Genomic DNA, 118679 nt, shown 5'->3' with positions numbered 1-118679 from the left:
TTGGCAAGCTTTAAACATCCCTGTTCCAACTATCATGTTCATCATCCCATCCCATCCCGTAACCTGGAAGTGTCAAAGTACTTCAGTTGTTCCCAGGAGTTCCTCAGATGCTTAGGAGTGGATTTTCATGTCTGATGGGTAAAGATGGTCTGATCTTCTCTTTGCACAGTCCCCAGCCCAGCTGAGGCCCTGAGGCATGTAGGACTTGGAATCAGAGCTGCACTCCTTCTAAAGGTAAAACGTGGTTCCCTCCATCAGATTTGCTGCTCTTTGGTACTGGCAGCTCCTTGCTCAGTGAGCTGCCCTTTCTGCACTCTGTGACTTTCTTGAGCACTGAGAGGGGGCTGAATTCACAACTTTGGGCTGCACTTCTGGCAATGAATAAGAGATGTACAAAGGGGATTAACTGGGAAATACCTAAGGTTTACACTGGGGTGCTAGTTACACTTACACTTAGGGGTGCTAGTTTGTACTCAAAACAGACACTGCTTGCCTGAAATCCTCTCCATCCCAAACTGTAATTATGTGCAATGCCAAAAATGTTAGTGTCAGGAGCTTGAGGGAGAGCCAGGCTGCTCTTCAGCCCAGCTGGGTTACCACAAAATCATTAAGCAGATTCTTGCAACTTTAAGCAAGTCTGTGGTTGCTAAATTTGCTGTGGATTACATTTGTCTGGATAGTTCCTAAAACACTTGTGGACAATCTACTCCAGCATTTTTAGCAGCTGAAGCAGTTAGGTGCAAAGCAGAGAGGAGGCTGTATTGAGTTCAAAACAGCCAATTAAATGTTCTTAAAGGCTCAAAAAATGTTTGTTCTGTAGGTCACAGATTCTAGACTTACAGGATTAAAAAAAAAAACCAAAAATGCCAAAATAATCAAAACAAGGCACAAAACCCCAAACTACTGTCTTGACTGAGATAATTAAGAGCATTACAGAAGTTCAGCTAATGATGTTCTAAATCCTTATCCTGTTTTTAGGTAGGAAAGCATGAGAATCATCTTCCCTTTCACATAAGGCAAACCACACGTGCAGGGTTTTTTCTTTTCCTTCCTCCTCACACAAACTGCACTACCAAGTAGTTCATATTAAGCATTGATTTCTTGTAATATATAATTTTTGAAATTACTTAAGCTTTGAATCATTTACAATGCAATTTTTTTCACACTTTCAAATGAAAAAAAGAAAAAAACAAAAAACAAGCCAGAGATATTTAAAATATAATTGATTTTGCTTAAAGAAAAGCAATTGAAATCCCTGTGTACAATGCATTATCATCATAAAGATTTAGTGAAGTTGAAAAACAGAGCAGAAAGCTACAAATCCTGCAAATAGACATTGTTAATGCAAAGTACAGAGCTACAAACAACCCTTCCCTCCTAATAAAGAAGTGTCTGTCACATGCTTGTCAGCAGCCTGGGCTGGGGAGTCACTCCCAGGCCACTGAGAGCACTGTGCTGTGCTTTCAGGCTTGGGACAGCAGGGCAGTTCATCATCCTGGTAAAATTAGATTGATTTTCTACACACATAATGTTCATCTTGATTTAATATGCTTTGTTCCAGTTGCATATTCTGATTCAGTAGTGGATTGTTTTAAAATAAAAACAGCTGCAGAACCCCTATGGCAGATGAAAACAGTAGCAATTGATTAACTGTCCTTTTTGTGAAGTTTAATAAATTTGATGTAATTGATTCTGATGATTCAAGGTTTCTACAAATCTCAGAGCAGCTACTTCAGAGGAATTGGACTGTGAGCCTTGGCAATTGGACAGCTCATAGAGAAAACTAACAAGTAACTTTTCTAAGTAACTTTTCTGGCCTTTTGAAATGACCATGATTTATTTCAACAGGGTAGAATAGGACTTACCTTGTTCCTTTCTGCTGTTTCCGTATCCAGCATTGCATGGGCATGCCACTGATGTACTTTGAAGCAGGATCACTTGGCCACAAGCAGCCACCTGCTTTCCCCAAGCATCCTTTTAAATTCCTTTCAAACATTAGGGGCTGCACGTGCTAAGTGGGAGCACCTGAGCAACAAGGTGACCAGCAAGCAGCTTTGCTCCAAGTGGGAATACAGGAAATATCATGGTCTACAAGCCCTGACAGCATCTGAGCCTGGAAGGGCTCAGCAGAGTAGGAGGCTGGTGTGAGGCCACAGTACCCAGGTGCTGGCATCATGCTGCCTTTTCCTGGGGCCTCTGTAAAGTGCTGTCTGCATCCTTCCAGCCACATCCCACTGTGAGTGCCAGGGGAGACGGGATGAGCAGCACCAAGGAGTGAATGGTGGGTGCACTGTCCACTTCTGTGCTGAGGGTGTGTGGAGTCAAATAGGCCCAGAACACAGGAAGGGCAGCTGGAAGATCCTGTCTTCTCTCAGTGCAGTTCCCAAAGATGCTCAGATGTCAGGGCAGCAGCAAGAATTAACATGGTACAGGTGCAGCTGCCAGTATTGGTCCCTCCTCACTTCTTCAAGCTTTCTTCCAAGCACTTACTGCAATTCCCCCTCTGGTTAGCCTACTTTTACAACTTCTGCTCCTTTTATCTTATTTTTAAACAAGCCACCATATGGGGGAGGCAGGAAGCAGAGCAACCACCAGGCTTTGCCTCATCTGAGCAGCAGAAATGCAGAGATGATCTAGCACCTCACTGGCCAACCAAGCACAACGGAGCTGCTGGGGCTGCCATCCTCCCTCTGCTGTGCTCAGTGCACACACATGGGGTGCACAGTCACAGAGCCTCTCCTGGGACAGCACACAAGGGCACTGTGGCCAAACAGGCCCTGCAGGTCCAGCCAGTCTGGCCTTGGGTGCCCAGCCAGCCTCCAGCACCAAGTCGGACTGGCCTTGCAGTCAGAGCAGTACCTGGCCATTCATTAACAGTGCTCTCCCAGGCATAAAATTGGCTTTTCCCCTCACTTAGTAATTACAAACCCTAAGGGCTAAAGTGTGGCCCTCCCTCCAAGTCAGAGAAGGTGTTTGCCAGCACAGGAGCTCTCCCTGCCGGAGTGGGTCCAGAGGAGGGCCACGAAGCCAGGCCTGGAGCAGCTGTCCCGTGAAGAAAGGCTGAGAGAGCTGGGGTTGTTCAGCCTGGGATGCAGAAGTCTCTGGGGGTAGACTTTACTGTGGGGCTTTCTTTTCAATATGTACAGATTGTAAGAAAGACTGAGACTGACACTACTGGGGCCTAAGGACAAGAGGCAGGTTTTTAGCTGAAAGAGTGTAGGGTTTAGATTGCACATAAGAAATGTTTTGTGGTGAGACATTGGTACTGTTTGGCCAGGAAAGTGAGTGACACCCCAGCCCTGGAAATGTTCAAGGTCTGGTTCAATGGGACTATGAAGAGCCTCATCTCATAAAAAAATGTCCATGGCAGGGAGTTTGGACTAGAAGACCTTTAGAGGTCCCTGCCAATCCAAATCATTCTGCAAGCCTGTGACCAAGCCAGGAGGTCACTCTTTGCCAGACAGCAGTGTTCAGCTCCCAGCAGCTGCATCAGCTTCTAACTCTGTTCTACCATAGCAAAAGCTTGATGGGCCCAGCCTTGTAATTAATCCATAGTGGGTTTGAAGTCTCAGCTGCTTGGAAAAAATTACAAAATTTAAATCAGGAAAAGCATGCTGTAGCTTGGAGGTAGAAACTTGGCTGACACTACCTGAGCTATTTACACTGGTTGCTGTTGAAATCCTTTTTCAAGGATTATAGGGAATATAGGGAATTATTATAGGGAATACCCAAAAATATGAGGAAAAAAAAGTAGATAAGCAAATTCAGGAGAGATAGCAGACCTACCTAAACTGTTAAAGAAGTTACAGCCAGTCTTCTCTTTTTTCATCTGTCCCAAAAGCTTACTTTGCAGTCTGCTTCTTTTATTTTGGACTTCCACAACTATAATGGCAGTAGGAAAGGCCCGAGGACAGGTGTTGGAAGCTATATGCTTGTTTCATCAGTAGGCTGTAGCAAGGTAAAAAACAACTTTAAAAGTGCTACACAATTAAATCATCCAACCCTGTCTCCATCTAGGTGGGTGGATAACAGCTGGCTGCAGGAAACAAACATGCTGAATGCAACAGGAGCAGGATGTGACAAGGAAAAAGCCCAAACTCCTGTTATTCCAAGCACAATCCTCAGAATAAACCCTTGACACATAAAATACAGGAATTGAATTCAGGAGCCACTTTGCTCTTACAGCTGCTTATTTTTCTGGACTGTTCTGGCAGTCTGTGTGGTGCTCCCATGACCATCTCTGCCTTGAACTTGAGCACCAGAGCTTCAGAACACCAAAGCCTGACAGCAGAGACCAGCCCTCACTGAGTTTGATTTTCAGAAAGATTTTTAGAAGACAACAGAAAACATGAGACAAGCCCCATGGGGGACTTTTCTGATCTGCAGTTCAGCTGGCTCTTCTGCCAGGTTTTCCCTGCATTTGGAGTCAGCAGCCATGGTTGCAAGAGCCCAAGGCACAGGAGCAATTCAAGGCTCTTTCCCCAAGAGCCAGTCTGTGCTCTGGAAGTCACAGAAGCCTGCCCAGGGCTGTGAGCGTCCCAAACCCATCTAAACATGGGCCACCACTGCACTGTCCCAGCAGGTTATCTCCAGAGCTGGACAAGAGCCAGCAGTGGCACTGATCTGGCTGAAAACTTACCCCCATCCCCCCTACCCCCTCCGCCCCCCAAAAAAGAAAAAAATTGAAAAAAAAAATTGAAGCATCAGAGGGCACAGAGGGGTGTGAGGCTGCACAGTGAGGAGATGGCAGCAGCACTGCCCTGTACAGCCCTCAGGCAAGACCTGTGGCCACCTCTACTTGTCACCAAACCACAGCCAAGCTCACACACAAGATACTCACAGCTGTTGCTGCTCTTCATGTAGGGGAATGATTACAAGACACCTTCCTTGAACAAAATCTTGCTTTTCTGAATTGTTAACCTTCCCTCCCCCCCTGCAGCACTTTGCAACTTTTGCTTTCATTTTTAAGCGAAGTGACCCAGGTCTCCTTGGAGGCAGGGGACCTCTTGGCTTCAGCAGCCTTTGCAATGTTCGTAAGTTACTACTGCTGTGCTCCAAAGCCTGGCTGGACCTCAGAGTATGCAGTCCACCTCACTGCTTGCAGTTCACGCCATGGGAATATTGCTGAAACAAAGTATAAAAGGAAATAAGATTAAAAAGCAAACGGAAGCATTCAGGAAGAAGGGCTGCACTGACACTGCTTTACAGCCCCTCTCTTGCTCCCATCCATTTGATCAGCCCGTCCTGTAGCAAATATTAAATGCAATTGAAAAACACTAAAAATCCATAAAGGTCATTTTCCTGCTTGAGATTTGGAGGAGCAGATTGAACTGTTTGTCCTGGGGTGGTTTTTAATGAACAGTGCAGCTTGTCTATAAGTGGTTTGGGTTCCCTTTCTGTTCCCCATAAACATGTGAAGTATTTAATGCAGGGCTTAACTGAGGCTGAGGTATGTAATGTTGTTTTCTTTAGTGGTTGTTATCCAAGTGAAAAAAGGCAAGTGTGTCAAGGTACAAGAAAATGCTTTTATGGGCCCAAGTCCTCTTGTGTAGCAGCACCAATACATATCAAGTCCTTTTCTGCAGGAGCCAACTGCCAAAATGAAGTGTCTTCCTTCAGGGAAGATTAATCCAATATATACACCATCAGCAATCTCAAAATCTCCATCAAGGTGCTTAAGTTTCTGCACCAGGGCCTATCAGAAAAAAAAAAAAAAAAAAAACAAAACAAAACAAACAAACCCCTGAGCCACGACAGCATCAAGTAGCTTGGGGCCAGTTTTACCATGACTCAGGCAATGATGTTCCTGTCCCAGTGTCCAACAGCACCACAGTGCTCCCAGAACTCCCAGCAGCTGCAGGAGTCCAGGTTTGCAGGTTTTCCCCCTGGTTTGCAGCAAGGAGACAACATCTCCCAGTCACCAGAGATGGTGGAAATGAGACTCCCATGCAGGAGGGGCCAGCAGAGCCTGCACGTACCACGGTGGGAAACAGAAACTTCCACGATGGGGAAGGCTGGGAGATGGAACACAGCTCCTGCTCTGGCAGACCTGCACCCACAGGACAGAGCCAGTGCCACAAAACCCCTGTGCCTGACAGAGGTACCAGTTTCTTGTCCAGTCTGGAGGTATATTTTCTCACTTACTGAATACAAAGGCAAGTCATGATACAGAGCAGCATTCACAGCCTTTCAGCCAGGATGCAACCAAAGGGACAGATTGCAATCTACAGATGGCCTGATTTATAGAACAAATGACATTTATCCAGGCTAATACTCCTCTGGAGTATTAAGGCATCTGCTGTGTTCCTAACCCAAGGAACATCCTGTATGTATCAATACAGATATACAAGGTTGCCCTCCATATCAGGGACCTAGGCTGTCTTTGCTTTCCCATTGTTTAGAAAGTGCAAGACCTACTGCTCCCATCTTCATCACTCTCCTACCCCCAAAGGTTTAGTATTCCCCTGCAGAAAAAGAAAACCAGAAAATCCTCCCTAGAAGAGAACAGATTTCTTAGGTACTCAATTCAGGAAGTGTTTAAACAATCTCCTCGGAATTCTCCACTAGAACCAAAACCAGATCCACCACTGTACCCAAACTCATTTCATGAACAAGAGCCCCTGAATGAAGTGACAATCCTTAAAATACACCTACGTGCCCCGTCCAAAATATAACCATGCAGTGAAAGTAGGTAGTGTGGTACCATCTCAGTGCTGTCACAGAGATGGAAAGCTACATCTGAACCTTCCTATATTTTCAGCAACTGACATCAAAATGAATGGATCTCAGCATTCTCAAGATGTACAATGAACTAGAATCCAAAGGAATCACAAAAGCAGATTTAAGTGCTTCTCCCCACCACCTCCCATTTCCTAATAACAGTATTTAGTTTCCAAAGGCAACACCCTCTTTAAATCTTTCACAAGAATGAGTTCTTCCCTGTGTAACAAGCCCAAGGATAGCACCAACCTTATGGAAAGGGAAGCTGCTACTCTCTGAGAAACCTCTGCACCACAAAGATAGGGTACATCTAGAAATTCTTATCCAAATAAAACTCAGAACAGGAGTAATTGCATCAGCCAGACTTTTGGCAACAAACTTTAACAGAAAGTCTCTTTCAGCTTTGTCCTCCTTGCAGAAAGAACCTCTGTCCACAAAAATCTCAGAGCACTCAGATCTCACCTGCAGAAAGCAGGTGGACACCTGGTTTTAGTTAACATGACTAACACCTGTCGTGTTAGATGATGCCACTTACTACTTATTTGCAGAAGTAAAAATTAAAAACAAAGGTACAAGAAATAGATTACCATGGGTATTACTACTGCCCTGAGCAAACCCTATTTTCAACCAACAGCTGCAAAAAAGCACTGAAAAGTTTAACCACACACACTTCACTATGCACATACACAAAAATAAATCTCACACATACACCCCCTTACTTTTCTACAGGCAGTTATTAGCCTAACTGTGCTTTCTTGTGAAGCTCAGTCTCTAATTCAATGGGGGGAAGAAATTACACAACCTTCTCCCAGACTTCCAGCTCCTCTGCCTCTGAGCCTTCCAGGCTACAGATCAAGGCAGCCTAAAAATCTCCCATCAGAACTTCTTAAAACCTCAGATAAAACTTCAATTATTCTTAAAAATGGGGTCAGCTCTCTATCCAGCTTAATCTAATTGCTCTTCTTTCTTGTCATCAACTGAATTTGCAGTTTGACTTATGTGTTCACTCACTTCCAATGCGGCCTTTACAGAGGGAACTCGCTACCTCCTCTCAGCCCCACTTGAGTAACACTTTATTTCTGGGACCTGTTACCCTCCAAAAAGACAACTCCTACTCTCCAGTTTCTTACCACCTCTCCATAATTATGCTGCTATAGAGGAGGTGCCAAAATCAAAAGAACTAATAAAGCTACTCAACTACATCTACTTTACTGGAGACCTCATTCATGTTTGACAGACCAAAAATTCCCAGAAGCCAAAAGTTACCCTCAAAACCCTATTCCAGACAGTTTAAAAGATGTGTTAACACCCTAGCTGAAAGTATTGCAGCATGTGCTTCGTTAGTGAGGCAAGAATTCCTAAATTTCACCTCTTAATCATCAATTAAAATGCAAAATGCCCCAAATATTCACAAGTTAGTAAGGCTTATAAAAACCTTATTTGAACAAATCCTTTGTAAAATAATCTCATTTTAAACATATCAATACTTGGGAAAAAAAATCTTTCCTTGCATATTGGCCCAGTAATTAATTACACTTAGTGCTAAAACAAATTCACATTTTTAATATTAAGTCCTCTACCTTCATTTTCTTACTGCTTAAGATTCCATGCCTGCTAAACTTTAAGCTCATTAGTATTTCCTATGTGTAGGTACTTACTAAGTGAAATTAAGTCACTCTTCAACCATCAAGTTAATCATGTTGAGCTCCTACACAGCCACCTTCTAGTTTTTCCAGTACTTTATTCCTATAGCTCTTCCTGAGCCTTTTACAGTCTCTCCCAAACCAGAGTTTTCCAGGACTGTTTACATTAATGCAAACAGAAACAAGATACACATATTTTAACTGCATGTCAGTCTTTCATCAAACAACTTCCTTCAGCCAAGTACCAAGTATGGATGACTGTACGTGTAATGCTTGTACTTTCCCAGCTTTAATTCACTTTTTCCTTGCATTTATGTTCTGGACATACACAGTAGGAACTTTGGCTATTTCCTCCCTGAGCTGAGTTACCTCAAATCTGTGTTTTTTGTGGCTGTGTTTTGCATAGCAAGGCAGGCTGTTTTACAACAGTAATTGATGTAAACTTCTACTAGTTATCTGTCATCTCCAAACTGCTTGGCTTGTACCTCAAGTAATGTCTGAAGGTCCCAATCCAGTACCCTGGAGGTGCTGGTTTTGCTAAGCCTCCATGGTGTTTGCTTACAACTGAATAAATTAAAGAGATGTTGGTTGACATCACCATTTCTTTTGTTTGTGTTACTCCTTACACGTGCATACTGTGAAGATTCTGAGCCCTTCCCAAGAGCTAATTTGTCAGGAAGCCAAAAATCACTTCCCAGACAGCACCGTTTCCTAAAAGCAGCAGGTCACTCACTATCTGTAGTCCCCTACCCCAGCACACACAGCCAAGGGCTCTCCTTACACAGACCTCCAGCCTCTGAAGCATTCACTGCCAGAGCCACAAATTACTAGAAAAATATATGCTCAAGCTAAGATCTTATATTCACAAAACAGGGACTCAAAGCAAAATTTTTTCATTAGCTCTCTACTCTCAGTGCTTTTCAGACTCCTTGTTTTGGCTTTGGGGAAGACAGAGGCAGTGAGCTACACACAGCCCACAAAGTGTGGCTCATATGGAAAAAAACACAAAATGTGACTAACCAGGCAAGGCCTAGGTTCATGGGATACATACAAACTGCACCACCTCTCTGCAGGGCAAGCTACAGGCTTTTGTCAAAGTATTTCCTGAGAAAACACCCTCCCACCCAAAGACAGCCTGAAACTGCTGCAGCCAAATCCATTTAGGGGACAGGATGGTCACAAAATTACTCCTAGGAGTAATCCTTCAAGCTGATGATGAAAAGGCTGAAATAAAGCCATTTCTGACTGAAGGACACGAAGCATTCCCATAGGTGGGTGGGATCACAGAATATCCTATGTTGGAAGGGACCCACAAGGGTCATTTAAGCCCAGCTTCTGGCCCTGGACTTTTAGTTAAGTTCCAGTTAATGTTTTTAACACAGTCACATAAAAACTTTGTAATCTTTAGGATGCTTAAAACTTAAAATTTCCACTGACTGACAACAATAAGCATTAATCTGTTCTTGATGGTTATTGCCATAGTACTCTTCAGTAAACACTGACTTTGGAGGATTTACATGTATTTAAATATTATCCTTCTTTCTTCCTCCTTACCCACCACCCCCATCTGGAAAGAATTATTCTGCAAGTCGAATGACAATCATTTGAGTCATACAAAACAACATGAAACCAAGACTGTCAGTAGATTTATACCACATCCTTTAGGAGTTTAGTTTAGTTTCACATAGTGAAACATCTAATGGCTTTCATAATTTTCAACAGATAACTTGAAATTAGGCATAACACAAACACAGCAGCAGATACACAGTTTCAAACAACTCTTAACTGATTTTTTTCCTGTGCTATGTTGAAATAGAGTATGCTATTTAAAGTATAGTTAAACATTCAGCTATTTTAAGGGGTTTTTCCCATTCCTGAGTACAGTATTATGTAAAAATCAATAGATAAATATTATCTTGTTCTAGAAGACACAGCACACTTGTCATACATGGTTGGCATTATTCTAGATGTGAATTTGGAACAATATTAAAATTTAATCTCCTTCTATGGTGTTCTATGTACAGTTTCCAAAACAATGAAATGAACCACTGCTTTTGTGTGTTGTCCCCACCACTTTTTTTTACTATAATTTTTATTTAAATAAGACACAAGAACTTCTATACCGAAAAAAAATACAAAACAAAAGCCACACATTTCCTTGTGTAAAGCAATATTGTGTGATAACTTGAATACTGTTCAGCACAGTGGCTAGAAATAACAGTACAACTATGTACAAAACTTTAAACAATATTTGACAAATTTCTACAGCTGAATGTAGAATACAATTGAGATAAACAACTGCTGGGAAATTTACATGGCAAAGCATTAGCTTTAACACATTTGGTTCAAAATCTTCAATTCTGCTAAGAACAAATGTGCATTTTAATTAATATTTAGTTTCTCATGGAAAAAAAATATAAAGAACATGTAATGGCATTGCAAATATTGTACAGAGTTCAGCACTGATCTAAAAACCACTCATCATATCCCCTGGTAACCTAACACAAATAACTGAGACTACAATTTCGTGTCTGGACATAGCCAGAGCATAAAAAGGTCATCATACTGCAATGTTAGTCTAGAAAGAAAAATATTAAAAGGAATTGATACTTACGACTACTTCCTCCCCTTTATCTTCAGTCTATAAAATATATAGTGTTTTCACCTAGGCCTGAGATTAGTAGGGTTAAAGATGGCTGCTGTGTTTCAATAAGCTTTTTCACATGAAAATGGTTAGAGACAGACCTCTCTCCTATGTTTTCTGCAAGGGGAGTCCAAAAATAGTGGATGTTTTATAGGCTGCGAATTCCACCTTGTAAGACAGCGTTAACAAAAACTCAGTAATAAAAAGGAAGCAATGCTGTATATCTCCAAAAAACGCACGTATCTAGTGAGTAGTTACTGGTGGCTCACTCTCATCCCCCTCCAATCTCATCTTCCAAAGCAGAAGAAAACATAAAAGAGCATGTTTAAATGCTCCTAGTAGCTGCAGGCCACTAATCTCTTCAATTCCTGGAAATGGTGAACCTTATTCTCTTAGGAGCAGACAGCATACACGCAGTTCCACCGAGCTGAAAGCAATGGAGCAAGAACATCAAGTTTATTTTGCCTTTGGGGTTCTCTTGGTATCACAGGAAATTATCTCTGAAAGCAATGCTCCTCTTTTTCTAGCACAATAGAAGAGTGTCACAAACCCAATCTTGCCATGTACTATTTTGAGACAGTGTCCAGCCTGCAAAACCAGGATTATTTTACATGGATTTTTCTTTTATTTACACTTAAGGAGGGGGGGGGAAACACACTTTTACACACACAGCTTAAGTAACTGAAAGTTATGGGAGAAGCTTTAAGTAACATAAACTTAAAACTATTGTTTTCCCCACCCCTCTTAGAACACCCACTTGCTACTTCTGGACTTTCATCCAAACACAATTACTCACTACATAAATAAAACACCGCTCACCTAACACTGCTCAACAAAATCTGAAAACCTATTTCCAACCAGCAAATGAATGAACATTTCCAAAAGAGAAACTAAACATTAATTTGACTTTTAGACGGTAACAGTAGCATTTCACATCCTTAACTGCCATCAAAAACCATGAGAGGAAATCCCCAATCACCCCCCACCCCCCGTGAAACCTAAAAGAATTTCTGTCCTTTAACAAAAACATTCTTGTCTTTCAAAATCCTCTCACACACAATGTGGAATGTTTCTCATGTACAGCCCAGTACTGAACACTTTATTTGCAACAGTTTAACAGTCATTAACTGAGCAACACCTGAAACCTTTAAATGCCACAATTTTACATCTATTGAAATGACAGTAAATGCAACAGTTGTTTTACTTGTAAGCACATGGCAAAGTGATATACATCACAGATTTGCTGGTTCTCCTCATGTTCACCCATGTCCAGGGTCATCATCCACCTGGATCTGAATGCACTTATTCCAAGAAAGTGGAATGTAATGAGGAAATATAATGCATAAAACAAGGAAAGGCAAAAGAGTGATGTTCCCTCTTTAGCTTTGTAGCTGTAAAATATTTTATATTCCAATATGATATACATTCCAAGTTACCTGAGTTTACACTTCAAGAGAAGTACCTGAAGCTAGGCCATAGGGTGGGCACTGTGCAACTGCTGTGGCCATTTTTTTTTTTTTTTTTTGCATTGTGTGTATTACAGAAGTTAGAAACATAAACACCTGGATCAATTGTAAACATAATCCTGAAGTACAGTATTTTCCATAGGACACAACACAGCAAGACATTTTCTATTCAGACAGGCAACATTTTTTTATATATAGAGAGAGCTTATTTATACTGTAGAATTTGAAACAGAACACAGGACACAGTACTAATCTGGTCAAACGTACTATGAAATGCATAGTCTCCACTTGAAACATTTCATGTAATATGGATTCTGCAGGCATTACTGCTTTCTCACAAAAAAAATGCCAAATATGGATTCTGTCCCTGCCAAGAACAGTGTTGAGATATTTTTTGAATGCTGCTAAGTATTCTGTGGTGTTCTGAAAGGTTGCCACCTCATGCAGATGTATCTGAACTAGGATCTCCTCCCTCCTTGCCTGGGGCAGAGGCCTGCTCCACCTTGCTCTAGATCAACACGTAGCTCTGAGGAGAGGAATGCTCTTCAGTCTGAATCTCCTGCAGGAGCGGCTGCTGCTGCTGGCACGGCTGTACCGGGGTCTCTGGGGAGTCCATTGTGCTGGTGTCATCTGACAGAGATGAGAAGGAGACCCGGGACGAAAGCTGCTCAACAGTCAGGGTGCTCAGAGCTGTGCTTTGAGCCGAGTTGGGAGAGTTCTTCAGCGTCAGGTCTGAAGCGGGAAGGAGGGGGCCCAGGAGTTTTACAGGACAGAAAGCTGATCCGGTTGGGATGAAATTAACCTTGTTTTTGTCAGGACATGAAAAGAGAGGGGCTGAGACAGGCTGACGAGACCTACAACGAGAAAAAAGATTATATATCTGGCCAGCTGAGATGCCCTTCACATTGTGAACTTTGTGGTTCTATACGTTGCTAAAATGTGAATGACAAGGAATGGGATTAATTGGACAGAGGGGCAAACATCTTCCATATTGGTAGTCAGCTAACTGATCCACAGCATTAAAAATAGTACCATCACAAAAAATGACTTGGTAATTACTGGACAAACATGCAACTTCCAGCACGAAAAATCTGCAGAACATATGCACATGAAAAAATGCCATGATTAATTTAGAATGGCACAAATTCTTCTTTGATAAGCGATGCAGCAACAACACATTTAGTCATTTTAAATTCCTTTGAGGACCTCCACAAAACAGACCTCTCATTTCCCATATTCCATAATTTGTCTGGAGGCTTTTTCCACAATCCAACATTGCTCCCTTTACCACCCAGAAGGCAACGAATGCTGCTAGAGCAAGAAACATCCCCTCCTTAATTCTTTCATCCACAGGAGCTTAGCATGCAACCTCAACAGCATGTGCTGTGCTCAAATACTGCTGGGTCTAGGGAAAAAAGACATGATGTCCAAGAGTTTCATTTCCAATTTCTTGCTCAGCAAAAATATTAAGCAAAGTCTATGCCATAAGCATACTACCATCTACAAACACTTTCAGTATGTTTCATTCAATTTTCTATGTTTTATACACATCAAAATGCAACCTATGCTTGAAATGGATAATTATGACAAGGGGAGTTTTTGCTTAGCCATGAAAATTTAAAATGTTAAAAAAATACATAGAAAGAGGTTTATATAAATGCTTAGGAAATTAATGTACCTTATCTTTCCTGCTTAGATTTTTGTTGCCTTTTGTAAACGCACAAAAAGAGGTAAAAGACTCCATTTTCTCTTCACACCAATGTAAACACTTGAACTTCTCTGTTGCACAAACTATAAGAATAGTTTGCTCCTGCAAAACCCATCAGCTGGAATAGTTTATTCATCTGCAGTTGAATAGGCTCAGTAAACAGGTTTACTGCTTTGCAGATACCAGCTGATATAAAAGGCATTACTTACGACATTTCCTCAAAGACCTTCACTCGCTCACATCCCTCTGGGGGCTCTCGTTTGAACATGTAGCTGTTGTTTGGTTTGGGAGATGAGGCATACTTGGGCAACGGTGAGCTACTCCCACTGTCTGAAAATTTAAAGCAGTTATATTACTAGAGATTGAGAGTGCTTTTTAATTAAATTCGATTTCCAAACAAGATGCCTTTTTTCACAATTTAGCCACTACGCTGGTTTGCTTCTACCACAACGCTTCCTTTATTGCAGGCTACTTCTAACACCCTTGTATAGCACATTTCTTCTGAGTAACAGCTTCGGTGCAGCAGCAATCTATTGTATAACAACACGTAACAGGAGGATATTTTTATCCAGAACACTGCAACTGGAAAAAAGCAGAGCTGTGATCCTGGAAACAAATACATTTTTTATTACATAGCTCAAAAACCGCAAATAAACAAGGTAATATGCGTAATACATGCAGAAGAATTAAGAGTGGTAATGATAAAACACCTTCTCACTGTATAAACAGTGTATACAGCTTGTATCTTATTTTAAAACATAATTCTTCACTGGAATATTGCCTTATTAGCCTCATGAGCAGCTCAGAAGTCAGAACTAAACAAAACACATTTGTAACACAGGTACTGCTACCTTATCATTACAATGTCTTATCTTACTTTCTTCACAGTTGTGAAGTTGCTTTAGAATCTAGAATAAAACTTCTACAGTTTAATTCTCTCATCACTACTGGCTATATAATACAGGTATTCTTCATAACTCCAGCTGCCTCTGTGTATTTTAGCCAGACACACTTAGAATTAAAGGTGAGAAGATCTAGGACAAAAGGCAATGGGCAGATTTATTTGTACTTCTCAGAAAGTATAAGAGAAGGCTCAAGCCTGGTAATGATAGAAGCACAGAAGGTTCAAATCTTTGGATTATGGAAGGGTTCACTTTAAACAGTCATGCTGACAACATGATAGTAAATGCACTAAGAAAATAAAGTAGGTACAGAAATAGCTATCCACAGAAAATTAGCTTTCTCCAGCTGCTTCTACCTTTTCAAAGCGCAACACCTCTCCCAAGGTAGTATTATTGGTTCCCTATTCCCTGCTTAGGATTTCAATTAAAAAACGAAATAGCAAAATTAATGAGGACCCACCAACTTACAAATACACCTTAACTGGAGAGAAATAGCCGCTCTTGCTTTAGCCCTTTTCAAGTCTTTCTACTCATGTGGAGTACATTATTTTTAATTCAAGTTTATAGCCTTTGTTTACTTCTCTGCTGTGCATGTATGTTGCTTTTTCAGCTATCCAAAGCACTACAATCTAACTTCACCTAAGTGGAGAGATTTGTCTTTAACAGCTTGCAAAGAGTAACTACACAAACTATTATATTACCATGACTCAAATACTAAGGCTAATCATTAGATGTTTTGAAACATTTCTGCTTCCTCTTACAAGAAGAAACAAATCTACTCAAATGTCACACTTCCTTTTGAAGATTTATTATGCAAGATATGAGATAAAAAATAATGTTGAAGTGAACCTCAGTAGCATATTGATTATTCAGCTCTTTCCTGCTGTAGAGTGAATACAGAACTTCTGTTTACAGAATTTTTGGTGTTAGCTACGAAGGCAGAAAATGCTTAGAGACGATACAGATATTTGCCAAGTTGGGAGCATGATGGTCCTGTTGGCATTTTTCCACTGTTGGCCCACACCACTCATTCCAAACACAGAAATCATTAACAGAACCCAGACAGTTTGTTTCCTCCTGCTAATATTTAAAATTGAACATCCAAGCTTCTATTTAAAAAATTAGAGACATAAAATGTACTACTGTTCGTTCCACTGCATAGTGGAAAACCATGGCAGTACATCCAAGGGAAGAATCAAACAGAATTCAAAGTTAAGTCAGGTCTTGGAAGATTTAAGAGTCTTGTCTACTAGCCCGTTCAGCTTTCAATCAAGTTTTTGGTTTAGTTAGCCCTGCCTGGCTGAAACTTTATACGTGAGACAGCTGCTAAACAAGTATTTCTCTTTACCCTCCCTGCTTTTAAAGCTTGTGAAGTTGTTGGATTTTCATTTTGCCCGAACACAGGGCACGCGCTGTGGGAGAACTGTGAGGAGACTCGCACATGCAAGCTGGGCCTTGGGCGAGAGCAGAAGGGACTGGGAGCACAGGCCACCAGTTAAGTGCAAGAGGTGGCATCCACAGCTTAAGCCAGATCCACTTGTGCATCCTGTGGGCTCTGCAGCGCTGAACTGTCCCATCATTAACCCCTGCCCACACGGCACATCCATGTGCGCTGTCCCGGGTTTGATGGGCGCGCTCGCTGCTCCCCCAGGCCGCAAGGCCGAGCCCTCGGCTCCCTCCAGCAGGGGGCGCCCTGCCGGTGTGACCCAGCCCACCCATTCCATCCCATCCCACTCCATTGCATTCCATCCCATCCCATCTCATCCCGCTCCATTCCATCTCATCCCGCTCCATTCCATCTCATCCCGCTCCATTCCATCCCATCCCATCTCATCCCGCTCCATTCCATCTCATCCCGCTCCATTCCATCTCATCCCATCCCATCCTGCGCTCCATTCCACCCCATTCTATCTGGCACTGATCCTGGAATCTTTAAAGGGAGTTTCCCTCCCACAAACACACAGCAGACAATATGGAGGCTTATCACGCCGAACTTCTGGACACAAATTTAAAACACATATATTCTGTTATCTAGAAAACATTTTAAGAGTGTAATTCAAACACTAATGATACTATTTTAACCTTAATCAGGAAATCATATCTTGCACATATTAGAACAACAAAAGAGGGTAACTAAAAATCTGTAGAGCAGTTTTTTGAGTGACTGTACTTTAAAAAGCAACGGCCAGTGAGCCTTGGGATTACTTTTGATAGGTTCAAAAATTACTAATAAGACTATCCAAAGACTCCACTAACAACTTTCCTTTCAAGAGCTATGAATCAGATGCCCAGAATTTAACAAGGATCTTCACAAGCATCTTCACAAGCATGTTACCTGGAAGAGCCTGCTAGCAACAGTGGGACTACTAAATGCTGCCTAAATCAAAATCCCTGAAAAACAGGGTATACAATTTATATTTGTACAAAGAAACCCCTCCAGATTTCATCTGGTTATACCTTCAGATGTATCACAAAACAGATCTAGTGAAACCAGTAGTTTTAATACAAAATCCAGGTGCCATGAAAACTCGTTCTTTCCCAACCCTTCCTTGTCTGCTCTAATCAACACTGTGTAGTATCACTGCTCTGTCCAGAGTAATACTGTGAGCCTCTTCTGAAAATTAGCTTTCACTCGCTTTTGAAAAATTCAATTATTTAACAGCCTCTTGCAGAAAGGTAAACCCACCAGTTGATAGAATCCAAAGGGCAGCTGGGAGGGCCTCAGGCCGAAGCACAGCTTTGCACAAAAACTAAAAGATGCTTTAGGAATGTAAAGCAGCGCTGTGTCTGTACAGAACATTGGCTCCTCTCACTGCCTAGTCTCTCAGTCAAACTAACCTTCCCTTCCTATTCAGCAACACACCCCACGACATTAGTAACACCAGTAACTCCACTTTTTAATGGTAAATACAAGTTATTTTCATCAAGAGAAAAACTAAGCCTTTACAAAAGTAACAAGAAAAGGTCACCAAAACATCTACATTTGGTTACACAATGCATATTTTCAAACTTAGCAGGCCTCACAAAAAATAGGTGATGGTTTCATTCTAGCTCACAAAAGCTTTTAAAATGAAGGTGTGAAAACCTTCCCAAGTTTTTATAGTAAAGAGCAGTTAACAGCCACAACAAATGTAATAAACCATCCCTCAAACTCGCTATTCTGTTGTAATTTACAGCCATATCCCTCATTTATCCATAATTTAATAATTTTGAAACAATATTCTAATTCAGAACAACTGGCCTGCAGTATTTAGATGATATGAGAGCAAAAAGCACCTTTTTGACTATACTACTGCAACCTCTGAAAAAATTACTTTCTCTTGGAAAACTGCTACATGTTTTCCTAGTTTTTACCTTGCCCTTAAAAACTTAAGTTCTGATGAGAAGTTCAAGGTTTTATCTTTCATACAGACAGTATTATGTACCTTACTTCAACCAAGTTCAAAGTGCCATTATGATGACTTAAACTGGCATCACCTACACACTTCTCCTGGAGAAGACTTTTGATGCAAGCCTAGCATTAAAGGCAGTCTTAAAATCAAAATCCACAAATAAGGATCTATTCATAAATTTCACTCGATTCAGCTGTTCAAAAAAACCAAGGCAAGAGATAAAAAGCCTTGAAAAGCATTAAAAAGGCCAGATGCACTATTTCAAACTGTCTTCACTCACTACTGCCAATAATGTACCAGTGAAAATTCCCATTACTGTGGTAACGGAGTACTGACTGAGAAGGAATTATTCATTTCCTTGCTTTTTAACTTATATTTGTTATCAGGACGTATATGAACCAAATTACCTGTCAAGATGCTTTTTCTGTGCTAATACTTTAGTAGATGTTTCTATAGTGATTCAGTCTCAACAACATATTAATATTCACATGCATTGTATAAGAAAGGAGTATGGTGGGGGCAAGCTAATAACACTTATTTTTGGAGCATAGCCAACTCTCATTTTGAGGTAAGACTTCTACTTTAATGTGGTTAACTTGCACACACCCACCCCCAGTTCAGGATTTGGGCAGATGGATTGTTTTCCACTATTTCCTTTTAAATCCAAGATGTAGGAAAAAATACTTTTCAGAAATCAAGAAAAGTGTTTCTCCTGTTGATTTCCCCAAGCCTAGTCCCAAATTACTTTAACTCTTAATAAACAGACAGTATTTACAAAAAAAGCACTTAATCTTACTTATAACCTCAAAACTCTGCTATCTTTAGCCCAGTGGTAAATAAATATATGCTAAATCTCAGAAGTTTTCATTTCCTCTGTGAAACTTACTCCTCTTAGCTTGCATGATTTACCCAAATCCTACATCCTCCATACTGAGTCCATGTTTCAGCTAGCTGACCAGAAGCACAAGCGTAATTTTATTAGTAAACAGTTGTCAAAAAAACCACAGTCCTTTTTACACTGGCGGCCATATACTCATACTCCATAGTCTGTCAGCAATTCTTAATTCCTGAAACTCCAGTTGTACTCCCACTATAAAACCAAACAACATTTTACAGACTTCGAAAAAAACGCAGGATATTGATAAACGCATAAATTACTCAGAATTTTTGAGCTGTTATGCAGCATACACAGAGAAGTAATTACCCTCCATCAGGCTGTTCAAACAGGTATCTGAGCTCCTCATCAAACAACTCCTAGTAGAATGTAAGAGTTCAGAAGTAGAGTTCTTTTAAAGGCAGTCCAAAACTTCATCACCATTTTCAACAGCAAGCAATTCACCTACAATAAATATACAGTCTACCACAAACCTTACTGAAACCTTTCTTAAAGTTAAACATGTTAGAGTCTGAATTCTTCACATTAGAATCTTCAGAAATAGGTAACTGTTTGCTGTGCTCCTCTGACGTATTTATGGAAGATGTTTGTGAAGTTTCACAAACAAGAGGGAAAAAGATATGTAAACAAACAAAACCAATTTTCAGATAAATCCTCGATCCCTCCACAACCATCAAACAAAAACAAAAACTGATGTAATGAGTAAAATGAAGGTAGTTGTAAAAGCATGACATCGCATGCCTCCCATAGGTAAAGGCAGGCCATTCTACTCTCACCTTTATCACGGTCATAGAGCAAATCTTCTGTTGAACAGGGGCTGCCATCCTGAGATTCAGGAGGGCAGAAGGGAGAGACACAGGGTGAGTGGCTGCTGCAGCTGCTGCTGCGCTCCTGCACAGAGGGCGTCTGCGTGTCGATGCTCCGCGTGCTGCTGCTGCGGTAGTGAGCGGGCAGCGGTGCCCGCCGCCCGTCGGGGATGTCCAAAGGCTGCGAGAGAAACAAGCAGTTACCCAGAAAAGGTCAAACTCACCAGCAATGCCGGCCTGCAGCACCCGCCAGCAAAGGCCTTAAGAAGAACAAACATGGCATTTTAGAGAGAACAGGGAGATCTCACATAAGAAAGTAATGCAATGTACAATGGATATAACATACATTAATTATATGGAGTACTGGGGCAATGTGCACATGTTCCAATGTAAAGTTAACATCCACAATTCAACATATGCCAGTGTTGTGCTTTTATGGTAGTTAAAAAAGCAAACCTTCCTCACTAATTATATGTAGTACTACAATTTTCAATAAAGGTCACTGCTATTATAATACAAAAACAAGTACCCCAACAGAATCACATTTGGATAAAAGGGAAAGTAGAAAATGTCAAACACAATGGCATACTATTGCCATAACAACCAACCGAATTACAATTATAAAAGGAAACCATCCAAGTTTTGCTAGTAAGTTGCAATTCTCCAGCACAGCCCTACATTCCATCCTTTTACAGATGATGCACACATGAAACAGGCTTGTAACAAGGCTCACAAGCTTTGTCTTGAGCCAAAGCCAGTAAGCTCTACCTGCCTGTGTCAGCCTAGCTGGCACTGGCCAGTGATGCTGCATCCCACTCTGCAACACACTGCATAGAAATGTTCACAGCAGTAGGTTGGCATGCTCTACTTATTTGTCCTTCTCAATGGAAAATTAGTTTTTTAATAAAGACAGTGCTGCTTTAAATGTAAGAAACCAAGTGGGAATTAGAGTCTTGCTTAGAAGCAAAGGGGAAAAAAGGTCTGCAAGATTTAAAAAAAATTTATTCTCACTTCAGTGAGAACTGTGTCCAAACCATAAAGAACAGCTTAAATGTTCTAGCTACAAAAAATTAATGTCTTTTTCCTTCTCACTTCAAGGGAACATTTTTTTTTATTTTATTGCCCCTCTTCTGCATATATTCCAAAACTGTAACAGCTTGTTCCAGAGCCTAAAATTCAACCCAACACTTTTGCTAGCAACGAGGACATGACACCTATTGGCTGAGTATCACATTCTCCCTTTTTCAGCAACAGTCTACCCAGAAAACCACCACATGTTACACAAAGAGGCAGACAGAGCAGAGCTGGAAGATAATTTTCTTCTTATGAGTCTTCCAGTTAATACCATTTCGTATTTCAAGTAACAGCAAAGAAACACACTTAAGGGAACATTACAGCTGCTCCATCAAACGCTGTAAGGTTTGGGCACAGCTGTGTGGTCTGTTCCAACAGCTCAGCTCCCATTGCATATGCATTACAACACGACTTGGTGTTCCATTCCCATCACCCCAACAGGCCCTGACTCATTCAATGCACAGAGCTGCAGCTCTGTAGCATGTTACACAGACAGAAGAGAGAAAGCAAAACTGAAGCTGCAGAAAGAATGTAGTCTCATCATTATAACCAAACCAACAAAGAAAAAAAGACCACACCAAAAAGAAAAAAAAAAACACCACCAAAAAAAAACCCAAAAACCCACCAAAAAAACTGCCAAACAAAACAGCATTTTTATTTCTCTCTCTGCCACAAAAATCCTGTGAGATGTCAGAGAATCAACTAAACCAACCTCTGTCTTCTATAGTATCTCTTCTGGATGCCCAGTTTGTACAGGTCTGATTTGCAAGTCCTCTGCATTAACAGATGCAGAAGGAAACTACAGGAGACTTAGGATTTTGAACTCCTAAAATGGAATGTATCATCCTGAGTTACCTGAACAACCACACAATAGAACCCTGATGGATTTGTGTTTCCCCATCCATAAAGTGTAAATAATACCATCTTTCTTCTGACATAACTGTGATGTAAAGTGAACAAAATTTCAGACATGCTGCTATTATAAAGAAGCAAAATCTCAGGCAAAAGTTCACATTTCTGACTTCAAAGCAAGGTGTAACAGTAAGCATGAGGACACAAATCTAAGGAGGAGAAGGAAAAACAACAAACAGCTGCTCATTAAGGGCATACACTATGGTCTATGCAACAGGTAAAACAAGGATTCCAGGGAGGGGAAAAAACCAGCAAGTGATCACATAATTAAAGACTTCAGGATAACACAGATGTTCTTCCACACCTGGAGGAACAATGTAGTCTCAGGCAGTCAGGAAGTATATCCCACATCACATGTTTCAATCTCCCCTGAACTAAAGCCTGAGGTACAAAAATAATCCATATTTTTAAACACATATCTAAATATTCACACAAGCAGAAAAAGCTAAATATTTATCATTCTTTACAAGTGCAGTAACATTTATTAGGCATAAAAAATGCCTGTTAATATCTCAGATTGCTGTGTTCTTATATTTACCTTTCCCTTATTGCTGACAAGTAGAAAAATCACCATGAAAATATCAACTAGAACTATTTAGCTTGTTAAAAACTTTATATATCTAACCTGATCAATGGAAAAAAACACTTTTGAAGTTACTTTCTATGAGTCATGCCTGAACTATTCTAAAACTGAAGTTCTCACAACCTTATAAGATAAGAAAGAGGGTAACTAATTTGGTACAGCTGCTATTACTTCCCATAATGCCCAATGCATGGAAAACAACTAGAAATTACTGCATTCTATGTGCTATTTCTTGAGGGTTTTTTTCCAAGTATGTCACGTATTAACCTTATGTCAAATGCATTCTGACAGGACGTTTGTCCATCCCTACTGGATGTGTGTTCTTGGACACAGTCACATACTGCTCTCATCTCCCAGCAAAGGCGGCAAAAAGCTGCATTTGACAACATGTATGCACTTCTCAATACATTGTTACCATTCACCAACTTGTTTGCAGCATCAATCTTTTTGCTGGAAGAAAACCTCAACAACACTCCACTTAGAAGAAGCAGGAATGCCACCAGTCTGTAAGAGCATTACCAATGGGAGTCTGCTCACAAGCTGTACATCTATTTAGGAGGCAACTTCTTCAGAGCAAAGCATTCAACGCTATTGATTGAAAAACTTTCCTCCAGACTGGAACACAAATGTCCACACAGGAAAGTGCTTCTTCCTGCTGGCATCAGTGAAGCCATCAATGTACTTTATAAGGTGCAAGTGCAAAAACCAGAATGTACCCTAGGAAGGAACGCTTAGGGAAAAAACGATTTTCAGATGAAGGCTATGAGAAGTTAAGTAAGGATCCTCTGCATCTGTGCAAAATAAAAGAAGTCATTTTATTAAAGGATTAAGTTTCCAGATAGGTACATAAAACTACCTTGCCACCTCCTTCCAGAAGCATTGGAAATCAAACAAGGAACAAAGTAATCAGTTTACTTGCACTGTCTTGATAATCCATCAAAATTTACTTATTTCTAATTACTTCTGTATACTTGTTCCAGTAGAATGTTTTTCCTAACAGGAGGCCTATGAATGTGTCTGTGTTCTGCTACAGGGCACTTTTCATAATTTCCACTATTGTATTCCAGAAGAGGGAACACCTCTTATCCCCTAATCCCTACAAAAAGCCCATCATCTTTTTGCACCTGAGTCTCCAATGATGGTGTTGTGGAATTACAATGGGACAAAGAACAAAAGGTGCAACAACTTCACAAAAACTGATCCCATCTTACAAGTTATGGTGAGAACAGAGACACACCATCACACCTTGTCAGAGTTAATCCGCAAGTTATAAAAAGAAGGAAGGAAAACATATCCAAGAATTTTGAATAAATGCATTAGAACATTAATTAGAAGTTTATTAATAAATTTGAGGAGAAAGAGGTGATTAAGAAGTGGCTCAAAAAGGACAAATTCATTTTATGAAAGCAAAAAGGGAATACCTTCAGCTAACTAAGCAAGATGAATTATGTGAAAAAATACAGCTATGGCTAAACTGCAAAGAATGAAATTTTTTGAGTATTTTGACCACCATGCAATCTCTCTAAACTTACCTTTTAAAAATCCTATTGACTGTAATGACACAAAGACATTACTAATCCTCAACTATCTTTATGAAATACAAAAATAACTGAACAACACAAGAGTGGTTTGGTTATTTTTGCTTTTATAACTACAATTTTAACCATCATTAAGATGCTAAAACAAATTTTTTTAAAACATTTCAGAGAAGTAACAGAACTAAATCAGTGTGAGTTAAGACAGAAGACATATTCCAAAGCAACAAACTATCTTTGACTGTGCTTTTAAAAGAGTTTCTAAAAATACAAAATGTTACAGCGAGAAAGAATGGCAGAAAACTGAAAGAAAAACGAACAGGATCACTAGAGTTTGGTTTCCTATGGTTTATCTTTTGTTCAGTGGTTCCTAACCTTTGACCCAGCTGCCCCTAGTCCCCCAGGCTAAACCGCTGTATTAGGAAAAAGTTCACCAGCAGTAAGATTTAAGTAAATTATGATCTTGTTATGATCTTCCATAAGCAAACTGAGAGCTTGTAATCTCACAGACAGTGCTAGGAGTCCCACTCTAGGTCCCACAAGGCCAAAGTTCACAGAAATTAACAGTTACATAGCAGGAAACACTCTCTGCCCACAAAGATGGACTTGACTTCAAGGGCAATGTGTGATTTATGACTTTCTTTTGTGTCTGAAGCTCTTGCCAGCTGAATGTTTGGAGGAAGGGTTCACGATTGCCGTGGTTGCGTAAACTGCGAGCACCTCTGGCCCAAATCCAACAATGCACTTAAGTATGTGCTTAGCTGGGTTGCTGGATCAGAGTCAGTACATTCAGTAACACAGGAGAGCTCTGCATCCCAAGCAATAAGGTGTTAAAACACAAGGACAACATTTACAAGGATGATTTGTCTGAGAGATAAATGAAACATCCTCCAACTACAGGAGATTACGACCCCAGCCATGGCAACATCAATGGTGGCACTGCAATACACACTTTTTGTACTCTTTGGAGATGCTGCAACAAGGCTTGTTGAGCTGGGCATTCAGGCTGCATGTGTGGGTTTTTTCCTTATTCCCCTGGCACAATACACACCTCTTCTAAAGGGATAAGACAGACTTAGGAAAGAAAACTTAGCATAGAACTACTACTACATTCTTAAGACTGCTTTGTCCACACAACTAGAGGTCTGGAGAAGGCAAGACTACTCCAAAAAAAAATTTAAGTTTACTACTGATATGAAGAACTGCAAACATAAGGTTTCAGAATCTTAAACCTCTGATGGAAGTTTTATAGCTTGATTTGTATACTGAATTGCTGTTATATGACCATTCATGAGAAATGCACCTACAACTTGGAGATTAGGAAAAAAAAACATGGAGTACTTTATTCCACAGCAGAAAATTTTCACTGGCTGTTCAGGAAACAGCAGCTGTAAACCAAGTATTCCACATTTTCAGTGTCATCAAATCCCTCAGTGAAAAGTCCAATGCTCCAAAGCAAAGCTGCCCCATTTGTCAGTATTTTCCATACAGACATCTCCCATGACAGATCACAGAGGTTTCATGGCAGTAAAATGGTCCACATTCAGTCCATGGAAAAAAAGCATTAAAACCAAAAAGGAGAGCATAGTACTGGAAACTTACATCCTGCTCAAGAAAAAGAGTGCAAAATGAAGCAAATATAACAATCTCCTGATCTCTAATTACTTATTACTGCAGCCTGAAGTGTCTGAATGTTCTAACACTTCTATCTCTCACAAAAACTTGCAAGTTCTCTACAGAAAGGGCATTCTTAACAATGTAGGTTTGGCCAGAAGCCCTTTAAAAATAAAAAAGAAAACTCAAAAACAAAAACCCACCATGCTAAAACACCAAAACAAAGTTTTCAAACAAACAGTTCTTTGAAGAAAATTATTTGTAATTTCAGCCACAACGAAGGTTCCTCAAGAGGAAGGTTTTCCCTGTGTTTACAGATTACAAAGAGATAACAACCATAAACATGTTACTATATGCTTACCTTGGATACCTCTTCTTTTCCACTGTTCTCCTTAATGAATACTTTTTCCAGTTCAGGGCTTATTCCCTCTACATTACACGGCACACGTGAAGCAGTTGATTTTGGCACTGAAATGCTTGACAGTGGCATAGGGACAGATCTGGAAATACAAGCCTAGAAGGCAGACAGCAACATAATGTAAAGATGGAAAACAGAATAAAGGCAGAAATCTGAGACCAAAACTAAAAGCTTAAGTAAGAAGGTGTGTATTAATTTTGCCATTTAGAAGATCATCTTTACTTGGTGAATTTAAATAAAAACAAATGCCTGTATAAATCAAAAGCCAATAAAATCATCTCTCCTTAAGTCAAAGAAGAGTTGTATAACCAAAACACTCCATGACTTCATTTGGTAGTTAATAGACAGGTGTATGTACTTTCCAGAGGAACAGACTAAGGTTTACACTGCAGGGGGATGGGGAGTGCATGGGGCCCTGATGCTAACTGGGATCCAAAAGGCCTTTCATAACATTCCTAAAGCTTAATGACTCAACCAAAATATTCACCTAATGCACTTTTACTCTCTTTTGGTTGGTTTTAGTGAATGCAAAATAAAACATTCATTCAGAACCTTTAATTTTATTAGCTAATACCTTTTCAGAACTTCATGTTAAAGGTCTTAAAAGAAATCATCTTGAGTTTAAGAAAAAAGCATCTAAGTGAGCACAAGTATGATTTTCAGAAAAGGCTGTTGAGTGGAGCTCTGTTACCAACAGGAAACATTCCTGACATTGCACTGAGTCTTGCACACTCAACCTTAAAAGCTTCACCTTGGCAGCAGCTACACACACAGCCATGAACAGTCTCATGTGTCAGTCAACTTGTTCTCCTCCTCCTCACAGAATCACAGGATGCTTAAGACAAAATGTAAGCATTTTTTGAGTTCTTCTCAAGTGCATCTTGCACAATGTGCAGCTCCCAAGGTGCAAGTCATTTGCCTGCAAGCATTCTCTGCCTGCCAGAACACACAGCCTGCAGAATGGCTTTATCAGAGAACTTCTTCCTGAGAAATCAAAATGTCACATGAGCAATGACAAAGCGAGCTCCAAGTACTAAACAATGTTTCTCCACAGCATATGTCCTAGGTGGGTTTCAATCTGTGTCAAAGACTGTCTGCTATGTGACTATAATGGCACAGGTACTTGCAACAGCTTACTTTGAGATGTAAAGCAAAACTCTTTTCTATGTCAAATGTAGTAGGATCCTTTGTTATGAAGGCTAACAGGTTCAGGAAGAGCATCAAATTCCTATTGTCTTCCTGCATTAGGACCACAAGATTTTTATCCCCATAGAAGGAATGTAAGGAATCAGCCATCACAGCTCAACCAGCTGCTGTAACTAGCTGATATAGAACACCAGGTAGTTAAAAAGGTACTCAGGAAATACCACGATAGAACCAACATTTCAGATGTTCAGAGTGGCCTGTTAATAACAGGGAGTCCAAGTTAAGGACCAGGTGAAATTTAATCAGGACTCAAATATCTGCACTCTCAAATAAGCCATGGTTAAATGCTTTCTACAAGTGCCTTAAGATTTATAAAGATATTGGCTGAACCTCACCTGAGCTTTAGAACTGTAATTGGGTTTCAATTTTGCTGACAGGTTGTAGTGACTAGATCAGGACTGCTTTGGGTATCCTCCACTGCATCCTGCTTTGGTACTTTCTTTTTCTTTTTTTTTTTTTAGTGGCTCAGATGGAATTAGGTTGCAAAATTGATAAGCAAATACCTTCCAGAGGAGCTTTGAAAGTTTACCACAAAAAAAAATTAGTCTTGGATGCACGTATGCATCCCTGGCATCCCTGGAAGCACAGCCTTATCTGGCCATGCCCATAACTTTTACAGCATCATAATATATTTCTGTTGCTATCATGGTGCAACCCTTCCTTTATTATATGACGACCATCAGATAAAGTCCAGTGAAGGCACAGCAGTATCAGCCTGTAAGCATTTGATGTGCCACACCAGAGAGCAAACACAGGGCAGATGGGAAGGCTCAGCAGGCTGTTCAGCCAAGGCTGCTGAGGTGGGAGGCTGTTGATGTGAGGAGCTCCCCTTACCTGAGTCTGACTGAGTGCTATGTGGTTGCCATGGAGCGGTGACTGACGTTCCTTCTCTTTGCTGTGCCGGCTGCTCGCCTTGCTGCGCTGCAGCTGCTGCCTCAGCTTGGCAATCTGCTGGAGAGGAGTTCACTGGTGTGAGAATGAGGTAGGAAATGGGTACCTGCTCAAATCTTCACGTATGAAGCGAATCATGGACAAAATCCTCTCTGGAGGATTTTACAGGCATATAGGATTGCCTTTCCTTGAAGTATGAGCATTAAAGCTTCTTTCTGCTTATCAGATACTTACTCCAAAGCATCTGCCCCATTCACCAATCTGAATATGACAACAGGCTTAGTTTATTTATTGAATTTCCTCATTTATATCTGATGCAAATAAAAGCAGTCAGAATGACAATTTGTAGCATCTTCTAATCTCTAACTGTTTAAACTGGGGACTTTAAAGTCTACAGTTTAATTTGTTTGCTCTTAAACCAAAACAAAGTTTTTTCGTGATAATTCATCATAAAAGAACCTTCACAAACAACTGGCACTCAAAATGCACTGTTCACCTTGGAGTACTTATCTAATACATTTAATAGCACTTCCCTGCAGGCAATATTACCACAGATTCCTTCAGGCAGACAGAATTATCTTTCCTGCTGTCTGATGCAAAGATGTCTAATCAAAAGTTACATTTTAAATGTCAAATGCAACTAAAGCCATTATCCATTTGACCTGCTCCTTAACAAGAAACCAAAGAAATTCATTTTGGGATTCCTCTACTTATTTATTCCTCCTGGGAAACTTCTACATGAAAGAGTACTTACCTCTATAAACATTGTCTCAGAAGTTTAGACTGTGTGCAAATTCACACAACAGGTACAGACACTTCCTTAAAACTGGATAATTTGTTCCCTTAGGCTCAAATCCCACTGTTCCTCATGCTCAGCACACTGGAATACAAGGCCATGCATGGCCCCATTTCATTTTTAACTCAGCTAGAGACATAATTTTTAAAAAACCAAAGGGCAAGTAAGGAGAACGAATGCACATGGAATTCATCCATCGGCTGGAAACCGACCTCTCCTTCTGAGCGACAACTCACAAGTACATGCACTCTGTGGTTATTTCCAGGTAGTTAAATATATCACTGGTACTCTTGCAAAGCAACTCCATGTCAGAGAATCCCTTCACATCACTCCTCACAGTGTCAGAGATGACAGTGCTTGGTGAAGAGGTTTGGATGGAGCTCTGCTGCAGGCTGTGAACTCTTCTTTGTGCTGTTTCTGGTAGCACTCACAGAAGAACAATCTTTAAGGCTTCACATCAAGTTTTGCCACAGCTCATTACCCATATTTAGAGAACTGCTACTCAGAAATGGCTGAATACTTTGATCTTTAAACAATACACAAACAGTTCAAGAGTTCCAAAAGGGTCTGTGTGTCGAATATACCCAGAACAACAGAGCCCTAATACAACTGCATTACTTACACAGATGAGCCACATTTAGAGAACTGGGACACTAAACTCTTCACCAAAGGTAGAACTCAAGCAAAATATTGCAAGAAACTTTGCAGTCTAAAGAGGTATTTCATGTCTAAAAAAAATAAATCCATTTGTCTAGAAATTTCCCCTTCTCCTTGTAGAAGTTAGGAAATCTAACATATAGATGAAAAAACATGCAGGCAACTACTCTGGTAAATATACACACATTACAAATATTTATGTCTTACATTGGAATATTGAAGAATGGGGAGAACTGGGAAATAATCTTCATCTTCCCCTTTAAAAACAGAGGAGAAAAATGATGCCTGGATCAGAAGACAGCTGTGGACAGAGATGGCTGGCTATAAGAATAATCAGAAAGCAAGGAGAGTGCTGCATATAAATCTTTCATTTCTCTGTGCACTTCTTCCTAAGTCAAAAAGTTAAATACACTATTTTGTTTAATTTAGATGAAATACAGTTTCTGAGCTTTCCTCAAGAGAACACTCTGAAAAGAAAATATCTACGTAATACCACCTGAGAGATCTGACTGACTGATTTCTGTCACAAATAAGCTTGCAAATCTTTGGCAACATAGCCTCTCACTGCAAAATTTGCACAGTGAAAACTCTAAATGGGAGAGTGTTGATAGGCTGGTATGTCTCTAGGCTAGCCAAAAACCTTGAAGCTCTGATACTGTGAAAGGAATCAATGGATCCCTGGAATTTAGGGGTCTCTCAGCCACCTCAAGAGTATGTGTATTGTGGCAGTCAGTAGGTTCTTGACACTAACAAAGGAAAGAGTGCTTGGATCACTGAGGAGAAACAGAAGATGGAAAATTGTTGATTTGACTGTGTATCTGGAGCTGATACAATCTCTTAAGCCAAACAAGCAATACAGTGAAGAAACAGATGTGCCTTCTTAGATTATATATCCTTAGCCCTGAACTTGCAGGACCCTAGCTGTCCATGATGTTGCAGTTACTTTTGGACAAGAAAATGAGAAAGTAACACGGGTTTATAAAAAGGAATCTGCCATTTCCAATTTATCCTGCAGACCTGGGAGACAGAGGCTTGCTGGCACAGACAACCAGCAAGCTGGCAGTGTCAATGAGTACACCAAACCCACTGAACTGAATGATGCTCCATCTCTTCACCAAGGGGAGTCCACAGGCATTCTACCACTTGCTAATCTTGAAATTGCAATAGCTTTTTTCCTTCTACAAGATTATCTTTTAATTACCAATTATTTTCTATCTCAACCTGAAATAAAGCCAAGAGCAAATAGCTGTGCTAGCTTCCTCCAAGTTTATCTACAACTTCTTCTCAGGCAGCAGAAAAGTGCCAGAGCACCAAACATAAGCAAAATGATCTACAGTATGAGCTACACTAATTTTCACAAAATAAATAAAATTCATGGAGTAAGAGAAGAGTCTGAGACATATGCCTTGATGGCACCTGTTTTATCAATTATCTCAAAGAAACAGTAGATTCTGTCTCCTGGGCACTCAACTGGTGCAGCGAATATGAGCTAGGGAGTCTCTGTGCAAAGAAAATGGTGCCAAGTGAGTGGTATCAGGAAAACAGGCATTTAAAGATCCAGCATTAGACCAGATCTGTGCAAAGAAAATGGTGACAAGGAAGTGGCAGGAAAGGAACCATGTGCTGCACTGGGGAAACCAAAGGGCAGTAACAAAACCCTCAATTTTCACCAAGCAGCTGAGAACAGACAGGGTTTGGGACACCACTTCCCCCCCACGCCCAACTGCACGCAGTCTAACATAACTGAGCATTAGTGTGACTGGGGTGTACACAGTCATATTAAGGAACATATGCAAATCATCACAAAAACATCTAATCTGTATCCTAGAGCACCCACTTGTTGGAGATATTTAAGCCTTAGCCTTGCACATATGTGCCCTTAGATCCATTACACGTGAATAATTTTTGTTTACCAATTCAAATGCTCTCCCTGCCTACCTAACTTGAAGATGGTCAGAAGATTCTCCATAGAAAATACAGTTATTTTCTTCGAGGATACAGCTGAAAGTAAAACACAGCCAAAACAAAAAAAATCAAGGAATTCATCAAGGAGTAAACCTAACTTGAATGCTATTTCCAATGTTCGAAAGCTATTTGTTATCTAAAACTTTTTTGCTATATTTCAATGTATAAACATATATGGTAGTAAATTTCAAAAAAAATATATTTTAATTCACATTTGGCAAGTACTTTGATGTGACTGCATGGAGAGAGAAAACACAGCACAGATCTATGCACATTTCAAAAAAATTAAGAAAATTTTAGACTTTGCTCTTCCAAATGACTGTAGTCTGCAATGCTGCTGATGCAGTGGAAAGACTCTTCTTTTCACCTATTTTAAAGTAATTTATAAAAAAACCCCACCAACAAAAAACACTGAGAAAACACAAAGAGCAGTGCATCAGAAACCTACACAAAGTCATTCAGGGCACAAAGTCCTTCATGGTTTACTGTCAGCCAAAGGTAAGATGACCATCCAGGATTACTGAACAAACAAGTCAGGAAAATCTCCTATAAATATATTTTTTGCTTGCTAAGTTATTTCTATAGCTCAAAGCTGTACAACGAATAATATGAATTTTCTCTATGCCACTTGTGACATGCATGCAGTCTAATATAACTAATGGCACAAAATTGAGAAATAACCCAATTAGGTCAGTTCTTTACAACACTGGGATAATCTAAATACTCTGGTAATTTTTCCCTTTTGAAGGGACCTAGATGCAGACTAAGCTGAAGGAACATGACACACCCCACCATACCTCTCAAATGCTAATATTTACCAGTCACTAGGCTGCATTTCTACAGATCAGCCTACACAACATGGTAACTTCCTACTGCTGATCAAGCCACAAACTCCTTGTTAATGAGTGAGCTCCATCTCATTCATTAAATGTTTGTTAATAAACGAGTTAGCCAATAGGTCAAAGAGCAGAAGAAGCATTAAAAATTCTCCCTAAACCTTTCAATACAATCTTTCAATTGCTATATGAAAGCACATTAGGCATGCAAGCTCTCATATTCAATTCTCTTTTATTCCTAAGTCCTTTTTAAGTACTCTGTTAGAGCAAAAGGGACCTTCCAATGGGGGGCTGCTGCTGTCTGTGTAACAGACACAGCACAGAGAGCTGCTTAAGGGAAGTGAAATGTCAGCTGTCTGAAATATGTCTTTAAAAACCTATACAAAGGAAAAACTAATAGTTTTAAATAAAGGGTTTTTCCCAGTTCTGGGTAAATTCCAGTTCAGGGTAAGCTATAACTAAAATTGTCCCTGAACAACAACAAGAGCATTTCAAACTAATTATTCAGGTTGAAAAGGGAAAAAAATGAGTGTCCAGTATAAAGACTGACCACAGTCTTTATATCCCAGTCAAGACATATATCTACTGAAACAATGTTAAAGCAGTGTGGCATCATCTTAGACAAGTCACACTTAAGACTTCTTAAAATCAAGTAGTAGAGCCCTTCAGAATAAACAAATTCTTTAAAAGTAGATTTTGTTATGAAATGATTAAAGGAAAGTTTATATTGAGAGCTAAGGACTTCTAAATTTCTAATAGACTCCCAACAAGAAAGCAAATATAGATCTATTTTAGTGCTAGACAGCTTTAATCCTGACACACAGCTATTTCAATTAAGGGCAAAGTTTCACTACCCAAATTGAAATCCTTTTTGTAAGTGGCCATTCTGAATTCATTTGCTTGCTTGGATGTTTTCGCTTTAAAATCTTTAAAAAAGAGTTAGCAGTATTAAAGAAATTTATTTAATTTTAATAGTACTCCAATTAACCAAGGAAAAAACTAATTTTTGAACTTAAATGCACAATGTTATTTTATCAAAACCAGTAACTATCACACAAGCGTTTAGCTAGTTTACACTATCAATATATTAAAAAAATGCTAGAAATCATTACCATAAATTTTTGCAGTAAGAAAACATGAATACAAATTGCTAAAACAAGTCATGGAAACTGCCAACAGCTATCTACTTGTTTACTGTCAAATATTGTAACAAACAATTCAAAATTCTGAGCAGAATGTTACCTACACTACACATAAGAAATGCAGTTGCCCAGGAGAAGGTGATATTTTCATTTTCATTACTTATGCTCTTGCTTTCAGCTGCCAATAGCTTTGTCAGATGTCTACCATGCAACATTCTACTCTATCTCCTTCCCATCAGAGACTTCAGTAGAGGTGCTAGGGCTGTTTAAGAATGTGATTTAAAATGAAAGGGAGGGTGGAAGAGATTTTACCATTTTATGTGCCAAAGCACATTACTTTAAGCTTTTTACCTGCATGGTTCTGTTCTCCACTGTTTTGGATGAAAAAACCAAACATTTGCCTGAGGGTCCTTTATGCTGCAAATGTGCTCCTCTAGTCCTCTGGAACAATCTTTACATTTGGGGAAGCTTTGGCAAAAAGTTCAGTTTGCACATGTTCAAGAAAGATATCTGGAACTGGCAGCTACACTTGTTAACAATTCTGTCTCTCATGGGCTTTACAGTTTGTGTAACCACACTAGGGAATTTCTCCTTCCAGGAACTGGAGGTTAATGCGGCACAAAGAAACCGAGTGCACAGACACTGCTGGTATTGAACAAACACTTAACACCCACCACACAGGCTGACACTGAGGGAAAGGAACACGAAAGAGATAAAATAGAAGCCAAACAATGGATAACCAGAACTAACAAGGACCTGGAAGTTAAGAAAGTAAGAGCTCAAATAGGGCAGATGAATAGTGGCTGGATGATGCATGAAGTATGACATGGGTTATGAACCCAAGGAACTAGGAAGGTAAGAAAATTGGCCTGAGTAGCTGGAGAAAGGAAAACAGAGGAAGGGGAAGAACTGTATGCTGAAGAAGAAAAGGGTAGGTTTTGGGGTGAACAACCATCGCAAAGTTTGGATAGAAACAACTCTCTTCCACAGAACCCATTTTGTCTACTAACGCATTCTAGCAAAAAAAGGAACTGTGAAGCATATTGACCACACATTTCTTATCTTTCTCTTGTGGTCAGTACACCAAGAGGGTGGGAACCCAGCACAATGCATCACTGTTATCAAATGGCAGAGACTTGCTTACATGCTGAAGGATTCACTATCACTGACAGCCACAGGCCCGTGGTGAAGAGCTGCTTGTTGCACAAACTGATAGGAAACTGCCAGAGTATGAAGGATAGTCTCTCAGCAAAGGCAAGGAAACATTATCCTAGAGAAACAGATGCTACTCCTGTCTGTATGATCATTTCTTTGTGCTGGTAGGTAAAGTTTAAGCCAAAACTTATCAGACACAAAACTCCTTCCGCACTTATTTCTGGTCACTTAATCTGTGATTGTGAATGCTTCCTCACAGCTGCAGGTGAAGTCATCCAAGCAACTCAAGGCCCATGTACCAATACATCAAGGCTTCATAAGATGTATTCTGTGAGATGGGAACAGAAAACCCTCTTTTGATCAACCTATCTTTGGCCCGGGACTTCACCTTTACAAATGAGGCTATTGCCACCTGTGGATTGCAAGATTATTCCGTATTTGTCAAATGTGATTTTAAAATTTGAGGAATTAAACTTGCATCACTCCTTCTGACAATTATTCTATCAATGGGTGTCCACAAGAAGAATATATACTGCCTTTTAACTTCTTCTCCTTAGATAACCTATGCATTCCTTCTCATTTTTGAAGGCCCTATTCAACAGAGAGTCAGGAAAGAGCATGCAAAAAGCCCAGAGTAAGAGGGAAAAGTTCCATCATGGAAACATGCTGCAAGATTCATTTTTCTAAAAGAAAAGTGGAGTTCTTGAAGAGAGGACACACTCTTCCTGACACAGGCATGAGGCTGAATGTAGCCCCTTATAAGGTTCTGGACAGATTTAGTTACTCAAACTCTGGACAACATGGAGATAACTGGGACAAAAACTGAGATACTGTCATTTCAGCTAAGCTGGAGACCATTTTACTGTATCAACTTTCTCATAATGCAAATCCACTTTTTGTAGATTCTTTCTAGTTGCAATTGTAGTCCACAGCAAAATATTTATGATTAAAGACCATTTCAAGTACTCATACCATTACTGTATCAACACTTTTTTTGTAGAAGTGGTGTCCCCTCCATCTCCAACCTAAAATTTAAACAAAATTTCTGAGCAAGGATATGTGAACATACCATCTGACACTTGCTTCTTCCAGGAGAGCAGTGTTAAAGGTCAGAAAGCTAACTAACATTGAAAAAGAAGCTGGTTCCTCAAGGCTCACTCTGGCCACTCTTTCACAATCAACACTTCATAGTATTAAGGGAGGAAGTCCAACAAGCATAAAATAACAATCACTCTTCAAACAACTCTTAGACTGGGGGTAAAACCTGTTTCAAAAGCAAGAGAGGAGAGGGAAAGGGTGCAGTTTCCTGGACTCCAGATAGAGTTTAAAAAATGTCTTGGGCTTATCAAAACTTGAAAGGCTCCACTGTGCAAAACTTCTCACCTCTTTCAGCTGATCAGCACTTCCCCACGATGCCGAGCGCTGATGGGATCTCTTTTCTGCTCCCTCCTCGGCCCAACAGCTGGGGGTCTACAAAGGAAAAAAAAAAGAAAATATGGTGTACTGAGTTCTCCAGGTGAGAAAAACTCCTGGCACAAATTACTGCCTTACTCTTTAGGCAGTGTCAGAGTTATGTGAATAAATTTCAGAACCCAATATGCAGCACTAATAATCTCAATAAATAAAAAGCAATATAGAAAACAAAGCTTTGTAAACCTGCACTTACAAAGGATGACAATAATGCACATTACTGAAGAAGGAATCAGAGGCTGACAAAAAAACATTACCTGGCTGCTCCCACTGTGCTTTGGCATCCATGTCTACATTTCACTTAGTGGACAGATTTTAGAAATCCACAGCATTAAAAAAACTGTAGAACAAACTCAAGCCAGGATTCACTTCTCCCACCCGTCTTCCTCAACCACTGGACCACAGGACCAATCCCTTCTTGCTAACTCTGACTAGATAAGAGTTTTATACACCATTTATTACTTCTGGCTCCAACTTCCATGAGCAGCACAGTAACAAGCAAGCCTTTTCCAGCCATATCTCAAAGTCTGCAAGTATGGTGACTGTCCTTAAATGTAGGAACTAAAATTAAACCCCAAAGACTGAGAAGCATCAGAAAGCCCAAACTCTCAACCACTATGCTTATTTGCCACAAGGCTATAATGAAAATTGAGGTTATCCACCAGAATTCCTGAACAAGAGAGTCACAGGAACAATGGAAACATCTAAAATTCAGGAAGTTTGGGATATGAACTGTATGAAATTCAGTGCTATAGGCACATAAACATAAATCTGTTTATGGTGGGATTTTTTTCCCCAACAACTCCTACTAGTATTAGCTGACTCTTTCACAGTAAGTACACAAGAAATAAAACTGTACCACTGAAAATAACAATTTGTCCATGGAGTTTTTAAGGGAGGGGACCACTGCTAACACTTCTAGGGAGACAAAACACCAGCCCACAAGACAAACAGGATATAGGATCCACATGCCTGTGGGCCTTGTTCTCATGCATGCAAACCCTGCTCCTCCCCAGCTTCCCTTACTCTTGCTTCCCATCTAGGATGTGGAAGCTTCTGTAGTACCCACATGGATGCCAGAGACTGTTTGTTTGGCTGAGGGAGGAGGCTGGGCACCACTCTGGAGAACACCATCAAACCAAGCCCTTCAGCTGGTCCCTGCCCTGCAAGGGGAGCTGGGAGCAGCCCCAGGGCCAGGCCAGCCATGGCACAATCGAGCTCAGAACTGTAACTTCAGAGCATGGGCTGCACCTCCACCACCACCACACTGCCACGGTGTTACAGAGCCTACAGCCCAGCACCTAACCCATCAGTGCTAACATTTCATCTGCTCTGCCTCTGTGTGCACAGGCCTACAGAACCCTCCTGTGTTTTCTGCCACCCCTGCACTTTCCATGGTTTTGGTGGGGCTTTTTCTCTGTTATTTTTACACCACCAGTAATATTTCAACCAAAGACCCAGCAAGCTGTGTGGGTGACTAGAAAACCAAATGGAAAAAGTCAGTCTTGCAGTTTTTTTCATGACTGAAAAAGTAAATCCCTATATGAAAAGTTAAAAGTTCTGTGTACTTATTACATGGCTCTGTTATAAAACACCCACTTCTGTTAGGGTCTGGAGAAGATATCAGAAGATAATGTCGTTATGAAAAAAAATAATAAAATTAAATGTGAAAAGTTAAAACAGCAACTTAAACTATGTGAAAGATAAGGCAGACCCTCACAGCCAGGCAGCACTTAACGCTCCTGACCCAAAGCAGAGCCTCTGCCATATGCATGTGCTACCTGTGTGTGTGCATCTGCTTGCTCTGCATTTTAACAGAGCCACACTCTAAATAATTACTTGGTTTTGCAGATTCATCTCCCTGAAATCTGTGTGGAAGACATTCTGTTGGGTTCAAATGTTTTTTTAAACATTGAAGGAGCTTGCAGATTCCTACTAAACTAGTAAAAATGGGGAAAATGTTTTCCTTTTTTAAAATCAGAGGCTTTCACAATCTGTTACAATTTACTTTGCAATTTAAATTGCTCTTACAATATTTTACTATATCCGAGTACAGCTGGAACCATATCCTCACATGACACCAGCAATAAAAAGGCAATTCCAAGAAAATTTATCTTCTAAAGAATGTCTTCTGAATACAGCACTGCTCCACCATTTGGGGAACACCAGGATGAAGCAGAACCAGGCAGTTTGGAGGCCTAAATACTTACCTGTAGTGCAGAAGGGTGTACCAGGGATCACTATAAGCTCATATCCTTTCACCTACAGCTTAATAAACTGAAAAGATATCAAGAATCTAAAAAGCCAAACTGACTTTCTCAATACAGAGAAGTAAACTGTTAAAAACCAAAACAAATATGTAGAACACACAAGCCTGACTGTATTTTTAATAAACAGATATTGATCCAGATAGCAAGAACAAACACAAAATAACATCAACCCCTAAAGACCTTCATCAACACTACCACTGACTGCTAGGAGAGAGAGGTGGGAATCCTTATAGTACAGAGGATCTATTCAGAAGTCAAAAATAAAAATCAGAAAATATCTATTCACTTAATACTAAATTTTGTACTTGTTAAGAATGCTTTGACATTCTCTTCCAATGAAATAGCATCCCCCTCGAGACAAGCACTACATGGATGCTTTCAGCCCCTGGTAAACTGAGTCAAGACACAACCTGCAAAGGATACGTACACAGTATACAGGGGACAGACTATCTGTGAACCCCATTTTACCTGCAGTATTAGATTACAAACATTGTATGGTGCTCCTAGCACAGTACTGAAATCAGACAGTGTTACATTTATGGACTATTTAGAGGCAAATTTAAAAAAGAAAAAGCTTTACAAAAATAATACAACATAAGTGGTTACTAGAATATTATTACAAGGTAGTCTTCTTTAAACCCTGGAAATTGCTGCTTGCACTATGCTGTAATGCACATTAAATGAAGAATAATTTTGAGTTTGTAACAACAAATCTTTGTATTCAAGCAAAAGCTTTTAAAAAACAAACAGAAGCATCCCAGACTTGTTGTATTCAAACAGAAATTCTGCTTTTCTAAGGTTAGGTTATGTATGAACACCTCATATCTCACTTAAATGTTGTCATTTAGATCACAAATAAGATGGGGGTGTGTAGCACCCACAATCTTTCACATTTCACGGAAATTGTTTTCTCATCTTTTTTACAACTTCCACAAAACAAGCCTATCAATGGTAGCCTTCATTTGAAGCTGCAAGTGTACTCTTGAAGTGTTAAACATATGAAAAAAAATAACTTTGAAGCTGGAATGTAATTCAGAATTGTATTAGAAGAAAAATTTCTGAATCACAAACAAAACCACAGTTACTGCACTTCAAGTCAGAGAGAGGGTGAGAGTACCTCCCACAGTAAGAGATGTCAGGCACTATCTCTGAAACTGGTAACATTTCAGAGCATCACAGAAGTGATGCACTGAATTTCATGACAAAGGATTAGTCCTGCAAGGCCACACTAAGAAGCTAAGATTTTAGGGGGAGATCCTTGAAAACACTGGATAATGCATGCTGCAGCTACAAGACACGGATCCCTTGTTTTCAAGATGTTAAGGTTTGTGGTCCATTTCAGCTGACACATGGAATAGGACATGCTCAGAATGCCACATCTCCTTGTTCTCTTCAGCCTTCATGTAAATCACAATTACCATAGTTCTAATTCACCCAGCCTGGTAGAGATCAGCTATTCTTCCAACACATTTGGTAACCCTGCCTTGCTTTTCCATCCATGCCAGGGACATACACCTACATTCTTTCCACTTAGATTAGAATGACTGCATAGCATACCAAGCTACCTAAACCTAAAATAATACTGTGTTACCTTAAGTATCTCATATTTATTGCCAGCCTTTCACTCCAATTACTACATCCAGCCTGCACTCTGGAATATCTACATATGTCTATGCTTTACAGGGGAAGCAACATGTTTTTGAAAAACTTCCACATTCAAAAGAAACCCAATGGCAGCACTAGAAGATAAAAACTGATGTGTTTTCAGGTATTTCTAAAGCATTCAAAAGCCATTAGAAACTTTACAAAGAGAAATTGCCTAGTTAGAAGTCAATTTGACTGCAGATGATCACTCTTTAACATCAGACAGGTTAAGTCAGAATGACAAATTCACAGCTCTATGACATATCTTATTCCCTGTCCTTTCTGCCAATATACATCATTAAAATATCCCACAAAAATCAATTATAACTAATACACCAGTAAAAAAGCGTCATGGAATTGAGCCTCTTTGTTTATGTCTCTTAATATTACAGAAAAAAAAAATCTACCCAGAAGAAAAAAAACTGCCTAATGACAGCTAGCTACATTAAAGCCTTGATCTACCCATAAGAAAAACATGTTTTAGCCTAAAAACTCTGCATTATTCTCTAGGTTAGAGAGAAATAAAAATTCTGAAAGGCATTTTGCAAACTTTCTTCAGTTTCATTTGTTCCATACCTAATTGCCATATACAATGAGAAAAACTGGATTCCAATATTGCTGGATGTGCCTAAGTCATCAACTGGAAATCACTGGATAATCAAATGCCACTAGGCCATTTGTTTGTTTCTTTCTATTATTTAGATTGAGAAAGACTCCATGACAAACTTTAACTGACAATACTTTTGTTATGACATCAACATCATGTTTCTTTTTAATCTCTTTTTTTAATTTTATAAATATATTTTAAATTACATAGCTACTGCCAAAAAATTATATTTATTAATTCTGACAATTATCCAAATGTTTCTGAAGATTCCAAGGTTAGACAGCCATTTCAACATTGAGTTGTTCTTTACACTATGAAGGGGGAAATACTTCAATGATGAAGCATAAAGAAGTGGTGTACAAAATTGTTCCATCAGTGCTCCCAAAAGAGACAGAAAAATGGGGAAAGAAATTATACTGAGTTTTAAATGGCCTTAATGAAAAGTTCAGATTTTACACAAGGAAAGGAAAGTAGGACAATGGAGGAACTCAGAAGGGGATCAAAAAGTATACCAACACAAGTAACTTCTTATAATAAGAAGTTTACCTGCATTTCTGAAATACTTAAAACACTACTAAATAAAATTGCATACCTCTGGTTATCCAAAATGTGGTGTTCCTTAAAGATCAGCCAGTTGCATGTATATGCACATATACACACACGAACATACACACAGAATTCTGAGAAATACTGAATTGTACAAATGCCATATTGCAGTGTTACAGTGCATTTTTCCAAAAGCAAACAACCACTTCTCTTCTGTACTTTCAGTCAAAACACTCGGGGCAAGTGAGAGACACAGAAATATGAACTGTGGTTCCTTTTCTCCAAGATATGACAAACTAAACCAAGCAGAATTCTGTTCCCTCCCTTCTATTATGAAGAAGAAACATTTTATTCATGAGTACTATACAAGCTGAAAGAATTTAAGTGGAAACAAGGATTTGGAATAAAGCTCATTAAAGGCTCATCTGATCACCAAGAAGACCAGAAACTCTCTCTTCTTTAAAAAACAAGAATTCTAAGAAAGTTGGAACAGCCATAATCACCAACATAATAAAACCGAACAAAATTTGGATTTTAGGTTAACATTTAATTAGGAACAAAATATACCCTTGAAAGAGAAATAATTATTCCACCTACAATGTAGTCATACTGACAACATTGTTCTTGAATTTAGAAGCAAAACAAGAGCTTATTCTCCAATGAAACGTGCTCACACAGAAAAATGGTTTATTGATTTTCATCAACTTCTTTTTATTTAACTTAATTTGCTATGCATGCATCCTATCAACAACTTGGAACTCATCCTCAGGTCTTGAAATTAGATATACTTCAAACAACACAGAGCTCAAACAACAAAAACCCAGACACACACCAAAAAGTAAGACAATGTTTTATGATCATCTACAGCCTCCCTAGTGAGCATTTTATTTGGGGAAAAAACCAACACAAAAAAAAAAACAAAAACCCACAAACAAAAAAAAAAAAAACAAAAACAAAACCTGCCCAAAAAAAACCCCAAAAACAAAAACAAAACCCCACCAAACAAAAAAAGCCCTCCAGCTGGAAATCACTGTGCATATCAATATGCTTGTTCCATTTTACATATTCATAGTCCCAAGTAGTGACTCAACTTAAGCACTGATAAATGGTTGAGTCTGGCACAATTTGAATAAAAAGACAGCTAACAGAATTCCATGCTGGAAAATATCCACAAATGCAAACCTTGAGATCTACCTGCTCCTACCCCTTTGAAATAATACTTCATTTTGTAATGACAACAGTATGCTTTTCCTCTCTTTTATACTTGATTATGCTGAAAAAGTAAAATTTCAGTTTTAGTTTCTGAATGAGGCAAAGGGAGGCAGTCAAACATTCACATAACCTGAACGCTTACTTGAGCTCACTAGGAAAGCAATTTTACTGCCAAATACTTGGAGCTGAAATATTTATAGAACAGTTTGTTTATCTTTTCTGTAACTAGTGAAAATGCTTGTTTCTGAATGTTTAAATATTCTAAATTTTCTATTCAAAAGGGTATTTGTAAAGATTGATATGGATATGCATTTTAAGAGAGGGGTTGAGAAATACAGTAACTACAAAGGTTTCAAAACAGAAAGACTTTAAAGGCATAGTATTTTGAAAAGAAGGCATCTTGAAAATAAATCCAGGATTAAGGGCTTTTTAAGTAGATCTTTTGTGACAGTAAATATGACTGCTGTTTTTTGGCTAAAACTTACTGTCTCATTTCAAAATAAGCAGGACATGAAGACAGCCTTTTCCAAAAGTTCCACATTACAGTTTCTAAAAATTTTCTTGGAACATTTTAATCATCAGTTTCTCAAATTCATTAAGTAAGATTTCTGAAACATACAGACCCATTTTTTTTCTTTTCTAAGCATTCTGTACTTATCTTTACCCCATTAAAGAGTTTCCTGTGCCACACAACACCATATTTTAGAGATGAGGAAACTTCTATATACATTCCAACTTGTCCTGAGAAACTCAGAATTACACAAAAGACTAGATTCATAGAATCTATTTCAAGACCCATGATAACTATGGATCAGAATCGTGGCACAAGAGATAAATAACTGATTCAACAACCAAACCTACATGGCCTGTTAGATTGAAACTAGAACTAAAGAGAGCTAGTTTCTTCTAGTTTCCAATTCAGTTTGCAAGACAAACTCAGATGGCTTATTCCAAACCTCAAAAGTACTGCTGGAAAAAAGAATGCAGCTCCTTTGATAATAACTGGGGAGGGGTGGTTAGAATTATGTATTTTTAATCTGTCTGATAGTGATCATCTTTGCAGGCAACAAGCTCCAGCACAAGGAGGAAGCAGGCAAGAAAGAACATTCACCTTTTTAGCCAAAGAGCACTGGAGCAGCAGAATGCCCCAGCAACCTACCTGCCAGAGGGTCCTGCTAAGGACAGAGCCCTGAAGAGAATCCAAGGCTATCACAAGAGTATCCGGCCATGAATAACCTCAGTGGCCTTCCCTCAGTCCCACACACACAGACAAACACACAGTTTTTGAGACTGACAGATTTATTACCATGATTCAGTAAAATCTTTTGGTTTGTCAGCCACTGTTACATGGATGCTTTTTCTTAAGTAACACTCAGCGGAATTTTGCATATAGCAGCTTTAAAATAGACCAGATACAAGGCTGAGATTGGTATCTGCTTATTTAGCCTCAATAGATCTGCCCACATTGAGAAAATTATTTCTAACAACTGTTTTCTAAAACCATAAAAATATTATCCTCACATACGATGTTACTGCATTGGCAAAGATTAAAAAAAACTACTGTAACTTATTTTAGGATTTCATATTTCTAATAAAATTAGGTGAATCCACATTTCTTCAGAATTAAATTGAGTAGACATCAATTATATGAAACATCTCTGTTGTCTTGTTTTACTGCTTTTACCTGAGTAGATTTATCTTTCATACATGAAGGGTAGTGTACATGGGGATCACGTGGCCACTGTCCTGTGAGGTAAGGTCCTGTTATTGTGTCCAAAGAAGAAGTTCGCCTTATGGTACCAGAAGTTCTGATTTGCTGGGATTTTGGCCTGTCCACTGTAGAAAACCAGAACAAAATCAACAAAAAAGTCAGGCTAAATTTGATGTGAAATGTTAAAAGCTAGCTATGACACACAATGGCAAGAACACATCAGAAACCTTTGTCTAAATGCCAAGCTGAAAAGAATGCCATCACATCAAAGCAAATACATCAGACAAAAAAAAAAAAAACAGAAAAGGGAAAATGTAACAGTTACAAAAACCCCAATGCTTAAGGTGCTCATATCTGCAAAGAACTGGGCTACTTATGATAGCTATGTATTTTCATCAGCAAAAACACCAAGCAAATTTAAATACAGTGATGATGCGACTCAGGGAAGCCAGACATGCAGAAATAGAAAATACAGCATAGCACTTTTTAAGTCAGCTTGCTTAGCTTTGTAAATATTAAAATACAAATCATGAGAAAAATCGTGGTTGTTAAGAGGATGCATATCTGATTTATCCTCTTTTCCATATTATTTCATAATTTAAATCAATTCCATATTATTTACAAGATCCTTAGCAGGCCTTAGCAAGCTGAGAGTGCGATTCCATCTTTCCCTCTGACAGAGTGCTGGTCAGAGCAGCTGCCTTGTTTGTTTTCACTCATCATTGTGCCTGCAGTCCTCGACTCCTCCCTGTACTTTTCTTGCCATACACCCAGATCATGGAACACTTTTCCTTGCATTTCACTTGGAGAGCAAAGTGCAGGGTGATTCACAAGATTGATGTGGGAAAGAACAGAATTTTATGGCATGCTCTCTGGATTATCTTTGTCTGCTTTGTCCTTTAGGCAAAATTACTTCATTTTCTAGACTTCACATTAGCCAACCTAAGCCCTACATGGCAGCTACAGGCTGTTCTGCTCACTTCTACTAAAAGACATTCACAAGTGAGATAACTTCCAAGCTAATCACGTGCAAAGCACTAATCTGACCCACCAAAAGCTTACTGAGTGCTCAGAACCTGAGAGCAGACCTGGTGGCACAATTCTGAGTCCAAACATGGCCACTGGCCTTCACAAGTATTTTCTATTTGTGTATCACCTAGGACTGATGGATCTCAAAAGGCAGAGTCCATCATCAATGTGATATACAGCATTCAGCACAATTAGGGCATAGCTTGCACCAATACAGTATGCTATAGTATGATATATGAAGACACTATTAAACCAGACCATTTTAGACAAATATATAGACTTGCTGAAACACTGCATTAGCTACTCATTTTAGGTGAAGGATTCTAAATAATGCTGTGAATTGGACATGATGTAATGTATCATGCTGACTTTTACACTATAATTATTCTGACTGCCTTATCTATAAATCAAATCTCTACCGTATCTAACAGATCTATCCATAGGATTCCAATTGTGACAAACCTACATTTTCAGAAAGATCCTTGAACTATTAAAAGTAAATAAGTCTGAAATTCAAAACAGAGATGACAAACTTCAAAAATTAAAGTAGTGTTTACATTTGTGCTGAAACACAAGTATATTTAATGGGTAAAAAGCTACAAAGAATTCTTCCAACATTCCCTGTCATGCTATGGCACTATGCTACTCTCTCAGCCCAGGTTTTGCAAGTTTCTCAAAAAAACACCTTTTAAAACAAGTCAAAACAATACACAAGATAATGTTTGAAGATGAGGAAGTAAGGACTAAACTCAAGAAAACACAAGCTCAAAAGATACAACAAAATATATACAACCAGACAATTAGCTAAGGTTTGTAACTTGTTCTACACCCAGAGGAAAGGCAACAGAAATCCCAACATTAACAACTAAAATAATGCCATTAAAACTGAAGAGAAATCTACACCACCAAAAATTACTTGTTTTGTTTTTCTATGGGCATCTTGGAAGTGGACTGCAAGACATTGTCAAGCCTTAAAGCTGAGAGAAGAAAAAGTTCCATATGTGTTTTCCAAAGTCCCTACTATTCATCAATGTTTCTCCGAATTAAGCAAATAAACCACTTCTCAACTGCATAAACCAATTCAAGTTAATGCTAATTTAATGCCATCCCTATTCCACCATCATCTGCGCTCCCTCCATCTCCTTTGAGATGGCATGCACAGACAGATGTGTGAATTCATCTGGCAAAATAATTCACTGAGTTAAACATAATGAAAACTAAAGCGCACCCCCTAAAGTCATAAACACAGGGTTTTCCCCACTACAGCAGAGTTGGCACAACATAATGGGCAGAAACCACCAGGAGAGCTAGAAGGGCAGCAGCCCTCTGGTCTGTTCAATAACAGTTTTGGTTCCTCACCTCTTATGATGTATCGTTAGAACATAAAAAATAAAGGAGAAGGGATCTATAAGCATGACATTTGAAGGAACTTTTGCAAATTAGCATATGACAGTGTCTTGGGTAGTAATAAAATAATCATGGGATGCCCTGGAGAGCATCAATGTACTGGACCCCAACAGTGGCAGATCAGGTCAGCTTCAGTAGTTTCCTAAACATTAGAACTGCTCTCAGGGTGTATTTCTTAGTCTTGCTTTTCTCACCTCAGCATACGTCTGGCTTCCCACTACTCTAGGAAGGTACTACATTACAATTCTTCCCAAATTTTCATTACCAATGGAATGTTGATGCTAGTATAATGAATACCCTTCTCCAGCCCAAATCACTTTCTCCGGCTGGAAACTTCATGCTTCAGTTTTCTCAGTGAATCAAAACATCTGAAGTGCTTCAACAGTTCCTGAAGATAGCCAACAGACTTCAGCATTCAGAAAGGCTTCAACAACATTAAGAAATCTCTAAAATTACAGACTGATTTTTTCAAAATTTCAGACTAAAACTCACCTGGCAAGGGTATGAATGGATTTTACTGCAGCAGTAAGTCAAAGGATTCTGTTGTTTTAGTGACAAGTGAGATATCTCATATGAAACTCAGCCCTACCTCCAGAATAAGCAAATAAGATCACAGCACCTAAGCAGTGTAATGTTACCTGAGGAAGTCATCTAGAAGTAAGAAAAGCAAGACTTATACTTGCAGCAAGGCAAAATACCTCATGACCACTGAGATTAGCTTGGTTGATTAGAGCATGATGATAATAATGCCCAGGTTGTAGGTTTGATCCCTGTATGGCTGTTCTCTTAAGAGTGGCACTCTATGATGCTTGTGAGTCCCAACTCAGAATATTCTGTGATTCTGTGTTACTTAAAATATGCCACAAGTTTTAATGGCATGTATTTAGGACAAATTGCTACACCATTCTAGTTATGAATGTTCCACAAAGTGACACAATGGTCCACCTGAATGCTACAGCTGGCAAAATTCAGTGTGATTCTACCTCCCAGCAGGAATCAACTAAAATAACCTGCATGAAATCATGATTCTGCATGCTGCATTGAGAGCAAAGAGAATTCTAGTTTTACCACCTAGACTGACTGCAAAAAGGTTTCCATTTCTCTGATAGCAAAATGTAATTCAGTAAGAGCCTAACACGACAGCTCTTTTGAAAAGGACAGGGGGCTCAAATAAAACCATCTGCTGCAGCTCTAAAATGAAGAGCTTGCATTCCCATCTAGGATAGAGGCAGCTAACCTGCACATAACTGAAAGCCATGTTCACAGTCCATTTTTAGCTTAAATAGCTTTGTGCCACATGTGCAAGGAGGAAAATCACCTGCAACAGAATAGCAAGACTGACAGCTAGCATTGGTAGCAGTAAAAAAACTGGTTCAGCTCAACCCACCAGAGCTCATCTGTCAACATCTTTTCTTCCCATGTTTCTTTCAACAGTTAGCAAATCCAGTTCAAATTTGGCCAGAACTTTTCCACTCACGTACTTGCATAGATAGAACTGATTTTAAAGGACTAAAATTATCCTGAGAATCTCAGATAACACAGACTCCTCTCAAACTGAGAGAAAAATATGAAATAAAAATAAAATTAATTCTTCTCTAAAACTAGGAGTATTGTCATCTCACTTTTGATGTGACTGCGACACTGTCCAGCCAAAAGGTTAAACAATATTCTTGCAGTAATTTCTTAATTTCTTTTCTTCAAAGTTCTTTAACTTAAACTACTAACCTGAGACCATGAAATATCAGTATTAAATTCCCCAATAATTTTCATGAGATGTCATTTCTCTTCAGTTTAGTTGCTAGCACCCTGCACAACCTTCTGGTCACGAGCTACTCATGAAATGAGTCCCAAGCTTAGGACTCATCCATTCCTGAAGAATTTCAGATTTTATCTAGGAAATAAATACTAACTTCAAAAGAATTTTCTCCAAAAATACTCTTGGGAAGACTCACTATGATAGATATCCCAATCTGCTTAAGACTCTTTTCAAGAGCCACAAAGTCAGAGTTCAAATAGTCTGGCCCAAAGGATATTCAGAGACTGTGTATACCACCATAAGATAGTATCAGATATTTCTAGGACATTCCTATCAGATCTGACATGAAATTTACAACAATCTACTAACCCAAGGAGATGCTGAAGTTCCTGTGTGCGTGCTTCTTAAATAATGAATTATGTGGGAATGCAGTCTAGGAAATGAAAAACTAGAAATGGAAAGCTGAATATTGAGGGATGGTGACCCAGAGTGAATGATGCCTGGCATCACTTAAGTCACTTCCCACAGCAGCTACTGATGACTGTCCTACACCTAATTAAAAGTCCCCTCTCCTGTTACACCTTGTAAAAGCATGAAAAAGGGATACCTTTGCTCTTGCTTACTTTGGACAGTGATTCCCTGAGTACCATAAAAGCAGACTTCTGGATTCAAGAGAACTCTGTCTCTGAAGAGTCTGGTCAGGAGAGGTTTGTTTGGGTTTATTTTGCTTGCTTTTTAAGCACGTATATAGTGACAGGATACTGATACCTGAATGTGTATCTGATTGGTCTCTCCTGCTCTGATTATATAGGTAGATGGTCAAACTGGTGCGTGTTTAATTTGCAGAACTTGTCTCTATGACTTTGCCAGGAAAAAGATTGAAAAATGGGGATTTAGAGGCCACTCTAAAAAAATATTTCAATCTTCATTCTCAAGAAGGCTTTTCTCTTGTAATTGGAGCCAAAATCTGTCATGAAAAAGATTAACAAGGGATTTGGGGTCCCCTGAAGTTTTACACCAGAGAAGTAAAGAGATCTATTGGCTCAAAAGACATTTCCCAGTTGCCAGTGACTGACGGACTTGTTTCTGACCCAATCTGCTAAATGGCTGCATGACTGCATTAACTGTTCAGAAAGGTGCAGAGCAACAAAGAGCATGTTGTTCGCCATGTACTGCTCATACAAAATAACAAAAAATGGGATTTTAAATAGGATCTTAAAAAAACCCACAGCACCCTTTTATGTAATTGAAAAAACATGAAATTACTGCACTCTTCCTTCATAATTTCAAATTAAATAGCCTAATCTCTTTAATAGCTTAAAACAAAACAAAATACTAACATTTTCAAACATTTAAAAGGTAGTACCATGCTTGCTACCAAAACTATAATTCTAAGAGAATATAAGAAGAGACAGTCTTTTCAAGTTACCTTCCAATACATCTGTAAAGTACTTTACGTTTCAGCTCCTTAAAACTTGTTTTCATTATGGGCACCACACTGGTTTTGGTTCAGTAGTATCAACTTCAGAAATTATGCCCCAGTTTCTATCTTTAAAAATCACAAGAGAGAATGACTAAAAATGAAGAGGGCTGACATTCTGAAGTTACTCCCCTAAAGAGACAGACAAAATCCATCTAACTTCCTCTCATCATGCTAACTGTAGGGAAGAATAAAGGCAGTACAGAGCAGCACCACAATCTAACCAAGGCTCCAACAACCAAAGCCAAACAAGCAGAAAGCAGGCTACTTCTTGAGAGTGAAGATCCTTTCAGAGATCCATGAATCAAATCCTTTCTACATCCAGAATTCTTTAGGGAGGGAAAAACAAAAAAAAACAAAAACAAAAACAAAAACAAAAAAAGAAACAAAAACAAAAAACCCAAACAAACAAACAAAAAAAACAAAAACAAAAACAAAAAAAACAAGAGGGGTGCCAGTCTTCCACACAGATCGTTTTACAGTCTGGTAGCCAGGGCCGATTTGGTTTTGTACCTGACAAGGCTTATGAGAATTCAGACCGAACTGCAAGAAACAGAAGTCTATCAAGACAGGACATCACCTATACTGGGAAAACAACATAAGACAAAACCAGCTTCTTCCTTCAAAGTAAAATTGTACACACACACTGACCCATAGTATGGGATTTAGGAATCAACTACATTGAGTTATTTTTCATAGGTATCACTAAGTCATCTGAAAAGGGAAGAGATCTTCTGCTTAGCCACTGAATCCAACCCACAGGCTAAGGCATTTCCTTCCATAATGGAGGTTTCATGCAGGACTCTCAAGGACACCTGGCCATACAGGATGGCACAGGGCTAGTATGGACACCAGGGGAAGCAGAACACATGGATGAATTTGTAAGGCATATTTCACTGGACCTGCAGTTGACTGAAAGCCCTGGTTGCCTATGCATGTATGTTGAAGCAAGGTCTCTGCCTCATGTCCCTTATTCCCTCCAACCAGAGGTACAGGTAAAACATGACTTTGAATATATTTCAGAAGTCAGATTTTGTCCACAGCAAAACTCCCCTGTTTAAAATTAACATTATCCTTAGAGATCAAACACAGAAAGAACGCTCTAATCTCTGTAAGAAAAGTAAACAAACCATATGGCAGAAAGTTTCAGCCCGCTAAAGCTAAACTATTCTTCTAACAAGGATTACTGCTGGCATGCATAGGACCTGTAGGATTTCATGGCACAAAAGCCTGCTTTGTTCAACAGATGTAGCCTACACACTTGCACTCTTCTAGCAGGATGACATGTAAGTAAAAAGCACTAATTCCAAACCTTCGCATTTTTGTGTATGTCACGTTTTTAGAATATATTTTTCTCTGTAAGATAATTATTTCAAATTTAAATACTACACAAATACCCAAACTTAGTATCATTCAATAAAGTGTTTGTACTATAAAGTTAAGACAAATTTGATTGGACCTCAGCAGCTAAGTACTTGGGAAAAAGCACACTGAAACAACCATCAATTAACTGTTGGACACTTCAGCAGATACAGAGGATTTCCTTTCTTTTAGTTCATTAATTTAGATCTGCTGAATCATCTACGCTATGTATCCAATATTGAGAACCAAACTGGGAACCAAGAACAGCATTAAAGCTTGGGGTTCCTGGGGTCAATATAAACACATGCAGTTGATTCAGTAACTGAAGAACAGTTTTTTTCAAATAAATTTGATGACTCTGAAGGGATTTTTTGTTGTTGCTGTTATAAAGACAATACTTAAAATTTAACAAGATGTAGAAAGTGAGGGTTTTGTAAACCTTTAATCTAATTCTTTCCATCAAAATGCAGCTGGACATAATAATGAATAAAACAAATCAGAAGGCACAACTCCCCATTTCCACAATCAAAATTCACAAACAACTGTAATCAATGCACAGAGGCTATACAATGCCATCATAATGATCACCAATTATTAGATAGAAAGCATGCTCCTTGCTAGAGCAAATGATACTAAACAACAATAATATATTTTTCTGGGAAAAAAAAATTGAAAATAGAAATGTAAAAGCAGATTAAAATTGATTGCCTAAATTAGCGTGCTCAACTTTGATGATTGAATAAATTATCTTTTCATTATCAGTTAAGACATAGAAACAAAGACTAGAAACAACTTCCTAAATCTGGAGCCCACTTCGCAGCTACCACAGACAAAACACAATCACTTCAAAACAGAGTACAGTCAGTATTACAGCAGCTATTTGTCATCACAACTCCTGCTGGGAAAAAAATCCAGGAACTTTTTTTTTCCTGATGGTTTTAGGCCTTCTTAGAGTTTAATATATAAATATTTACACTGTCAATCCAATCCACCCACTCATACCCTTCCTTGCTCACCTGGATTCTGACAAAGCAACTGTATTTTTATTCTGATTTTTTTTAGAATCACACAGTTAAACTCCTAACCTGTGAGTCCTTCTCTGAGTCAGCTCCAGTTTGACTTTACCTTTCTTGAACTGTGGAGCATGAAAAGAGTGTGCAATACACCATTCAATGCCTCAGCACCCCCAAGTGCTCTTCATGTAAGACCAGACCTGGGCCCAGATGTTTTTCAGTTACCTCATGTTGGCAGTACAGAGATCTCACCATCACCCAACTCCACCCTCCAGAATTTCCAAATGAGTTGCTCCTCCTGTGAGGAAAAGATACTCTGATCGAGTACAACCCCACATACATTAACTTCCACTTTTTACTTTTAAATCTAATTTTTTTTAATTATTACTTCAATTCCCATGGCTCTTAAACTCTTCTTGCATAATCTTCCTGTGCACTAATTAAACCTCTCAATATTCATCAATGGTTTCATCACCCTAATTTCAAAATTTGCCTAAACAGATAAGATCTACTTCCCATCTAGGAGATGAGTTTTCTTATCAAAATGACCAGGTTAGCATGACACCACTTGGAAAGCTCATTTTGCACTTTAACATTTCTCCCTGGCTTCTACCATCCCTTCCAATCTGAAGTGCCACCAATAGTTCTCCATACTTTAGAACTGGACACAACATTTTTAAAACATCAGCATTGCTGATATAGCTGCTATACTCAGGAAGTATCTATTCTCTAATGATGTCACTCTTACTAACAAGACTGCCTCAGAAATTTGAAGGTAAATGTCAATTTCTAAGTAGGCTCTTCCAGAATCCTGCAATAGAGATCTCTGAATTAACTTTACTGAAATATTCAACCTGTATTCATCACAATCCTGGTAATTCCTAATTCCAAATTATCCTTGTCCCTTACAATTTGGGGGATTTTTATCTTTCTGGGTTAAAAATCACCATCCTTATGGAAAGTGATTTCTTAGACTTTTTTTTCTGGTGAGTGCAAAGCATTGAATAAACACCTGTGCTATTTCCTCTGAGACTGTAGCTACTACTCCTTGGAGCTGACTTTGAAACCATACATTCTAGCAGATCAGTCTCAGATCATTCTCAGATCTTTTTTCCTTCATACCAAATGGTTCCAAGTTTTTCCTCATTTTTCAATCTGCATGTTTCTACTATCTCTTTTAAAGCACACAAAGTCCAAGCCTGTTCATGTTTTAGCAATTCTCAGCTAAGGTTCACCTTTTGATTGGTAATTGACATTCTTTTCTCAGTTCTTCCTGCTGTTTCGTGCAGGTGCTCTGCTTACTCCTAGCAGCCTTTTCAAGGTAAGTGTCCACGCAATCAGATCACATCCTTGAACATTTCTGATGTCTGAAAGACTCCAACAGTATTAACATTTTTCATTAAAACAGGTTCTCTGTTATTCAAGGCAGAGCAACCCTGTTTAGACAAATTTTCAAACTACTTTCTTCTGAAATCCAAAACTTTACTCCAGATGCATGAGTTTTAAAAAAACTTCTATGTAGGATTTTCTTCTTTTGCTGTATATACATGCAAAATTGCATGACTGAACAAAGGCTAGATCTAACATTTCTTTTCATGTACAGTGTCAGCACACCCATTTCTTCTGCTTCTGCAAATTTTGAGTTGTTCCAATTGGTAATTCCTATTTTCAGTGTGGCCAGTCTAAGTTTCTACTATAAATCTTGCAGTCAAAAGATCTCCCTGTATCCTTTGGCTTCATATTAAAGGCTATACACACCACTAAAGACAAATCATGCACCTCCAGTCATCTGAATAGCCTAGTTCCTTCTTTGGAGGAAATTAAGGTAGATCTACACAACACATTTACAAAATACTTTAAATAATATATGGACTGCATACTTTGCTAAACAACTTAAACAACTTCTTTTGAAAGAATGAGCCTCTCTTTCTACAGCAACACCAAAGTTTATTTGGATCTTCCATACAGACAATATTCTACACTGAGTATGTGTCTGCAGTCAGTTCCTTGTATGGACATTTTTCAAATACACATTACTTTTAAATATACGTGAGTTAATCACATTTTTGCCCATGAGAAATTTTTTCCCTTCCAGATTAGGCCTTTTCCTTGCTCCCTTTGAAAAGAACAGAAAGTATTTCAAATGTATTTTATGGTTTCTTTGTGGGTGAAGAAAACATTGCAAAGATAATTATTCCAGGCAGGTTATCAGGTATAACAAAGGAGCCACTGAAGGTGAAATAGCAGAGGAATCAGAGTATGGGAGAAAGGAAGTGTGGTATTCCACTATCAATTGCCACAATTAAGCAAACACAGCTATCAGTTAAGAATGAAGATTTTAAGACCTTGAACAGAAATTTACTTCTGTGAAGACAGCTTCTCCTTTAACCTGGCAGCTTCCCAGCTACTGTGTAAACCTAAGTCTCATTCTGCATTCTTCAGCAGTTAGCTGGTATTTTTAGAGTCACACTGGTCAAAGTCTGTTCCGGGACACAGCGTAAATCTGGGTTTAACTTTCAGCGAGCCGCTCAACTCTTCATTGCTTTGGAAAGCAGAAAGTTAAAATATCACATACAACAAAGATTTAGAATAATATATGCTGAATATGGAGGTGTAACACCTAGCTCACAGAGTCAAAGCTGCAAAGCCACTTGGTTTTCATAATGTACTGTCCAGGGCTCCAGATTCCAGAAAGACTGACTAGCTGGCACTCAGCACTGAGCTGGACTCCATGTGTGAGCACTGGACTCACCCAACCTTTCCAGGGCACAGATGGCACCACTGAGTACCTACTACAGCCACCACCATCTTCTTGTCCTACTGGGCTAGGATCTCTACCATGGCATGCAGAAGGAGTGGTACTGGGATCATGTTAAACACCTACAGAAATTCACAGCTCTTGTAGAGCTGGCTCCTCTAGGCTGTCTCTCTGCAGCCTGAGCTATGGGAACACAGCACAAAATTTTCAAGGTTTATCCAGCAACATTTCTGATCCAGCATGGATACAGCACTTCATCTAAGAAAAGCAACTGCACTGTTGTCCCCAAGAGCTGCATGTTCACAAACCTGGGAATGTGTATTTGCACTTAGGTAATCTGCTCCCTGATAGCCAACTTCTGACTTCATGGCATTTCACGGCAATTTGAAGTGGGGTTTGTATTTACAGACTACAACTAATTGAATTAGCTAGTAATTGAACACTGAATAACAAAAACTTGTTTCCTGGTAAGAACATGTTATTTCCAAATGATAGCTTGGTCTCCAAATGCTGACAAATGTCAAACAATTATTAGAGTTTAGTGGGGTTTTTTTTATTATTTTTGTACTGCAGCCTAAGCACCCATATTAAAATGTTTGGGGTTCTTTTCTAACTATGAAGACTTTTAAAAATGTAACAGACACCCGGGCAATCCAGCTAGCCAACCTTTACTAACTATTTCTTTGAGAACTCCAGAAGAGGCATTGTACATCAAAACAACTGAGATTAAAAGGCACATAATATAACAATACCCACACTGCCATACATTTAATCAGTTCACAACTGAGTAACTACTGTTACACAAAACATTTCTAGAAGACAGATTTACACTTACTATATAACATTAAAACTGATTTAGCTACAGAAATTAGTTTCAAATTCAAGTTTGAATGTCAGTCATCTTACAATGACCTGACAATCAGAAATAAGTATTAATTCCTGAAGTTCAGAAGTGTGTTTACAGCACAGCTTGATGCCTCGTGGTAAGGGCACAGGAAAGGAGGCTGAGGCCTTCTCCAAACAGGTGACTAGCATTGTTCAAGGAATGAGACACTTAAATTACTGTTCTTGTTTAGGCTATCTCTCAGCAGATTGAGATGAAAATATTCTAGAGAGGATATTAGATTATTCAAAAACCATGACAGAACTACTACCTATTGCTCTTGTGAGCAAAATAAAAGATACTTTCTTACAAGACACTTTCTTCCTAAAGAGGAAACGATGCCTAGTTTGGGTAAAGCTAGTTTCAAGTTGTGCAAAATAAACAGCATGTAAGAACCAATGCTGTTATTCACTGATGTGAGAACAACATCCATTGCAAACAGCTACTCCTCAATTTAACACCAGCAGCAGTGAAAGTCCTATAAACACCAACATCAGTGGCATCATTTATCACTGGGGCATACGCAACACTAAATAAGGAACCCTAACCATACAGTACTTTGCATTGAGGTTTCCAAACTCAAGCTCGTAACATTTCATGACCTCCTGGGAAGTATATACAATCTGCAAAGCAACAATATTTAATATGGAAAGCTAATTAAGAGATTGACTACTACAAAAAATGAAAACTTCCCATCACAACCTTCTTCACTGACCTAAAACAAACTGCTTAGGTTAATCCCCCATTTACAGGTTTTTTGTGCAGAAAACTGTTACAGCTTGAGTGCAGACACTCACACATTCTGGGTGCTTCTTCTCCCTGTCAGAGAAAGCTAATCTAAGAGGGTGAATAGTTTGGCAGGAATCAGCAGCAGCAGCTAGAAGTGCATGTAGCAAAGGAGGAGAGGTGAAATGAACACACCCAGGGCAGAGATGGTGTTGCAGGGCCTGAGACAGCAGGCTGAGTGAGGGCACTCCTCAACACAGCCACACCTGGCCGGCCTGTGCTTCCTTCCAAGACTCACTTCCAGGAGCTACACGCCTCCCTCTGTCCTACTGCCAGGAGACACTGTGGGAGCAGAGTCATCACCAGACAGTCCAAGGGGCCATGTACAGAACAGCTCTGGTCCTAAGGCCAGACTCACACAGCTGGGAGGGCAGGGAAGAGTTCCTGAAAGCACACGTTTTTCAGTTTCAGCCGTGGATGAAGGCTTCCACGGACACCATCTCAGCTTCAGGAAGGTAAGAACCGGAGAGCCCAACTCACCATTCCAAAGGATCACTATTACACCCTGGGTCATGGTACTCTGTGTGCTATCCATACTGCACAAGCCTCTGATCACTTTCTGCACCTCAGCATTTCAGGCCAACTCAAAACTACTTGTATGGTAGGGATGAGCTTCAGAGTCACATCAGATGGGAAAAAATTAAAGCATAACTGAAAGACTATCTCATTTTAGGGATGCGAATATACATTCAAAATTGTTATTCAGAATTTCATTATTAAGTACAAACGCCCATTTTCCTTCACCCTGATCTCCAATGCTCTTCATTTTGCAATGACCCAAACCTTAAAAATGGTGACACAAAGGAAAAGGTCATGATCTCAGGCTGACAAGTTGCTGTGATGTATTCTAATGATGAGATGTAAATAATATTTTACTTGCCTGGAAACGCCTTAAGCCATTGTTTAAGCACTACAAAAGCAGGCAGCACTGAAAGACTAACATAAACATCCATTTAAATACTAACACTAAAGCAAGATGATGATCATTGACAGTTAAATACTTGAGCACAATTTTCTAGTTATGTATGTTTAATATAGGGTCATTTTTTTCATCAATAAAAGATACTTATTAAAACATGCTAGTTGATGTTTAAACTCTACTATTTTAACAACTTCAAGAACATATGTGAAATCCATGAAGAACTACCTATTTTGTCAAGTGCTGGCAGCACTGTTCTCTACTGAAGTAACTGTCAACTGATTTAAACACAAACTACCATTTTTAAATGCAGGTTAAAAAATATTATCTTCTTCAGATGGAGATAATTAATCAACAGGTAAAGTCACATTTAAAATGTATTTTAGATATTCATTTATACTGAAACACTGAGAACCACATACTCTATTTCCAATACATTTTGCATAGTTTCAACTACTGCTTTCAAGTCTAGACTTAACTGAAACTTCAGAATTACTGCATCAGTTTTTTTTATTATTTTTTTCATAATGATATAGAGTAATAGCACAAAAGCCATTTTGAAAATAACTGGCTTTCCACTGTGAATTTTTGCAATATAGCAGTCTACACTTGGTGAACACTGCCTTTTTTGTAAGATTCTAAGATACATTCCACTGATGTACCCTCCCTGCATTTTAAAATACATTTTAAGAACCTCCATTCACCCCACTGCCATGGGAAAAAAACCAACAAAACAGAAACCATGAATTTCAGAAACCAAATTTCAGTATTTGCCACTGTTTTACTACGCACAGATGTTGGCAAGTAACTTCAGTTTGGCCATATGTAACACAAGAATTGCTTATGTGCAAAGAATAAGAATTAAAGGTCAAGTAATGATTTAAAACAGGTAGAATCATATACTTCTAAAGTTAGGGGGTTTTTTCCATTAAACAGGGGGGTTCTGTCTTCAAAGCTAATGCCTTGCTACAGCACTATTCAAGTTCAACAAAGAAAATACCTTCCTATTTTTTCTTCCTGCAGTTTAACACCTGAAAGAAGCTAAATAATTTGTTTTATAAAGCATTATTTATTAAAGACATTTAATACACCATTCTCATTTACAGTCATGTTAAAACATGTAGCTAAAAAGGCTCTGAGTTCAGGACAACTGGATCAAATTCAGCCAGGGTCTTTTATGTCATCATATTATATTCCAATGAAAGCTATTTTGGGAAGTGAGAGGGACAAAGCTGGAGCAAAACTGTTTTGGCCATACAGTTATGGGAATACCACATTATTCAGGGATCAGGAAATAGGAAGCGTCACAAAAATTACTTCCTTACCTACATTTGCTAGAAATAAAGGCAAGATCTTCTTGATCTCTGGTATAAATGCTTATGATGACAAAATATTGGACAGCTTGAATCCAGGATATTAAAATAGTTCTACCTTTTGAAGTACAAATTTTGGATGTTTTTTTTTAATATTGATATCCCTTACAAGTCTAGAGATCAACAATATTGTTTGTTTTACTCCACTCCTAATTCCACTAGCCTAAAACCAGATATATATACTTCTTACACTGAACTGGGTTATGCAGTTGTTTTGCATCCTTTGTAATTCCTTTCTCTCACTCATGCTGGCAAATCTTCAGGAGTTATTTTGGGAAGTAAAAGACACTGGGAACCTTTAACAGCCAAACTGATCACAGTATTTTTCATACGTCCTTAAAACTAACGTTTGTCTTTAACATTTGGAAATGGAATGGCAAAAAGTTTGTTCTATAAAATATGTAAGTGAAAGTTAGAAAAATATGAGGCATATTTCAGTACCATATGAGTTAAAACTAAAATCAAAGCATTTGGTGAGAGCAGTGTTGATTTTGAATCATAGAAGTAATTCACACCCTCCTTGTATACAAAATATTAATGTATCATGAAAAAAAGAAACTAAACAGGAAACCCACTCTGATATTTATACAAGCTACTTTACATAACAGCAGACACTGCTGATTTTATCCAGGTAAGGCAAGGAGGAAAACAAGTTGCTTTTTTCTTTAAAAGATGTGTCCACAGGCAAATAGGAAGTTTTATTTGACATGTCCAAGGGTTTGGCTTTTTTTGATTACTACCAGAATATCCTTTGTCATAAACCACACAGCTTCAGATTCTGTTGACATTACTTTTATGCACTCAGAGATCTAACAGATATATTCCCTCTAAGAAAACCACGTGTTGTTACATTCAACTAGACACTTTTTCCACTGCCAGCTCTCCAAAACATGAACACACACTATAAAAAATATCTACTAGTAAGGAATAAACACATTTCAAGAAAGAGGAAAGAGAAAGAGGAAAGGTGTAGACTTGCACATTGCAGATTTATCCAATGATACCACGTTTTCCCCTCTTTTTCTCTCTTTTTTGAGCACCTTAAAAATATATATCTAACATTCACGATTTCTCACCCATTCAGCAACAGTACTCACCAAATACTGCTACTGGCATTGATGGCTTGCTAACAACTACAAGTCCTCAAATTTGCTTAAAAGAAAATATCATATTATTGAAAGTTTCAGTCCTAAAAACACAGGGTGTTGCTACACAACAAAAACCTTTTCAATATACTAGAAAGAAGGGGTAGAAAACATGATGATGGGAGAAAAAACAGACCCTGCTGCTTTCATTCATGTAGTAGTGATGTCAGCGCCTGCAGTGGTAGCTGCTCTGACCTGTGGAGGCTCAAAGCTGGAGTGTTTGCACAGAAATCTCCTTCATAAAGGAACCTCTAGCAAATCACTAAAATATCCACACAAAATGGCTTAGCAGGATAGCCAGTTCAAGGCAAAGATACTGAAAAAGGCTTAAAGGAGGTGGGGAAGGGACAGGTGTCTTAGGAGAATAACATCTATCCACCAGAATCATAAGCAGTTTCCAGAACAAGCATCCAAGTCAGACTGCAGAGCCAAAGACAAACACATCTCCTGCACTGGTGAGAAAAACAACAGGATTAAACCTCGAGCCTAAGCTCACATTTTACAGCAGTGGGAAATGGCTTTGAAAAACTGACAAAAAAACTTAATCAAGCCACTTCCCCAAGACTTGCATACTGATAACAACTATAAATAGCTGGAGTAGCATTGTTTAACGAGCCACAGCAAAATGGTCCATGTCTGAAAATGGAACATTTAATTTTTTCTTCAAGTCCTCCATTATTACTGCAGTAGTCCTCCAGCTCAGTAATCAAATTTCTATACACTATTATCACCATACAGACTACAAACATGCTTTTAGCGTCCACACATCATTTACTAAAACGCTGAGAACAAGCAGAGAAACAAAGACAAAATACTGTCCCATGGCATGGAACTATATTCCAAATTGTGTAAAAACACCTCTAGCTTTGGGGGGGGGGGGTGGAGGGGCAGACGAAGGGGAGGTTTGGTAACCTTTTTTCATTTGCAAGACTGAAGAAATAGAGTATCTTATTACTCTTGCCCGCTAGAAAATGGTGCCTGTATTTCAGTAAAATAAAGCTGTTGACGTGTGCAATTGTGGTCATTATTAGGGCGATCACGTTGTTTTCATTCATTCATTCAGGATTTGCTAAAGGATGTCAGCTTCTGCAGCAGCAGCTGGCTTGACCTGGAGGAGGGGGAACGAATTCTTTGCAGTGCATACAGATTACAGGGAGCATTTCTCGACGGACCGTTTATGATTTTATACACTGCACTCATTAAACCAAATCAAGCTCTGTGACGCAGTTCACCAGGAGGCAAGCTCAAACAAGTCTAATGACAGAAAAGTCATTCAGCACTAATTTATAGTCTGATTTATTAAGGCTAAAATAGCCCACAGATGAAGAAGACTGAAACCACTTTCTAAAATTAAAATTTCCCCTCCAACAAAACAATCACACACATTAATGAAGTACTTCACAGCTTTGCAGTATTTTTGTGGCTTGCAGGTAACTGCCCATATTGCTCCCTCTCCAATACACCCTAAGCGTAGGCTTTATACACTGCACCACTACAATGTTTTCCTCCGAGTTCCCATAATTAAACAAATTTACTGCTCATCATCAGCACTATCACTACTCATGCACACAGATATTTTAGTTTTTTCTAGTTTCCCATTAGCATTTTCCAAAGGGTTGAGGCAAAAAGGGAAATCGACATTTAGTGCTCCATACAGTCAGAAAAATATGATCTTTAAAATTTTAAATAGAGCTTGAATGAATCAAAACCACAGAAGCTCAGTTCCATTTTCAAGCACGCAAAACCCTCTGCAGAAATAGACTCTTTTTGGAAAATACATTACAAAGTATCTCTGGTCAGATTATAACACAATCAATTAGGTCATCTGCATAAGCAGATGCATAGGGCAAATTAACTCCATTTGTAACTGGCAGTGACATTTTGCTCATTTGTAAAATGCTGCCCCAACCTAGGACAATTCTGATGACAGATCTGCCCAAGTTGCAAGTACTACAGACAGCAAGGGTTTACTACACATAAAAACTGAAGAGGAAAGAAGGTAAGATTCCACTGCTACAACACACGCTGGCATCCAACACAGACCACAATTTGCCACAGAAATCACACACAGTTAAGACTTATGGAAGGGACAGAAAAAAAGCAAGTGGTATTGAACCACGGAAAGCATTCCCAGAAAGAGATGATGTGCGATACCTGATAGCTACAGCAGGACAACATAAAAAGTGCATTTAGTCCAATTCATTCAACTGCTCAAGTGATGGGGGAAGGCAGAAGGGAGTGGGGGAGGTAAGATGGCCACTGCACTTTAACACATTCAGTAATTTAACAGACAACCTGACACAGGTTAAGTTGGACTTGCTGGGGATCAATTTTACATTTTAAACTTTACAGGCCTGTTTTGGCTACACGGGGGTTGGTTTGTAGTGGGTTTTGTATGGTTGAGTTTTTTACAGTCCCAAGGATTCAGTACTAAGTATCACAAGGGACAGACTTGTTTTTAAGCACCTCAACATGGGAATTTCCTTGTTTTGGAGTCTGCGCTGGGAAACATCACATCTTTTAACCTGTGATCTTACAAAAATGCAAGTCTTTTAGGAAACCGAGCTCTGCAGAAAGCAAGAGCATTTGAGGCTTGGTTTTAACACACACTTCAGAACTGGGCTGTGACACCCCAGATATAAATCTAACTCATTATCACCCCTACTAGATAGTTACAGCTGGAGACAGGGAAGCGGGTTAATTTTAGGCTCGCTTCCCTGTTGCACACCTCCGCTAACAGAGCCCGAGGGCAGAAGCGGCAGGAGCAGCTCCATCGGAGCCCCCGCTGCTCCTCCGCCCGGGGCGGGGAGCGGAGCCGCCGCCGGCCCCGGGCTCGCCCGCGCCGCTCCTCCCAAGGCCGGCGCGGGGTGTTTTCCTAGGCAGGGTCCTCACCTTGCCCGAGACGAGGATGACACTTCAGGCGTCGCCTCCCCCCATCGCGGGGCAGGGCGGCGGGACGAAGCGCTTTTCCCCCCGCTTCCCGGCCAAGCAAACCCGGGCACGACACCTGCCCCGGGGGCGGGCGATTTAAGGCTCGCCCTCGGCCCCCGACCCGCTCCCTGAGGCTCCGGCGGGGCTCCTCCCGTCGGGCCGGGAGTCCCCCGGTGTCCCACCCCCGCTGGCCCGGGGGAAGGCAGGGCGCAGCCCAGCAGCGGAAAGCAGAGCCCAGGGTGCCCGGAGCCTGGGCGGCCCCAGCCCGGCCAGCACCCCCGCGGGGGAGGGAAGCGAGACCGGCTTTCTCCCGGTGCTTTACCTCTGTACACCGGGGAACTGGGGCTCCGTCTCTCAGGTGAGCTGCTCCTCCTGCTGCCGCCGCTCTCCGGCGACCGCCGCTGCCTGCCCTTCACCCTGCCCGACTCCCCTCCGCCGCCCGCCGCCAGCGGCGGCGTCGCGCTGGGCGGCGGTGGGGGGCTGCCTCCGCCGCGACCCCCGCCGCCCCCCGGGCCCGTGTTGCTGCCCACCGAGGCGGATGGGGAGCGGGTCGGGCTGTGCTGGTTGCCCCGCAGGAGCTGGTACGGGACGGTCGCTCGGATAGGCTGGAGCAGCCGGCTGGTCCCCGCCGAGCCTCCCCCGGCGCCGTTACCGGGGCCCCCGGCCGTGGCGGCGGTGGGGGACCCGGCGGCGCCGCGCCTCATCCTTTGCGGCGGGGGCTGGTGGTGGGACGGGGGGGTTTGCGAGGAGCTGGACGAGGACATAGCGGGGATGCGCAAGACCCCTGCGGGTCACTCGCTCCGGTGGCAGCGGGGGACCCGAGCTCGGCCCCCAGCGCCCCGCATGCACCGGCCGCGGGGAGAGGAGGAGGAGGGGAGGGAAGGAGGGAGGGGGCGGGGCGGGACAAGCGCTGCACGGCCCTGGGGAGTCTCCGCGCCGCCTGCCCAGCTGCCCCCGGCGCTTCCTATCGGCGACGGCGGCTGCTGCTTCCACGCCAGGCTCTGGCCATCGCTGCCCGCCCCAGCGTCGAGAGCACCGGGGGCGCTGCCGAGCCCAACGGCCGCTCACATCGTACAGCGCTGCCGGCTCAGGGCGGTCGGCGGCACAGCACGACGAGGGGACACGCAGCCGGAGCGGGAAGGATGGGGAGCGGGGGAGGCGCTCGCAGCCAGCTCTTGCTCCTGCCCCCGCCGGCGCCCGGGAGCCGCTACCAGCACCATCCGCTCCCCACGCCGCCCGCCCTCCGAATGGCACCGCGCAGCCCCAGCGCCCGGCCGCGACGGGCAGGGGCGGTGGGCGCGCGAGCCCATTGGGCGCCAGCGCGGCACCAGCGCGGGTCCCATTGGCCAGGGGCCCTGTCGCTCGTCGCTCTCAGCCAATGGGAGCGGGCAGCGCGGCGGGGGTGTGGCGGTTGGCGGAGAGGCGGGCCGGGGGAAGTGGGATGTGGCGGCGGCGGCAGGGGCGGGCTCGGCTCGGGGTCGGGCTCGTTCTCGCTGGGGTGCGGAGCCCGTCGGCGGGAGAGCAGCCCTGGTGGGCGCTGGGTGAGGTGCCGGGATGAGCTTCTCAGTTCAAAGCGGACTTTACGGGATGCCGACTTAACACTGACTGAGGAGAGGCAGTGCTCCGTACCAAGTCTGGCGCTGTCCCTGTTCCCAGGGGACTGTCGGCCTCCTCACGCTTACTCCGCTCCCATGCGGGGAAGGCTCAGAAACAGAGAAACAGCCAGAATTTCTCGCAACGAAGTCTGTTCATGTCCATCAAACCTTGACAGTATTTCTACTTTCGTTAAAAAATCAGGATGTTCTTCAAAGTTTAAATAAGTGTGGTTTCATCATTTCCTATAAGTGTATATAGAATATGACTCTGTTTTTCCTAATATGAGTCCAGAAACACTTCTCGGAGAACGTCAAGAGGAAAAGAAAAAGTTTTACAGTGATATTTTTAAAAAGTGCTTTTGTTCTAGCAAAAAGAGCTGCCATTAGATGAATTCATAACCTGAAACGATGAGAAACAAAATGAGGGTTAGGATGAGTAGCTTAATAGCTAAGAAAATAAATGGCTGTGAGATCAGAAAGATAAGTTGAGCTGAGTCCATCAAGAAAACAGTGCTTATTCTGGACCTGATGCAAATAGGATGCTAATGGAGGAGAAGGGAAAATGCAGGGAGTCTTGCTATGTGGAGGAAGTCAGCTCAATGATGGCCTCTCAGATTCAAACATTAGGAGAATAAAAAGGACATGGAATATACATAGAAGTAGAATGTTTAACAAGATGATACCCTCTCTTATTTTAGATACCGCCTACCAATCAGGAATCATTAAGTGTCACAGAATTAACTATATCCCTTGTACCATTTTTTGATTATATAACAAACACTAATTTTTATTTTGCATGCTTCAGATGATTGCACTTCTATACCTCCAAAGCTGTCCATAGCTATCCTTGTCCCTTGGTAGCACAGGAATCAGTCGATAGTCCCAATGAGAAACCGTATTCTCGGAAAATGCTCCTATTCATGGGCTGTTAGCAAGACTTTGTTTGCACTGGCACCATGTGACGCAGTGACCGTGGTTATGTTACAGAAAGGGTTGGAACAATACACCGCACATCCACGTGAACATGCTCAGCCAACAAAGCCACTCCTATAAATTCATTTTAACAAAAATCAGCAACCATGTATTTTTCCACTAGTCCGGTCTTTTTGTTTTCTGCTAGCATGAGCCAAATGTCTTTGTAAAACTGGGCTGTAGAGACTTTTTCCCTCAAGGATTTCGCACTTAATCACAGCTATGAAGTCCATCCAGTTTATTTTTTTTCTGCTTCACTGCACTGGGCTTAAAATGACTGGAAAGCATTCACCTGTAGTAGCCATCTGCCAAACAGTAATATCAGCAGCATTTTAAGCAGTAAGCACGTTTTCCTACATCTGTACCTCTGTCAGATGACATTGCTGATACAGTTATATCTTACAGACCAAAAATCATCTGGTGTCAGCTGAGAAAGAAAGTGCACCTTTGACTAACAATAGCTGACAAATTCCAGCTATTGCCAAGGCTGGGGGTTATGTCAGATAAAAATCAGGATGAACTAATGTAACTCTTGAATTTGTCTGTTTAAATACTATTTTACAATGGCTAAATTTTACAATTTCCACGTTCTTGCACATGGAACAAGCAAGGCACTTGGATAGGGGGAATAGATGTGTAAAGACAAGGTAAATGTCTGACAAAGAAAGTCCCACCAGCCCCAAAACAAGAGCACCCACACACACCCCACAGGGCATGTTAGAGTAAAATATCATAGCATGTCTTCCTTCCCAAACAAGCTGGGGACCATGCCACAGCCTCACAGTCCAAACTGAATCACCACTTCACTTGCCTTCACAGCAGCCAGAGAAGAAAAGATCCACTGGGACTGCTTCCAGCCAAACTGTTACCAGGCACATCAACAGCTGTGCTCCCCAAAAGTTATCTCCATCCTAATTCCTTCTAGAGTTAGCATACATGTTACAGCACCATGCCATGTGCCTAGGGAAAAGTGATTTCAGAAAAGATGAAGAGAGTATTCTTCTAGAAGAAAGTATTTTAAAGCAGGATACCAACTGTTGAATTTTTCACTGATTTTCATCTAGGTTCCAGAGTAGTTCCCTCAGGGAATACCACTGCTGTATAATACCAAGAAGATATTACAGGGAAAGTGAAGTAAAAACTGAGCTCCTATCAGAATTTTCATATCTTTAAAAAACCCATGATTGCCTTAAATACCCTTTTCAACTTTTCAAAAGCCACGTTAAAGGCATTTTTTGCTTCTCTTTACCACTTTAAGGAGCTACCTTGCCAGCTGGCATGTGCTTAAGGGAGTTTATACTGGAGGTAACAGGTATTTCTGAATCTTAAATCCTCCTGGGAGACAAGGAGATCCTTAACACAGCTTCTGGGAGAGGCATCCTGAGAGCAGTGGAAATTATACATCACAGCAAGAGCACAACAGCAAGGGAGTGAACTCTAGGAGCAGGGCAGTGACAGACAAGAGGGAAACAAAATGACATCTCTCCATCTCTCCTACTATTATTGATTGGTAATGGGTTCATGTCTTGAGGTCAGAAACAGATTTACATGGGTGCCATGAGCCATGGAAACTGAGAAGTTTTAAGCAGTCATTAGACACTATGCAGTCCTAATCCCTATTTTGTTCCTACTTGAAGATTTTAGAGAGGGCAAACTCTTCAAATCTGGACATAACTTTTGTTTCTATGCCCTTACCAGGGCATAAGACCATCAGTACTCTGCTCCCAGTGTATCTACCTGCTTGTTTCATCATTTTTATGTCTCTCTTATCTCCCTCTATGTTTTCTTTGCTGCTCTTTCCCCATTCCACTTGTAATCAAGTCCTTTGTGAGTGTCTTTGGGATATTCACACAACACCTAAAACAGCAACGAGAAAGGGTGCATTTGTCTTCATGTATGTTCAGGTCCATTCCCTGTGTTTCTCTTATTTCCAATGAATATACAGTTGGGAATATTACATTTGGGAAGAGAGAAATAATAAGAAGAATTACTTATATCCCAGTAATATTCTGAAAGAGATGATGACCAGAAAGCATTATCTGTGGCCAAAAACTAGAACAACGCCTAATGGCCCAAACTGCAGCTCTCAAATGACAAAACTGAGGCTAAAACAGGCTTGCCTCTGTGGCCTTGGAGCATCTCTAGGCAGGAATGGGAGCATCACCTGTAGTAAGGGCCCCCATGTGAAATTAACTCCTATCTGGAGCTGAGTAACTCTGCTGAAGCAGCAGTGGCCCATTTTCCCAGAAAATATCTGTCTCAAGCTGTGGAGATATTGGTTTCATTTTTGGCCTGTTTTGCCTTCAAACAAAGTTCTAGCTAGAATGAGACAGTAACGGGGAAAAATATATATGGAATTGTTTTTACTACAAGGATTTTTGACAGACTGACACTGCCTTCATCAACCACACTCCATCTTCTCACTGCTCCCAAATGTTCAGTGGCACAGATATGATCTCCTCAGATCAGCCAAGCACTCTCTATCCCCGAGTCTCTTGGGAATTACCTTGCATTTGAGCCCTTGAATTCTCCAGGGCTGCTGATACAACATCATTATCCCCACTGCTGGCTTTGTTGGTATGAGCTGGGGATGAGACTTACAAATCATGATCGCTCCCAAGTCTCTACATGCTCAAGTTATCTTCCAACAACCAAAGGAAACCCACTACTGAGGACTTACCTTAACACTTTTGATCATCCAATTTATGGTCAAGCATGTGGTCAAGTGTTGGGTTTCCTTTTCGCATGCCTTTTTTTCCTGGATATGGGAAATATGCATTAAGTAAAATGCTGTTAGACCTATGGTCCAACAGTATTTATACTAGGTCAAATTTGGTATTTATGAATACTCACAAACTTCAGAAAATTTCAGAATTAAGTTTACAGTCAAATTTCAGCCAGAAGGTATTATAGTACTTTCTTTTTAGTCAAATGCTATTGTTCACATTATTTCATTCAGTGCAAAGGATTGTCACTAGCAGTGAGGACTGCATAATGAACAAGCCAGGAAACTACAGGATAAGAGCCAGCTGTAAGATTTTCCCTTAAGAAAATTGAATACCATTTTGGATAATTGTCTTTTTTTTTTTTTTTTCCTATCTGTCAGAAGTCTTTTTGTGATACTGAATAACTCACTTAAACCAGAACCTGCCCATTAACATTAAGTTTGTTATAACAAAGTCTTATCTCATCTGGAATCAGACCTACTACTACATTCTCTTCTCTTCAGGAAAATAGGCCAACCACTTTGGACTTTTGAATTATGTATTCCTTAGGCATCTGCTTTAACATAAAGGCAAACATTTAACACACAGCTAATATCACCAAACCTTCCTTCCAGCTCTGCATTTAGTCTGAAGTTTTTCTTTCTGTTCATTGGTACAGCTAACTCTGTTCAAGGCTTTCCTTTACTGGCAAGTTCACCATGTCAGACCATGTCCCATGGGAAGATGAGTTTCCTGCAGACAGCAATCCTGCCCTACATTTCTATTCTGAGTTTTGTTGCTTGACTCAACCACCATCTTCATCTCCCTTCCCCTGCTCATAATTTGTGAAAAAAGTCTGATTTGCACAACTGGGGCTAAGCCCAGGTTCTTCAAATGTGGAGCTGAGGGATCTTGCAGGTTTATTTTCCCTCTTTTCCATTTTTAGGCATTTGGTATGAAGACACTTTTGGACAAGTATGGGTGGTTGCTATTCTCCAAAGTGAAACTGATTGAAACACAGGTAAAATGGCTGGTATTCTGATAACCTGCCATGTTAAATGTAATGGACACTTCTAGCAGTTCTTTACTATAATTTCTGTTACCACTCCCCTATCTAAAAGATATCAATAATAATAGCAAAATAATGCAACACTTCATGTTGACATAACAAAAGTGATTATTCCTTAAAATAGCTTCATGCCACATCATATAACCATCTGTGAGGGGAAAAAATGTTTTCAGAGTACTTAGGTAGTGTCTATTATGCACAGCAGTAGTATTTTTAATGGAAAAGGTAGAAAGAGTAAGCAAATGCCAGTAGCAATTTCAATATAATGATATTGTTATATCTGTTATCATTCACACCAATATAATAAAAGAAAGGAGAAGCACCATTTCATGTGAGCAGTTATCTTGCTAAGGATATTAGGAAAGCACAAATGTACTTATAGTACTTTGATTTATATTATATTAAACTTTTTAAATGAGCAGCATCCCCTAACGAGGTAGATTTGAAGCCATTGTGAGCCGTTAAAACAGTAATAAGTGTCTGATAGTAGAGTCCCTGATATCTTTCTATTAAGATTTCTTGATTTGGTCTGTATCTGGTTTTGTGTTGTTTATTTTGAACTGCATTAATCATGAATGCCCCTTCCACACCAGTGTCCTAGCTGTCAGATTAGTGCTGGTGTTAATAAAGGTGCATTTTGACAACACTGGTTTAAAAGGCAAATCTGAGAGTTAGGGAACTTCAACCTTCATTTCAGAGAGTCCTTTTCTGGGTTGCTTATACCCCTCTAGTTATCCTACTTCACTGTTCCTGACAAATAAAGCCTTGTTCACCACGACCTTTCTTTCTAGGCACAACAAACAGGACTCAATTTTATTTGGAACTTATCATCACTGTTCCTTTACCAGCCAAATGGGATGCTGTTGAGTGACATGGTGGACTCCACTGGTAGGTAAACACGCTATGAATTTTCAAAGCAGGAGAATATTCTCTTTTAAAATAGATTTTGCTGTGCCTGATAAAAATAATAACAATAAAATGCATTAGAGAGACACATTTGAAGAATTTTAGGGCATGCTACTCCTATAAGCAAAGCATTCTTTGTAAGAATGTTCCGTTCTGTGCATACAACAGGCTGTGGGACTGGAGCAGAGGCACAGCCCTGAGTCAAAATACTGGAAATTATTATCATTTCCAAGTAGGTAATATACTCACCTGTAGAAACAAATATTTATTTGTAAATGTGGTTTGTGGTGTGACAGCTATAAAACAGGCTTTAGGAGTTTGCCTAATGCTAATTTATAATACATTATGTGCTAAATGCAATAAAAGTGCATTTACATGACAGTAAGCAACAAACCTGTAAAAGCAAGGAAGTGTGCAGTTAGCTTGAAAGTGTTCAGTTGAGGTGGCAGAGAATTTAAGTGAAATATATGATGGATTTCTGTTTTAATTGCACGTTTCCTTGGATTTCTGAGTCCATGTCAACAGCTTTAATTGCATTTTAAATCAAGTTTGGGGATGTGAATCTTTTACATCCCAAAGTAAAATATAATGCAAAACTTCAACATCATTAAAAGAGAAAAGAAAGAAAGGGAGCTGCTAGTAGGCCCTCAGCAGCTGGAATAATCTCCCACGGGGAGAGGTGGAAACCTTATTCCATGAGTCATTTAATACCAAATAAACAAAGCACTGGAGAATAAATTGTAAGGCATGATTTTTTTTTATTGTTCATTGACAGAGCGAGGGCTATTAGACTTCATGGAGCTTTTCCTTTTAAAAAATTCTTTAGTAATAGAAAGTGTGGACAATGTTAGAGATACAGTTTATTTCTCATTGTCGCTTTGGCCCTCACTGTCCCTGTAATAAAGGCACGAGTAACTTTAGCCCCTGCACACTATGAAGTATGCAAGATCAGGTCCTCAAGGGCTGCTGAAATTCAGGATCCTCTTAGGCAGTGGCCCTCACTTGAACTAGTTCCATAGTGGCTTAATTACAGTTCCATAAAAGGTTTTGCACACCCAACTATCCCAGCTCCTGCCATTAAATGCTTTGCTTTAGTGACAACGCTCTGAGGAAGGCAGCTGAGTAAGCTGTGCATGTGGCATGGCGTGATCTCGGTCCCCAGTGGAATCCAGGACAGATAGAAGGCAACAAATAACCCCCTTGCATTGCACAGAGCCTGTCTGTAATCAAACATAATTATGGAATCACTACCAGTCAGAGCTGTTACAGTCTTGCCTGTAATCAAGAACAACATTATTGCAACATTTATTACTCTCAAAAGTACTCTGAGATTTATGGGTCCTTGGAAAGAAAAGCATTGTTTGGCAAATCTACCCATAAGCATTATTTGGCCATAAAGAGAGTTCTTTCTCTGAGAGATCAGAGCAGTTCCAATGAAGCACATCTACTGGATAATTTCTTCAGATTCTTTTTAGCCCTAAATGAAACAAAGCACACACGTTACTTGAAGAAATTCGAACTTCTACATGCCAGCCAAGTAGGTGTAGCCAGGCATTATTTCCATGATGCTTGAGATACAATGTAACCACTGCTGGTGGAGAGAGAGCCTTCCAATAAACAGTGGGAATCAGTGCCATCATGCAGAAACCAAACTCTTTGATGTTATTGCTCAGTTATTATACACCCCTGATGAAAGGTCTCAAGGGGAAGACCTTCCCCTATTGTAGTGAGTTATGGCTTAGGCTCTAACAATAAACAGGAATGTTAAACAGAAAATGTTTTTGGAAAAATGGTGATATGTGACATAACTCAGTCTAGAAAAAGGGAGTAATAAGCATAGTTGATCATGCAAGGGTAGAAGAAGCAGTATCTTTTAATTTTGGAAAGAAAAGCAAAAAAGAATAATTTTTTGGTGACATCTTAGCCCACAAGGAGACAGAAGAAAGCTGTATGTTCAGAAGTGGATGTTGGTGGGAAAGCAATGGGTGAAGAAAAAACTTGTTACCTTGAAAATGTTACCTCAGAAGGCTTTGAAACCATTAATAAAACCACCTCAAAGCTCCCCAAGGAAACTGTGTGTTCTTCTCCAAGTTGCAAAGGTGATCTGTAGAGTTGATCTGGAGGGCACAGGAGCTGATGCAGACACCTCCCCATACCAAGCCTCTGAGGTTAGGAGTCAGCTCCTCTGTTTGTGTGTGTGGTGACAGTTCTGCCAAATACTTTTCAGATACAGCAGCTTTATCAGTGAGAAGGATCTGGGCTGCCCTGCAAAGATAATCCTCCCAGTGGTGTGTCAGCCTCAAAGAAGGGTGTGATTATCATTCCAAAGGAGTGTAATGTGAACCTGTGCCTCCCATTCAGCCAAGTGAAGGCTAGATCAAGGAGGCTTCTGCTCTTTGCTCACTCTTTCTTTTGTTTCTTCTCTTTATTTCCTTTTTTTTTTTCTTCCAGCAAACAATTTATCTTCATATTAACTTCTTTTATCATGTACATTTAAGATGTCCTAAGAGTGAGCCAATGTCCTAAGGCACAGTGGTGCTTAGAAATGGATCTCCTGCTAGACCATCAGCAGAGTACTAGGTGGATGAGTTTCTCATCTTGGGATGCCTGGAAATTTGCTGGCTCTGATTAGCATTTTACAAAGATAGGAGATAGGATTTCTCTGCAAACAGTCTGGTGGAGTCTTTCAGGGTACTTTCAGCTCTCCTAGGCCTGCTGTTTCAACATTTTGCTACCAGCTCTGGCCTGGAACACACAAAGCTCCTGATGTAAGGGTGACTCACCCCTTTGAGTGAACAGTTCTTAGAGATGGATGCTGTCTTCTGTCACTTCAAGAAAAAGGTCTTCATACAGTGAATCAGGTGTCTGATCTCCCAGGTCTCCTGAACTCATGCATGTTTGTTGTTGGTTTGTTTGTTTGTTTTCCACAGGAAGGACAAGAAAATCATACAGCAGATGGGAGAATGGCCATCCTCTAACCATATTGAGTGGTGCTTATTCACGGGTCATAACCCAAAACCAAATTGTTTGTGTTTGTCTGCATTCTTGTTCTGATCTTGCAGCAATGATTGAGTTCAGCCTGAAATTTAATGCACAAAAAATACAGAAAAGTAAGGCTGACAAAACTCAAGATTAAACAAATGCATGACAACAGCAAGTGAGTTTGATCTTTAAAACCAGAAAATTTTCTGTACCAAACTGCCTTTCCTCAGTGCAGTCTGCATAAAGGAAGGAGCAGAAGCAGCTGCAACCACCCCAGCTTCAGAGATGGAGCTCCCAGTAGTCAGTCTGTAAGAAAACACCTGGCAGGCCTTAACGAACATTATTTTCTAGAATGTTCCCAGAGCTCTGTTGGCAGGGAAATATTCATGACTTGTAAGGGAGAACATAAAGAGGCAGTTCTCCATGGTTTGACTTATAAAAGCTTTCCTTACGGGCAGAATTAATTATATATCATAAAAATCTGTTATATATTCTGTTTATACAATTATAAAGCATTATGGTTAATTAGTTGTGGTACAGACTCCTGAAGCAGAATCTGGTTAGAGAATAAACAAAACGCTCAGTCAGCTGTGACCATGGTTAGCAACTCACACTTTCATATCAGCTTTCACACTTAACTCTCTTGAAGTGATTTATAAGTTATGCAATCCAGTGGGCTTGACCTTTGTCTATTTGGTAATTTTTTGGTTTATATAAAATTAGAATATGCTGATCAGAAATGGTCTGAGATTCAGACGTTTAAGAAATTAAATTCAAAATATTTGCCAACCAACTTTATTTCAACTATTTTCTTACCTGTTAGTTACTTGTGATGCTATTATGTCTGGCATTGTATATACACAGAAAATAAATATTTCTTCATCCCCTTATTCTGCCCTGATATGGACAATTCTGACTGGCAGCAATGGGAATCCCTATCTACATCACTATCCTAAAAATAGGGGTTAAATCTTGATTATGAAAAGATATTGATAGAAGTGGTTTTTTGAAAACACACAAAGATTTGCTTTCAAGCTACATTTTTACAGTATTTCAATGCTATGATATGAGTTGACAATATTAATGTATCAAAACCAAACCATCTGACATTTTCAAACTTAATTACTTTTTTGTCATCACATAATTTAGCACTGGGTCTTATTGTTGTGCATGTGCTACTACAGGTGTCTGGGCCAAATGCTTTCTGAAATCTTATCAGTGTCATGTGAGTAGAGCTAAAAAATTAAGTTAGTATTATTTGTCATGTCATGGGATATTGTACTTGTTACTGAGCATGCCCGAAAAGCACTTTTTAAAACAAAAAACCCCTTGCAATATTTATAAGAGAAATTGAAGAAAAAAACCCTTAAGATGGGAGCAACAGAGGAACAGTATGTATTTAGTATAGTCTAGATATTTAGGCTGTTAAATGTAGCACACAGTATTTTTTAAAATCTACAAATAAATGAAAACAAGCACTCCCCACTGAAAATGCCACAGCCTGGTATCAATTCTGTTTCCTGAATGCATCATGAAAGTAGTGGGGTTTGAGATAACTTTGAAGGAAGGCTTCACAGTCTTTTTTAAAATCTATTTTTTCTAGTTTTCTAGAAGAAAGCTTGAAATACATATATGAAAAAGCTTGTGAGAGACAAAAGATGTAAGGGCAACTGAAAATGGCATTGTCAGCCTGGAACAACAAACTGCACAGTAAGATAAGAGATAAGATTACAGGTGAGTGCCCAATGGATACTCCTAAATTCTATTCAAGAAGGCACTGAAGGGAAATGAGTGCCAGGAAAGGATACAGAGAGAGGCTGATAAAATCAGAGAGAAAATTCGGGGAGGTTATCTTTACTTCAGTGTTTTAGGCTCAAGGGGAAATCAGGCATGGGTAATGAAAAGTGGAGAAGTTGCATTCTAGATATGACAGTTGCACTGACAAACTGGAAGAAATCACCTAGAAAAACCCACAAGTAGAATACTAAGAGGTAAAAAGAGAGCCTGGTGAGGCATCTGTTGAAATTCAGGATGGACATCTCCCACACCTGAAAGAAACATTAAGGAATTGGCAATAATTTGAAAAATAAGACAGGAAAAGAAAAAAAATAACCCTTTCCATCTCTTCAATGGTAAGTCAAGAGAGGACAATATTTCTGAGTGCCAGTATGAGCAATAACATCACTGGCTGTGGAGGTGGAAGGAGTCCTGAGATTTGATCACATCACTGATTGTGACCTCAAAAGAGCTGAGTGGGGCATAAGCAGCTGAAATTAAAGACAACCTGGGAAAAGGTGAAGTTGTCAGAAAGCCATCTGGGGTCATAGTTGCAGGTATTGTTAGTTGCATTATTTTACTTTAAAACTTATAGACAGGAGGAAAATTCAGTAGAAATATGAGAGGAAAATTAGTTCAAATGTAGGATTCAGTAAAATATGGAGACAGTATGTATACTGGGATATTTCTGAAGAGTTACAACAAACAAGGGAAGAAACCCTACAAATAGAAATTACAGGATTACTGGTAAAGAAGGAGGGGTAAAATGAAAATCTGATAAGAATTGCCAGGAAAAGGGGTTGGGAATGAGAGAAGAAAGTGGGAGAGTGAATGAAAGGAGAAACAGCATGGTTTTGCTAATTAGATCTTCTCTTGGAAAAAGAAAGAACTGATAACATGCATGAGAGGAGGTAGAGGTGTGTGAAGCTGATTTCAGGATAGCATTTTTTAAATTAGATGTTTGTATTTATAAATTAAACATACTTTCAGGTTTTAAACATGGAGAAGTTATTACATAATTTGAATCAATATGACAGATATGTACAAATTTCTTGTGTAATTTGAATCAATATGACAGATATGTACAAATTTCTTGTGTAATTTGAATCAATGTGACAGATATGTAAAACTGTTTCCAGTCTCATGTCCAAAGTGTAAATAAGACTCAGATCCTTGTACAGTGACAAAAAATTCAAATATAATCTTGAATTTGTGTAGGAACTGATTACTTTTCAAGCAACTTTCAGAGAGCTAGTTTTTGTATTCTGCCACTCAGGAAGTACATGTCTCTGTAGATTAAAACAAGATGACATTTTCAAAATTCTTGCTCCCTGTCAATAGTAATAATTGAATTTACACAAAGAGTTTTGAAAATAAAATCAGAAATCCTATTCCTGTGCTTTATGCAAGTGGAAGCCCACTTCTGCTGTTAGTGTTTTGCCAACTCCCAGGCATTTATTTCCCCATTCCCTCAATAGTCCTGTGGATAAACAGCCCATAACTGCTATGTAAATGTCATTATCTCCTTATAATTCTTACATTACTATAATTTAAGCTTCATGCTGCCTAATTTTAGCAGTGACATGATCAAACACATGGAGTTTGGAAGATTTAGAAGCTTGCCTCATCTATCCAATAGTCTGAAAATCTGGAACATATCATCCTGTGGAAGTTTAAGTTCCCAGATAAATCAGCTTTCCTTCTCTCAAGCAGCAAGCTTTCCAAGGAAGAATTCTTGCTCACAAATTCCCCTCAAACAGTTCATTACATTTCCATTTCTTTATTTAGTTGCTATTTGCCATATATACAAGCTAGCCATGCTAAACAACACTAAAAATATCCCACTTTATTATATGCAAATAAGGAATGTTAATTGGCATCAGTGTCATAGAAACACTCAAGAACATAAATAGCTGTACAGGAGGGACTTTGCCACCATGTAAAAGTAACTATAAAGTTTATGAGAGCAAAGATCCCAAGGGCTGAGCTTTTGCAATAGTAATGTGTTTAGGAAGGGTAATACATACATGGGTGGGGTCACTTTGGTCCCTTGATGCAGGCATTGGATTCCATGCATGGAATGGACATTGCTGTGACATCTGAGCACGGCACTAATACACACCTCTCACTTTTAAGTGTTTACTTTAGGCAGGTAGGCTTTTACCATTTGTGCACTGGCTTTGAGCGTGCCCACAGTGCAGCACCATCTCTCTGAGGATGGCTTAGTGTTTGGAAAATCCCTGCTTTGCCCAGAGCCAGCAGAGCCCTTGGCAGCCCAGCTCTATCCCCCAGCCTGCGTGGGCTCCGGAGCCTCTGGCGCGCAGCTTGGCAGCCACAGAAGCAAAAATAACTGTGCTTCCCTCCCACCGCCTTTCCACCCCAGTGCAGGGGGAAGGAAAGGATATTTAGTGCTGAAACTACAGAGAGTTCAGGTAATAATAGCATTTTAGGAATAAATTATGAAGATATGCATATTTCAGGCAGTTCCAACCTGCCCCTAAATTACAGCCTGTAGTGCATCACTCCCCTACACACTTGGTAGAAAAGTACTGGGCTGAGCCTACATAAAACTAAAATTTAACATGTTCAAAAGCAGCATAAATTAAAAGTACAGAAAAAGCTGTTATAAGACATTTAGGTTTATCTTGAAACCACCATTTTCTTTCAAGATGTGTAGCATACTCACAAGCATGCAGCAGCAGCTCCAAAAAAACATCATCCTCCAACATTCCAGTGTTTATGGGTGTGCCTTAATTAAAAGTATTCTGCCAAAGAAGGAAACCTGACCCTTTAGGAGAAAAATATTGATTATATAAGGACACTATTACAAATTCATACAGATTCAGAAGAGAAAAGAACTTGCTTATTGTATCTACAAGACAGGCTTTTAAGAAAAAAAAAGTTAGTAGATGTGCCAAATTTTGTTATGTATCAGCATATATGTCTTTGGAAAGAGAAATCTTGATTTCAATCTACTGCTGTCCTATAAATAAAAATAATGTTACTTCAAATGTCTGGTGTAGTCCATTTGAGAAACAAACATCTACAAGAAATTAATTGGATAATGAGAGTCAGAATTATGGGTTAATTTTTGTACCCACATATCTTATTTTCTTCATGAGTTACTGTGTGACATACATAGAGAAAACGTGTGGCTATTCACACCAATGAAACATGCCAATGGACTTTCTATGAGATGCTTTTTCATGTTTTCCCAAATCAATCCTAAATGGTTCAAACTATATATGATTTCTTAGAAGATGTGTATTTATAGTGGTACTGGTATGTTTACTCTGGAAAGACAAGGAAGTCCCAAGGAAGTCCCACAAGGGCAATTCTGCACTTTTGAAGGTTTATTTTTGAGTATACTTATTGCTGATAGCATATACTCTATAGTTGTCCCACTGCCTTTTTTTCTTTTTTTTTTTTTCTGAACAGGTATTTCCTGTCTCTCAAACAGTATATTGAGATTATTTTGCACATTTTGTGCAAGACAAATACTGCTCAACACACAGTGGGCTGGCATGGATTATTCGCATTAATGGGAACACAGTGTTTGCTGTATCTTAAAGTCATCTCTCTCTTCATTGGTCTTTTTACAATCACACCGACAGGATCAGAGAGAGTTTTATCATGGTCCCTTCCTTGCCTTGGAAAAAATCCTTCAAAGGTCCACCCACTTGGCCTCACTCCTATACTACCTGTCCTGGAACAATATTTCAGTCTCGAAATAAAACACTTTGCATGCAATTATTTGCTTAAAACGTTCATGACATATGCGGGTTGGCACACGTGGATCCACAGCTGCAAGACAAGGTTAGACCTCACTGCACAGAAACCATCAAGGCTGATTTCAGAGGAGTGTTGCAAGAGGCAAAAGTTTGCTTTTCCAGTGTAGGAAAATCAGAACAAAATTCATCTTTGCCATGGAGCATACTCCATAAATACTTGTTAATATTGAGATGGCCTTTTTCTAATTATTTTCTTGATGAAGCTTTGTCTCCTTTTCACAATTAACTCTCAAATAAGTTGGATACATCATAAATACAGAATCTACACGTTGTAAGTGAAAAGATTATTTATGATACTACCTGAATAACACTTCAGTGGAACTGCAGGATCAACCTGCTCCATGAATTTTGGGAAATACATTGCTGACATGAAATTCAAGCACAGCAGAGCCCTTTGCACACCTTAAGTGCTGTGGTCCAGGTCACGGCTCCACCACTGCCCAGCGTTGCTGGAGGACAAGCACAGGGAGCAATGCCTGGGCTGCTCTCTCCGTGCTGAAGGACAGGGCTCCCCCTCACCAGCTAAAGGATGGTCTGGGCTGAAATGTAGGGACACACCACAATAGAAAGGGCCGTGTCTGGAAAGAGTAGGGAATCAGAAAGTATTCTTCCAAGCAGCACAGCTCACCCAGCTGATTCCTTTTGCAATGGAAATGAATCTAAAAATTCTTTCTTACCTCTCTGGCAGCAGCCTTTACCCTGATAAGAGCAGCTGCATGTCATCTTTTATCAAGAGAGTGGTTGCTAGCCAGAAGACCTGTGTTGCTTCTTTCTGGTTTTAACTTTTAATTTTCACCTGCAGTGGAGAGATAAAACGAATTCCAGTTTAGCTTGACAATCCTGCCTGCACAGGTGTGCTGTAAGAATACCACTGTGGTGTTCAGCTGGGTAAATGTTTTAGATGACTACAGTAATTATCAAAAGTACTGGGTTTAGTTTCCCCCCACTTTAATCTGCATCAGATTTGCCAAATAGTTTCAGCTGGCTTTTTTACCTAGATAAATAAAGCTGGAGGAGGAAACAAAAGGATTTTTGCTTCCTTTGATGCAATACTTGGCACTTGAATAATGCAGAACCTGGGAGATGTATGGCCAAGACCTTCTTCTTCATGAGATTATTTGAATTGAACTTTTTAATTTCCTAAATTAGTCCTTTAATTACCATGTTATATTCCTTCCTGAGATGAGGTCCCCAATCCCTGTTCCTGATACTGGTGTGTTTTGTGCATGTGAGTGAACATCAGGGTGGAGCAGCACCTCTAAGGGCAGGGCACAGGACAGGGGAGGAGCAGCTCGAGGTCACCATCCTGAAGGTGTCCAGCTGCACACTCCTCTGCCCTCCTCACACTGGGAAGGGAGGCAAGAGCCAGTGACTCTCCTTCTGTGCCGTCATTCTTTCCATCCATTTGGCAGTGGGTAAAAAAAAATTATGAGGACCAGAAGTAAGGAGTTTGTGTCTTAGGGATGGGCTCTGACTGACCTAATATTTATTATGCATTTTATATAGAGGGAGGATTAGTTATATTAGAGGAAGAGTTATAGCAGGAGAGACTGAGTGAGATTCAGCTCCAAAGATCCTGGTCCTCGAGGCTGAAGGATCCCTCCAAATTTAACCCAGTTTCTCACATCTTAGTGAGTGAAGCAGCATAACCATGCAGGTGTTCAGCGGGGGGTACCCCCACCTCCAAATTTCTGTGATCTGAGTGCTTTGATTCCTCTTGTTCTAGTTACTTCTGAATAAAAGAAGCTATTTCCTGTCAAAAGTAACAACTTATCTGAATTGGGACTTCTGCAGTTTTTCTGTTCCTCATAAAAAAAAGAAAAAATATTTGGGGTCAGTCTAAACAAAATGCCCTCTAATTAAGAGTCATTAATTTGCACTCTGGGGTTAGTACAGAAGAAACCCTAGGATACAAAAGTATACCTAGATGATTTCTCTCTGTGTTAGTACCAGCTGTGTCAGTCAAGTTAGGCCATCTGAAACATCCTTGTAACCTACAATTTCTAAATTCCCATCCAGCTACACCTATGCCACTCCTTTGTTTCCAGTAGCATTAAATGGGATTAAGTGAAGGAGGAATTAAGCTTCCAAAGTTAATTAAAACATTGTTGATGATGACCAGGAAGGCATACTTTGCAGCTGTAGGTGGAGAGATGTAAGTGCTCAACCTGGGGCATTTGTGCCCTGGCTTTAAAGCTCTTGATCTGTGAAAGAAAAATGCCTCTGGTTTCTCGTGGCAGTGTGAGCTAACACAGAGTGAAGTGGAGCTGCTTCAGCCTCTCCCACAGGCTCCCATCCTCTCTTTCCTCTGGAGGCTCCATCTCCCCAGTCTGGTGCTGTTACATCTTTAATAAGATCAATAATCTTTCTCGACTTCAGCAGCTTCATGAATTCTGATTAAGCTCCAGGACAGCGGCCGTGTATTAAGAAAAATAGGCGAGAAGACTTTAGTGTCTCAGTCCTTGAAGCATGATAGTTTCTTCTTTAGGCAAACTGATATTGATTTGATTTGGGGTTTTCTCTGTAAATAAAGTGCTAGCACACAGTGCACTCAGTGTTCGACTCCTCTTCCCTGCAGACCAATTCTTTCTGTGGAAGACTTACGTTAATTGTTCCATGACTACTAATGTGTTTAATTAAGGCTCACGTGTTCAAGTCTTTTGGTGAGAAAATTAGGCATGCTTACAAGAATTAATATAGTAAGAAATCACAGAGGTGCAATCAGGAACAAAAAATGGGAATGGTCTCTAGCACTGCCTTTCAACAAAGCACCGGCGTGTGAGATTCTGCACGTCATTAAAATTCAATTAAGTATTTGGGGGGGAAAAAAGCCTGGCACTGACAGGATACATCATCTGACCACAGGAAGCTGTGCTGACAAAAATTCATAAAGTGGAAATTGGAAACCCATACTCTGAAGCTTTCCTGGATTAAGAGTTTAATGTCCAACTATGTAATATATAATTTATGAGAATTCTCTAATGTGATCTAGCCTTGCATATTTTGCAATTTATTATTCTTATTTAGGAAGGAGTGGAGACAAAATAAGTATTTCTGATTTCTGTAGCCATTTTTAATAATTTTTCATATATACATCTTGTGGTAATTTTCCAAAGACTGACTTTGCAAACCCCAGTTTTCAGTTCTCACTTGTGGGTTCATTTCAGCTTGACTCGTGGCCACTGTTTTCCTTTTGAAGATGGAATTTTTCAGGGAATTAGACATCTGGGGCAGGGAATGATGCAATTACGAGAAACACAGATAGAAGTATATTGTTGCTTCACTGTTTTTTATGGAAGTGTCATTCTGGAATGACTCCTATTGTCAACTTTTGAGACTTTCTGTAGCCAGAAACAGCCACAAATCCTCTTTCCATATGCTGAATTACTTGTTTTCTATAGTCTTTTATACACTTTGTGTTCCAAAAGTGGATCTTTTTATTGCTTATGGTCCTTCTGTGGCTACAGTAGTGCCTAAGCATCTTGGTTTAACAACTTTATGGCTCTTGTGTATTTAAATGCTTTCATTTCTGCTACTTTTTCTGAAATACATTCTGCGAAAGAACATTCTTTGTAAATCCCATTTTTGTTTTTTAATATCTACTCCTAGTTGTAAGTATCCACTCCACTAGGAACCTTGAGAGATACAACACATGCCAAAAATACCATATTTGGGAGTAAACTTACAGTGGAAAAAGAATAAAAAAATCATTAACGTGCTTTATTTGGGAAGGAATCTTAAAAGTGCCTTTTAATAAAAAGACAGAGAGGAGAGTGGGCAGAGAGTATTAAAATATTGACTAGGCTAGCAGGCAGTATCTTACTGCTTAAAAAAATATGCAGGAATGCAAGGAGAAGGAGCAGTTGGTGAGCCCATGGAAAAGGTGACCATGTCCTTCAGAGCTGTTGCCTCTGCAGCTAGATTGGAAAGCAGATAGCCACAGCCTTGGGGAATAGCTTGTGGCAGGATAAATATTCCACAAAGATGAGGCTAGGGGAAATTGAACTCAGAAATAGGGAAACTAAAAGTAAATGGAAAAGAACCCGATAAGGAAAAGTCAAAGAATAATCAGTGTGTGGAGACTAATAGAGGTTTTTTCTTCCAAGTTATTTCAATCAAGAGGCAAAACATCCTCCACTAATTTCTATTTACATTTTAAAGTAGTTACTCAAGGTATCTAGAAGAGGATTAAGCTGCTTCTGGTTGGTTCAAAGGTGACATAGGAGGGTATTAAAAACAAGTTTGTTAAAAAAGTAAACTTCACCAAAGTTTGCTTTAAAGTTTTCCACACTGTTGCTCCAAGAGCTGTCTGAGATTACTGGAACTGAAAAACAGAGGTAGTGGTGTGGGAAAGCTCAGTTTTAGGGTACTTATGTGTAGGATATTTTCATGCTTTATATTTTTAATAATAATAATAACAACAACACTCCAGTTGGTTGTCTGGGTCTTTCATACAGCAAGAAGAAAAAAATGTTTAGAAACTTGACTGTACAAGGCTGAGTGCTTACCCTCATTTAATGTGACATTATAAGAGAGTGACTCTTGAGCTGGTGGTGTTCTCACAGATCCCACTATGACAAGTGGAAAGTTCCAGAAAAGTCTGTAACAACACCATGGACAAAGATCAGGATCTGGGTCTGACCAGCACACCATTAACTTCAGTGCACTCTCACTTGCAAGAACCTGGCTTATGGTGTTTGAGTACAACATTGCTTTTTTCTCACCAACTCCTCATGCTAAGATAAAACAGCTTTGCCACTTATGCCAATGTGTAAAATAAAGGAAATTACCCTCTTTGTCCTTTAGAATGATTCCCACATTTCCAGCCCTCTCTGGCTCATGCTGCTTTACACATGCAACTGAGAATCCCAGTAACCATGGAGATTAGGGATCAATAATATAATACTATTTGTTTATAAATTATCCATAGCCCAAATATCTTTTGTAAAAGGGAAATAGGCAAGTGAGATCCAGGCAGCATGCTCAGCTTATTGCTATTTTCTAAAATCAAATGTGATTATACTTTCTGTGGGTGCCCACCTTCCCGTTAATAATGTTCTTTTCAAATTGTTCCATACAGTATGGATTAGGGGAGGTGACTGTTTACAGCAGAAATACAAAGCCCCTCAATATAGAAGGCATATAAATACAGGAGTCATATAAAGCTGCATATATCAATATAGAAGTCCAAAAAGTTACATCTGAAGGCCGTATAGAGAAAATTGCTTCTTCTTTGGACCAAAACCCTTAGTAGGTACTACCAGGCTGTGTTACATCTCATGGTGTTTTTTGGGAAAAAGTTATAAAAAGCATATGTGTCATACACAAAGCACAATTCACATTCCTAATTATTTTTTCAGTTTAAAAATGCCCATCATAAAGCTCCCAAATGGTGGCAGTCATAATTAGGTTATCTCAGATAGTATCTCAGTGAAGAACCTGGAGGAGGTTTTAAAACTTTATAGTTGCTTTGCCTATTGGATAGCTAAGATATTTTCCAACTAAATATTGTTTCTTCCTCCTTGCTTTTAAAGAAGCAACTAATCAGTTTACTGAGAATATTTTCCACTGGAAAGTCAATAATCATCAAAATCTAAACTCTTCACATGCTTTACTATTCTGGTAACTTTTAACTTGTAGGGGAAAGAGTAGCTTGTCATTAAAAATAACTTTAAATGTTTTGTTGTTTTGAAAATTACTTTGCCAAAAAATAATATTAAAAGTGGAAAAAACATGTCACATTATTTTACAGTTTTAAGTAATGTAAACCCAGCAGTGACATAGTTTATGTTTCACTCCATGTTGAGTTTGTTTCCTTTCTATTCAGAATAATAATTTTTAAAAATTGTCAAAAAATGCAACATTTGTCTCCACAACACTTACATTTGAATAAAAGGCAAAGTATGGAGAAAAAAGAGCAATAATTTGTTATAGTGTTTCATTATATCCAGGGAATGAAATAAGGTAGGAAACTAGAGAATATTCTTGAATAAAATTATTGTTATCTGATCTGCATCGAGAAGCTAAGAGGATAACTGATTTTATGACAAATCCCACTTTTGTAGCAATTACATAATTATTATGTAATTGCCATGATAAATCCCTGGTTTATGATTTCACAAGAACAACTTCAGCATCTCCTGAGCTCGAGTCTGAGCTTGCTGAGCTCTCACAGTGAAGTCCTAAGGTTTAGACAGAAGGGATGAGTACATGTCAGCATTTCAGCTTGGGACTTTGGCTCCAGGAAATTCCAACTTACCATGTTTCCATTTCAATCCCGAAGTCATCTCAGGGCAGGAAAGCTGGTTTTTCTTTGGGTGAAACTAAACCAGGATATGTGATGGGGAATCCAGAGGACATTCAGCCCGTGGGGCAAGAGCAACAGCAGTCTAAACTAGAAATATGTGTGAGAGTGGGTGTTAAGCCTTCAGCCTTGGGATTTTTACTCTATAGATCCATTCCCCTTGGGCAGCATTACTTGCTGTAATATTGACATGGCTAGTGAGAAACATTACTACTCTAAATAATAACAAAGTGTCATCTTAAACTGACCTCTATTTAAGAGAGGATGGATAGAGCTGCAAATTTTCTGAAAACCTCCCATCCTCCAAAGGTGCAGCCCTCCTGCATGAATTTCAAAGCCAGCAATTCCATTACTCGCTGCTCCCACTGCATCCTTGCTCTGCAGGTCAAGGAACTGCCATTACACCCTGTCCACCCAGAGACACCCCCAGTGAGCAGCAGGTGGATGTGAAGCTTGCTCTGCTGCTGTCCAGGTGCCCAAAGGCATTGGTCCCGGTGGGATGGGACGATTGCCAAGCACCTCCAGCCCAGGAGTGGCACCTCCACCTCACCTGGAGATTGCTCTGGGCTGCCTGAGGCACGGAGGGAGCTGCAGGGCTGCTGTGGTGAACCCAAGCGTGCAGAACTTGTTTGCCCATGCCATCAGGCTTACTTCATCCTTCACTCCGAGCAACACCTGGAAACATTTGTTCTCTAATGGTATTTGGCTATAAACAGACTGTACTCAAATGGTCTTACTTGGGTTGTTTTTCTTAAAACCTTCATTTTTTTATAACCAGTTATATAAAGGTGGAATACATATCCTTCTGTTTAAATAGAGGAGGAAGGTGAGGATTTAACCCCGAGGATGAGGAGCTCCTCATGAAAGCCATGAGACTGCCACTGAGTTACTGTCAGCTTTGGGAAGGGATGCTCTGGGATGTAGGAAGCTGTGTGTCGAGGCCTGGACCTCTGATGGTTCAGGTGGGGATCTGACAAAATGCAGAACTCCTCCTCTAGCTGCACACAGTCCTTCCAAATGAAGGCAAAGTAGGGGAAAAAACAGTAGATGCCACAGCCTCGTCTTGATGTGCACCCAGGATACAATTTGGGTGTGGGTCTCAGGAAAGAAGCCTTTCAGACCCCTGAATTAGATGCATAATTACTAGTAATTGTGAGTTAGGAATCTGTGTCCATGAGAAGCAGAGTTCAGATCCAGCAGGAGTTTGGAAATGGGACACAGTAATGGGAGCAAAATTTTGCCTTAGTAGTCAAAAAAACTTCCTGTTTCCCAATTGATCTCCTTGCTTCCACTGAGATCAATGATTCCTCAGTCTGCAGGATCAGCAGGTGAGCCCAGTGAGGGGCTGCAGGCTCCAATCTGTGCAGTGAAGCTGGCAATTAGCAGGATGTGCTGGCCTACAAAGCACAGCTCCTGCACTGGCTGCCTTTTAGGAACCCCAGGAACAGCCACGCTGCTGAGCTTCTGGAAATACTCCACAGGGAGAATATTCCCCCACAAAGCAGCAGAACTCCCATGCTATGCTTAGCATTGCAATATTCCTGCTCTTTTAGATTAGAATGAAATGGCTTAAATGGTCTAGATTTTGAAAAGAAAGTCAACCTCAGGACAGCCTGAATGCAGCTCTTGCCCCAGAATCCATCCCAGTGGCTCCCAGTGCCACCCCACCTGGGCTACCAACAGCCCTGGGGTTCAGGGGCTGCTCAGTGGCCCCAGCAGCCTGAGAGCTGAAAGCACCATGAAAAAGGCACAGATGACTGTACCGATGAAATTCTCAGATATTTCCTAGGAGCACAGAAAAGGTGAGATGGAGTTGCCCGAAAATGGAGATGAGATGCAATTGAAGGGCGTGCACTGTTGACTGGAACACACAAGATGCAGACAGACTCCTTGGCAGGCATTGCACACACAAACAGCACATTTTTAAAAACCATGGAAGGCAGCCACATTTTAATAGACTTTCTCCCTGTCCTTTTTTAATCTTACTTCAAAGAAGAGGTCAGCACAATTCCTTTTCTCTGAGCCTTGTACTTGGAAATATCTAAGTCATTTAGACTAAAAAAAAAACTAAAAACAAAATGTAGACTACAGAAAAAGAGTTGGACTTGATCCTCTACCAAGAGGGATCACTGTTCTTGACCAGATTCTGCCAGCAATTTCCTTATGAGGATTTTTTCCACATATGACATAAAGTCAGCCATGGGGAAAGGGATAGAGAAGATGAGTAAAGAATCAAAATAATACATTATTTGGTGCCTGCTAGAGAATGAGTCTGTCTTTAAATGACAAGAAAAAGATAGTAATGTGTTTTCATATTGTCAGTATTGACATTTTAAAAAAGCTTTAAAACATACAACCAGATTTTGTAGTTAGGATGGGAAAATATTTTAAATTGGAAATGTGAATTTAATCCCCTCAATTAAATAAAAAATATTTAAATACTTAACCTGATTGCTGCCAACTGCAATTTCCTATAATAAGGAATTATGAGGATAGAGAGCAGTTTTTAAAGGCACATGGTTCACATGGAATGAGCAAAGATTCAGGTCTGGAAACTGCAGCTTTGTCTGTGTAAATAGTCTCTTTGCCCCTTCACACAAATTACAACTGAGAAAATTTCAAGTACTATTTTGTATGTGGCATTAAAAAAAAAGAGTCTGGTATTTTTTTCATGTGGACTGTTTGGTACCTGTTATTGACAGAAGATATGGCAAAACAACACAGGTTTTCAGCCAGTAGAGCCATATGAGGGCTCTAACTGAATTAAAGTACATACAAAAATTTTTCTGAAGATACTTAGGACCAGTCTCATTCCATGTGGAATTCACTCTTTGTGAATAATCACCTTGTATGTCTATCCATACCTACATATACAGACACACATGTAACATATATCCACATTCTCTGTACATATATGTACCCTTTACATTAATTACATAATTACTAATACATAATTTTGCTATGATCCTTAGGACAAACCCTGTTCTTAGTTATGATGGTGTAAGATATAACTTTGCTGAAATACAAGTTCATATAAAAATCTATTTTCCCTTCTAGAACTGCTTTTTTTGTCTGTGCATAAAATATCACTGTGCTGAGGGCAAGATGTAGGCACCAACTGGCAACTGAGCAGTGATGTGAACCCACAAGGCTGTTTTTTCACACATTTGGAGGAAGCAGCAGATTGAAAAATTCTGATTGCTGGCCTACAACTAAGCAGTATGTTCTGAAATCCACCTCAATCCATTTTAGGATGTGTGTGGTCATTATAAATTAACTTCCTCTGCATCTCCTTTCCCTGAACTGCAGTTCAATTAATAAGTAAAACTGTATCTACAGAATTAAGTTTTATTTTTATCTGACTTTTCCCTTAAATGTTACATATTCTAATTTCCTCCTCCTCCCTCCTCCATGGCTGGCAACAGACCAGCTCTTTCATTATATTTGGAGCAGAGAAACAGCCCACTGAATCTTCCCCAGACCACATCACCGGGTCTTAAACACTGTGAACAAATCAAAATACTTATTTAAAAGTAAATTAATTCCCATTTATAATACAGCCTAGTGACAGTTCTGATCTTTGCAGATATAATCCATAGGGAGACAAGAAGGACAAAAAGCTGAAATAGATAACTTTGTCCTGTTGCAGGCATGCTGCTGGAGCTGTCTCTGGCAGCAGCTGGCTCCCTGCATAGACAGCCAAAGGAAGAGAGGACAAGCCAGAGGGTTATTCTCATCTTAATTGTGCACAAAGAGCTCCTCTTTCCCGTCCCTCCTCCCAGCAGATGGAAACTAGGATGACTGGGATTGTAATTAGGCACATCAGCATGGAGGAAGCAGAGAAGAGAGAAGATTTGTGTCTGAGAAATTCCCTGCTCAGACTTTGTGGCCTGGCCTGAGCCAGCACACCACCAGGCACTTTGGAAAGGCACCTGTAAGGTCAGGCTGGACGGATCTGGGACAAAAGGGTCAGGGAGGAAATCCTCAGGTAGGAATCATTCCCCCTATTTACCTCAAATTTCATCATCTTAATAATGGAATAAACATTACTTAATAATAATAAACACTGTGGAAAGGGATTTCTCTAGGCCAGAGGAGTTTTATGATCCATAGATACATACAAGGGGAAAAGGTAAATAGAGCAACCCAAGTGTTGCTTTGTAATTGTGTTGTTAAAAGCATTTCTGTCAGCTATTAGACCCTAAATACTTTTAAATATAAGAGCAGACAGCCAAATTGTAACCTTTTTTTTTTTCCTCCCTGATCAAAAGCTTAGGATATTCTAATTTCCAATGCCACCAGTGCTCTACACTAAATCTCACTGTGGGGATGCCTTCTCTCCTCTGTATTGCTCAGGCAAAGCCTACACTGATCCCGTTTGCTGAGACTGCTCTGCACACATCACCTGTTTTAATACCAATTTCAGTGGAAAGCCTCTAAAAGAGACAAATTATTGGTCATAATCTCCAGACAACAGTGATATTATCAGAAGTGATCTCCAGGCTGCAGTGATATATCAGAAATGGATGATGTTTCAAAGGAGAACTTTTTCAGCGTTATCTTCATCGTTTCTTTGGGAGAGCAGAATATGAGTTTGTGCACAAGCCAGAAAAACTCTTTGAAGCAAGATGAGGCAGAAGGTGCCAGAAAGGCCTTGTTCAGTTAATTTATCTAAAACCAGAATAACCTATTTGCAAATTTCCAAGTAAGATTTTATCCTTCAGTTGAATTACTTCATCTGTTTAATAAGGGTGTAGTAGGTGATTTTTATTCTTCCTAACTATATAGGAGAAAATAATCTTTGTGCAGCTAAATTGCTGTTGCCAAGGTCACACTGGGAACATTTTGCTTGCTCTGTGCCATTAAGATTATAAAACCCAATCTAATACCAACAAGTAATGTTTTGAGACAGTGTGCATGAAGTCTTATAAACAGCCAGAGACTTCCATTGCTACAGGAGATCCTTGCAGAGCAAATCTTATCTGACTTTTTTTTGATATCTGTGGTGAACAGACCAGTCTTGGGGTGACTCCCTGTTCTAGCACACAGCCTTTAGCATCACATCTGAAATCTCCCCTCCTGGTTTAGGCAGGGTGAAGTGGCACAGGCAAACTGCTAAGGCTGGCAGATCACAGAAGATGAATTTGCTCGGTTTAAAAAAAGGCAAATTGTTTTCCAAGAAGGCAGAGTTTGACTTCAGCAGCGCCTCTCATGCTTGGAGGAGCTGTGTCAGGCATCTGTGATCCCGTGGCTGGTCATGCAGGAGACAGCAGTGGAAGTTGGCCAGGTCTGCACTGCTTTCACCCACAGGGTATCCATGTACAACATCCTTTGCTTTAAGCACTACCACCCTGGAGATGTGTGTCTACCAGGATATGCCCATGCTGGAAATCATCTGTCAGTCCCAGCTGGGTGGAGCAGAGGATCTCCCAGATACTGATGTTTCTAAAATAGGGTACAGCTTTCTTCAGAAGAACAGACAGCCATCAGAGGTGGTGGTGAAGTCTCTGAGTTTGAGAAGACTCAGAAGTCTTAATTATGAAGGTGAACAGTTTTGGACAAAGCCTGGAAAATGGCTTTATTCCTACAGTTTCTCTCAGATTTGTACAAATCAATAGCTATAACAACAGTGTTACACAAAATTTCTGATGTGAATAACTGTAACATGAAATAATTTAGCTAGCTAGCCTCTAAGTAAACCAAAATATGTCAGCCATCTTTGTTCACTCACTCTATTTTTTACAGCTGTCCTAGGATTAAATAATTTGTCTTCAATGTATGATATTAAGATTCAAGATGAATTTTAATACTGACTTGTACTGTAAAGCATTTGAGAGATCTTCAGGAAAACACTACATTTCCATTCCAATCAATGCTTCTTTATTGATGCCATTTCTTAACAGGATGGCAACTTCAAGTTTTGAAGCAGTTATTTTAACTTGATCATTGGGTAGGTGCATATACTGCAATCTACATCTGGTAAAAAGGAAGTTTTAAATTCCTCTATTAAACCAGTATCAATTGCCATTACAACACTTTCCTACTTTGCCCCCAAAACAGAAGTTGAATTACAACATGAATTGAACTACATTAAAGGATAGTGAACATTAACCCCATGTGTCCACTTTTAGCCATAATTATACTATGATTCATATGTAATACCTGCAAGTACTGTACTATTACTTGAAATAAAATTTGGCAGTCCTTTCTGGGATAAATTTAATGCATATCTTCTATTCCACCCTGACAAACAGAGGGAGAAGTGTAGATGTTTTTTATTTGAGAGACAACTGAAGGAGAACTAGGCAAACTGCAGAAGATATAATAACAAAACCAATAAGAACAAAAAGATCCTCTGAATAAATTGATAATACAGATATTAAATATTCTACATAAGCCCTATCTAAACATATCAGAGACAAACTCAAAGGAATCTAAAGGAACAAAATGCAAAGGAATCTAAAAGTGTCTTCAAGAGCAGAATAAGCCAAGCAGATGCACCAGTAGTTTTAAAAAACAGCTGGAAAAGGAAATTACACTACAGCTCACAATATGTCACATGTTGCTTCATTTTCTAAAGGAAAACAGACAAATAGCAGAACTCTTCATAAAAAGGCTGGCACAAGGTCAGACTACAGTTCTACTAGTATCAGTTGCTTTAAATAAGTAATTCCCACCTCTGTGATGGGCTGTTCCACCTGGGGCTTTGTTTTCTGAGCCCATCTGCTTCTTTTCCAGTGAGATTTAGATGGATGCTCAAAGCTGACCTCCCAGAACACTTACATGAACATTTGGATGTGAGAGGCTACTCTAACCATGATGCTGATAGCCACAAAGGGTTGGATGAAGGATGTTTATAATCAAGGCTCATCTTTTTTTTGTTTGCTTGTGAGCAGTTTCTTTCATGTTTTGTTATTGAAGTACATGTGTCAACTGACTTGAGAGGACAGCCTTGTAAATTAGATCTTTGATCTCAAGGGTTTATTTTATCTTTGCAGCAAGGAAAAGTGAATTGAATTGGCTAGCAGAACTAAGCCCTCTCTTGTCTCTGGTCTACAGCTGCTGCATCCTTCTGGGGTCACCATAACTTCCACTTCCATCACTAGATACTCTCTTTTGCTACAGAATTAAAAAAAAAGGCTTCTCCAACATCTCATCATAGCCTGTTGAAATCTTTACAACTTCTGGTTTATTTTATGAACCATACAGCCAGACTTTTGCTTCTGTAGAAAGGAGAAAACACTGAGCTGTGATGCAACAAAGCTCTTTGAGCTACTCTGATACAGTATCAGAAAGTAAACTATAATTGAATATTCAATGACTGTTTTTGGAGTAAAACACAATTTAGAAAGAATTCTGCATGGAAGGCTGCAGACTAAAAAGAAGGATCTGTTCCAAAATGTTCAAACAGTATGTGATCCACTGATAATCTCCCATTACTTATGGTAATGGGCAGGCACTATTGTGCTGTCTACTACATGTGCACAAAAAGGACTATGGGACATGATACTGGTTTGTGTCCTGATTCAGATCACCAGTATGATAGTGTCAGCATATTCTTACCATCTGCACTTCATTCAGTTTCCATGGCTGTGATTCAGGGCAGGACAGCTTAGAAAGGGTCTGTGGGAACTCGTCTCTCAGAAGGACATTGAAAAGAAGAGGTAGTAGTTCTCCAGGAGACTCAAAGTACAAAAATATCTACTGGTAAAGAACACAGTTTCAATGGAGGATACAAAAAGTTAAAATTTTTTTCTTCATTTAAGGAATTTGACATATTGATGGAAAGAAGTCTGGCCTAACACACATGCTTCCTAATTTTGTGAGCTTGTTACAGAAGGTCAGGCTTAATGTTGATGAAAAGTTGCAGCACAGCAGGGTAGGCTGAATGAACTCAGCTTGGCTTACTAAACCTTTGTCTTGCTACAGCACCAAACAGGAGTCTACCTTTGGAATTTAAGGAGGATATTCCGCTTCTTTGTTGTTGTACAGTCTCTGGCTTCAGAAAGAAATCTGGTTAATCAGGAATGGCCCTGACATCAGTAGAGGAGTTGCAGTTACTCAGGAAGGGAAGGAGTTACCCCCAGGAGTTGCACTTCTGGTTCCTCTCCCTAGTCACTAGGCTGAGCAGAGAAAACCCAAAGCAAGATGAATGATTATGTCATAACAGAAGGGTGGCTGTGGGCAGGAGGGCAGTTTCTCAAGCTCCAGTTTTATGCTATTGTTCAGAACAACCCTCTCATCTTGCCCAGGAGGCTGCTTTAGTGCTTTTGTGAACGTAACAGGTTCTCCAGCTAAAAATGCAATAAACTGTGTGTTATTTTGAGATACTGTAATTGCTGTGGTGAACATGCTCTTTGCATTTCTCCTTTAGGTGCTCCAGGGTGAAGCCCTCTCCTCTGTGACCACACAAGTGTGTATTTGCTGACTGTCATATCAGGGTTTGGATCACACTGTACAGACACAGCAGAAACCAGATCTGTAAGCACCACCTTGACTGACCTGCTGGACACAACATGGTCTGGTTCCATCTCTGACTCTGTCAGCAGGGAGTTGTCTGTAGGGACCATCCCCCAGTCAGCCTTCTGACAGGCTGCTGTGGATGCAGTTGTTCTTTGAACACGTGCCATAAGGCATCAATCCAATTTTAGGGACATCCTCAAGCAAGGGAGAGGTTTGAGCCCCTGCCTCTGCTAAAGGGAGAGCAGTCAGGAGACACATTCCCAGTACCCTTGCTCATTAGTGGTGCTTTGCTGGGTGTAAATTTTACCCTTTACAGGGGACAAGGACGAAGACCAAATGTCTATACCTACTGTCCACATTTCTCATCATGGTGAATACAATCTCCTCCCTACTCTCCTTTGCTGCTCCTTTCCTTTTGAAAGGACACCTGTGAGTGCAACAGAGCTCAAATCTGACAAGGTGTAATTATTTTAGATAAACTGTCTAACTTTAGGCAAAAAATTATTGCAAAAAATTACATACCAAGTCAGCTAGCAAATAAAGAACCAGTATTGTGAGTTTGTTTGGTCTTCAACAGTGCTTTACAGCTCTGCTTCTAGACCAGCTCAGCTGAAGAAACATTTCAGATTCAAAATGGACAGCTTGAATGGAAACATGTTATTTGTAGAATGATCCATTTTTTAACTGCTGGATATAAAATAATAATAAAAATTATTTTAGTGCTTTGAGTATGTGTTAACTAAAAAACTCAGAAAACAAACCAGTTCTGAACAACTTCATAAAATTAATTCTTCCTTCAATGTGGCCTGAGTATCTGAGTACTTCCCAGCTCGCAGCCACAGTATTCTCCAAGCAGTGTCATGGATGCCACCTAAACCATTCCAAGTCACCAACACACCACACAGAATCCATCAGATGAGAGTATGATATATTTTATTAGAAGGACACTAATTTTAAAATGACACTGAAAAGATTTTCAAACTGAATTTCCAAGTTCAAGTTCCCATGAAAGCTGAATGGTCAGAGCTGTAGTAAACAATATAGGTGAAACCACATCATAACTCTCACATATAAAAAATAACTCATTATTACTTGGCTTTTTTATTTGAGTGCAGCACAGATATTCCCCTTGAAACAATACCTTCAAAACATTTAAGAACACAGCTGTCAAAAATATAAAATATGCACATTTAAAAAATTCTAAACCATTAATATTTAACAACCTAAGACATATTCACAATGTAATTTCTTCATCATTTTGCAGTATTTATCTCAAGTACTGTAAGAGGACCCAAGTCTTAAAATATATGTACTTTACGCTACCACAAGAGTGTAAGAGCATAAAAAATACAGGAAAATATCCACCAACATTTAGCACAATCCATATATATTGTACCCCAAGAGAAAAAACAAGTGTGTGCCACAGGTCACACATCCATCACAAACTGTGATGTGACATCAGAGAGCTGTTGCTGGTGGAACAGCAGCTCTGGTCTTAGCTGGTAAAATGCTCAAAGCTTGTGAGTGGGGACACAGTGGTCTGTGAGAATGTGTGTTTAGGCATTTAGCAGTTTAATTGAGTTGGATAAGAAACAATGTAATGTTTTCCTGTTGTTAAGCATTGCCATCTGTACCTCTGGCACACAAATTAAAAAAAGAAGGGTGTGACCATTAAAAGTACGTGTCCTGAGATTTCCTTCTTCAGGGGGCAAAGAGGTTAAAATGGAAAAGCTGATCTGTATATAAATCAGGAACACATGTGGTAATGAGAACAAACAGCAGCCAACAGGCAGGCGGGGACAACTTCTCCAGGCAGGCACAAAATGAGACAGACAAAATACCATCTACTGGAAAAGGGAAGGAAGCAACTGATTCTCACTTTAAAATTGGTAAGTTTAACCAATTCTATAAAGTCTTAATGATTACTTAAGGGCTTGTAATTAACTCTGAGTTTTAAAACTTGGTTTCACTGAAAAGCTCTCTGTCCAGTAGTGCAGAGCAGCATTGCTTTAGCATTAACATTGGTTTCTATCTGTACAAAATCAAGAGGTGATCTTAATATGTGTAACAGGATCTATGTGTTTTGTAACTAATTGAAATAACAAAACAGTTGAGACATAGACTTCCTCTTAAAGTCAAATGTTTGTGTCTGCAGCCTACCTACTGGAAGTAGATACCAGCAGCCAGTCTCCTACTGAGGCTTCATTTCTTTGGAAATAAATGCAGTATTTAATGTACTAAGTTATAGTTCCCTTAAAGCTAAGAAATATATCACAGTTGTGAATAACAACCCCTTTGATATACCAGCGGCAAGCCCCCAAATATTAGTCAATTAAAGTAAGTCTTTATCTTCAATTTAAGACTTGTTCCTTGACAGAGGCAGAAAAGATAAAGAGAACATTACGGATCACAAAGCACTGAATTTTCAAGTGTGAAGTCATACCAAAACCTTGATAAATTATCATTGATGTCGTAGGTGAGCAGCCGGTCAGGAACGTCCCCGTGGGTGCCCTGCACTGCTAACACATGTGGCGCCAGGGCAAAGGGGACATCGCTCAGGAGATCTGACATGAAAGGGCTGCTCTCCAAAGCCTGGCTCCTTTGATTCCCCATCTCTGTGCTTGATACAGGCAACTGTGACCGCTGCCCCGCATTTATCTAAAGAGAACAGAGGAACAGAAATTTACACACTGCAAATCAGGCAGCTATGGCTTTTGACTTAGAACCACAAGGACCTACTAACAAGGGAAACAAGAGAAACCCCAAACAAATAAATAAAAACAGCTTCAGAGTTCAGTTTAGGTAGATCTAAAATAGCAATTCTTAATACATGTTGATATAATTATTTGGTTCAGGTCCACCAGAATTAAGGCTGAAACAAAAATAAGACTATTTGTAATGATTACTGAGATCACAGAAACACAGAATATGCTGAGTTGGAAGGGAAATTGGGATCATTGAGTCCAACTCCTGACCCTGCACAGAGCACCCCAAGAGTCACATCATGTGCCTGAGAATGTTGTCCAAACACTTCTTGAACTCAGACTGGCTACCCAGCATTACTCTGTATTTATGAAACCCATAAGGCTCATGGGACTTTTTGTCATTATGTTCAGTCTTGTTTAGGGGAAATTATTTCATACAATTCCTTTCATAAACTGATGAAGCTCCATCTTTTGTTCCCCTTGTGCCTTTTCAGAAGTTGTCCAAGAAAAGCATGACTTTAAGTGATTAAGAACTGTCTTATCCCAGTTATTTCAAAGGATTAATGATGTTGCTTGCCAGTGTGAAATAGAATTGCATGACAGGCTGGTAAGTTCTTTTGTATAGGGAAATATATGCAGTGCCAAATAAGTTCTTTATAGAAAAAACACAGTTCAAACTTAAAACAACAACAACAACCCAAGACGCAAAACCAATAAGGAATATAAAAACTTGCAGAACAACAGAAGTAGTCAACACAATTTAAGAGAATAATATTGGACACAATAGATTTGTAAGCTTTGATCCTGACCTACCAATATGATCTTACCAAGTGTTTATCCTGGCACTTTTGCCATTTAACAAACAAAGAAAATATTATTTACTCTGCCTCTAGAAATCAAATGTAATTTTTTTACTGTTTATAGCAATAAAATTCTATACAAAATGATACCTCTCATTAGGCACCCATAATGATGTTCCTGATAACAGGCTCTGAGCAACCTGGTCTAGTGGAAGGTGTCCCTGGCAATGGTAGGGGAGCTGGGAGTTGGAGATGATCTTTGAGGTTCCTTCCAACCCAAACCACTCAGTGATTCTGGGATCTCCAGGAGCGAGATGTTCGTTGTAAGGATTTCTACTTTGTATCAGCACACATACAGAGATATTCAGTAACATGTTCAAAAGTGCTTAACAAGTCATGTCAGAGCCATGAACACAGACAGGAATTTCTGACTTTGATGAAGCCCAGACTTCTTCCTTTCAACCTCCCATATTCAACATGCAGCCAGAAAACTCCAAAGCTTACACAGCTATTAGAGAAGGAAGAGCACTGAAAGCTTGAAACACTAATTTGGTATTCGCTTGATCCTAAGAGTGAAATGGGTCCAGTCATATGGAGGTTGCCTGCACCCATGATTTTTAGGGGTGTAGTGCTGCTCAATATCTGACCTATGCTAAAGTTGAATATCCCAGATGATGGCTGTTCCAGAGACCCTGAGGGCGTTGCTGTCTGACAGAAGAACAGCTTGGGTGGTGGGGTGGTGGTGGGTGCTTTGTTTTCTTGCCCAGAGCATTTAGCCCAGGGAAAAGATACTTCATCTTCTTCCCAAAGAAAGGACTGGCTTTGCCTTGAACACAGCCTGAGCACTAGTCATTCCTTACACAACCCAACATTCCCTCTGGTAGGACAGATAAACCAGCACTGTCCTGGGTGGCATGTGCTCCTCCACAGCCTGCTGGGCACAAGGGTTAGTGAGTGGTGCTGCACTCAAAGGGGCCCTCACTTGGAAGCTTTTGTTCATACAATGATTTGAAACCAAAGGCTTAAGATAAACTTCCCAAGATCTGTTACTATCATGTCACAGGCTAATAATGGAAAATTTCTGAAGGTTAAGAAGTTTATTAAAAGGAGTGATTGCTACATACAGTTACTAACCTTACTGGTTATGATCCAATACACAACAACATTCTCCATGCTACTGTAATACTGGTATGGCTGTTACTACAGAATTCCTACAGCTACAGTTTACAGGTATGTCTTTATTTTCCCTGTCTTTCCTTTTCTCAGTTCTCCATTTTTAGATGTAGTTAACAGCTCTTCAGAAAGCTACATGCAACAGCAAAGGCAACAGCTCATAGAAAAGATTTATTTTGGCTTTCCTTACTGATTCTGGTACCTTTAGAGGACAGAGACAATAGGAAAGCTAGCAGAGAAGTCAGGAAGATAGTCTGCATAATTCTCCTATTCCAGCTTTCCAAGCTGTGAGCAAAAACAATGGGCAATAGTACTGGAATTCTGTAAGTTCAGGAAAAACACTAAAACCTCTTGTACTTTTCTTTTCTCATCAGCACAGTTATCTCCAATCAGCTCTCCCTTTAAGAGGTATTAGCTTCTACGGCTGCTCATTGCTAACATTTTGAGAGAAGTCTTCCTTCTTGCCAGGGCCCAAGGTATGCATTAGAACAGAAGTCATAAACATCTTCTGGTACACACATATTCTCTTGCTAAGAACACTGCCAAACAGACAGAACATTTATTTATGTTAATATTCATCTGAAAGAATGCCCCACAACACTTAGGTGAGTCCTTAAATTTGTTGCTGCTGTAAACTTAAAAACTTCTCTTAATTTCTACTCAGCCAGAATTTATTACATTTCCTCTTGAAAGAAAGAAAGAACTTCATTTATTGAGGTGTTGGTATTTGCTAGTCTTTCATCATTCCCATATTCTGAAGGGAAGCCAGAAAGCCCCAGCTGAAAAACTGGGTTACATCTAGGAATCAATTAAACCAGATCTTCAAAGACCTTTCTGCCTCTCTCCCCTCCCACATTTCAGGGGAAAACGATCCCTCACTCACTGTCCTATTCCCATCATTCAGATGATAATCAGAAATCCCTAGAATCTAATGTTTATTTTGATTGGCAAATTATACTTTTATGAGCACCTGTTTATATCTCAATTGTCCCCCAAGCTGGGTGAAGACAATTTACAATTCAAATTAGCCCATCACGTGGCGAAACTAACTTCAAAGAGGGGAAAAAAGTCAGAGCAAGAACAAAGCATCTTGGATATTTTTTTCTCCATAAACCTTACATTTGTTAGAATGGTGCTAAATGGACAGACCCAGAAATTGAAGACCTTTCTGTACACAGCAGATACAATATACTGACAGTGATGGAGCAAGGACCAGCTTTGCTAACTCCCAAGTCCCATTCCATGGTTGAAAGCAAGATTGCAGTAAGGAAGGATGAATTATGTTAGAATTATTTTACTGTGAAAGCATCATTTTACCAAAATCCATCTCTGCATACTGTCAGTGAGGTTCTTAATAGTCTTAATAGGTTATGATTCTATTTGAATAGTCAAAATATTATCAGAAAGAAAATGGTTGACATAAACACAGTACTGGTAAGAAACAAAGGAAAGTGTCAGGTCAGTTTAACAAATGCCATGATCTTTTCTTAATTCCAGTGGTCTTTGGGTCTTAGTTTACTCAACCCCTCATGAGAAGATCTTGGGCCTAATATGACAAGATCCATTCACAACACAAATGAAAAAGGAGTCTAGATTTTCTACTTCAGTTTCACATTTAATCCACTACTGTCTCTCCCATGAGAACAGTTATTTTCAATGATCTTAAAAAGTTTGCCTTCACTTTTTTGTTTATAAGAAATCACATTTTATATTACTTCTCTATATGAAGAAAAAGTTCCAGTCCTGGAGAATTCAGGTAACAAGAAGTAATTTTTCAGTTCTGCCTAGAGCAGTCACCCCAGGCATTGCCCTTTGCAACGCAGAACTGTTTCTGAGCATTCCTGCAGTGATATTTAGATGCTGGCCTCCTGCGCAAGACCCTATCAAACCAGACATGTTTCTGTGCTTCCAAAATGTGAAGATAACCTTTAAATGGGCTAAGATGTATCTTATCCATGTGCTGTAGCACTCACATGAGTGAAAAGGCCTTGCTGAAGCCAGGTTCCCCATCGGGCTTTCAGGTAATGTGATGAAGAACTGGACCCTCTGGTGGAGAACATCAGGCACCCATGGGTGCCAACACCAGCACAGAATGGTCAAGGTTACACACACAGGTCAAGGTTATGAAATGGCTTATGCTTTATGCATGCATTCTTCAAGCACATATAGAAGTGCAAGTCCTAGAGAATTTGATATTGCACATTAGTCACACTGGTTTCTACTGAAATGCCTAACTTACTTAGCCAGAGTACAGTGCATTCAGAGCATATTATCTGGACATTAGCTAAACTGAGCACTGCCAAATGCTATGACACACAATCCTGTTGTGAGAAATACTAATTGAATGGACCAAGAAGATCACTGATTTATATTTCACCATACTCCAAGGAGTCGAAAAATTAGTAAAAATTACATAAGGCATGGCAATAAAATTTAATTCAAATAAGCACAGTGTCTTCTGTATTCTTGGTTTGCAATCCAAAAGAACAGGAGAAAAGAAACACTATGTAAATATATATAGTAGCAGGCCACCAGATACTAATTTTGCTCTGAAAACAATGTTATTTTGAAACAAGCAAAGTATAAAACTACCCTCTAAAGTAAATTATTCCTTTTTTCTCTTTGTTAAAAGATGTTTCTCAGCTGTTTTTAAAAACATCTAATTTGCTGCATGTCTTTGTATTAACGATAAAGTTTGCCAAGAGTCTCATAAGGAAGAAAAACCACACATTTTACAATGTACTGAACTGGATTTACAGTGTTCTGAAGGAGAATCAAAGATTAGTGCCAGCACTATTATTATCCAAACCCTCAAACAAGGTTTTCTACCAAAAATGATTAATTAAAAAAAATTACATGTTCTGTAAAAAAGATGGTTTTTTTTCCAGAAACAGACCTATTTTTCTTTTAAAACCAGCCTCAAGAAAGAAACAGTGCCTTCAGTCTTCCAGAATATTTAGTAAATATCCAGCAATATGATACTTATGACAAACACTTGCTATGTGACTGGTGGTAAAGAATTATCTTTATTTCAGGCAATTTCATGGTATTACTGGAAATAGTGAATCATAAGGTATCTAGAATACTATGCAGTAGTTACTGATGTACCTAGAAATGGAAATTGTCATATGGGATTGTTCCTCCAATGTGTTTTGGTTGATGCTTTAGGGTACTCACTGGATGTCCTTAGAAAATTTGTGGGAATTCCAGAATGAGTATCTCCATTGATGACAACAATTCACTTTTCAAATAAAAATGGTAATGGCAAAGATGAACAGAGGAGGAAAGAAAAATTACTCACAAGGTTTGCATTCAAAAATTTAACCTAGAGGAACAGAATAACAGAATCAATAAGATTGGAAAAGACCTCTGGGATCACTGAGTCCAAGCTATCACCAGACACCACCTTGTCAACCAGACCATGGCACTGAGAGCCACGTCCAGGATTTCCTTAAACACCTCCAGGGATTATGACTCCACGACCTCTCTGGCCAGTCCATTCCAATTTTAACAACCCCTTCTGTGAAGAAATTCTTTCTGACATCCAAAATTCCCTCTGATGTCCATGCAGGATCAGTAAAACCTTGCTGGTGGTGGGGAAAGTGCACAACATGATAATTTTCAAGTACCACAAAACCCCCAACCCAAAACATTAACACAAAACCAGCCCAACACACCAGTAAGTATGTGACCTGCTTCCTTACAGGACTGCAAGGAAGGAACAAACCCACCTGGACAAGCACAATACAGATGCCCTGTGGTTTCAGAAAACCACATGTGAATAATGAGAGATGCTATTCTTTCAAGGTTCACTCAAAATTGTAATCAGCCCTCTCCTCCAGAGACTCGAGAGAAAAGCTACTCTGAGCTGGGAGAGCAAAATTAGATGTCTCACATCTAATGTAAGACATTAGTGCTGGAGACCTTGCAGTAGCTTCTTGCTATATCCAAATTTCTTGTGGTTGCTTGCTTGCTTTCTTAGCAGAATTGCAGTGTCTGGGATTGCAGCAGAGGCCAAGGACTGGTGCTCTCAGGGGCTGCAGGAGGGCAGACCTGCAGGCTGAAGGGTTTGGGTTAACACTGAGTCCTTGAGGAGACTTTTAAATGCAAGAATGGTTCTCAGTGGAAATCAGCTTTCCCCTTGGCTTTGGGCTCTAGTTTCCAAGCTTCTTATCAAACTTATTTTGCAATACAGCAGCGATTTGTCTTTCTTAAAGAGCTGCTGCTACCTGTAGAAGTTTATCAATACTGCTATTGAGAGTAAAATAGAACCAATTTTTAAAATAAAGAGTTTAAGAATATTTTAACTAATTTTTGACATACATTTTAGGTATTTTTCTTTCTCCTCTAGGGTATGCTTTTCAGCTGTTTCTTAACTAGAATGAATCAAGGTCAGGTAAATGTCACTGAAATCTTAAAGAAAAAAATTCTAAAGAAACAATGAAAAGAGGCTCTGACATTCTACAGTTTTTCTTTATTACAGCAAAGCTCCTCATGCAGTATCTTGGCTTGCAAAGAACAGCACAGAAAGTTTAGCTAAACCACACTTTCAGTATCAATACTGATGTACATTTCTGAATCCTTATTGGCATTAAAGCAATTGGAAAAGTGCAATTACTAGAAGAACTCTATAGTGTAAATGCAGAATAAACTTGCTGTAATTAGATGTGATTATTACCCTCTCAAACAGCCATAAAACTGTTAATCTCTGTAGAGGGGGAGAGCTGCAAGGTCACCATTTGGACTCTAGATACTCTGAATGTTCCATGGTTAAAGTGTGTTAATGTAAAAAAATGTACATTTTCTGTAAAAAAATTTTCCAGAAGCAGACCTATTTTTCTCAATAATCCTAGTAAATACTAGAGATGCCTGTGAGTTATTTATGAGAACTTATAGAATGTAATTCTACCCTGAAAAGTATTCTAAAGTACTACAAAAGACTTCAAATCTAGTGTCTAAACCAACTACCTTATTTTGTCATCCTAGTAAAAAAAATTACTTTCTTTGTTACCAATTTTGCAAACTCAAACCAGTACAAGATGAAGGTTCTGGTTTTACTCAATTCCCTATAACAATACATCAAAGGAAATATTTTGAGGGGGGTTAGTGATAAATTTAGATATATTTATAAATATATATATATTTATAAAGATATTGAATTTAATATAACCAAAATTGTATAATGATATTTTTATTTCAAATTCGTACTTTTATTCCTTTATTCCTAACTTCTATTATTTATTTCATTCAGTAATTTTTTGAAGACAGAGAACCAAAACATCACAAATGTGGGCATGTATAATAGGAAACTATAAAAAAAAAGTTCTAAAGCTTTATTAAAATTATAAGGCTTAATTTCCTACCATTAAGTAAAGTAATTATGCTCTTATGTTTCCTTCTATCCAAACCAATTTCCCCACTGTTGGGTCTGATAATTGAAGACCTGTATCAACCCTTGTGCCCCCTCAATATCAGGGCTCCTTTCCTTGCTGCCTCCCTGCTCCTCTCTGGAGGCCCCTCAGTTTTAGGGCACCATCTTTACAGTGCAGTCCCCTCTGCAAAACAATTATTATTATACAATAATTATACAAGATAATTATTGTAACAAAAATTATCTTAAAAGAAATACAGGGGTGTGGGTTCAAGAAGGAACAGTTTATCTAGATTCTCTGTTCCTTCATAGTACTATGCAAGCTATTCATAGCAAAGATCTCAACATAATAAGCAACATGAACAATATTTAGTATATTGTGCTTCTGCTAATGCCAGGAAATTGTACTAACAAGGCCAGATATTTTTTTTCCTTTTTTTCTAAAGCATGTGTGCTGGAAGATTAAAAAGTTAATGAAAATTACTGTAGCAAGTGAAATGCAAGCCAGAAGAATTTGAGTAATTGAAAATGCACACAGCTCTAGACATCCACTGCATTCCACAACCACAAATCAGAAGTGAAGGACAAGTCAATATATTGCAAAATGAACAGGCAAGTCTGATAAATGCTGATAATGGATTTGTTTTGTAACTTCAGTACCATCCAGAAGCACAAAGCATTTACATTTATTTTGCTGCTACCTTCATTCATGATGTAATGCAAAATTCAGGTAACTGAGTTTAAACATAGCCAGAGAATATACTAAGACATTATTTTAATATCAAACTTTAACAGCATAATTAAATAAAAAAATTAAATTAAAAAACAGTATTTAAATAATTTGTTTTAATTTAGCAGCTACATTTCGTCGATGTACTTAGTGACAACAAGAGGTGGTATTTTCTCTACTGCCTCAAGCAAAAAAAATATCCTAAAGACTTTTGGGAGGTTTATCTCCTGAACAGGAGAAAGTCAGACTAACTGGGTCTCTGCATTCTTGTCTCTATATCTCTTGTTCCCACCCCCTGCTACTGTAGAAGCTCCAACGGGGTAACCTGCTATGGTAGGAAAAAGATGACAGCTTCTCTGAGATGGCAGATGCCCATGGAGCAGAACCTCTGAAATGAGGGCTAACACTGCATTCTCTCATTACTATACTGTGTGAAAATCCAAGGATTTGAATGCAAAAGAGAGCTGTCTACAAGAAAAAAAAAAAAAAAAGAAAGAATTTTGACAATTAAACAAAAACAGTAAGAAAATATTTAGCAAACATAGTTGCACACAAAAATAAAGCCAATACATTTTCCAGCAAACTAGAGCAACTGGGAAAAGTATAGATCAGAAGGTTGTTTTGTTGTTGGTTTTGGGGTTTTTTAAAGGAAAGGAAATCTCTCCTTGAGTAACTGAGGGAGTCAGTAACATCAATGAAATATCTCCCTAGATTGTCAATATCAATGAGAGGAAAAAGAGGGGAAACAATTTCTATCAGAGGACAGAAAAAGAAAATTATCTTGGATTTGACCTTCAGAAAAGAAGTAGAGGGAACAGAAAAGAATTGCTAGTCTGAACTCAGTTCAGTCTTCCTCCAGCAATACCTGGGAACAACATCCTCAGCTGTGCTTTCAAGAGTTTTATTAAGTAACTAAACCCTTGGATCTTAAAAGGATTCTTACACAGATATATCAATAAAAATTGCTGTACCAAATGCTATGTTCTGAGGATTTTATCATGCTGCCTAAATTCCAAGCATGGGGCAAGACTAGCAATATGTCCTGTCCACAAACTTAAAATATTTTAATGCCAAAGTAAAAAAGAATTAAACAAGTGTCTTCTCATACAACTTTCCACCTGCTTTCTCCATAGAGATTTGGGTCAGTAAGAGAAAGGAAGGATGGGTATTTGACTTTAATTTCCTCCATAAACAGTCTGTTACTGGAACACTTGTCAACACCACCTTCAGCAAACAGGTTACCAGGAGCCAGAGTTTGTAAAATCTCCAGACTACAAACAGCAACAAGACTGAGTTGTCCTCAGCACCGACTGAGCAGGTTTTCCAGATTCAGGAATAAAAGTGTCATGACTCTAAAAGCAGCAAAAAACAAATTAATTAATTAATTAATTAATTTAAAAGGAACTAATACTGGTCCACCTCTTTTAAATAAGGTAGCCTCTTTGACTCCTTGTTCTCTATGGATGGAAAATAATTGGATCACAATGAAAAGCAAGAAAGGTACTTTTTTTTAAAGATAGATCTGATTTTATCTAGCAGTGCTGTTAATCATATTAAAACAGTAGAAACACATTCTTAAAATTTGTAGTACTGTGGAAGCAAAGAAAATAAAACTGTAAACAAATATTTTATTTTGTATTTTTAAAAAGTGCTTTAGAACAAAATTTGAATATGTTCTTCCCAATGCACAGTCTCTCACAAGAAGGACAGGAGCTGTGAAGTTCCAGTTTGGTTTTTTTCAAAGCAAAAAATTACAGCAGAACTACATTGCAGCAAAAGGATCAAACAACACTGATGGGAAGTACAGAAAAACATATTCCTGTCTACCAATATTAGCATTCCGGGCTGAAATGGGACAATTTCCGTGTCATATTTTCTTTCATTAAAATGGACTGCCCACTGCTATTTGTGGTGAGTTTAATGTTTGGTTATTCTTTTCCCTCTGAAAGTGGCAGTGCAACTAAGCTAAGGACATTGCTGTTTCCCTTATTTGCTGTTTAGAGTAATTGTGAACGAGCTGCCCTGCCCTACAGTCTTTCACCCACCATTTTATGCTAATGCACCACCTTGTAAATATCACTGTGCCATATTCACACACAGTCTCATCAAGTAATGTATGATTTACACTGCATTTTAGATCAATTTTAATATTGGGAAAGCCCAGAAGGTTTGCTCTGAGAGGCAGGATGACTAACTGATCAATTTGTTGACAGCAGCAAAGGGAACCAGCATTACTGGCTTTTAGTCTAACCACGTGTATTTGGGCAAGAGATACAGGATAATCAGTAGTTTTATCTGGGATTAGCTAGTCAGAAGATCCCAAAATTAGAGAAAGGCTAAAAAGTGTGATGGGAACATATGGGCACCTAGTTTGAGCATCTCTTGCTACAAATAACCAATCAATGTAACTGAATAAGCAAGCAATTAGACCAAATATTAAGTGAGTCTCTGCCCAAACTAAATAGGGAATTATGCATAGTGTGCTTCTGCATACATGTACCTTGATCACCATTTGGTGTATATGTCTGAAAATCAGGCCAACTACACTATTTTATGAACTTTTTACATGTGGGAATATACTTTGCTATCTACAGGCACTGAATTATGAAAATATACCACGCCTGTGTGTTGTTCTTTCCCTACAGGGTGTCATTTTGTCTTCTGTTGCTCAAACCTCACAAACTGTGCAATCTGACTGCAGCACTGACTCTGGACTCCACAGGCAGGGCTGTGGGAGAGGGGGCTGCTCCAATCCATTTGCTGCGTTCACATGTCTTTGCTGGCCACACAGAACATTCATGCCCCACCTGGGAAGACTGTAAGGCTTCCTCAGTTCTTGTACTGAAATCTCAGCTGAAGTTACACAAAGGGTTTAACAGCATTTTACACTTGCAAAGTGCTATAGGAAAGTGTAAGACATCACTGCATTACATTATTTTAAATGAACTGTTTCCTAAGTTCAGAGAGGAAGTTGGTGACAGCCACGTCAATTCACATCTCTCAATTCCCACCCAAGTTCCCTATATCTAAAAATATAATGCTTTCCTTTAAAAAAAAAAGACAATGGACATAGTATTTATGATGCTGCTGTGATTACTAAGTATCTGAATTAACACAGCTGGGTATCATGTTACAGAAACCAGTCCAGCTATTCACCTTAGAATTGAGAAAAAAGGTGATAGTCTTGCAAGACCCTGGGTCTTACTGGTTGACCTGGGTCAGTAGCTTGCACAAATCACAGTTTATAAAAAGCTGTTTGTGAGGCCACTGAAACGAATCCTTTGTGACATGAGGAGCAGACTTTCTCATATACATACATATACCTAATATATTTATACATGACGTGTATATAATCCCTCCCCTTCCCCCTGAATTGTCCAATTGTTGTCCAGTAAGGTCAGACAAAAGCCCACTTGTCTACATGTTTTGGAGATTTTCCTAGAATGAAAAGACCTCCTAAACATTTTGGTAAATTATCTAACAGATAGTAATATGAACACTGTAATTTAATGCAGCTTTACAAAGTAAATATGTTATTGCACACTAATACTTGTAACATGTAACAGTTGTAAAATGTAATAGCTGTCATACGCAATATATTTTTTTTAACTAAATAGGCTATTTACCTTTGTTCTCAGTAAGATCACAAGCATATACTGTGCCTTTCTTATAATATGCCAGCTCTACTTCATATGCACTTTCCATCTGTGGCTGCATATGGATTCCCCAATGAAGTTCCAGCTATTTACCACACACACAAAGGATGAAGGAAGCTAAGAAAGGTGATGTCCATCGCCAAGGCTGCCCACAAGTCATTCTTATTTAAAGATAATGTTAAAACTTCACTTCTTACAGCCTGTGATCATGCATGATAGCTGAGTAAAACATAACATCTTTCTTCTGATGGTACCAGCTTCTCTTTTCAGAGAAAAGTATATGCTTGATGACTCGCTGCAGACAGTCTTATTCCAGTCCCTTCTAAGAATGGATAATTTCATTAAGTGATTATTGCTTACATATGCAATTAAGAAGAGAAAAAATATGGACCAACATGCTTTACGGGTTTTGTATATGAAAAAGAAGATCTTAGAGTTAATATGACATATGACAAGCAATTAGTCTGACCAGGCCATGACTAGAATTCTACCTTATAAGAGCTTCTAAAAAACAAAAAGCCAAGCTAAGCAACAACATTTTTAATAGATTCTGGATTTTGTCAAAAGAGAGCACACTAATCACAAATAATGCGATCACAATAAATTTGAAATATAAACTGCTTTCTCTAAAGTAAATGTAGGGAATTTAAACTGATGCAACAAATCTAGCCCAGAACACCCTTCTTGTGATTTTAAATATGGGACCCCCTGAACCATAAACCAAGAGTCAGTAAGTGAACAGAGACATGATCAGTAATAACTCCTTTTCCAGTAACTTGTGAAAATAATCCGGACAAACAAACTTAAGGAAAAAAGAACCAAATAATAGCTCTGATAGAAGCAAATTTTTGAATTGAAAAAAAAAAAAAAAGAAAACAAGATAACAGTAATATTATTCATGCCCTGGAATTATATCACCTGATCTGCTCTAAAGGATATCCTAAAAGTCTATCAGCTTCAGCAATACCTGCTAATTTCACTAGAAGGGTAAAAAAAATCTAAATTATTTTTCTACTACTCTGTGGATTCTCAATTCTCATTATCACTTCTACTATATATCTCTTATACTATATATATCTAAATACTATGATATATTTTATATAACATATAAAATGACTCATACATCCCCATACCAGATGTCTAGGAAACTGTTATTTACATACATGCAGAATCCTTTACACAGCAGCTGTATAAAGGATGATTTTAATGAGTCAATGCCAATTAAAACATTTAAAAAATTCCTAATTTATTTAGATACTTGCCTAAAATGGTGCATACCTATTTCTATATGCATAAAATCACAGATAATTTAAAATTTACTTCAGGAACTTTGATCTGCTGTGTTCTCAGCTTTTAACAGCAAATTATGAAAAGAAAGGGCACAAGAATCATAGCAGAACTATTACAATTCATAAAGAAAATTAAGTCCTAAGATGATAAGAATCACAGCAAGGTATATAATTAGAGTGGCTATAACAACAACATATAAATTAGATAATTATGGATTAAGTAATCCCTTGGGAGATTCTCTCTTGCCCTAGAAAACATATAACAAGCTCCTTAGATAGAAGGCAATAACTATTAAGTGTTTGAGGGAGAAGTAGGACTATAAGGAAAAACAAAACAAAAAAAAGACACAGCAAGATAAAAATCCTAATTTAAAATCTAAAGATGGCTTTCAATTTTAGTAGTTTATTTTAATACACTTACTGGTCCAGCTTTCCCCCATTAAATCTGCTGACATCTGTTGGCTAAAGGGCCCATGTCAGATTACCCAGAAGTGCAAGATCAAATAAACATGAACTGCTTTTTAAGGTGACAGTAGGGAGATACAAAACACTGCAGTGATTACCAGAAACAGAATTTTTGTTGTTGTTTTTTCTCACATCAATGTAATAATCCCAGGTGTCCTGGACACCAGACATACAATAATCTTCATAAATCCTAATTCAAAGCCATACCATCTGTCAAAAATATTTTTTATGTCTCCTAATAGATATGCCACATAATTGCTCTCACAGTAGGGCAAAAATACATGGTTGTACTAATTTGCTTTACCAATTGAATAGCTCATTATCAAAACTAACCCCATCACATTACTGGGCTCTCTAGCACTCTTCATATATCAAAACTAACCTTTCCATTGTGCTATTTTCTATAATCTCAATTTCCCAATGAAAGTAGATAAAGATTGAATTATCTGGAAATTGTATGGTAATAATGGAAAAATCACAAGCATAAAAAAAAAAACCAACCATAGTGTCTCTTTCTATTATGATTGTGTTGCAGTTAAAATTAGCTTTGTATTTCATGGTCACTAATTTACCAATTTAGTCACTAATAAGACTGATCTAAGTTCTCAGCCCTGCAGAGCACTAACCCTTTTGGACTCAATCCAGAGAAGCACTTAAATGGGTGTGTGACTTTTAGCTCACGAGCCTGAAGCAACTTCAGAGGGATCAGCCACGCTTGATTAGGGCCAGAGCACTCATTACCCTGCTGGACAACAACACATCCCCCTAGCACTGACCAGCACCAGGAGATGACCCTCCCAACCCCCTGCCCACACTTGAGGAGGTGCAGAGGACATTCCATATGGGAGCTTGTTCAAAGCAGGACACAAAATGTTTGGGCTTAAGTTGGCCTTTGAGAACTCCTTCCTCCAAGGAGTTTCCAATGACCTGCAGTTCCCCTAACATGCATGCAATATCCAAAGAGCTGAAAACAACCCCAACTGGGGTATGGCAGGGCTTGCAAGAGGTTCTGCTACACGTTCCTAGTGACAGCAAGACCGTCTTGATGTAAACTTTGATTTGTGCCATGGTTTAAATAATTTATACAAAATGATACAAATATACGAACTTGACAATTCAGTGATTGTACAGCAAACAAATCCAATAGTACCTAAGGAAATGGGAAATTCCAAAGATGATAGCCATTACCAAAAAACAGCCCAGAAAACAATTTCTTCAAAAAATCAAACTCAATTTTTCCCCTTTGAAAATCCATGAACAAAGTATTACGTCATTCTTCTTTAAATCTCATTTCCAAAAGCATTTTTCATGTTCCACAAAGTTTATATCTAATAAGTAGTGAAAAACTTTATATTTAAAAATAAAAGCAAGTTTCCAGCAACTGAAATGATGAAGCAGTTGATGAACGAAATGTTCTTTTGTTCAGTTCTGCATGATAAATATCAGATGCCACTTTGCAGTAACAACTATATTTTAGCATACTGTTCTACGTTTATCAAGAATTTCTGGTTTTATACTAACAAGGTTATTACTTCAATTGATGTGCTATGTCTCTATGACATATTGAATATGTAATACAATGCTTTTCCAGTTTCTCTAAATTGGTAAATTCTCCCACTAATCTACAAAAATATACTCACCACTGCAAGGAAGAACATTACTTTCCTAATGGTCAGAATTATCCATTTAATTTCCATGATTCACAATTATTCTACTTAATTTGAGAACTTGAGAATTCCTTTGAGTAAATGTAAAGTCCAAATAGTGAAATCTAGACTGGAAAGAATTGCCTAAATAGTGCTGGATCTTAATTTAACTGATTCTGTCCCAAGCCAGTTCATATTTTTGTATTTTTGTGTATTGTATATTTGTGACATGTAAGTAGTTTAATAGAAAGGTGAAAATATATCTTTGTTTCATTTTTCCTATAATATCTGCTATTTTGTTTTGAAAACTTTGCTTCTTCTCTCTAACTCATAAAACTTAAAATCAATACAAGTTCCTCTTTTCCTGAAATTCCACAGAACTGAACAAACCACCAAGTCTGCAGTAACTGGCAGTTCACCATCCCCAGCAAGGACATCACATTAAAGGAAACTAGGTTTGTCCTAGTTTGTCCTGCCCAGATCTGCAGGACTTCAGTTGCAAAACACCCTGGCTCAGATGTGGATGTAAAAGTCAGACTAAAACTTTGCAATTGGTTGGAACTAATTCATACTTTAACATTATCAGAAGGCAAAGTACTCATTACTTATAATGAATTAAAGATTTCTGTACAGAATACAGTTTTAAATTTTTTATTAGAAAAGAAGACTACAGGCCACACATACACAAAGACCATCCTTAAGAGGTGGAAAATTGTCACACACACCTCTACTATACCTAGGGACTCAGCAATAACAAATAGTGAAACAGCATTGAAAAGAGACAGACAGACAGACACTGTTAGTACCAAGGTGAGATATGGGAAAAAGAGACTGGATAGATTAAGCAAAATAAATGAACCATCACAAAAGCACAAAAAGTCCAAGCCAAACATCTTCAGTCACCTTGCAAATGTCTAAAACTACATGGCAATGGAAAACAGGCCCATGCTTGGTACAAAAACATTTTCAGAGTACGTGGAGAAGACGTACAGCATATGCAGAAATATTCTGAAAAGCCCTTGCCTGTGAACATGTATCAAATATACCAAAGAAAAAGAAGTTCAGATTTACAGCCACACAGTAGAGAAACAGAAAGGAAACACAAAAAAGACAATCTATTATACTCACATGTTTACAGGTTACTCATAATGGCAGTTGTGGAAATAGACAGTTTATGTAAATGTGTGACTTTTGCCATCACTACTCACCACAGAAATGCTTCTATGCAATTCATTAACATTCTAGCTACAGTTTCATGCTTGCACAACTCAAGTATAAAAATAAGACATTCAGCAATACCTTACAGCCCAGATTTCTACTATTTCCTTTTCAAATCCACAGCAGTGGGCTTCATATTATTGCCATCTAATTAACAGCAGTGCTGCTTTTATGACAGATGACGAGGAAGGCTGGGAGTGACTCAGCCAATGGGAGATGTGAATGTGGTGAAATCATCTTCTGCAGGACATTCATGCTTCTTAAATGAGCTGCTATGGAAGTTTCATCATGTGTGCATAAGGAAAAAGTCTCCTACCTGTGAAGGTTGACTGTACCTCGGTCTGGTCTCCAGAAATGTTTTATCCTTTGAGTCTCTACTTTGATCGTCAGCTGTGTCACCTACCAAAGTTAAAAAAACCCTTTTAAATCACTGAAATTTTACATAAAGTAAGAAAACCTCTTCAGTCTTCCTAAAATCAAATTATACCCTGGGAAAGGGGACTCTGTTGCCACATTTTATTTACAATTTTGAACATGAAAGAAAATGAGTGAACTGAGAAATTTTGAACATAAAGACAAAAGCATTGCGAAGTGATCTGCAAAACCCAGGAACAAACCTCTATAAATTATTTAAAGGAAAAAATTCTTGAGGAAAAAAGGGGAGAAAAGAAAAAAGCAAGGCCCCTATTTTTGCATACTTTAGGACCATTAGGTTCTAATATTAGCAAATGGTACATAGCAGTGTGACTATGTGGTGGAAAGGAGATACCAGGTGCACATCCATCCCATCCCAATCCAATGGCAGGCTAGAAGCACTGTTACTCCATCCTCATTTGGAGCCTCATTTCCACACGGTTGATATCTGTGCATGAGTGCAGAGAGAGAGACAAAGCATTCTGAGAAATGGCCTGGTTTTGACTGTATGGGGACAGAGACGGCTTGGCAGGCTGGGCACTAATCTCCTCCCATTGCATACATGGGGCTACCTCCACCCAGGATTTTACCAAGAAGACACAACTCAGTTTATCCCAAAATCTGCAGCTGGTACTGATCTAAAGATGGGCAGATCACAGCAATAAACCAGGACAATTATTTCCACATTTATTTTTAAGACGGAAGGTACATTATCAATTTTATTTTTAAAAGGTAGAAATAGTAAAAAAAAAAAAAAAAAAAACAAAACCAGAATTTGTTTCTCAAATGTTGCAAAACAAACATCTACCTATCCTATCTTCCTCAACTTTCTTTGTCAATGGAAGAGTGTACCAGAAGCTGTTGCAGATTATGTCCTTCTGCTGTTAGTACTAGTCAGTAAACAGTTTGTAAGAGCAGAGAACTGAGAAAGACTAAGGATTTAGTTACATAATTTTGGTTTTATTTTTATTTGAATTCAAATCGCTTTCTGTAATGGCGTATATTTGGAAGTCTGTATCTTTAAAGAGTCCTGCAGCAGCAATTCAAAATAAAAGGGTTCAAGTTACTGTAGTTTAACTTTGCTAAACCAGTGGTTCTGGCTCCCCTATTCCATTTTTTTCAGAGGTTTACTTAGAGCCAATGCACCAGGCAGAAGCCTTTGGAAACAGAGCCAGCTTCTGCCTGTGCCCAGCTAGGCTGAAAAGTCAATGGCACTCAGGTCCATGCATGTTTTCTCCATACAGGTCTGACTGGTCAGATCCCTCAAGTACAATGCAATATTTGGTAGTTTTTTTATGAAAACAAGCACTAATATCTAATTTTTGTGTCTGCTTTTAATACTCAAGTATTATTCCTAGCAGTGTATGCAGAGAATCATCATCATCGTCTTTGTCACGGGTCTTTGATGCCTATTAATTTCATTATTGTCTACACTTTCCAAGGCCTTTTCTGGAGTTCAAAGATGCTTCTTAGGAAACTAGTAATTCTCTACATAAAATACTCCAAAGTACTTGCATTCACAAGAGCTATTAAAAAAAGGGGTGTGGAAGAGCAAAGGAGATGGGGATTCAGTTAATCTTCCATTCCACTCCCAGTACCTTGAAAAACACAATTTGTAAGCACCTATAAGATAATAAGGTAAATAACAGTCATGAAAATCATGAATGTTAAAGAACTATTTTACATTTGTAATGAAGTAGAGGCCTGCAAACAAAAATTATTATAAGCTTTGTAAATGCACCCTGCCTCAGGGACGTGTAAAAGTGATTAACAGATGCAGGAAGAGGGCAGTAAGGTGTATTTTTGGTACACTTGCTGTGGATGAGACTGCAAACAGATTTAAATTTTACCAAATTCAGGCTAGATCACTTTCTCCAGGAGTAAGGCTACTTAAGCACTTTGAACAACCTAACAAAATGGTTTCTCAATGCATACATGTTAATGCTATCCAGAATATACTTTTTCCACATGATTAGTTTTCCTTAAGATGAAAAGAGTCTTGGTTCGTAATCAGAACCAAAAGGTCATAAATGATCATAAGAAAGGAAGAATAAAAACAACTCATTTAGAGAGAAATTAAATTTTTTACTTAGAACTTTGTCATCCAGCTCCCAAAATTCACAAGCTCAGTATAGGAATACCTGTATTGTTTCACAATTCAAAGTGCCTTTGTGAAACTGCACTTCAATCAGAATTTTTCTTTGTTAAAAAAAATATAAAATGGGGAAACCCCAACATCTTGCCAAATTTTCAGGCATATGGTCCTGCAAGGATAAGCCTTGACTCTTTGTACAGACTTTTATTATTTGAGTTAATGGAGTTGAAGCAATGATAGGCAGCTGCCAAAGACATCAAACTGTCTAAGACATCCAGCAGGATGGAATATTTTTCCAGATAAATTGGTATTTTCAGTGTACTTATTTCACTGGTTCCTATCTCAAATATTCAACCAATTAGTCATCCTTATTTCTACTGGCCCAAATAATTAATTAACTGTGACATATCTCCCCAGCTCTATCAATTTCCAACCCTATCTAGCTTGCCATAGCTGACTCATCATGTTTAGCCACCCACAATTTTTTTTTGTGGTGTTTTTTTGTTTGTTTTTTTTTCCTTCTTTTTGTTTTGGTTTTTTTGTTTAGCTTGCCTTGGTTTCCCAGTGATTTACAGTCTAATCTCTTTCCTTAAGTGGAAGTCATAGTTTGTCTTTCCTCTTCAGGCTCAGCTTTTAAAACTCTTCCCTCTGCTCTGGGTTTTCCTCTTCTCCTCTGCAACCCTGTGATCTCCTCTTCCTGCCCATCTATGTGAGGAAGGGGGAAGATGCCAAACACCAAACAGACAGACATCCATGAGAGCACAAACCTTTGGGTGCAGGACCTGTGTGGGTCCTTTTGAGCACTTCAAACATTTTACTTGATAGCTTTTGACTGGGGAAAAACCCCAAACAACCAAGCCACCCTCCCCTCCAAACCTGGGAGAAACCCCCCCCCAAACAAACTCAAACAAGTTCTCTTATACAATCTTGATGTAAATAGGTATGTCACCATATTTTTGCCAAACTAAGCAACTGAAATCTGGCTCTGGAAAAAGATCACAAATACACGGCCTTAGTGGAAAGCACCCCCATAAAGTCTTTCATCAAAACTGAAATTCATCAGAACTGCAAATATGTTCACAGATAAGGGCAAAAGGACCATGGTAATCACCTAGTCTAAACTCCTGTAGAAATATAGGCCATACGATTGCTTGAATAATTTGTTTGAACTAGAGCAACTTTAAAGCTGTATTTTAATCAGGGGATAAAAGACAAAATTGCTTATTTGAAAAACCATTTAGATTCTGGCTCATATATTCCTTGGTTTAAGCATTGTGTAAATTTCAGTCATAAAACTCCTCTAGAAAATAAATCTAAGTCATATATCAAAAAATGATGTATACTGTCTAAAGTCTATAAGAATTAGAAATATAGGGCACTTCACAAAATGTAATATGGTTTAAATATCAGCAGCATAATCTGTAATATGCAGTATTTTACTGGGAAAATTTATCAGGAAGAAAACCAATCATGCTCATTGCTGTAAAATATTCCCTTCCTTAGCAATGGGAAAATATTTAAAGTTTGAAAAGAAAGTAGTAGGCGTATTTATCCTACTGCCCAGATAAGGTTGTGTTTCAAATCCTCAGTCTTGGGAGGCTGTTTTTCAGTTATATTAAGCCTTTTCCAGGCCCAAATAATCAGTGTTCCACTGAAAGATCACAAATACATTTCTCCTTTCACTAAGCTGATGCTGGATTTTCACCAACATTCTCCAAGTTCCACTGGTATCTTTTTCTAAGAACTGCAGCCAGGTGTTCCACAGGAAAGAAATACCTAGTCTAGTCCTCAGTATATACTATGTATATCCTCCCTCAGAACTCAGAGGTTTTGGTGTCTTCAGAAATCTGCATTCAGCTGCCTATCTGGACCTCAGCAAACTCTCATATAGAAAGGTTCATCCACAAGTTTGGCTTCTGCTCAACAAGGAAGTGGTGTTTCTATTTATACTCTTTCCTCTTCCAGCATTTTGTTAATCTCAAGCTGTGTAGTCTCTTGATCAACAGACAACATTTAAAAACCTAGCCCACCCTCAGTTTAATAAATTAAAACCAATTGTAAATGTACTTTATAATGCAGACTGCCATTTGTCCGGGTCTGTGTAAAACTCCTGTGAGACACTGAAGCACGTACAACACAGCGAGCAGTAACTAGCTACCAAATACATGGATTTTCAAATGTCACCTTCAGCTTCAAAAGGAAGACAGCTATTTTCCATTATACTTTAGTTAGTTGCTTAACTCTTTGTTGCCTGTCATTATCTTCTATGTCCTGCATAGAGATGGCAAGAAGAAAGAATATTCTGGCTTCTGCTTGGCAGCAAAAAGACAACAAGTTTTAAGAGAGGATTAGTCAGATCTGAAAACAGGAGAGACTGACTCTGTGGAAGCATCAAAGTTTTGCTGCAGTTTCTTTTCCTTCTTTCTTACTCATAAATCTTCCCCTCTCTCCCTGAGATAAGGAAGAAAGGTCAGACACAGCAATTTTAAGTTACCCTGCTCCAGGATAAACTAGCAGAACTTCAGGCTTCAATCCATCAGTCCTAACAGTGCTTTCAATCTCAGGAGGTATTTAAGAAGTATTGTAATTCCCTCTGAACATCTGAGTCCCAGGAGTCCCTGCAATGGCACTTCCATGCAAAGGGGGCTGATAGCACCACTTTTTCAAGTCCTGCTCTCCTCTCTGCCTCCAGGTCTTTCAGCAGGGATGAAATGTGTTTCTGCTCAGTCTCTTCCAGCCCTGCTTGGTTCTCCAGCACTCACTTCCAGGGTCTCACATACTCCACTTACCAGCCAGTTTCTACCCAGTGAGTGAGCTGGGGACTGCACTGGGGTGGTGCCAGGGAACCTCGATGGCAGTACCCCAAACACAGAATTGTGCTGATTTTATGGGATCAAGACAACTAACAGAAGACAGGAAAGACAGAGGGAAGACCCTTAGAAAACTTTGCTAATGAGCATAGAAGCACTGAATGGTTTGGGTTGGAAAGGAACTTTAAAGATCATCTATTCCACCTGTCCTGAATAGATTGTACACAATAAACTGTAAGTAATTTAACAGTTTGCATTGGTGGTCAACAGATCATTCAGTGTTCCATCTGAATCAAATAAGGCACTGGCCAGTGCTGTCCTCTTCAATGGCACATTGATGAATAGTTGGTTCCTCCATTTGCTTAAAAGTGGGACTATCACTCTGTCTATATTAGTGCTATAAAACTACATATTAATCTTCATTATCATCCACATGAGCATGGCCAAGACATTATAGCCTTATAAGAATATGTATCTAGTTG

General features: G+C 39.3%; 3 protein-coding genes across 5 annotated transcripts in view; 1 reads left to right on the top strand and 2 right to left on the bottom strand.

Moving 5' to 3' along the window:
- Window positions 1–11435: 11435 nt before the first annotated feature.
- On the bottom strand, window positions 11436–64494 carry GLCCI1 (glucocorticoid induced 1). 2 transcript variants are annotated; one of them, XM_063151996.1, is made up of 8 exons: window positions 63585–64494; window positions 44394–44545; window positions 36344–36430; window positions 28353–28469; window positions 26256–26408; window positions 20147–20357; window positions 14391–14511; window positions 11436–13327 (listed from the first exon to the last, which is right to left on the bottom strand). In XM_063151996.1, exons 1-8 carry the CDS (start codon window positions 64024–64026, stop codon window positions 12982–12984), a joined length of 1629 nt encoding a protein of 542 aa, XP_063008066.1. In that variant the 5' UTR covers window positions 64027–64494; the 3' UTR covers window positions 11436–12981. The 2 variants fall into 2 exon arrangements, with proteins under 2 accessions (XP_063008066.1, XP_063008074.1); XM_063152004.1 differs by having other exon boundaries at window positions 28353–28466.
- On the top strand, window positions 63240–74242 carry LOC134420303 (uncharacterized). Its single transcript, XM_063164484.1, has 5 exons — window positions 63240–63329; window positions 63396–63620; window positions 69481–69555; window positions 70395–70491; window positions 73440–74242. The coding sequence occupies exons 1-5, from the start codon at window positions 63240–63242 to the stop codon at window positions 73643–73645; spliced, it is 693 nt and encodes a 230-aa protein (XP_063020554.1). The 3' UTR covers window positions 73646–74242.
- Window positions 74243–94741: 20499 nt separating this feature from the next.
- Window positions 94742–118679, bottom strand: part of UMAD1 (UBAP1-MVB12-associated (UMA) domain containing 1) — a 78101-nt gene continuing 54163 nt past the window's right edge. For both annotated transcript variants that reach the window (XM_063152026.1, XM_063152016.1), the window contains 2 exons: window positions 113195–113277; window positions 94742–96483 (listed from right to left, as the gene is read on the bottom strand). In XM_063152026.1, coding sequence (XP_063008096.1) covers window positions 96226–96483; window positions 113195–113277 — 341 coding nt within the window. In that variant the 3' untranslated portion in view covers window positions 94742–96225. The remainder of the gene's footprint in view (window positions 96484–113194; window positions 113278–118679) is intronic.

This window comes from Melospiza melodia, chromosome 1 (genome assembly GCF_035770615.1).
Source record: "Melospiza melodia melodia isolate bMelMel2 chromosome 1, bMelMel2.pri, whole genome shotgun sequence".
In the NCBI taxonomy this organism is placed as follows: Eukaryota; Metazoa; Chordata; class Aves; order Passeriformes; family Passerellidae; genus Melospiza; species Melospiza melodia.
This window is presented reverse-complemented; position numbering and strand designations above follow the sequence as displayed.

Coding starts and splice junctions, on each gene's coding strand:
- GLCCI1 (XM_063151996.1), bottom strand. CDS start 64,026: ATGTCCTCGTCCAGCTCCTCGCAAACCCCCCCGTCCCACCACCAGCCC. Junction 28,470..36,343: donor GTGCTGATCAGCTGAAAGAG/GTGAGAAGTTTT, acceptor ACTCCTCTCCAG/CAGATTGCCAAGCTGAGGCA. Junction 14,512..20,146: donor GCTCTATGACCGTGATAAAG/GTGAGAGTAGAA, acceptor TTAAATTTTCAG/ACAGTGGGAGTAGCTCACCG.
- LOC134420303 (XM_063164484.1), top strand. CDS start 63,240: ATGACACTTCAGGCGTCGCCTCCCCCCATCGCGGGGCAGGGCGGCGGG. Junction 63,330..63,395: donor TCCCGGCCAAGCAAACCCGG/GCACGACACCTG, acceptor CCGCTCCCTGAG/GCTCCGGCGGGGCTCCTCCC. Junction 70,492..73,439: donor TGACATGGTGGACTCCACTG/GTAGGTAAACAC, acceptor TGTTTTCCACAG/GAAGGACAAGAAAATCATAC.